At 45.4% G+C, this 135,963-nt stretch overlaps 2 protein-coding genes and 2 non-coding genes across 4 annotated transcripts; 2 read left to right on the top strand and 2 right to left on the bottom strand.

Moving 5' to 3' along the window:
* Window positions 1-14,943: 14,943 nt before the first annotated feature.
* Window positions 14,944-95,272, bottom strand: rgs9b (regulator of G protein signaling 9b). The gene is made up of 19 exons (XM_078226068.1): window positions 95,210-95,272; window positions 72,309-72,405; window positions 64,537-64,587; window positions 62,208-62,314; window positions 59,701-59,752; window positions 59,371-59,429; window positions 55,743-55,819; window positions 50,218-50,299; window positions 47,908-47,979; window positions 35,731-35,760; window positions 35,342-35,403; window positions 33,589-33,702; window positions 33,333-33,448; window positions 32,126-32,213; window positions 30,025-30,163; window positions 29,739-29,824; window positions 26,106-26,229; window positions 15,955-16,454; window positions 14,944-15,100 (listed from the first exon to the last, which is right to left on the bottom strand). The coding sequence occupies exons 1-19, from the start codon at window positions 95,270-95,272 to the stop codon at window positions 14,944-14,946; spliced, it is 2,076 nt and encodes a 691-aa protein (XP_078082194.1).
* On the bottom strand, window positions 36,987-37,185 carry LOC144502190 (U2 spliceosomal RNA). Its single transcript, XR_013499315.1, has one exon. It is a non-coding gene; the product is annotated as a U2 spliceosomal RNA (small nuclear RNA).
* A 16,754-nt stretch (window positions 95,273-112,026) lies between the features above and the next one.
* alyref (Aly/REF export factor) lies at window positions 112,027-121,716 on the top strand. Its single transcript, XM_078225758.1, has 6 exons — window positions 112,027-112,589; window positions 114,187-114,318; window positions 117,131-117,278; window positions 118,358-118,421; window positions 118,571-118,736; window positions 120,681-121,716. The coding sequence occupies exons 1-6, from the start codon at window positions 112,302-112,304 to the stop codon at window positions 120,693-120,695; spliced, it is 813 nt and encodes a 270-aa protein (XP_078081884.1). The 5' UTR covers window positions 112,027-112,301; the 3' UTR covers window positions 120,696-121,716.
* Window positions 121,717-134,672: 12,956 nt separating this feature from the next.
* trnaf-gaa (transfer RNA phenylalanine (anticodon GAA)) lies at window positions 134,673-134,745 on the top strand. Its single transcript has one exon. It is a non-coding gene; the product is annotated as a tRNA-Phe (tRNA).
* Window positions 134,746-135,963: the final 1,218 nt, after the last annotated feature.

Below are 135,963 nucleotides of genomic sequence, written 5' to 3'. Positions count from 1 at the left end.
TGAACAAAGGTGTTCTGCAAGTTCTCTCTCATGATCCTTTTCCTAATCCACAGTTTTCACCCACATCTCCTTACAAGGTTTAACAAACAGATGAAAATGTCAGGCTGGAAAATAAATGCAAGTCCATCAAGGCTGCCCAACACAAATAATGACTGAAACAGAAAATGCTGGAAAATCTCATCAGGTCTGACAGCATCTGTGGAGAGAGAATAGAGCCAACGTTTTGAGTCTGGATGACCCTTCGTCAGACTGTAATGACTGACCAGTTACTTCCTACCCTGGTTAGTCATGTCAACTCGGAGAGACAAAAGAACAAGGTTAATAAGGGGATGAAGAGCTTTAGACCTCAGGCAATTGACGCAAGTCCAAATCACTTACCGTGCGTGCATTAACTGTGAATTAACTTCTATAAGATGCAATCTCTGCTGCAGCCAAAAACTGACATAGTTCCCTCTTGAGCATCATATTGCACAGTACAGCAATGCATCTCAGAGGCTCTCTACTTTTTGAGAAAATAATATCTAACATCTAGCCATTCTTACTTTGGTATAGTTTTACATGTCCCTCGTCCTCCCTGATCTGTCAAACTGAAATAATTTATCAGTAAACTGCAATCTAACTCTTTCACTGATTGATATACTGTCAGGTTGCCTCCAAACCCATGGTGCTCTAAAATAACAGGTGCAGTTCTTTAAACCCGCCTGAGTAACTAAGGCTCCTTGAGCAAGGAATCATTTTTGCAGTATTCCTCGAACTCTTTTCCAAATCATTATTACTAAGTATGAGAAGGTTTCAACATTGGACACAGTCCTCTAGATACAACCTGTTTGCTTTGGCTACTGCTTCTCTGCATTAACTTATTAATTAATGGGAAGTGGGTGTCGCTGGCAAGACCAGCATTTGTTGCTCTTTCCAAATTGCCCTTGAAGCGACTGACTTGCCACACTGCTTCAGAGAACAGTTAAGAGTCACAATTAACTGCATTGGTTGTCAACATTCTGTGACCTATGCACAACAGCACTTAAATCATTTCCTTTGTTACAGCTGATTTCTGTATAATTTCCTGTAAATGCTAAGTATATTCTGAGTCAGTCTATGGTCTGGCCCATTCCCCTTATGCCTCTGAATCATATTGCAGAAGCTTATACCCCTCTATAGTCTTAACCTTGTGCAAATTTCTGTATTATCTGCAAACTTACTAACTATACCCCAACATTGAGGCAGCATGGTGGCACAGTGGATAGCACTGCTGCCTCACAGCACCAGGGATCTGGGTTCAATTCCTGGCTTGGGTTACTGTCTGTGCGGAGTCTGCACGTTCTCCCCGTGTCTGTGTGGGTTTCCTCCATGTACTCGAGTTTCCTCCCACAGCCCAAAAGACGTGCTGATTAGGTGCATTGGCCATGCTAAATTCTTCCTCAGTATACCCGAACAGGCGCCAGTGTGTGGTGACTAGGGGATTTTCACAGTAACTTCATTGCAGTGTGATGCACTATCAATCAAGCAAAGACTAGTTTGTATGCAAGAACAAATAGGCTTTTATTCGCAAAAGACTTGGAGCACACCCATGCCGATGAACTGGTCCAGCGACTGAGGCAGGGGGGTTGGGAGCAGTCACCTTTATACCTGGACCAGGGGGGGAGGAGTCTCAGGCAGGGCCAGCAGGGGCATGTCCAGGCATGTCACACACACACAGGCAATAAGCTTAACAGTGGTTTACCACACAGTGTTAATGTAAGCCTACTTGTGACATTAATAAATAAACTTTAGATCAGCATCCAGATCATTAGATAAAATGGTGAGCAGTAGTTCACCTACCACCCATCCTGGAGATCCCCTCTGATAACTCTAGCCTGATCCACATCCGTTGACCATTGCCTCCAATTTTGATTTTGGAATTGGAGCCAGTTCCTAATCTAGAGTATCAAATTTCTACTAATACCATAAGATTCCATTGTGTGAAGTGTACCAAGTATAATGTATGTAAGTAATGTACGCAACTGGAGTACTGTGTGCAATTTTGGTCCCCTTATTTGCGGAAGGATATATTGGCCTTGGAGGGAGTACAGAGAAGGTTCACCAGGTTGATACCGGAGATGAGGGGGTTAGCTTATGAGGAGAGATTGAGTAGATTGGGCCTGTACTCGTTGGAGTTTAGAAGGCTGAGGGGAGATCTTATAGAGACACATAAGATAATGAAGGGGCTAGACAGGGTAGAGGCAGAGAGATTCTTTCCACTTAGAAAGGAAACAAGAACTAGAGGACACAACCTCAAAATAAGGGGGAGTCAGTTTTGGACAGAGTTGAGGAGGAACTTCTTCTCTCAGAAGGTAGTGAATCTCTGGAATTCTCTGCCCATTGAAGCAGTGGAGGCTACCTTGCTAAATATGTTTAAGTCACAGGTAGATAGATTTCTGATCAAAAAGGGAATTAAGGGCTATGGGGAGTGGGCGGGTAAGTGGAACTAAACCACTATCAGATCAGCCATGATCTTATTGAATGGCGGGGCAGGCTCGAGGGGCTAGATGGCCTACTTCTGCTCCTATTTCTTATGTTCTTATGTAATCAAAGACTTCCTGACTATCAGATGGGCAATATCCAGTTTTCATGCACATATACTCATAGCTTGGATGTAACAGTTCATTTGCTTACATATCAAGAAACATAGGAGTAGGCCATTTGGCTCATCGAGCCGGCCCCACCATTCAATTAGATCATGGCTGATCATCCCCTCGACCCCACTTTCCTACGCTGTCCCATATCTCCTGATGTCAGTATCCAGAAATCTCTTGATTTCTGTGTTGAATATTTTCAATGACTGAGCTTCCACTGCCCTCTGGGGTTAAGAATTCCAAAGTTTCACCACCCTCTGAGTAAACAGATTCCTCAAGTCAGTCCTAAATGGCCTGTCCCTTATTTTGAGACTGTGCCCTCTGGTTTTAGACTCACCAGCCAGGGGAACAGCCTACCTACATCTACCCTGTCACTCCCTTTTTGTAAGTTTTAATGAGGTAACCTCTCACTCATCTCATTCTTCAAAATTCTAGAGAATGTAGGCCCAGTTTCCTCAATCTCTCCTCATAAAACAACCTTGCCATCCCAGAAATTAATCTGGCAAACCTCCATTGCATTCACTGTATGGCAAGCATGTCTTTCTAAAATAAGGAGACCAAAATTGTACACAATACTCCAGATGCAGTCTCACAAAGGTGCTATACAATTGCAGCAAGACATCTTTATTGCTGTACTCAAATTCCCTCATGATGAAGGCCAACATACCATTTGCCTTCCTAAAGATACCATCTGCCATGCTAAATTTGGCATGGTGGCACAGTGGTTCGCACTGCTGCCTCACAGCGCCAGGCACCTGGGTTCAATTCCCGGCTTGGGCCACTGTCTGTGCGGAGTCTGCACATTCTTCCCGTGTCTGCGTGGGTTTACTCTGGGTGCTCCAGTTTCCTCCCACAGTCCAAAAGACGTGCTGGTTAGGTGCATTGGCCATGCTAAATTCTCCCTCCGTGTACCCGAACCGGCGCCAGAGTGTGGTGACTAGGGAATTTTCATAGTAACTTCATTGCAGTGTTAATGTAAGCCTACTTGTGACACTAATAAATAAACTTTAAAATTAATTGCTTGCTACACCTGTATGCTAGCTGTTAGTGACTCATGAACAACAACACCCTTTGGACATCAACACCTTCCAACCCCCCACTTTTTAATTAATACTCTGCTTTTCTGTTTTTTCCACCAAAGTGGATAACTTCACATTTATGAATTATTATTCATGTGGACATACAATATACAAAAATATAAAAATGTGGTCGTCTGAGTGAAATGCTTGACCATGATCTGGCTCCTGGTATAGCAGAAAGGGAGGTGTGGGAGGACAATTTGATCTCCATGTACGCTGACAAGCTGGAGAGCTGCCAACCCATGAAAGTTTTTATTAAAATGCAAAGTGCAGATGAAGAGCTTTAGGCACAGCACTCTGCCAGGCTTTGACAGAGTAGAATGAGAAGGTAATGAGAAAACAGTGGGTGTTAAAATCAATAACCTTTGAATTCCAGCATAAGGAACATGATGGGTGAGTAACCAAATTGAGGAGATTTGCCAAAGTTGCCTCTTCCTTTCTATCCCCCTCTCGGTCTCATCCGAAAACTCAGCGTTGTGGGACAAATGTAACTTGAAGCCTGAAGATGGTTAAAGTCACAAGTTTTATTGCAAGCACAAAGGGGAGAGATTCAACCTGCGGAGTCTCTCAGACAGCAGTTGCAATAACATATTTATACACAATACAGCTTCAGCTGGCCACATGTCTGAGTATATTTTATCTTTATATATGGCCTGAGAATGTTGATGAGAATGTCTTATCACATTCTGACAGTCAAGCAAACTAGTGGCAAAGCGCAAAATGTACAACCATAGTAAACAGCTCAAACTTATTGACTATAGTGACTGCATCTCTAGCAAAACACGACTCGGAAAATAGGCCAGGTGTGTAAACTAAGGGAAATGGTAAAAAAACAGTGAAACTAGAATATACAATGAAACTGCTTCATTCGTGCAACTCATAGTAATGCCTTCAATTCCCACATCATTTTGTAACCAGAAATTTTGAGCTGCCTTTCATAGAATCCCTACAGTGCAGAAGGAGGCCATCTGGCCCATCGAGCCTGCACCGAGAACAATCCCACCCAGGCGCCATCCCCGTAACCCCAAGTATTTACCGTACTAATCCCCTGACACTAGGGTTAATTTAGCATGGCCAATCCATCTAACTTGCACATCTTTGGATTGTGAGAGGAAACCGGAGCACCTGGAGGAAACCCACGTAGATACGGGGAGAATAGAAACATAGAAACATAGAAAAACTACAGCACAAAACAGGCCCTTTGGCCCCACAAGTTGTGCCGAACATATCCCTACCTTTTAGGCCTATCTATAACCCTCCATCCTATTAAGTCCCATGTACTCATCTAGGAGTCTCTTAAAAGACCCTATTGAGTTTGCCTCCACCACCACTGACGGCAGCCGATTCCACTCACCCACCACCCTCTGTGTGAAAAACTTCCCCCTAACATTTCCCCTGTACCTACCCCCCAGCACCTTAAACCTGTGTCCTCTCGTAGCAACCATTTCAGCCCTGGGAAAAAGCCTCTGAGAGTCCACCCGATCTATGCCTCTCAACATCTTATATACCTCTATTAGGTCTCCTCTCATCCTACGTCTCTCCAAGGAGAAAAGACCAAGCTCCCTCAGCCTATCCTCATAAGGCATGCCACTCAATCCAGGCAACATCCTTGTAAATCTCCTCTGCACCCTTTCAATCTTTTCCACATCCTTCCTGTAATGAGGCGACCAGAACTGAGCACAGTACTCCAAGTGGGGTCTGACGAGGGTCTTATATAGCTGCATCATTATCCCCGGACTCCTAAACTCAATCCCTCGATTGATAAAGGCCAGCACACCATACGCCTTCTTAACCACCTCCTCCACCTGCGGGGCCGATTTTAGAGTCCTATGGACCCGGACCCCAAGGTCCTTCTGATCCTCTACAGTACTAAGAGTCTTTCCCTTTATATTGTACTTCTTCATCCCATTTGACCCGCCAAAATGGACCACTACGCATTTATCTGGGTTGAAATCCATCTGCCACTTCTCCGCCCAGTCTTGCAGCCTATCTATGTCCCTCTGTAACTTCTGACATCCCTCCAGACTATCCACAACCCCACCAACCTTCGTGTCGTCGGCAAACTTACCAACCCATCCCTCCACTTCCTCATCCAGGTCATTTATGAAAATGACAAACAGCAAGGGTCCCAGAACAGATCCCTGGGGCACACCACTGGTGACCGACCTCCATTTAGAAAAAGACCCATCTAGACCCACTCTCTGCCTCCTTTGGGCAAGCCAGTTCTGGATTCTCAGGGCAGCAGCCCCTTGGATCCCATGCCCTCTCACTTTTTCGAGAAGTCTTGCATGGGGGACCTTATCGAACGCCTTGCTAAAATCCATATAAACCACATCTACCGCTTTCCCTTCGTCAATGTGTTTAGTCACATTTTCGAAGAACTCCACCAGGCTCGTAAGCCTCGAGAATGTGCAAACTCTGCACAGACAGTCACCCGAGGCTGAAATTGAACCCGGGTCCCTGGCGCTGTGAGGCAGCAGTGCTAGCCACTGTGCCACCGTGCTGCCCAATTTTTTTCTTTTTTGTTCCCCCCCTCCCCAGACCCTCTTAAGCCACTTTCTACAATAACTATAATTTCAATACTGCCATATTTCTATCTGTGCCCTCAGCTCATCTGCTTTATTTACTGTACTCCTTACATTGAAGTGTGTTGAGCACTGCCAAACTCAGTTTTATTTTTCATTTGTTGCTTCCTCTGTCTTCCAAACTCACTCACTGATTTTTTTCTGCCTGCCATTACCATTTCTGATTTTGCCCCATCTGAGTGTAATCTCAGGCTCCCATTCCTCCTGCCAAGCTAGTTTAGACCTTCCCCAACAGCACTGGCGAACCTTTAAGCAAGGAAGTTGGTCTCAGCCCCATTGAGGTGCAAACCATTTATCTTGTACGGGTCTCACCCCTCCCAGAACCAGTCCCAATGGCCCAGGAATCTAAATCTCTCCCTCTTACACCATTTTTCCAGCTACACATTCATCAGTTTTAACCTAATTTCTATGCTCACCAGGACATGGCACTGATAGTAATCTGGGGATTACTAAACTTTGTGATACTCCTGACCCTGGCACCAGGGAAGCAACATACCCGGAGTCGCATTTACAGTCACAGAAACACTTGTCTGTTCCCCGAGCTATCGAATCCCCTACTGCTATCCCTCTTCCACTCTTCTTCGGACCTGTGCAGCTGAGTTAGCCATGGTGAAGCAAACTTAGCTCTTGCTGCACTCCCCTGAGGAACCATTGCCCTCACCGACAAAATAAAAAACCGGTTCATAGAAACATAGAAACCAGAAGCAGCAGTAGACCCTTCGGCCTTTCGAGCCTGCTGTGCCATTCACTTTGATCATGGCTGATCATCAAATTCAATAATCATGAGCAGGATAGACTCAGAGGGCCGCCGCATTACCTGCCTGATCCTCTTACACTTTCTGCTGGTCATCCATTCCCTTTCTGACAGCACGCTCCAAACCTATGGTGTGACTACCTCTCTAAACTAACTATGCAGCCCTCAGCATTGCAGATGCACCACAGTGACTCCAACCACCGCTCAAGTTCCAAAGCCCGGAGCTTAGGTTTCTGCAGCTGGTAATGCCTCCTGCACATATGCTTGTTTAGGCCATGTAAGGTGTCCAGGACCCCCCACATAGCACAGGATGGGCATTCTTTGTGGCTGAGCTGCCCTGTCATACTTAAAGCTTACTTTGTAACTATTTACTATAAATTGGAAACTAGATAGTAGACTTACTCACCAATCAGTTCCTTGTCCCAACTACTGGAGACAGATTTTTTAAAAAGGTATCAGATGGAGCACCTCTTTTGTCCTGTCTACTGAATTCCTTTGTGAACCAAATTCCCAGTTACACAACCCGTCTATGTCTCCCTCAGGCATAATCTCCTGTCTCCTTGTGCGCTCCTTATTGAAGTCCAGAGGAACAGAAGAACATCTGAAGAAGAAACACTACCTCTTGGACCACCAGGTTAGATCTAGGCACTGCACGTACAGTATAGAGGTGAGATCCTCTAATAGTGGGCACAAGTGGGCTTCAACCAGGCCGGGGGAAAGGGCAGCATGTGTGCCAGCCCACCAGAGAGTGAGGTCGCAGGTGAAGTTCTGTTGCAGAAGACTCAAATGAGGATTCATATAGCACAGGATACAGAAAAAGGGTAATGGATATGCATATATAGATGCTTGGTGCATTGGCAGGCTTGCCAGAGAGCTTGTTGTCACTGTTGTCAAAGTTTCTACAAATATATAAAACGAAAAAGAGTGGCTAAAGTAAACATTGGTCCTTTAGAGGATGAGATGGGGTATTCCAGTAATAACTGGATTTCCAGTAATAACTGGAAATGAGGAAATGGCTGAGGCATTGAACAGGTATTTTGTGTCGGTCTTCACAGTGGAAGACACAAATAACATGCCAAAAATTGGTGACAGGAAGGCTATGGCAGGTGAGAACCTAGAAACTATCATTATCACGAAAGAGGTAGTGTTGGGCAGGCTAATGGGGCTAAAGGTAGACAAGTCTCCTGGTCCTGATGGAATGCATCCCAGGGTACTAAAAGAGATGGCGGGGGAAATAGCAAATGCACTAGTGGTAATTTACCAAAATTCACTGGACTCTGGGGTGGTTCCCGCAGATTGGAAAACAGCAAATGTGACGCCACTGTTTAAAAAAGGAGGTAGACAAAAGGCGGGTAACTATAGGCCGGTTAGCTTAACTTCTGTAGCAGTGAAAATGCTTGAATCTATCATCAAGGAAGAAATAGCAAGACATCTGGATATCAATTGTCTCATTGGTAAAACGCAGCATGGGTTCATGAAGGGTATGTCATGTTTGACTAATTTGGTGGAATTCTTTGAGAACATTACATGCGCAGTGGGCAATGGGGAACCTGTGGATGTGGTGTATCTGGATTTCCAGAAGGCATTTGACAAGGTGCCGCACCAAAGACTGCTACATAAGATAAAGGTGTTTGGTGTTATGGGTAATGTATTAGCATGGATTGAGGATTGGTTAACTAACAGAAAGCAAAGAGTGGGGGTAAATGGGTGTTTTTCTGGTTGGCGATCAGTGACTAGTGGTGTGCCTCAGGGATCAGTGTTGGGACCACAATTGTTTATGATTTACATAGATGATTTGGAGTTGGGAACCCAAGTGTAGTGTGTCAAAATTCGCAGATGACACTAAGATGAGTGGCAGAACAAAGTGTGCAGAGGACGCTGAAAGTCTGCAGAGGGATATAGATAATCTAAGTGAGTGGGTAAGGGTCTGGCAGATGGAGTACAATGTTGGTAAATGTGAGGTCATCCATTTTGATAGGAATAACAGCAAAATTGACTATTATTTAAATGGTAAAAAATTGCAGCATGCTGCTGTGCAGAGGGACCTGGGTGTCCTTGTGCAGGAATCTCAAGGAGTTGGTTTGCAGGTGCAGCAGGTAATTAAGAAGGCAAATGAAATTTTGTCCTTCATTGCTAGAGGGATGGTGTTTAAAAACAGCGAGGTTATGTTGCAGATGTATAAGTGCTAGAGTACCGTGTACAGTTTTGGTCTCCTTACTTGAGAAAGGATATACTGGCACTGGAGGGGGTGCTAGGTTGATTCCGGAGTTGAGAGGGTTGGCTTATGAGGAGAGACTGAGTAGACTGGGGCTATACTCATTGGAATTCAGAAGAATGAGGGGAGATCTTATAGAAACATATAAGATTATGAAGGGAATAAATAAGATAGAGCAGGGAAGTTGTTTCCACTGCCGGGTGAAACTAGAACTAGGGGGCATGGCCTCAAAATAAGGCGGAGCAGATTTAGGACTGAGTTGAGAAAGAACTTCTTCACACAAAGGGCATTCCCTGCCCAGTGAAGCAGTTGAGGCTATCTCATTGAATGTTTTTAAGGCAAGGATAGATAAATTTTTGAACAGTAAAGGAATTAAGGGTTATGGTGAGTGGGCAGGTAAGTGGAGCTGAGTCCACAAAAAGGTCAGCCATGATCTTATTGAATGGCGGAGCAGACTCGTGGGGCCAGATGACCTACTCCTGCTCCTAGTTCTTATGTTCTTATGTTCTGTCAGTGGGCATGGAATAATCTGACCCCAAATTGGCACAGGGCTTTGTGCAAAATTTGGAGACTATTGTTTCCAGTGTGTTGGGAAGAGAGATTCATCCCCCTAACACCTACTGGGTATAAAAAATCTCTTCAACTCCCTTCTAATCTTTCTGCCAATTTATGCCCCCTGACTTACTGACTTTCCAAACTGACATTAATCTACTTAAAAAGCACCATTTTCTCTCTTTCAACCATTTCCTTATTTATCTCTAGGCTGTGGCTCAGTTGGTAGCATTCTTTGCCTCCCAGTTATGACGTTCTGGGTTCATGTCCCACCCAGGGGCTTAAGCACAAAGATCAAGGCTAACCTATAGTGCAGTACTGAGGAAGTGCTGCGCTGTCAGAGATGCCATCTTTCAGATATGATATTAAACTGAGGCTTTATCTGCCTGCTTGGGTTGATGTAAAAGATCATGTAACACCACTTCGAAGAAGAGCAAGGAAGTTATTCCTCAATGTCCTCGTCAATATTTATCCAACAATCAACATCACAAACAATGGTGATTATTATGATGCTTTCATGGTATGTGCCGTATGCATATTGGTTGCTGCATGAAAAGCAATATATAAATGGAAGTCTTCCTTTATCCTTTTTTTCCAAGTTTTACCAAGTGAGACTCACTATCACAATCTTGTAAGATATTCCTTCACAGGAGACATTTATCAAAGGCCTCCAGGAAATCTGGCCTAAATTTTCCAATTAGGATCAGAAGTCTTTTTTCCAACCCTGACCAGACAAAAAAACCCCACTTACCTTCCGCTGATTTTTCTGGGCAATCTTTCAATGGAATTTCCTTCCAAACTGACTCAGCTCAGGAAATCTCGGCGTCACCGTCAAAGACAATCTGTGTAGAAGTCACACCCTCTTTATAAGGCACTAGCTGCTGTATTCTGCTGAAGCAAAAGTTTCAATGTCCCAAAATTTCTGTGAAAAGCTACGGAAAGTGAGTAACGAGGTAGGGTGGATAATGGGTAAGGTGGTAAGGTACGTGAGGTAAATGGTAAGATGGTAGAGTGGGTAAGGTAAATGGGTATGGTGGTAGGGGTAAGGAAGGGGAAAAGGATGAGTCAGGTAAGTGGGCATGGTGGTGGAATGAGGAAGAGAGAAGGGTGGGTAAGGTAACTGGATAAGGGGGTAGAGTGCATGAAGAAGTGGTAGAGTGAGCAAGGTAAATGGGTATGGTGGTAGTTCGTGGATAACTGTTAAGGTAAGTAAGATGAGGAGGAATTTCTTCTCTCAGAGGATAATGAATCTGTGGAATTCTTTCTTACAGGTTATTGTAGAGGTTGGGTCATCAAGTATGTTCAAGGCTGAGATAGACAGATTTTTAATCAGTTAGGGAATCAAGACATATGGGGATAAGAAAAGAATGTAGAGTTGAGGATTATTATATCAGATCATCCATGATTTGGTTAAATGAAGAGCAGACTCGACGGGCCAAATGCCCAACTTCTTCTCCTTTTATCTTATGGTCTTTCATGAAGTCTCCAACTGTAACTTGGGGCTGAAAACCTCTTTGGAGGGCCCCACGGAGCAAGGGAATTGCCTATTGGAAGTTCAAACTTTCAGACAATTCTCACCGAGTCAGTGTACTGGGACTTGGGGCCCCTAGCACATCTCCAGGTGGGAGAGTAGGAGGGTACCTGACCATCTGGGCCATTAAGACTTTCCTGCATCTCCATGGGGCTTTTTCTAGAGGGTTAAGGAAGTGGGTGGAGCAGAATATTTAAGGGCTTCACTGATTAGTATTCAATGAAATGTGTCAAAAAATCAGACCCACATCGATATAACAAATAATAGTGATCAAATATGTGAATGTGCACTTTATAATTTAATTTAACACCAACAAGAACACTTAGCAGCTTGATCTAAAGTATCCACAATTTCATTGGATTTACAAATGAAAAGATCATAAAAATACTAAAAATAACAAACAAAAGTTTCTGTTTAGGCACTTGTACAATAGAGTTACAACATCAGAAAATACAATAGGAAATGGGAAGCAGAGTTTACATTCTATACCTGATTCATAATATATGGAACAATGCTGAGAAGCATCTTCCAGATTGCAATGGGATACCGAGTTGTGGTTATAAACCAGTAATCTTGTCAACATGATTTCATAAGTACCTACAGTGCTTTGTCACTGTTAATTATCAAACAACTATATCATTGTACAGGGTTTCACAAGTGGGGTTTTGCAACAGATAGCGGGTGATTTTGAACCCACACTCTCCGTCTGCGGGAATGGCATCATGTGCTCAAAATCCAGAGTGCCTCAAAACGTCTGAGGGTTCTTAGCTTGGGCATGACTCCAGCTGGCTGTGCCCGCTGATGCCTGCTGTGGTTGAGTTTGTCCTGCAATGAGATTGATAGGGAGAGTGTAGGTGGGAGTGTTGACATTTAAGATGGTGATGAGGTGTGCCACTTGGGTGGGAACTGGGGCGTGAGGAGCATCACAGCTCCTGGGGTAACATGGTGATTGTGGGAGGGAGGGGGGGAACCTGGTGCCTGGTGTTGGCAAAGGCTAAGGTGGCTGAATGAGAGCAAGGGTTGGGGATGCGAGGGGTGTGCGAGAGGGTCCAGTGGGAGACTCAGGGTAGTTCACTTACCCTGGTTGAGTGAAGAAGATCATTCATCTTCTTCTGACACAGCTGCCCCATTCTCACCTGGAATGCACTTGCACTGACCAGGGCTGCCACTGAATCCCAGGTGGGGGTGGTCACCCTGCTGGAAGGCTGTCTCCTGGGGCGGGGATAGAGTGTATCCTGCCTCTGCTCCACACTATCTAGCATCCTTGTGAGAGACCCTCTGAAAAGTGCAGTGTCACCTTCTTATCTGCCATCTCCTGCAGTGGTTGTGGAACAAGTGTTGAGGAGCCATTTACATGGAGCTCCTCAGTGACTGCAGCAGTTAAGTCATTGCAGGGCAGGCGAATCAGAGGGAACATGTCACTTGAAACTCATGGGCATAAAAAAATTTCCTAATGAGGCATAAGATTCGGCCCGAAAACATGTCAGCGCTGTTGGCAGGAAACACTCAATTTTTTACACCGGAACCAACACTCTGCCTTTTTTGGTAAGATTTTGTCCATAGTTTCATACTTTCACCATCTACTAAAGTCAGCAGGGCAACTTTGCACAACTTTTCTTTTGTAGTTCAGTGAAGATTATACAATTTCCTTTGTACATTACACCATCTGAGCCTCTGGGCTATTGAATGTGTTAATTTATTAACATACAACATTGGTCACAGTTATAAATACGCTATTCATATAATTCTATATATCATTTCCTACATTACAATAGTGACAACAATTCAAAGCACTTAACTGACTGGAGAGAACTTTGGGACGTTGGTGGTCGTTGCTATATAAATGCAAATTCTCCTATTTCTTTATAAAAGTAGAAATGTATACAATACTAACACAAACGGCTTGAGGAATTCTGGTGCCAACAAGATCAATGCTGCTTTATCCAAGAAAATTAGATGAACTTTTTTCTTAACTAGAGTTCCATTTATAATCTGAATAGACACGGTCTTTAAAAACAGGGGCTCAGCACTCTCATTTCCAACTAATGTGTATGTTATTTACTCTGATGTACACAGTAAATTTCAATAGAAAATAAACACAGAAATGAAACCATTTTGCTGCATTGCAAACCCAAGTCTGCAATTACCGTAACCATCCCTTTGCTCGCTCTTATTCCATGGGCTTACTTATTTGGATCTTCCAGGTTGCCATGGAGTATTTTTCCTGGGAGGAATTATAGATACCTGATGCAGCTGGAATTTCCCTGTTCTTTACTTTAAAGCTCACTCCTGTACAGAAGCTGTTTTACTTTGTTGTGGTGACTTTAGTTACCCATTGTTCTGTGATAACACCCAGGACTTGCATGGAGAATCCCTGATTGACCTCCTTGTAGGACTCATAGAATACGAACTCCCTGGTGATTGGTAATCACCTTACCAGATGGAGCTTGTATTCTGAACCGTTTGTAAAGCAGGCCCCTGAGTGGGTCCATTTTTAAATTCTGGTTGGGAACTGTTTGTGTTCACCACAGGCTTGTGGTTTTTGCTTTACTTTATTTAGTGCAATAAAGCACCGTTCCATTACATAGAACATAGAACATAGAACATTACAGCGCAGAACAGGCCCTTCGGCCCACGATGTTGCACCGACCAGTTAAAAAAAAAACTGTGACCCTCCAACCTAAACCAATTTCTTTTCGTCCATGAACCTATCTACGGATCTCTTAAACGCCCCCAAACTAGGCGCATTTACAACTGATGCTGGCAGGGCATTCCAATCCCTCACCACCCTCTGGGTAAAGAACCTACCCCTGACATCGGTTCTATAACTACCCCCCCTCAATTTAAAGCCATGCCCCCTCGTGCTGGATTTCTCCATCAGAGGAAAAAGGCTATCACTATCCACCCTATCTAAACCTCTAATCATCTTATATGTTTCAATAAGATCCCCTCTTAGCCGCCGCCTTTCCAGCGAAAACAATCCCAAATCCCTCAGCCTCTCCTCATAGGATCTCCCCTCCATACCAGGCAACATCCTGGTAAACCTCCTCTGCACCCTCTCCAAAGCCTCCACATCCTTCCTGTAATGTGGGGACCAGAACTGCACACAGTACTCCAAGTGCGGCCGCACCAGAGTTGTGTACAGTTGCAACATAACGCTACGACTCCTAAATTCAATCCCCCTACCAATAAACGCCAAGACACCATATGCCTTCTTAACAACCTTATCTACTTGATTCCCAACTTTCAGGGATCTATGCACACATACACCTAGATCCCTCTGCTCCTCCACACTATTCAAAGTCCTCCCGTTAGCCCTATACTCAACACATCTGTTATTACAGCTGACTCCTGGAGTTATTATAGATTCTTAGCAGAAAAGAGCAGTGTAGTGGCAACCTGGATGATCTACGTGGGGAAGCAGAAATTGCTTTATCAAGAGAAATAAAAGTGAAGATTTGCCATCATTAACCGAAGACGTATATGACATTTAAAACACTAGCACCAAGCTAGTATTTGCTAATTTAGCGGAAGGGCTGGTTTCCTGAATCTCCAATTAAGGCAGCTCAAATACGTGGGTATCTCCTAGTTCATTGGTCTTAAACTGAACTCCCATCATCCTGCTTTACTTTCCTCTGCCACACTCTCCCAAGGACAAATCACCTCCTTCGCAGAGTCCTTGTAGGTGCAGTGACAATCTTCATCCTCATCCTCGGAGTCTATCGGGTAAATTCTGCATTCAGATGGAATGTCTACTTTGATCTGGAAGAAGCTGAGGGAACAGAATCAAAGATTACAAAGTTTTTTTCAAAATTCTAAATGCTTTGAGGGTTGCATTTGTTATAGGTATTTTCATTGGCTATTTGCCCTCGTTTTCTTTGTCCTTTTCTGAAAGTGAAACTTCTTGCTGGGATACAGTTCCACGAGCACCAACACTCTCCAATACTTGAGCCAGGTGGTCATTCTTCATATTTGAGTCAAGCTTGCTCAGTTTGTGTAGGTGCAGTGTCAATATTGGGGAATCACATTTGCAACCCGCTACTGTGCAATTTCATTCCTTCCTGCTCCAGAAACACTGACGCACTTTGTAAAAGACCTATCACTGATTCCATCCCCACATTTATTGTCACACAGAGTAAATATGTGGGCTTACCGGGATAGAGTGGGATTATTGTCGGTGCAGACTCGATGGACCGAATGGCCAACTTCTGTACTGTAGGGATTCTATGATTATGATTCAGGATACCAGAGATTAAGGTTGTGACCTTTTCTGAGTTCGTCTGCTTGAGTTAATATGTCATCAGGCATTGCATTGGAACCATCTGGAAAGGCTTGAGTACTAAATACAGATGTGCTTTTCACTCAGAGGGTCATAAGAATGTTGAACTCTCTCTTCCCTGATAATATCATGGGGGCTGGTTCAGCATAAACTTTCAAAACTCAGGTCAGTAGATTTTTGTTTGTAAGATAGTCAAGGCAGGTTGAAGAAATGCAAAGAAATAGAGTTGAGATTCAATTGAAAAGAGGAAAGTTCGAGGAGCCGACTGAATCGCTACAAGGCGTAACGTATGAATTGAAATCTAAAAATAAATCAAAAAACACTGGAAGAAAAGTGAATTGACTTACTTGGACACTCTCCTTGGCTTTTGCTGTAGCGGTTTCTCTTCACCGTTTAAAGGTTGGATCTTGCGATTGTTCAGCGAGATGCATTTGGGAGACAAAGTTGCAAAGACTGGAGAATTTGTACAGCCCCGTTTCAAAAACTTGCTGAAGGACAGAGTCATTTTAGATTTCTGGGAAGGTTTGGTTTCCACGGATACTGGTGTCCGGTGGCAGGTGCTCGACTCGGACCCAACTGACAACTCAGTGCTTTCAGCAACTGAGGAGCATTGATTAGAAATGGAATGATTCTGCTGGCGTTTTCTTTCCATCGCTGGAGTGCTGTCTATGGCTACGCTGATGGGTGAGGGGCAGATGGCACTATTTGGCAGTGGAATGTATCTGGGGGAGCTGAAGGGCCCGTCACTGTTGGCAGGATTGGATAAGGATGGGCTTGGGGAGCAAGGTGGCATACATAAGCCTGTGTACACTGTCAGGTGGGGAACAGGTGCAGTAAACCTACATATCTATAAAAAAAGGAAAAAGGTTCAGAACATAAGAACATAATGAAAAGGTGAAGGAACAGGCTATCCAACCCCCTTCAGACTGCTCTGCTGTTCAGTAAGATCAGGGCTAAACCTACTGATCTCAATGTTGAACATGCTCAACAACTGAGCATCCATGACCCTCACGGACAGAGTATCCCAATGTCATTTTCTGGTTACCGTTTGCACAACTCTTTCAACACCAAGAAACATCCATTATAAAAACCTGACAGGCCAAGGGTTACATTGCAGCTATTGAGAAAAGAGGTTTCAGAGAACAATGCAGTGAACCACACAATCAGTAGCTTCCTTGTGAATATCAAGCAAATGAATTAGGAAAAGCCATGTTTCCCTGGTAGTGATGATGTGGCGACGTGGATTTTCTTTCATGTGGTGGGGGTAAAAACAGCACTAACTGGGACAGTGTTGCTCCTGTCTGCACTAAAGAGTCTGTCATGACTTGTCACCATGACTACAGATCAAGGAAGTCATGATTATGCGTTTGTATCCTTCATTACAAATTTATCGGGTTGGAAAATATCCATCCATTCTGTTGTACTCCTGTCATAGCTATAGTGGGAGGTCATTGGATTCTAGATCAGAAGCCAGGAACACTGAGTGCAACATTGCATTCCAGTTTGCAGAAATCCTTGTAATGTCTGCCCAGGGGAGGCCTTTATCCTAACAGAGGGACATTGAGTGTTCCTGGCACCATTGCCTCACTGAGTCTTTCATGAGAGAGCACTTGTTTGATCCCAAAATGCTTGGGAACATCCAGTGCAGATATGAGCTGGGTGATGTGTTGCTTAAGACAGATGAATGTGCACTTTGTTTAATAATAGACACTGACTCCTAATACATGTTTGAGTGCTTCTACCAGGAGCCATCTCTGGTTGAATAGCCAATGGTAAGAGATCTAAATGAGCTTTACCCTCATTCTATACAATTGCACAAAGTCACAATCTTACCCCCATTGTGGGACTAGCTCCATTGACATCTAATGCCAATATTAGTCTCTGGCTATAAAGGAGAGGATCAGAATGGTTTTGAATGTTGCTTTCTAACATTCAAAATGATTAATCAGTGATTACAGTATCCATTTGGGCTATTTACATAGTTTTTAACCCTCAGTAACATTTGTTGACTAAAATAAGCAGCAGGTAGATGCATGAATGAGCCACAATGTAGAAACTCAATGACGCAATGCATATCGAAAACATTACAGTCCACCCACGTATGGAAAAATCTTTATAGACCCTTAGAGAGAATTGTTAAAATACATCTCAAGATTAATTGCAATGTATGATGTCGATGATCAGCAATTTAATTTTATCTTAAAAGGTGCCAAGTCTGAGCAGTGGTAAAGTTGAAGTCCAGTGGGGAGGGTGAGGGGCAGTCAGGAGAGTGAGAGACAGTGGGGAGGGTGAGGGACAGTGGGGAGGGGATGGGGTGTGCGGTGGGGGGGGGGGGAGTGCGAGGGGCAGTGGGAAGGGCTAGGGGCAGTCCGGAGGGCGAGGAGCAGTGGGGAGGGTAAGGGGCAGTGGGGGGAGGGGGGAAGGTGAAGGGCAGTCCAGAGGGTGAGGGGCAGGGGAGGACAAAGGGTAGTGGGGAGGGCGAGGGGCAGTGGAGAGGGTGAGGGGAAATGGGGTGGGTGAGGGGCAGTGGGGAGGGTGAGGCAGTGGGGAGGGTAAGGGGCAGTGGGGAGGGTAAGGGGCAGTGGGGAGGGTAAGGGGCAGTGGGGAGAGAAAGGGGCAGTGGGGAGAGAAAGGGGCAGTGGGGAGAGAAAGGGGCAGTGGGGAAAGTAGGAGGCAGTGGGGAGGGGGAGGGTGAGGGGCAGTGGGGCGGGCTAGAGGCAGTGGGGAGGGGGGAGGGTGAGGGGCAGTGGTGATGGTAAGGTCTGATGTCTGACTCTGGGGGTTTCTGCTCTTATGTTGCAAATTGCAAGGTTTTTATTTCAGTAAGATTTATCTTTTGTTCCCTTCACCAGTTTTAAAGATTTTATTTTGGACATTATGCAAAGACAGAAAATCCCCGCGCATACGTTGCTTGCTCTGTGTTATTCTTAGGGGTTAAAGTAACACCATTTCTGGAAAAAATAGATTCTCACCTTCCTAACAGAAATGTAAATTACACAGCACATCAGTACACCACACGGTGACTAACTGGAAACCCATTTTCCATCATGATCGGTCAAAATCCAGGGACTCCCTCTCTAACAGCACTGTGTTACACCATATGGACTGCAGAGGTTCGATAAGGCAGTTCACCACCACCTTCTCAAGGTCAATTAGGGATGGGCAATAAATGCTGGCCTAGCCAGTGACACCCACATCCTATGAATGAATTTTTAAAAGATGTACCGGATTCCTACTTCCGGCATTGGAGCAAGACAATGCCATGTACATCTCTCAACAGCCATTAGGTGAGCAGCATGGTCATGTTCCTGGCATCGTGCTGCCTGTTGCTTGAGACTGTGGAAAAACACAAGATGTGGAAATTATTGAAAGGGTGCAGAGAAGATTTACAAGGATGTTGCCTGGATTGGTTGGCATGCCTTATGAGGATAGGTTGAGGGAACTCGGTCTTTTCTCCTTGGAGAGACGAAGGATGAGAGGTGACCTGATAGAGATGTGCAAGATGTTGAGAGCTATAGATCGGGTGGATTCTCGGAGGCTTTTTCCCAGGGCTGAAATGGCTGCTACGAGAGGACACAGGTTTAAGGTGCTGGGGAGTAGGTACAGAGGAGATGTCAGGGGTAAGTTTTTCACTCAGAGGGTGGTGGGTGAGTGGAATCGGCTGCCATCAGTGGTGGTGGAGGCAAACTCGATAGGGTCTTTTAAGAGACTTCTGGATGAGTACATGGAACTTAATAGGATTGAGGGTTATAGGTAAGCCTATATATAAGCCTAGGTAGGTAGGGACATGACCGGCGCAACTTGTGGGCCGAAGGGCCTGTTTGTGCTGTATTTTTTCTGTGTTCTATGGGGAGGAGGGGCGGGGGGGGGGCATAGTGCACAGCGTAGAAACAATGGGAAAAATAAACCAAAATACACCTGTGAATGGAAGAGATGGAGTAGAGAAACATTAAGAGATCTCAGAGAGGGTGGGTGAGGATGTTGATTCCCAGCGGAGCGGAGTTACTCTTTATTTCATCAAAATGCAGCAGATGGAACTTTCTGATCATGCAAGATCCTCAGACCATAAAAAATAACGAGGAAAGATCTCAAGAGGGAGCTTGTCACAACAGTGATTATTTTAGCACAAACTGAAGGTTGTGATGAACCTCTGTTGACAAGGGCTACATGATGCAAAAGGGAATATGTTGGGGATGTGCGTCAAGTAAAAGATTGTTTTAGAATTTCAAATAAAGATGCAAAAAGACATCAGATGGCATTCAACAATGATGGTGGCACTGGATGAATGGGAAGAATCTTTGAAAAGTAGCATGTGGAAGACACAATGAAAATGAGGAAATGGATTTGGAGTTTTACAATGCAACACACAACTGTCAAATCCAGGCTTTGGAACAAGATGAGAACACCAATCAAACTCAACAGAAAACACATAAAGCAGATGTGCAATGATTGACATGACTTTATTTTTATTCAATGAACATGAAATAAAACCTGCAGCCAAGACATCTCATTCTGAAAATCCACGGTTCACAAGAGCTGCAGTCTGTGGAAATTTAATGTTAAAATACAGAGGCGGTGTGACACATGCTCCTGAAACTAATCACCTAACAATCTCAAGTCGTGCAAGGCCAGACCAACATTAGGTGTTAGGAGGGTGTTTTTTTATTCGCCAGAGAATAATGGAGAATAGTGATACATTCATCAGGCCCTGTGAGCTCTGCTCGACTGCTGCTCGATCACCTGAGGAGGAGAAGGAGGAAGAGGAGGGACAGAAGGGAATTTTTCAGACTTTCCCCCTAATTGGGCAGAATTTTTATACTTATTGTGCCTCTCCCACATGGGGTGGGGGGGAATTTTCCACCCCCGTTTTCGACGGATGGGAATGGCAGCGGGCGGGGGACAGAGAATCAAGAGGGAATCCCAAAACAGCTTTCTTGGTTGGAGGTTTTCCCCACTTGATTTTTCCCGCTCCAAGCCAATGATGTAATGGGAGTACACAGAGCCCGGGGGGAGAAAACCCTGCCCGGGGGAAGTGCCTGGGAGAAGTTCCATTGGGGAGATAACACCCCCCACCCATGGAGGTGGGTTCCCAGGTCAGGAAGTTTGGGGGGGGTTGTGTTCTGTGGGGGGGATACCTTGTTTTTATTTTGTTAGATCAAGGAGGCCTTTAAAAATGGAGCTGCCATCTGTTGAAGGCCGAGGTTGCTGGCATAGTGGATTTATTAAGTGCCCATCCTGCCAGCGTGATGTTTTGGGACCCGTCTCCAGCATTTTTATTAACTAAGTTCCAAAACATATGGTGGGAAAAGACATTGGTGGAGCTGGTGAATAGCACACCGCTTTTCCCACCTTAGTTGACAGTTAGTTAAAATAGCAGAAAATTTTGCCCTGGTTTTTGCTGGGTTATTGGATGGGGCGGTGGGTGGGGGGGTGGGGGGGGGCATGGTGGTGCAGTGTATATGTTGTGAGGCACAAGCATTGTAATTGCGTGGATCAGATTTGGATTAACCAGCGGGTCTGTTCCCATCCATTATTGTTTGCATGTTGACCCGGGGAAAGTGGCCTCTTTCTGTAGTGTTAGGACTCTATGACCTTTTTAGAATTTTGATCAGAAGTTCCAGCTTCTTGTTATTGCCGCTAAACTCACTGACATTCTGAACACGACACCCCTCGGTTTTATTTTGAAATGTGTCATGTGACGGGAAACGAGTGCCTTTTATAACAAAGTGGTTTGATCACAGGAAGGATCACAAATAAGCTACGTGCAATGTAATTTCCTCATTGCAACACCATGGCAACAAGAACCTACAGTGGCAGTTTGAAGGATGCATCACAGTGGCATTTCTGTTTAGCTCACATGGTTCATTGTCACCGTGGTTTGAATCTTGTGGGACACTGGCACTCCAATGACTAGTTGTCCAAATCCTTCTTTCTCCTGGAAAATCTCAGCAGGTCTGACAGCACCCGTGGAGAGAGAATAGAGCCACCGTTTCGACTCTGGGTGACCCCTTTGTCAGCGCTGACACAAAAGGTTGGCTCTATTCTCTCTCCACGGATGCTGTCGGACCTGCTGTGTTTCTCCAGCATTTTCTGTTTTTGTTTCAGATTCCAGCATCCGCAGTATTTTGCCGTTACCTTCTCCCTCCTCCTTGCTTTACCAATGCCAATCATGGTTTATGGAAACCTGCTCCTGGGTAATAGTCAATGTTAAAGTTGGGAATTGTACAAAAGCAACTCAGTGGTAAATTGCCTTCCAATCTGGCAGTATAGACTCTGCTGCTCTCTCACCACCCCACAGTGACACAGTCCTAATTCATATGTTTGTAACTCTGACCAGGAACCTAATGATATGTGGATCCATCATGAGCACAAAGCCACTCCCTCTGCCCCACTCTCTGATACCTTGATTTAGTCTAATACTCCAGCATGTCATTCACTGCAACCAAAACATATAATACAAGCTAGGATTGATTGACTACTTTAAAACTGCAGAGCTCCTTACAACTAGAATAATGGCATTTGTGCTCTATATTGTAAATTCAAACTTGCTTCAAAACAAAGTAACACACCTTAAGGTTATGATGGCAGATAAACTGCTTGAGCCTTTTTCAACTGTTTGTTAACTGAACCGATGTGTTACTGCATTGGAACAGACTCTCATATCTGATCTCGTACTACCTATGTTCCTTTGTAGGATGTTCATTCCTATGTATTGTATATGGCGTTATGTGTGTTATCCTATTTATATAGCCTCCTACTACTGTGTGTTTTCTTAGATGTAAATCATTCCCCTTGCACACTTTCTCCTGTGATTTGTTCTTTTGGTCTGCAAATGCCTTCCTATTATTTGATTTCCTTTCATTTCACTGAATCAATATCACGGAGAACTGAACTTTTGAAAGCGGGCAGAAATTCTAACCATGATACGTGACAGTTTCAGAGCAGGCCACAATGGAGACACTAGCTGCACTTGCATGAAATCAAACAGAGCAAAGACGAAAGACTGTTCATGTGTACCTGACAGAAAGCTGACAGATCCACCTAATCAATAGCAGGGAACAGAAGCGTTGAACACAATGCTAAGACCCATTTTAAAAGGGAAAGGACAGAGAGGCTACTAAACCCTGAGGCATTTTCTTTCCTGTAAACCCTGTCATACACTCTCCATGGTGAAATGCTCGAGATAATAGAACAGTGTAATTCCTCCCAGACCCCCCCTCTCTCCCACACAGATGATTCAGCGCCAAGTTAGGGGGAGGCAATGGTGTACTGGTATTGTCACTAGACTAGTAATCCTGAGACCCAGGGTAATGCTCTGGGGACCCGGGTTCAAATCCCACCACGGCAGATGGCGAAATTTGAAAATTCAGTAAAAATCTGGAATTAAGAGTCTAAAACTGTTCATGAAACCATTGTTGTAAGAATGTCCTTGCACATGAGTATAAGACTGGCGTAACCTGTGTTGTTTCAGCTTGTTAACTCATTATTTCCATTGCACTTTCAGCTTTAGTAACTCCACAAGAGAAATCCCCAATAACGGCAGCATCTACTTATGTTAACCTGTTAACTTTGATCTGTTGGCTGAGTAACTTCTCCCAGTCACCACCCTGAAGGTGCATTAAAATATTCAAAACTTCAACACAAATAGACAGAAATGATCAAAATGGTGGGACTGACCATTCTTTGCAACTAACTTTCAGAAAGCAGGTATTTATCCTGATAGCAGCATTGGAAAGTTCATAAACTTGTACACAATTTCACATTTAAGAATTGAGAAGGACAACTTAATGAACCAAGGTATGTGTTTGCATAGTCCCCTGTCATGCGATGACTTGTTCTATGTGAGTGCAATACTTATTCTTTATTCTACTGAGCATTTTTGGGACTTTTCTGTTCCTCTTGAGTAGATGCACATTACCCTTCAACTCCCCCACATGTCCACAAACCAGATCACACACTTCCCCACCGGAAATTTTCCACTCATTTGCCTGTCCCGACATGCACTCGAGTGGGAAGTATAATTAGAAGCCACCCTCTGAATCTCTCCAGTCACCAGTGTAAGCTCGTTTGTAAACCTTCGGTGACCACAGAGTGGCAGGAAATCATGAACTGAAGACAAGGAATATCAGATCGCATCAACAAACAGCTACAACTAATTATTGTGTTCAATAGCCAATATTTAGATTTTCATTGACACTTACTGGTACAGTTCTAGACAGGTACACTATACGCAGGGCTCGAAGGACAGTTTCAAAATGAGGTACTGGATTTTGTGATGGAGGAGATTCTGGGATGCTGAAGTGAGTGATGGTGGGAGTTATGGATGATGGGAGGGTATCGGGGACTGGGAGGTTGGGTATGTGGGAAGGTGATGGGATATAGGGTGGGGGGATGGGTTTGGGCTGCACATGGGAAGCAATAGAAAATTGAATGAAATAGTCAACCTCTGAACATTTGGATAATGGGGCACTGCTCACTTGAAAATAATTATTTGACAACCCCCCTCCCCGCAACTTCCATTATGTAGCTGAGTTCTAAATAACATGTAGTTAGTGCAATTGTACTAAGAGAAATTCATATAATGTCTTTACTATATATAGTAAAACATACCAAGGTGCTTCCACAGAAAAGCATCATCAAACCAAAGCTCGCATTAAGCCTGATTTTTGGAGGCTTACTGACAGCGCATGTCAGACAAAATATTGTGGGCACAGGAAAAATTAAACTCTGTGCTAGGACCTCAAGTTTGGAAAATAGGAACTTTAGCATCAGCTTAAGTGGCTCAATCCCTTGCTCATGAGTTAGGGTCAACTCCAACCCGTGAGATGGGACATTACACTAAGCCCAGTCTGCCTGCTTGGGTAGATGTGAAAGAACCTCAGTTAAGGAGACTTCAGTGCTTTGGCCAACATTCCTTCACCAAAAATTCCCAAAACATAAATGAGATGCTCATTCCTCTCACTGCTATTTGTAGAATGCTGTTAGACGCCAAGTTTCCTGGGAGCTGATTCTGCCCCAACTACTTCCCCTGGCAAAAGAGCTCTGAGGATAATCCTGGGCTGTATGCTACTATACCTGGGAGGCAATAAATTGAATAGGTGCTTTTTCATTGAGCTTAAGGTTCCTTTACTTGTGTGGCATAAATGTGCGCTGCCTCTCTCTATTCACTCTTAGTGATGAAGGAATGGATCAAGGTAGGGCCTGGGTGGGATTGTGGTCGGTGCAGACTCGATGGGCCGAATGGCCTCCTTCTGCACTGTAGGGTTTCTATGACTTCTATGACTTTCTAAGTTTTATGCTGGGTCAAGAAGAATTTTACCACAAAATTATTCCATATAAGTGAAGCAATGGAGAGGGGAGAGGGTGGAGGGGGAGAGGGTGGAGGGGGAGAGGGTGGGGGGGGAGAGGGTGGGGGGGGAGAGGGTGGGGGGGGGAGAGGGTGGAGGGGGAGAGGGTGGAGGGGGAGAGGGTGGAGGGGGAGAGGGTGGAGGGGGAGAGGGTGGAGGGGGAGAGGGTGGAGGGGGAGAGGGTGGTGGGGGAGAGGGTGGAGGGGGAGAGGGTGGAGGGGGAGAGGGTGGAGGGGGAGAGGGTGGAGGGGGAGAGGGTGGAGGGGGAGAGGGTGGAGGGGGAGAGGGTGGAGGGGGAGAGGGTGGAGGGGGAGAGGGTGGAGGGGGAGAGGGTGGAGGGGGAGAGGGTGGAGGGGGAGAGGGTGGAGGGGGAGAGGGTGGAGGGGAGAGGGTGGAGGGGAGAGGGTGGAGGGGGAGAGGGTGGAGGGGAGAGGGTGGAGGGGGAGAGGGTGGAGGGGGAGAGGGTGGAGGGGGAGAGGGTGGAGGGGGAGAGGGTGGAGGGGGAGAGGGTGGAGGGGAGAGGGTGGAGGGGGAGAGGGTGGAGGGGGAGAGGGTGGAGGGGGAGAGGGTGGAGGGGGAGAGGGTGGTGGGGGAGAGGGTGGAGGGGGAGAGAGTGGAGGGAGAGAGGGTGGAGGGGAGAGGGTGGAGGGAGAGAGGGTGGAGGGGAGAAGGTGGAGGGGAGAAGGTGGAGGGGGGAGGGGAGAAGGTGGAGGGGAGAGGGGAGAGCAAGCAAGGTAGGGGGAAGTGTGGCGGGCAGAAGGGGAAGGTAAAGGGGAGTTGGAGGGGGTGGAGGGGAGGGTGGTGGGGAGAGGAGGAGGGAAGAGGGGAGAAGAGAGGGGAGGAGAGGGGAGGGTAGAGGGGATGAGGTTATACAGGAACAGGAGGGGCTAGAGGAGTCATGCTGGAGGGTAGGGGTTTGGAAGGAAACTCACAATAAATGATATTACAGCTTGGTGATGTGCTGGTGCCAACATGTGGCCCATCCTCTCACACTTCGAGCACTGGGTACATGTCCTTCTCTGTGTTAAATGTTTCATTTGTTGAGCGTTTCGTGGACATGGTGGTTTAACATTTCCTGAGGGTGTTTATTGAGCCTCTTGTTTGGGAGGCTCCTGCTTCAGCTGGTTCCTGCGATCTAACTTGCTCATAACCTGTGTTATGTCGACCACCTTCGTCCCGCTAGCAGCTGCCTTTGCCTTCGCCTCCAGTTCGAGCTGTCGCAGGATCACAGGACTGGGACTCGAGCGTCTGTGTCTCTTCATAAAGGGGAAGTTACTGGAAACAACCAAAAATCATCAGATAAGATACATGAAAAGAGTCATTGTTTCTGAAATGCTTGTACATCTGTTCATGAATGATAAATAAGTCAGCCCACAACCCCCCTGCTGATAGTAAGTAACGACACTACCCACTGTGCAGTACAAACATCAGGAAACACTATTCTAGAACATAGAACATAGAACAGTACAGCACAGAACAGGCCCTTCGGCCCACGATGTTGTGCCGAGCTTTATCTGAAACCAAGACCAAGCTATCCCACTCCCTATCATCCTGGTGTGCTCCATGTGCCTATCCAATAACCGCTTAAATGTTCCTAAAGTGTCTGACTTCACTATCACTGCAGGCAGTCCATTCCACACCCCAACCACTCTCTGCGTAAAGAACCTACCTCTGATATCCTTCCTGTATCTCCCACCACGAACCCTATAGTTATGCCCCCTTGTAATAGCTCCATCCACCCGAGGAAATAGTCTTTGAACGTTCACTCTATCTATCCCCTTCATCATTTTATAAACCTCTATTAAGTCTCCCCTCAGCCTCCTCCGCTCCAGAGAGAACAGCCCTAGCTCCCTCAACCTTTCCTCATAAGACCTACCCTCCAAACCAGGCAGCATCCTGGTAAATCTCCTCTGCACTCTTTCCAGCGCTTCCACATCCTTCTTATAGTGAGGTGACCAGAACTGCACACAATATTCCAAATGTGGTCTCACCAAGGTCCTGTACAGTTGCAGCATAACCCCACGGCTCTTAAACTCCAACCCCCTGTTAATAAAAGCTAACACACTATAGGCCTTCTTCACAGCTCTATCCACTTGAGTGGCAACCTTTAGAGATCTGTGGATATGAACCCCAAGATCTCTCTGTTCCTCCACAGTCTTCAGAACCCTACCTTTGACCCTGTAATCCACATTTAAATTAGTCCTACCAAAATGAATCACCTCACATTTATCAGGGTTAAACTCCAGTACATTTCATTGTGGCTCTGCTAGAATTGGCCTAAATGCTGCAAGTTATTAAGTTATGAAACTTTGGACGTGATGAAGCACTACATAAAAAGCAAATTGTTTGTTTTAATATCTCACATTCCTCTCCTTTTGCCCATGTCCAAGGGATGGATGCCACGCTGGCACAGTGGTTAGCACAGCGCCAGGGACCCAAGTTCGATTCTGACCTTGGGTGACTGTCTGTGCAGAGTCTGCACATTCTCCCCGTGTCTGCGTGGGTTTCCAGTGCAGAAGGAGGCCATTCAGCCCATCGAGTCTGCACCAACCACAATCCCACCTAGGCCCTATTCCCATAACCCTCCATATTTATCCTGCTAATCCCCCTGACACTAAGTGCAATTTAGCATGGCCAAACCTGCACATCTTTGGAATCCTCTGGATGCTCTGGTTTCCTCCCACACTCCAAAGATGTGCAGGTTAGGTTGATTGGCCATGGTGAATTGCGCCTTAGTGTCAGGGGGATTAGCAGGGTAAATATGTGGGGTTACGGGGATAGAGGCTGGGTGGGATTGTTGTCGTGCAGACTCAATGGGCCGAATGGCCTCCTTCTGTACTGCAGGTATTCTATGATTCTATGAATGATTAAACCTTCCACCCATAGACACAGTTTACATTGACAATGTACTGTCTGAAAAATCAGACCGGCATATATAACCAAACTTTCACAAACTCTGGGCACCCCAACATGCTTTCCAGCCAATTAAATACATTATTAGAAGCAGAATGTCATCTCTGTTACAATGTGAGAAATGTGGCAGCCAATAAGTGCACAGCAAGATCCCACAGGCAGCAATGTGATCATCGGGCTGGAGAACGTTGGAAGAGCAATGTCTACAGGGTTTCAGAAACAGATGGGCTGAGGAAGGGGATGAGGTGTGTGATGTTTCAGAGGAAGTTTTCATAGAATCATACAGCGCAGAAGAGGCAGTTCAGCCCATCGAGTCTGCACCGACATGTTAAAAACTCCTGAACTCCCATATAATCCCATCTGCCAGCACTTGGCCCATAGCCCTCAATGTTATGATGTGCCAAGTGTTCATCCAGATACTTTTTAAAGGATGTGAGGCAACCCGCCTCTATCACCCTCCCAGGCAGCGCATTCCAGACCATCACCACCCTCTGGGTAAAAAGGTTTTTCCTCACATCCCCCCTAAACCTCCTGCCTCTCATCATGAACCTATGACCCTCGTGACTGACCCTTCAACTAAGGGGAACAGCTGCTCCTTATGCACCCTGTCCATGTCTCTCATAATCTTGTATACCTCGATCAGATTGCCCCCTCAGTCTTTTCTGCTCCAACAAAAACAACCCAAGCTTATGCAATCTCTCTTTATAATTGAAATGTTCCATCTCAAACAGCATTCTGCTGAATCTCATTTGCACCCCTCCAGTGCAATCACATCCTTCCTATAACGTGGCGACCAGAACTGCACACAGTACTCTTGCTGTGGCCTCACCAAAGTTCTATACAACTCCAACATGACTTCCCTGCTTTTGTAATCTATGCCTCGATTGATAAAGGCAAGTGTCCGATATGCCTTTTTCACCACCCTACTAACATGCCCTTCCGCTTTCAGAGATCTGTGAATAAACACGCCAAGTTCCCTTTGTTCCACAGAACTTCCTCATGTCCTGCCATTCATTGAATACTTTCTTGTCAAATTACTCCTTCCAAAGTGTTTCACCTCACACTTTTCAGGGTTAAATTCCATCTGCCACTTGTTTGACCATTCCTTGTTGCCCAAGACACTCCACCTCACTATTAACCACCTGGCCAATCTTTGTGTCATCCGCAAACTTACTAAGTTTGAAGAGCCAGTGCCGATTCGACAGGCAGAATAGCCTCTTTCCACATTGTAGGGGTTCTATGGATTCTAAGGTCAATTAGGGATGGGCAACAAATGTTGCAAGACCCACATCCATTGAATGAATAAAGAAATGAAAAGTCCCACTGTAGGAACAGAAACACACAGTTCACAAACCTGGTCTCCACATAATGCCTCTGATAACACAGGTCTCAGAGTTTCCCATGAGGTATGTCTGAGACATCTGTATTCAGAATGATGGAAGTTCCCATCAGTTTAGTTTCATTTTAAAGTCACAGTCTTGTTGAGTCAGGTTAATAAAGGCCCCCTTGTGTTCCGCCCTATAGCTGGTCAGTGTCAGCTCTCCCTCCCTGTAACCATTTCCCCATTTTATTATAAATCCACCTCACAGCCTGACTCTGGATGTCACATTGTGCATCATAGATGATATGGCACAGGAGGAGGCCATTTGGCCCATTGCTCCCGAGCTAGCCCATTGAAAGAACTATCCAGTTGGTACCATACCGTTCCGCTCTTTCCCAGGAGTCCTGCAGTGTTTTTCCCAATCCCCATTTGAACTCATGCCCCTATCATGCCCCTCTCCCGTCGCGTTCCCTGACAGTACATTCCAGATCACAACTCAATATCGCTGTTAATTTGACCAATTTAAGAGTGGAAACATTCCAGGACTGACCTTTTTTGTTTGGTCTCTTCGGGGATGAGAGCCTTACCCTGCGTTTCTTTATAAATGGGGGACCGTAAGAAACGTGGGTACGAATCCTGTGCAAGAAAAACAAGAGGTGGTGACCCGAGTTAGGACAAGTTCCAACCTGTTCTTCGAGAAGCTACCCAATAAAGTACCATTGTTCATCTCGCCACCGTGATAAGGAGTGATGTTATTGAGGAGAAAGCAGACAATGTTGACCCATCCAATCAACATCACAAAACAACAATGCTATAAAACAGAATGAATGATGGACCTTTTTCATCAGCATGTAGATGTGAGTCTGTGCAGCATCCAGTACATAGCGATGTGGGTGTTTTAGGCTTTTCACAGTTATCTCCATGGTTCTCCCATCAATGTTAATCCAACGCCTCGCACCCTGTGCGAGGAATGTTCTGAAATCAAAGAAAACGACTTTACTGAATTTAGCTTGTGGGCCAAGAAGCGTTACAAAGGACAAAATGAAGCATTTACAGATGTTTCTTCTGCAGAATTTGATTGCTTTCCTGTAGCTATTAGCGACTGTTTAAAGTTTCTTGAATTCTTTACAGAAGTGACCAAACCGACCATTGTTTTAAGATCATAGTTCAGCAGTTCGGAGGTCGCTGGATCTAAATTGACTTATGCTTCCCTGCTTAACAAGGATAATTGCTACTATATCAAGAACACTCAATAGCAGTACAGCATTAGCAGATACCAGGACAGTCTTTTGAAGTGTAGTTAGTATTGTAGGTATTTGCCCGTGTACATGGGGGGTGGGGCAATTCCTGTTTTTTAAAATTGGGGCAGCCTTTAAAAATGGCACTCCAATCTTAGGGTTCTCGGCATTGCTGGCTGTTTCCAGCCCCACCCAATCAGCCTGACAGCAGTGCCAGGGTGCCAGGGGGCAGTGCTAGGGTACTGCTTGGGCATAGCCCTCTCCCCCTGGGGACTGGAGTTACCTATGCCTGATATGGTATATCGCCTGCTTCCCATTTTTAAAAACTTCTTGTAAACCTCGTTGATGTGACGTCATGTCAGTGAGGGGGAGATCCCGACCTTTCTGGACAGGAACCTCGTTACATCACCAGTGGGGATGGCGGGATTCTTGTTTTCTGACTTTGGTGGGATTTTGCGCCCGATCTTGCACTTGCCGTCTGCGCCCAGGTTGCCGTCTACGCCCATATTGCTGCCTGTGCCCACGTTGCTGCCTGTGCCCACATTGTTGTCTGCGCCCAGGTTGCCATCTGTGCCATGTCCTTGCCCCACTGTTAGAAAAGCAGCTGCCCATTTGCACACAGCAAATTCTCACAATTCCCCTATCTTATTCCAAAGCAGTGCTGTGGAATCATTTGCATTCAACTGAGAAGGTAGATAAAGCCTTGGTTTAATTTTTCCAACAGTGCTGCACTCCCTCAGTATTACACTGGAGTTGGACTTGAACCTACAACCTTCTAACTTAGATCTGAGAGACTGATCCCTCCACGTTTATCCAATTTAGCTCTAGATTCATTTTATTTCTGTTCTTTGTCTCTTTCCCTCTGTGACTGTATCCCTGTCTCTCAGGCTACATTTACAATGCAAATTTAACATTAGAGCAAAGTAATTGAGTGTAACTTGGGTGTTAAGATCCAACCTGACTTCTGAGCAAAGTGGACTGAGCCCCCTTTTCCAGTGAATTGCACCCCATTTTACTCCAGTGTCAAACTGGGCTGTGAGCCAGGGTTTCGGGATCTCTCTCAAAGCCCGAGAGATTTTCTCCCTCTGTAACTTCCTCTTGCTCTGAAATCCTCTGAAATCTCCAATTCTGGCCTCTGGAGCATCATTAAATTATGCTCTGCCATTGCTCCCTCAGGTGCCCAGGCCCTCAGCTCTGTATTTCTCTTCATAAATGTTGTTGTCCTTCATGGTGGCACAGTGGTTAGCACTGCAGCCTCACAGTGCCAGGGAGCCAGGTTCAATTCCGGCTTGGGTCACTGTCTGTGTGGAGTCTGCATGTTCTCCCCGTGTCTGCGTGGGTTTCCTCCGGGTGCTCTGGTTCCCTCCCACAGTCCAAAGATGTGCAGGTTAGGTCGGTTGGCCAATGGGGGTTAGGGGGGCAAGATTCTCTTCGGAGAGTTGTGCAGACTCGATGGGCCAAATGGCCTCTTTCTGCACTGTACGGATTCTATGATTCTATATTCTCCTTTAAGATGCTCCTTAAAATCTAACCCTTTGACCAAGCTTTTGGTCAGGTGCCCTGATATCTCCTTATGTGCCGTTGTGTCAGCTTTTGCTTGACAATGCTCCTGCGAAGCACTGTGGAATGTTTTAAGACATCAAAGGCACTATATAAATGCAAGTTGTGTTTGTTTTGAGGAAGCTTCACACCAACTCACTTGTAAATCTCCTCAGCCTTTTCTTTGACCTTTGACTGTTCGCCGTACTTCAGATCTTCACACGCTTCCCAGAATGCCAAGTTCTCTCCTAAAAAGTAAAATCTCATCATTGAACATTCATCCATCCGTCGCATCATAACACAGGATAACAAAAGGTATGGCTCAGAAGGAACTAAATAAGTAAAAGTATGACAAACATATAGCAAAGAAACAGGCCATTTAACCCATCTAATCCATTCACGCATTTTTGCTCCTAACAAGCCTCATCCCATTATTCCTTAGCTAACTCTATCAAGCCTTTATTCCCTTCTCCTTCACACTTTATACCCTTTAAATACATCGATACTATTCACCTCAGCTATTCCCTGCTACTGCGTGTTCCACACTCTCCACAGCTCTAAACTGGACCACCAGAATTTTCCATGAACTTAAACTCATCCAAAACATTACCGTCCACGTCCCAAATCACACCAGGTTTCCATCACCCTTATGAATAGTGATCTACCTTGGTTCCGGAGGACATCTCGATTTTAAAATTATTTTCCTTGTTTTCAAATCCTTCCATCCCCTCATTCCTCCCTGTCTCTGTGACCTTCTCCAGCCCTACATCCATTCCAGAATCTCCGGGCTCCTCCAGTCTTGGCCTCTTTAGGTAGCCCTATTTTCATCTCTCTACCATCTGCAGCCCAACTGGTCTATGCCAGTGTTCGTACTGTGTGTGATCCTCATTACGTGCTATTTTTTTCTCCCTCATGTGTTTATCTGCTTTCAACATCAACACTATTGACTTCAACTATTCCATGTGGTAGAGAGTTCCACATTCTAAACTCCTAAGGGTAAAGGGGTTTCTCCTGATTGGATTATTTGTGACTATCTTATCTCCACAGTCTTTCATTTTGTTTTTTCAGCGTTCTGCATATGTTTGAAATGTTGACTGGGATTCCAGTTCAGGGTTCTCCTTTAACAACATGAGAAAGCAGAGAACTAAAAATGGCCATTCAGCTGACTCCGACTGCACGACCTGTTCCACCACAGTCTCCAACCCACCTCTCCCCATTTAACACCCCAGTGGAAAAGGTCCTTTAAATAAACTAACCACAATATCTGTCATGCAGCATCCATCCCTCATCCCCCCAGAGACCCAGGGGAGCATCACAATAGCTTATCTCCATCACAACCAGTCCTTACAACCTCCACCCTCACCTACCACTGAATTCCTTCCTGAGGAAGAGCTCGAAGTTCTGCCGGCCTTTGGGATCCCGCATCAGCTCAGTGAAGCTGAAGGTCCATCGCTCAACTCGCAGCTTTGTTGGGTTGTCCACTCTGTCAAAAATGGGTCAGTCATTAGTCAGCTGGTAGCAAAACCCTTTTAACAGGAAACGATGTTAGATTGCTGTGCTGCAATGGGAAAGAAAAGGAATTGTCATTTTCTGAAGGGGCAGAACCGGAGCCAGAATACTTACATTGGAGTGTTGAGTTCCCAAAACGTCGTATCGTCAGTCAGCCAAGGGTTACTAGGAAGGCAGCCTGACATTATAGGATCGTGGGTAAAATACTGCTCACAGTATTTTACAATCCTGTAGGAAGGGATAACATCAAAGGGTTAATGTGCAACATAATAAACACTGCGTGGAGTCCAAAGATGTGTAGAAATTTTGGGGGAAGTGTGGAGGGGGGTGCTTGGGTGGGATGCTCTTTCAGAGAGTTGGTGCAGACTCGATGGGCTGGATGGCCTCTTTCTGCACTGTAGGGATTCTATGATGCTATTCCATTTACCCCAGCATTACCCTTATTGCAGAGTTAATGTTATGAAATATCACCTGTATTATGTATTGTACACTTTTTATTGCTTTGGGGTGGGATTTTCCGCCCTCCGGCTGTGGCATGTTTTGCACCAACGGAGGTGACCTACCATTGGCCAGCGCTGGGATTTTCCAGTCCCACTGCTGTCAATGGGTTTCTCTGTTGTTCTCACCATCCAATGCCAAGGAACCCGTGATGTGGGAGTTGCCGTCAGCAGGAGCATTAGATCCGCCAGCTGGGATGACCGGAAAATTTCAGGCCATGTTTTCTGTGTCAATTTTGCGCACTAGAAATTTCTACATCCATAGTTATAAAGGGAATCGCCCATGTAAACTGTCACGCTGTAAGCACACTGTCCCTCCAGTGGTGGCGCCATTGTTCCTCAGTCTGCCATCTTGCTGCTCCTCAGTCACGACTGCAGACAAACTCATTTACTAACCAACTCTAATTGTCTCTTCCCCATATGAATTATTTCTGTCATTTAGTTATAAAGAGAATGGAAAGTATGTGGTGCGAAAATAAAGAATGTTGAAATTACAATGAGGACTGAATTACATTTATGCAGTTTGGTCCAATTATCTCCTCCTCCCTAATGCCCCATTTCACTTAAAAATCCACACTTGTTCTTGTGTGTAACATCAGGAGAGGTATGACTAATATATCATTAAAAGTTTGCATTCAGCACGCATACCCTGTCCACATACCTTGCCTTTGCCTCCACAGTCTTTATTACACCATCAACCTTTACCACTATAAACAATATACATTTAATTTTGCTGTCACACTGCACTGTCATGACCTGGCAGCTAGTTGGCTCAAAGGGGCATGTTTATGTATATATAAATATTGTATACAAAAATGCTTATATTCAGCAACTGGCCAAGGGCAACGCCATTAGAAATTTGAACATCTAAAAGCCATGCAAAAAGTGATGGCTGATACATACAAACCATTTTAGCAACTGTGTAAAACGCAATAAGGGGATATTTGACTCCACGTAGGTGCAATATTCATATATGTAATATAAACAGTCCTCGTCTTCACTACCATAATAATTCACAAATAGAATATGGAACAGTTTGGATATATGTGGTTAGAAGTATTTGCTGACATGGACAGTAGAGCCTGACACGGGCTGAATGTCCTGTTTCCATGCTCCATGGATCTCAATGTTCACAGTGTGGAGCTGGACAGGATTGTGGGCAGGTTCAGTAATTGGAAACTGTCTCGACGGGGAATGGGGAGGAATATCTGCATCTGCAAAACACCTCCACTCCACCATCTCCTTGCTCATTTTCACATGTATAATTCAGTGCGCAGACGTGAATCGGGTCCTAACCTGCACTGGCATTCTGAAATCAAAACAATTTTAACTTCTGAGTGAGAAATGGCAGAGTGTTCTGCATAACCTACCCTCCCAGTGAGACTGAAGACTTCACTCTGGATCTCACGAGGAGCTGTTGATGGTACATAATCTAACACAAACAGAGAAAAACAGTCAAAGACAGGATGTGTACAGTCCATGTGTACAACAAGGTAAATGTTTGAATTTTTCTTTTATAAACCTACAAATATTGGGAATTCAATCAGTCCAACAACAGAAATGGATATTTCAAAACCTGTGATACTGAAATGCGTTTCCAGCACTTAAAAGAAATATCAAGCGGAAAAATTCTGAAGTTGTCCAATTAAAGTAATCTAAAGTGGAATGTTAATCAAAGTTTCCTTTTGGAATCAGAGGTGATCCACCTCACACAAAATTCAAACAAAGTGAATCAGCAAAATACAACCGCAATATTTACCTCTCTTCTGTAATAATCATGTGTCTTTTTCTGTTGGGAGAAAGAAAGTAATTGTCAATTATTTTTAAAATGAAAATATCTTGACTTTGCTATGCAGCAGGTACAAAAGAGTTCAGATTTAAGCTGCATCCACTCCAGTTTGCTCGTGCGATAATATTTGCAAATGTTTCGTAAAGTAGACCTGTCTGTAATAAGCATTAGCAAATGAATGAACATTTGTAACGCTGGTTGTTTAGTTTGGTGGAAGGAGAGTTTTTATATAAAGGAAAGTTGAATATGTGGGTTTAAGAGAGCGCTCCCCATTCAACGATGTGTAGCCAAGGCTAACAGACAGGAAAGCAACTGGCATTTTTAAAATATCAACAACAGCTGTGTCACATTTTGATGCATCTGCACAATCACAGGAAACAACATATTTTAGGAAGTGAAGAAGTGCAATTGTGCAGAATTTGGTAGAAACATAATGCTGTATGACGTTCAGTATTGACGTGCGAATCAGCCAATAAAGTATGGGGAAGAGACATCCTGCAAGTTGCAAATCATCATAAGTTGCTGGACACATCGATGTTACCTTCACAAAAATGATACCCTACCCACATGCATTTTCATTAAACACAACACAGAAAGCTAAGCCTAGTAAACAACAGTCAACTATCCTTTTATCAACATGAACACAACTGCCAATCAACCTCTCTGGTCTGGAAAATAAATAAACTTCACTTGAACGAACTTTGAATCAAGATTCTCACAATTATGGAGAGTGCAGGAGTCAATTTCCTTGAGGCTCAAGTTTGACATCATTCTGCTATTTCTGTTTAAGTTTCAGTGTGGAGTGGAGGAAAAAAAGCCCAGGGAACTTTCCCCCAAAATGTTTCGGCTGTCTACTGCACCACCTGGTGGTGAGATTGAGGGCCCTTGGAACAAACAACATTTACTACAGGAGGGCGCTACTGGGGCACACACTGCACATTCCATTACATTGGATGGGTTACAACAGGTTTCAACTGAGATGTGGCTTTGATTTACAAAGAAAACCTTTCTAAGCCTTGTACACAACGTTGTGTAAAACCGTGGCAGATTTCTGGAGGGCACCCTCCTTGCTAAAAAATGTATTAAATTAAGGTTTTTTTTAAAAAAAAAGGCAAATTATTTTTTTAAATCCAATTCAGTCCAATCAAGTCCAATTCAGAGTCTCAACAAGTGAGACATTCCCGATCCAAGCTGACAGGACAGGACTCTCACCTCCTGTCTTGGACTTGATCTACATGATCCAAGCTGATTGGAGCAGGCATTGCACTTCCTCCAAGGCTTGATCTTATTTGCATCTTAGCCAAAAGGCCGAGATGCCGCTTTTAAAAATTGCTTCAAATGAAGCTAAAATGTAACCTAATGACTTCAACCAAGCACAGCATGTCGATACTACACTTGATCTTAGCCAAAAGGCCGAGAAGCAAATTTAATCTTGATGCAGACTGATTTGAAAAGCTTTTGCCAAAAGAAAATGACCAACTCTTGTGCCTTATCGAGTCGGTTCTAGATGTTAAGCTGTGTCATTTACTGGATGTGTTTCCTAATTAAAAAGGGGCGACAGAAAGGACTGGGAAAAGGCTGACTGGGTGCGGAGGAAACCTGTAGAGCTGTAAGCTGAGGTGGAGCATGTCACGACACACGACAACGCAGAGTCGCTGAGCAGAGGCTGATAGCTAAGTTCCGCACACATGAGGACGGCCTCAACCGGGATCTTGGGTTCATGTCACACTATCTGTAACCCCCATGACTTGCCTGGATTTGCAAAATCTCATTAACTGTCCTGTCTGGAGACAATACACATCTCTTTAACCTGTGCTAATGCTCTCTCCAGTCACATTGTCTGTACCTTTAAGACTTGATTACCTGTAAAGACTCGCATTCCAATCATTATTTTGTAAATTGAGTTTGTGTCTCTGTATGCCCTGTTTGTGAACAGAACTCCCACCCACCTGACGATGGGGCAGCGCTCCGAAAGCTCGTGGCTTTTGCTACCAAATAAACCTGTTGGACTTTAACCTGGTGTTGTGAGACTTCCTACTGTGTTTACCCCAGTCCAACACCAGCACCTCCACATCGTGGAGCATGTCAGACAGAGGTGAATAACCATTAATCATTCTAAATAATCCAGCTGCCTTCAGTCTGTTGGCATACTCCCAAATTGCATGCTCATGCATATGCATGAACTAATTTTACCGCAGAGAGAAACCATGGCAACATTTTCAAAGATTTTTCAGAATAAAAGGCTCGGAAATGTGGAAATGTTTGAGCAAAGCTGGGAGGAGTGGATTCAGATGGGAGAAATCAGAAATGTTGTTATCACTTTGAGGTTCCAAAGGTCTATATATTTGTACTAGGTGCCCCCGCCTTGATTTGACACATGTTCTCCCCAACCCCAACATGTTGGTCAGGAACCCTCTGGTACCAAGCCAGGCTATTCAGCTGTGTGGGGCTTCACTTTGCAAGCTCCACCGGGGTGGAGGCAGTAGTGAAAGGCAGAGGGATGGAGTATTTCCAGCATTTCCGACAGTCTGTTGGAAGAACCATCACTACAGGGACTGATACAATTCCAGGATGGCTCACTAACCTCTATCCAGAATAGCTGGGGGTTGGCGCTAGGCAATAAGTGCCAGTCTTGCCTGCCCACATCTCTAGAACAAAGACATACAGCTTCCTATTCTATTATTCACACAGCTTTCATGATAATTGATGACCATTAGAATCCCTACAGTGCAGAAAGAGCCCATTCGGCCCATCAAGTCTGCACCAACTCTGAAAGAGCATCCCACCCAAGCCCTCTCCCAACTTCATCCTCATAACCAAGTTTCTCATGGCTAATCCATCTAACCCACACATCTTTGGACACTAAGCAGCAATTTAACATGGCCAATCCACCTGATCTGCACATCTTTGGACTGTGGGAGGAAACTGGAGCTCCCGGAGGAAACCCACGCAGACACAAGGACAGTCACTTAAGGCTGGAATTGAACCCGGATCCCTGGCATTTTTAATCTTTAATAATATTGAGTAAGGCAAACAAAAAGGTCACATTCTCTTGCTGTGTAGAACTACTCACTTTTCTACCTGATGAGGGGGTGATTAGTGGTATTGCTGGGAAACTAGAAAACATCACAACAGGATTATAGTTAAATGAGAACTAAAATCTACAGGAACAACCTGGATAGAGATGGAGGGTGACAGAAACAAGGAGATTGAGACAGGGAGAGAGAGAGACAGGATCAGGGAGAGAGAGAGAGACAGGGACAGGGAGAGAGAGACAGAGATTGGGAGAGAGACGGGGACAGGGAGAGAGACAGGGATAGGAAGAGAGAGAGAGACAGGGATAGGGAGAGAGACAGGGACAGGGAGAGGGACAGGGAGAGAGACAGGGATAGGGAGTGAGAGCTCACGATCCAACCCTTGTTGCCCTTATATTGTGGCTTGTTGTCTTCTTGAATTCTGGGCCTTTTCCTTTTTTTATTATTACTCACGTTAGTTTTTTTCTTGTGTGAGGTGGCGTATGGTGTATTTGCGTGGGGAGGGGGGGAAGATAAGGGAGGGGGGGTGTTGGTTGGGAGCCCTGGAGGAAGAGGGTAGTGGGTGTTTGGGTTCTGCTGTATTTTAGGTGGTTGGGGTGGGGGGAGGGGGGATGGTTGTTGAGGTGGTGTGTGTTGGGGGAGGGGGCTGATAGGTTGGGGGCTTTTGTTGTGTTTCCAGGGGTTGGGGTGGATGTCAAGGTGATGTGTGTGTTGGAGAGGTTTTTTCGGGTTTCCTGGCTGGGAAGGTTTTGTGTGCCTTTTGCTGAGTAAGTCTCTGGGTTGGGGGAGCTTTTTCTGGGGGTAGCGGGTGGGCTACTGGGGGGGAGGTCAGGCAGTGGGGGGGGAAGATTCCTGGGGTTTCCTGATAGGGATGTTGATGGGTGGGTAGTGGGTTGAAGGCAGGTTTGTTGTCTTCCTGTGTCTTGGTTCTTTTGCCTCTGTGTGTGTCTGTTGGGATGGGTGGGGGGAGGGGGCCACTGGAGCTGGTGGGATGGAGTGATTTTTGTTTGTAGGGTGTTTTATGTTGTGTTGGGCAGGATGGCGTGGTGTGGAATTGGGGTAGTGTGTATCGGCCGGGGGGGGGGGGGGGGGGGGGGGGGGCATTAGTTGGCGGAGCGAGGGCGTGTAGGAACATCCTTGTATTTCAGGAAGGTTTCTAGGTTTGGCATGAGGCAAGAACCTTTGTTGTCAGTACAAAATTACTTCTGACAACTTATTTATTTATTAGTATCTCAAGTAGGCTTACATTAACACTGTAATGAAGTTACTGTGGAAGGGTACACCGAGGGAGAGTTTAGTATGGTCAATCCATCTAACCAGCACATCTTTGGAGTGTGGGAGACAGGGATAGGGACAGAGACAGGAATAGGGACAGGGAGAGAGAGAGAAAGACAGAGAGAGACAGGGATAAGACCAGGGAAAGAGACAGAGAGAGAGAAACAGGAACAGAGATAGGGATAGAGACAGGGGGGGGGGGGGGGGGGGGAGAGAGAGAGAAAGACAGGGAGAGACAGGGGTAAAACCAGAGAGAGGGAGAGAGAAAGACAGACAAGGATAGGAACGGGGAGAGAGAAAGAGCGAGACAGGGATAGGGACAGGGAGAGAGACAGGGCTAGGGACAGGGAGAGAGACAGGGTGAGAGAAAGAGAGACAAGGGCCGGGATAGCAACAGGGACAGAGACAAGGACAGAAATAGAGATCGAGGAGAATGAAAGGGAAAAGGGGCAGAGAAAGAGATACGAAGTGAAATATGTCACAGTCTTACGACAGATCCAGCAGACAGTCACAAAACACTAATGAACAGGAAGAATCTGAATGGAAACAAAAAGAGAAAAATGAACAGATTTCATAGAAAAAATCATAGAAACCCTACAGTGCAGAAGGAGGCCATTCGGCCCATCGAGCCTGCACCGACCACAATCCCACCCAGGCCCTTCCCCCACATATTTACCCGCTAATCCCTCTAACCTACGCATCCCAGGACTCTAAGGGGCAATTTTGTATCCTGGCCAATCAACCTAACCCGCACATCTTTGGACTGTGGGAGGAAACCGGAGCACCCGGAGTAAACCCACGCAGACACGAGGAGAATGTGCAAACTCCACACAGACAGTGACCCGAGCCGGGAATCGAACCCGGGACCCTGGAGCTGTGAAGCAGCAGTGCTAACCACTGTGCTACCGTGCCGCCCTTAATGAGTAAACTACTTAATGAGTAAACTATACTGGGTTCATATCATTACACAGGACTAACATGGGATGTGGGTGTCACTGGCAAGTGCAGCATTTGTTAACCATCCCTAACTGCCCTTGAACTGAGAGGTTATTGCAGAGGGCAGTTAAGAGTCAACCACATTGCTGCAGGGCAGGACCAGGCAAAGGAGAGGGGGCGGGGAGGGGGCGAGGAGGGGTGGGGCAGATCTCCTTCTCTAAAGGACATTAATAAATCAGATGTGTTTGTGCAACAATTGACGAATGCTTCATGATCACCATTCCTGAGACTCGTTTTGCAATTCCAGATTTATTTATTGAGATTTGAACCAGAGAATGAGCCTGGGCCCCTGGATAACTGGTGCAGGCATTACCCTCTCCCCTTCTTCATACATCCACGCATCATAAACAGGCAGAGCTCCTGAATATCGAAGCACCGGCAGAATTGAGAATATAATAAAGAAAGGATGATCCCCTGCAAGCCAAAAGCTTCACGCGCGGGGAGCGCTGGTTCGAATATCACTTAGGAACACACTACTCAATTTCTCATTCCTTTAATCCAGGTCAGGAAGTCCGACCAGTGACCCCGACAGGATCGTTCTTCACTGATTGGAAAATTGACAATGGTCTGTTTTTCTGTTTTCAAGGTATCAGCTTTACCTTTTAATAAAACAGTCACAGAGCAGAGCTTGGTGCCAAATTTCTGCTTCCTGGAATTGTAAGCAGCCAGAATGGCAGCAAATCACCACAACCCTGCTCATAACTGAGCTTGAAACAGTAAAGTGTGGCTCGGATTTGGGTGTGAATAAGTGAGTGACACGGATCAGCAATGATGCCATAATCTAAACACAACACTTTGGGAAAGCCAATATTCGCATTGTGCTGAAAGCTCTTTTTAAGTCCCACATTAGCTGGCGGGGGGGGGGGGGGGGGGGGGGGGAGGGGGGGAGGGAGGGGAGCGGGGATGGGGGGAGGAGGGAGGGGGGGTACAGCAACAACTTGCATTTATGTGTCGCACCTTTAACATAGGACCATATCGCAAAACGCTTTGCAGGAGCTCTATCAGGTTAAGGATAGACGCTAAACCAAAGGAGGAGATATTCTTGCAGGTCCCCAGGATGGGTTTAGGGAGGGAGTTCCGGACCTTATAGGGCACAGGATGTTGGAGGGACGCAGATATTTCGGAAGGTTGTTGGGCTGCTGGAGATTACAGAGTTAGGGAGTGAAATGATTTATTTACATAGAACACAACACTCAGACAGGTACTTCCTCATTCAGAGTATAAACCCAGAGCGCCAGTAACCCTGACACTCCATAGTATGTACGCAGGCAGGGTGCTGTGATTGGACAAGCCATTACTGCCTTAATCTGGGAGCTTGTAGTCTAAGAGGTCCATGTCATGGGCCCTCGTTCAAGTTATTACAAGGCTGGGGGAGACCATTGGGGAGTTTAAACACATGCATTCTCAGCTGATGGATCAGGAATCAATGAAGGCCGACCAGTACAGGGGTGATTGCCATTACTGACTGGATGTCCAGTCTCAACCCTTGTCCTAATCCTCCAAGGCAGCTGCTGATTTGACAGGCACAGGGATGGGGAGAGTGAACATCAGTCACATTGCCACGTCTGACTGTTATTCGGGGACCAATGACGGAAAGTACATGTCAGGTGACTGACCTCAGCTACAGGAGTGTAATAAAACAAAGTATGACACTGACCCAAGGAGATATTGGCCTGGATTTGACACACTGCCTGTCCGGTGTGTTTCCAGCAGGAGGGGACAGGAAAATTACATGGGGGAGGTGGTCCACACAGTCCCAACTAATTCTCCATAATACAGGGGCGGGGAAGGTGCCCACTAATCTGCCCATCCCAAAGCCTATTGAGGCCCTTAGCTACCCACTGAAGTGGCACTTAAGTGGCAATCAAACTGCTTACTGACTGTCAAGAGAGGCCTCGTGGGTGAGGTGTGGCTGGGTTCCAGAAGCCATAGGACCCTGTATTCCAGCAAGGAATCAGCACCACAGGGCAAGAGGGAAAAATAAAAGTCAAACAATGAGCAAAACCACTTCTTAAAAAAATCAATCTTTCAGTTAATTCACAAGCTGTAGGCGTCGCTGGCTGGGTCAGCCTTTATTGCCCATCCCTCATTGCCCTTGAGAAGATGGTGGTCAGCTGTTGAACCGCTGCACTCCATGAGGTGTAGGTACACCCACAGTGCTGTTAGGAAAGGAGTTCCAGGACTTTGACCCAGCGACAGTGAAGGAACGGCCGACATAGCTTCAAAGATGGGCTGTGGCAGAGACAGGTGGAGGTGAGGTTGGAGTGGGAATTATAGCACAGCAGCAAACCACCTGGTGGGTTCGGGGTGAAGACGTCCCACAAGAGGATAATAGAGTACAAGACCCAAAAATGCCCACACCAAATGGATAAAGCCTCGAGAGTCTGGTCAATATAGCTACTCAACTCTGACCAGTCAGAGGGTCACCGTGGGGTCAGGAAGTGGCGACACGGGGAAACCCTGACTGGGCGAAATTGTAATCCAAAAAGAAACAATTTTTGTTTTAATTAAACAATGATTTAGCCGAGAGGCAGTGATTCTCACACCGATTAAACTCAAAGCTGGAAGTGCAAGCAAAATCCAATTAGAATTCTAATTAATGTTGGGCCTCCGCGAATGTATTGGGATAACTCAGCAGCTAGAATGTGAATCGCCTCAGAGATGGAGCAAATCACAGCAAATCAGCAGAGGTACCTGAGACAGAAGCTAAACCCTGGAGCTTCCAGCTCTCTGCATTTTGTCTTTAAACTTTGTTTTCACAGAGAGGGCGAAGGGGAAATTTATTTCAGTCAGGCTCACACTCGCTGCCTCCTGTTTTAGTCACAATCAGTTGCCTGGCCAACTCTCTGAATGTTCAGATACTGCTACTTGAGGCAGTACACATCGCCAAGCCCTGGCAGCCTCTTCTGTTCTCGTTGCCCATGGCAACCTTCGCCCCCGCTGAACCTTGGCAAATTATCCGTTGCTAAGAGTCCAAAGATCTGAGAAACTCCCTTGTGAAATGGAGATTCCAACGTTCAGCGCTGGAGGGATGGCCTGGAGGAACTCTGATTAAAGGATTGCCTGCTTCGGACTGAGAATGCAGCAGCTGGGCTATCCAGATACAACAACAACTTAGCTTGCTGTAGCACCTTTAACGCAATAGAACATTCCCAGGCATTTCACAGGACTGTAATAACACAAAGCATGACGCTGACACCAGGAGATATCGGGCTGGATTTGACACTCTACCCGCCAGGTGTGTTTCTGGCTGGAGGGGACAAGATAACCATGTTGGGGGAGTGGTCCACCCATCTTAACACAACTCTCTATAATGAAGGGGCGGGAAAGGTGCCCACTAATCTGCCCACCCCAAAGCCTATTGAGGCCCTTAACTACCCACTGAAGTGGCAATTAAGGCCCTCATTTTCATAGAATCACAGAATCCCTACAGTGCACTGACAACAATCCCACCCAAGCCCTATCCCCGGAACCCAACATATTTACCCTGCTAATTCTCCTGTAACTTTTGGAATTTAATAATTAATAATTGTTCTTATCTCATCATGTCACTTTTAGCATGGCCAATCAACTTAACCCGCACATCTTTCGGACTGTGGGAGGCAACCGGAGCACCCGGAGGAAACCCACGCAGATACGGGGAGAACGTGCAGACTCCGCACAGACAGTGACCCAAGCTGGGAATCGAACCCGACTCCCTGGCGCTGTGGGGCAGCAGTGCCAACCACTGCCTCCAATGCCATCACATGCTGGGCAGTGCAAGGAGGGCATGAATGGGAAGGCTGATTTCTCACCAAAGTTGGTGCCTCCCCGTCTAGCCTCCAAAACCCACTCCCTCCCACCCCATCATCCACCCCCCAGCTCCCTTTAGGGTCCAATCAGGTTGCCTGGCACACTCTTGAGGGTGGGACTTCCACTGAGGTCTGTGAAGGCCGCCTGCAGCGTATTATCACCGTGGGGCGGCCATTTGTTGAGTTGGTCGTTTACCAACAACATTTCATCCAGAAGGGTGGACCGTACATTGCCCCCACCCCCTAAATCCAGTCCTTTAGGACAGATGACCAAATGCTTGGTCTGAGTGGTAGGTTTTAAGAAAGTGAGATAGAGGGGTGTAGGGATGGAATTCCAGAGCTTGGGGCCCAGCCTGTTAATGGTGCAGCAACTCAAGTCAGAGAAGCTCAAAAAGAATGAGAGGAGCACAGATATCTCCGAGGGACAACTGAACATCATCAAACTAATTTACAATACCTTTTTGCTTTTACTTTAAAAATCTGTTATCTCATCTCTATCCCCACAGTCCCTTTCTTGCTCGGTCAGTGAGGCTGTGTCTTCAGCATCTGGGTTTGCTCAATCGGATTTTGGAGATGAATGTTTATCACAGAATCATAGAATCCCTACAGAGCAGAAGGAGGCCATTTGGTCCATCGAGCCTGTACCGAATCTCTGCAGAGTGTTTTACCCTAGCTCCGTACCCCAATGTATTTACCCACTGATCTCCTAAGCCACACATCTTGAGCCACCGAGGGGCAACCTAGCACAGCCAATCCACCTAACCTGCACATCTTTGGACTTTGGAAGGAAACCGGAGCACCCGGAGGAAACCCACGCAGACACGGGGAGAATGTGCAAACTCCGCACAGACAGTGACCCAAGCTGGGAATTGAACCCAGGTCCCTGGCGCTGTGAGGCAGCAGTGCTAACCACTGTGCCACCATGCCTTCAGAGTCTACACTCAAAAGACTGTATGGGTGAGGCAATGTTGAGATAAAGGTACAAAAATCTCAAAGCTTTAAGAGTCCACAAATCCATCCAATCTGCTTTAATATGTTACAGCTGATGTTGCTTTATTCCTCATCAACTTGGCCACTTCCATCTTGAGGGGTTCTGAGCTACTTTCCCACTATATCCACCTCGATAAACTGACCACCCTCTCCCACCTCCTCTCAACTCCCAACCAAAGCTGCTCCTTTTTCAGACTGTATTCAGGTCCTCTTGTTCTGCCAACCAGTCAAGGGCGTTGTGGCTCCTGTTCCCATTTCCTTCGATATCTGGATTGGCTAATGCGAACCTTTCTGGAACACCTCCAGCCTCACAACCCTCTGAGATATCTGTGCTTCTCCAATTCTGGCCCCTGGCAGGGCCTCTGAATTTAATCGCTCCATCATTGGCAGCCATGCCTTCAGCTGCTGAAGCCCGAAGCTCTGGAATTCCCTCCCAATCTCTTCACATTCCTGCCCCTCTCTTTCCTCCTTTTAGACACTCCCTAGAACCTACCTCTCAGACCAAGCTGTTGGTCACCTGACCCAATGTCTCTTTATGTGGCTCGATGTCAAATTCTGTTTGATAATTGTTCTTGGGAAGTGTCTTGAGATGTTTTGCATCATTAATGGTGCTATTTAAATACAAGTTTTTGTTTTTATAGTAAACCGCCTAGAGCAAAAAGAGGGGAAATTAAACAGCTCACAGTTCCTGGCCCCCACAACAGGGTTATTGCTTAAAATGTACTTCATCATCTGACTATCCTGATCAATAATTATCCCTCAACTAGCACCACTAAAACAGATTATCTGATAATGATCACATTGCTGTTTGTGGGATCTTGCTGTCTGTCAGTTTGCTGCGACATTTGCTACATTGCAACAGTGACGACACTTCAGAAAGTATTTAATTGGCTGTAAAACACCTTGTGACAGGCCAATGGGCGAAAGGCGCTATATAAATGTAAGGCTTTCTTTGAACAGGTCAAGGGGTGATAGCAGCCAATCGGTGGTGGAGTTATAACCATAGAAACCCTACAATACAGAAGGAGGCCACTCGGCCCATCGAGCCTGCACCGACAGCAATCCCACCCAGGCCCAGCCCCACAACCCCATGCTTTTACCCCGTAATCTCCCTGACACTAAGGGGCAATTTAGCACGGCCAATCAGCCTAACCCGCACATCTTTGGAGTGTGGGAGGAAACCAGAGCACCCGGAGGAAACCCACGCAGACACGAGGAGAATGTGCAGACTCCGCACAGACAGTGACCGGAGGCTGGAGTCGAACCCGGGTCCCTGGTGCTGTGAGGCGGCAGTCCTAACCACTGTGCCACCCCTCGCTGGATGAGTTCCATAACCATGAGACACTGCGATCACGTTTATCAACCAATAGTAAATTGGTGGAAAATTCTCCTCATATCTGTAAAATAATGTGGAATCTCCGCAGAGATGAAAAATGAAAGATACAATGGATTGAACGCTGGCAAATAAAATGGGAGAGATGGGTCATCATTGTCCTCAGCTTGACTTGGACAATTCCACACACGGAAATCCAATCCAGCGTTTTCCTGCCGCCCTCCCGGTGAGCAAACAGTCTTTACTACGTGAACAATGATGACCCATCTCTCCCATTCCGCCCACACCGGCAGATTGAGCTCACCGCGTGCCTAGGAAGATCCCAGCCTTTCCTGATGGTGCACCGTCCACGGCAATAGTAGGGCCGCTACGATCAGCCCCGGACTCCCCATTGGAGTGGGAGCTGGAAAGGAAATTCAGGGGCCCGGCCTCTGCTCATTGCGCCAGCAACCCTCTCCCGGTTGAGTGGAACCGATTTGCAATTCTGTCTGAATGAACGGGGAACCACTTAGGGGCAGAGTTCATCCAAGGCGGGTTCTACAGCTGAACAACATGCCAAGCAGCTCCTGAGGCGGCTGTGTACCTGGGTGTGGGATGGCACTGCCACGTGTTGGCAATGACCACAGGGCCCACAGACACAGACTTTTTTCCCTGGGACAACGGAAGAACCCAACCACACGGCTCCCTGAAAGCCAGGCCCCGACCAGGCCCCAGAAGCTGCTCTCACCTGCTCTACCTTATCTGCATTCGGATCTGTTGCACGGTTAATCCCATAATCCAGTACGTCCAGACTCCCGGGCTGTTGGGGAAGTTCCAGAGAAGACACAACGTTAGTCAACAATATAAACCATCAAACAACCACTTCTTGTTGTTTTACACAATTCTGAGTGTGACCAGGACATTTCAAACCTTTCTCCTTTATCTTTATTTAGAAGGAATTGAATCCGAGACATTCGAAGATTACAGTGCATGAGGAAGCCATTCAGCCCATTGTGGGGATAGCAGCTCAGGCAGACCAGCTGTGGCCCAGTGAGTAGCTTCTTGCTTCTGAGTCAGTGGGTTCAAGTCCCATTCCCGAGACCTGGGCACATAATCTAGGCTGACAGTCCCAATATGGTACTGAAGGAGTGCAGAATCAATTACTCGGGAGCACAGGTTTAAGGTGCGAGGGGCAAGGTTTAAAGGAGATGTACGAGGCAGGTTTTTTACACAGTGGGTGGTGGGTGCCTGGAACTCACTGCCAGGGGAGGTAGTGGAGGCAGATACAATAAGACTTTTAAGGGGCGTCTTGACAAATACATGAATAGGAAGGGAATAGAGGGATATGGTCCCTGGAAGGGTAGGGGGTTTTAGTTCAGTCAGGCAGCATGGTTGGTGCAGGCTTGGAGGGCCAAAGGGCCTGTTCCTGTGCTGTAATTTTCTTTGTTCTTTGTCGGTGGGGCTCTCATTTGGATGAGGTGTTATTGAGTTGAATGTGCTGCCTGAGGGTGTGGTGGGAGTCATGATGTGGAGATGCCGGCGTTGGACTGGGGTAAGCACAGTAAGAGTTTTAACAACACCAGGTTAAAGTCCAACAGGTTTATTTGGTAGCAAATACCATTAGCTTTCGGAGCGCTGCTCCTTCATCAGATGGAGTGGAAATGTCCATCCATCCATTTCCACTCCATCTGACGAAGGAGCAGCGCTCCGAAAGCTAATGGTATTTGCTACCAAATAAACCTGTTGGACTTTAACCTGGTGTTGTTAAAACTCTTACGGTGTGGTGGGAGGCAGGCTTTCAAAAACAGAATTGGATCATTATCTGAAAAGGAAAGATTTGCAGGGCTGGGGCACTTGGTGACTTGCTCCTTCAGAGAGCCAGTACAGACACAATGGGCCTTTTACCATTTTCATTCTGAGTGTTGGGTGGACTTGAAACTGGGAGTGTTTCAGATCCGACTCTTAGACCTGTTCTCAGGCGCCAATATACGCACTGCCTGAAAAAATAGCAGCGATTCCGAATCACGCAGCAGAAGTCTGTGGGCGGGGCTTAATGCGTCCGAAATCCTGCAGCTCCGATTGGAGCCTCCAACTGCGCATGCGCAGAAAAGAAATGATAGAATGCGGCTCCCCTGCCACATCGCTCCCGGGCCGGATAGTGCCCCCCCCCCTGGCCCCCACAGACATTGCCCCACCCCCACAACATTACTGACCCCCTTATCCCCCCACCACCCAGACCGAATGTGGTAAACCACTGTTAGCTTATTGCCTGTGTATGTGTGACATGCCTGGACATGCCCCTGCCGGCCCTGCCTGGGACTCCTCCCCCACTGGTCCAGGTATAAAGGTGACTGCTCCCAACCCCCCTGCCTCAGTCTCTGGACCAGTTCATCGGCATGGGTGTGCTCCAAGTCTTTTGCTAATAAAAGCCTATTTGTTCTTGCATACAAACTAGTCTTAGCTTGATTGATAGTGCATCACCGATCACGGGTCCCTCCCCTCTTCCCCTTACTGATCTCAGGCAGAGTGGCAGTGGATTCCCCCCTCCGTCCAACCCCGCCGATCTCAAGCAGAGAGCCATCGGACGCTCGGCACCAACCTCCTCACTAACCGGAGCGCCAGAATCGGACTTCTGTGGAGCATGTCTGTTTCATGCCGATTCTGGATGGGCGAACGCGGTGGTAAAGGGGGAAGTGCCGGTAAAGTTGGGTGTGCAGCCCATTAAGTCAATTTAAATTCACGCAAATGCATTTAAATGGCCGTCGCACCCATTTTGGGTGCAGTCCCGATTGCGGCCATTTTCGGGCCTTGGTAAAGGGGGAACCGGCGCGGAGGCGGGCGCGGATCGCGCTACTCGCCTCACGCCCGACTTTACCAAGTTTTTGCGCCTGTAAACGGGAGCAACTTGATGGTAGAATCGGGCCCAATGAGCCACATGGCCTGGTGCTGTGTTGTAACCATTCTATGATTCAATGTTAAATTGAGGTCCTTATGTTATTGAATGAGCTCATAACTGAGACACTTCTTCCTGAATCATTGATAGGTGGTCAGTACTCACCGCCGGTCTGTGCACTAGCCAGTAAGCTCTCTCCTGACAGTCCAGGACAAACCTATCTGCCTTCTTCCGCTCTTTCCCAGCCCTGGGTGAAGAAAGCAAAAAGGAGCAATTTACACAAATCCATTCTCTAACACGTGAATGGTTTTCAAATTCTGGAAATAGCAGCCCCGAAAGCTCCCTCGAACTTCACCATGCTGACCTGTGGGGAGAAAACCTGTGTTAACAATGGGATGAAATATCTGTTGCATTTGAAAAGAAAGAACTTGCATTTATATAGAATCATAGAAATCAGAGAAACCCTACAGTACAGAAAGAGGCCATTCGGCCCATCGGGTCAGCACCAACCACAATCCCACCCAGGCCCTACCCCCATATCCCTACATATTTACCCACTAATCCCTCTAACCTACGCATCTCAGGACACTAAGGGCAATTTTTTTTTAGCATGGCCAATTAACCTAACCCGCACATCTTTGGACTGTGGGAGGAAACCGGAGCACCCGGAGGAAACCCACGCAGACATGAGGAGAATGTGCAAACTCCACACAGACAGCGACCCAAGCCGGGAATCAAACCCAGATCCCTGGAGCTGTGAAGCAGCAGTGCTAACCACTGTGCTACCGTGCCGCCTTCCAAAATTTCAGAAAGTCTGAAAGCATCAAGTACTTTTTGAAATGGGGTTACTGAGGTAATGCAGCAGCTAATTTGTGCACAGCAAGATGGTAATAGCCAGATAATCTGCTTTGTGACATCGATTGAGGGGTAAATATTAACTTTGACACCAGGGAGAACTCCCCTACTTGTCTAAACAGTGTCACCGACCTGCGAGAGCATACCGAGCCCTGGAATAATCAGAAAGATGGCATCAGTAACAGTGCAGCACCTCTCTCGGTACTGCACTAGAGTGTGACCATAGATTATGCTCAAATCTCCAGAGTGGAACTTCTGCAGAGCATGTTTTGTTCTTTATTCCTTTATGTCTATGCGATCACACTGTGTCACGAGTATAATCTCAGTGGTGGTCGTCGTGAACATTTCCTCTTGTTATTAGCTGCCAAAACCTCAAACAGAGCGAGCAGGGCAGTCTCTGAACACCCACACAGCTCAGAATTAATATTCAAGAACTAATACCTGAGGGTTCACATCTAATGTGGAGTTCTTTATGAAAGGGCTCAGGTGGGAGAGAACCTCAGAACGATACACATTTGCAGCCCCTTGCTAATGTCGCACTGAAGGTCGTGGTTTCAAGTCCCACTCCACAGGCTTCAAGGTAACAGTCCAAGCTGACACGCCAGTGCGGAACTGAGGGAGGAGCGCACTGTCAGAGCGGCCATCTTTTTGGATGAGATGTTACTCTGATGGGCGGGAAAGATCCCGATAGTTTTTGAAGAAGAGTTGGCGAGTTCTCCCAGTGTCTCGGACAACTTTTTGGAACCTCAATCTACATCACCGAAACAGAACACTCGCAATGCTGTTTGTGGGATCTTGCTGTGCGAAAATTGTCTGCCACACTTGCTACATTACAACACTTCAAAAAGTTGGCAGTAAAGCAAGTTTGGATGTTTTGAAGGATGTGAAGGGTGCTATATAAAGGCAAGCTCTTTCTTTTCCAGAAGAATTTAAACTCCGCAGGGCCACAACACAAACCCAAACTGTGGCACACCCAACACTCCCTGTTTATACACCTACTCGGCACTCCCCTCTGCTGGCCATAGGTTATATTACATGTACAGAGGAGTGTCTGCTTCCACAGTCCAGGTCAGGAGTCCTCGTTCACTCCAAATGGGAAGTTATACACTTGTGGCCAACAATTTCCTTCCCATTAAAGCCTCAAGCTGTGTGCTTGCGGCTACCCAGTAAGAGGAAGTGCCCCAGTGGAAACATCAGGGTGGCACAGTGGTGAGCACTGCTGCCTCACAGCACCAGGGACCCGGGTTCGATTCCTGCCTTGGGTCACTGTCTGTGTGGAGTTTGTACGTTCTCCCCGTGTCTGCGTGGGTTTCCTCCGGGTGCTCTGGTTTAGTCCCACAGTCCAAAGATTGGCCATGCTAAATTGCCCCTTAGTGTCAGGGGGACTAGCAGGGTAAATGTGTGGGGCTACAGGATAGGGGCTGGGTGGGATTGTGGTTGGTGCAGATTCGATGGGCCGAATGGCCTCCCGTACTATAGGGATTCTATGGAGCCCCCCAGTCTGATACAGATGAGGAATAAACAGCTAGCACTGTGCTCTCATGGTCCACAAGTTTTCAGTCCTGATGTCTGCCACAGCCAGTGGGGACTCTCATGTCCTGGGCAATAGTCTAGATTTCAAGAAGGCATTTGACAAGGTGCCGCACCAAAGACTGCTGCATAAGATAAAGGTGCATGGTGTTACAGGTAATGTATTAGCATGGATAGAGGATTGGTTAACTAACAGAACGCAAAGAATGGAGGTAAATGGGTGTTTTTCTGGTTGGCGATCAGTGACTAGTGGTGTGCCTCAGGGATCAGTGTTGGGACCGCAATTGTTTACAATTTACATAGATGGAGCTGGGGACCAAGTGTAGTGTGTCAAAATTTGCAGATGACACTAAGATGGGTGGCAGAGCAAAGGGTGCAGAGGACGCTGAAAGTCTGCAGAGGGATATAGATAGTCTAAGTGAGTGGGCGAGGGTCTGGCAGATGGAGTACAATGTTGGTAAATGTGAGGTCATCCATTTTGGTAGGAATAACAGCAAAATGGACTATTATTTAAATGGTAAAAAATTGCAGCATGCTGCTGTGCAGAGGGACCTGGGTGTCCTTGTGCAGGAATCTCAAGGAGTTGGTTTGCAGGTGCAGCAGGTAATTAAGAAGGCAAATGGAATTTTCTAGACTTCTTTGCTAGAGGGATGGAGTTTAAAAACAGCGAGGTTATGTTGCAGCTGTATAAGGTGCTGGTGAGGCCACACCTGGAGTACTGTGTACAGCTTTCGTCTCCTTACTTGGGAAAGGATATACCGGCACTGGAGGGGGTGCAGAGGAGATTCATTAGGTTGATTCCAGAGTTGAGAGGGTTGGCTTATGAGGAGAGACTGAGTAGACTGGGGCTATACTCACTGGAATTCAGAAGAATGAGGGGAGATCTTATAGAAACATATAAGATTATGAAGGGAATAGATAAGATAGAAGCAGGGAAGTTGTTTCCAGTGGCGGGTGAAACTAGAACTAGGGGGCATAGCCTCAAAATCAGGGGAAGCAGATTAGGACTGAGTTGAGGAGGAACTTCTTCACAAAAAGGGTTGTGAATCTGTGGAATTCCCTGCCCAGTGAAGCAGTTGAGGCTACCTGATTGAATGTTTTTAAGGCAAGGATAGATACATTTTTGAACAGTAAAGGAATTAAGAGTTATGGTGAGCGGGCGGGTAAGTGGAGCTGAGTCCACGAAAAGGTCAGCCATGATCTTGTTGAATGGTGGAGCAGGCTCGAGGGGCCAGATGGCCTACTCCTGCTCCTAGTTCTTATGTTTTTATAAGTATCCCCAAACTAATATCACAAAGGACGGATGAGAGGTTAAACCGGGACCCAGTCTACCCACACAGATGGACATATAAAAGATCCACGGCGTTAGAAGAAGAGCAGCATTTACCGCAATGTCCCGACCAATAACACTAAAAACAAACCAAAACAAAATACTGCAGAGGCCGGAAAGCTGAAGGAAAAAACAGGATATGCTGGAATCTCCCTGCATTCTTATAAAACTGTCAACCGTAATTCTGCTTCTCTTTCCCCAGTTTCTTTCTTGCCAGCGGAGGTATTTCCAGCATTTTCTAATTCTTACCTCACTAAAATACAGGTGATCTGCTCAGTAATCTCGCTGCTGTTTGTGGGAGTTTGCTGTGTGAAAATTGGCTTCAAAAAGTAATTCACTGGCTGTAAAACTTACTGGAACCTTCTGGGGATGTGAAAGGTGATGTAGAAAAGCAGCCAGCATAATCAAGGATCCCACGCAGCCCGGACATTCTCTCTTCTACCTTCTTCCGTTGGGAAAAGGATACAAAAGTTTGAGGTCACGTACCAACTGACTCAAGAACAGCTTCTTCGCTGCTGCTGTCAGACTTTTGAATGGACTTACCTTGCATTAAGTTGATCTTTCTCTACACCCTAGCTATGACTGTAACACTACATTCTGCACTCTCACCTATGTACGGTATACTTTGTCTGTATCGCGTGCAAGAAACAATACTTCTCTCTGTTTACTAATACATGTGACAATAATAAATCAAATCAAAGAAATGCAAGTTATTTCTTTATATATAATTATCCTATGATGTAATCTGAAAATTCCTAGCTGGATTCCAGGCACCGATGCCTCTGTGTAAGAGGCGTTAGGGACTAGATCAGAAACCCCAAGGTATATTGTGAAGTTAGACAAGACTCCAACTATTTTTTATTTTGGCATTAGTGTGAGTGTAAGGTGTTTCACTCCAGGTGTGATTCTATTGAACCACTAGGAAGCCTTTGTCAAAACCAACTTTATTTTAACAATGCAGTTTAAATATAACAACTGAATTAGCTTAGCTTTTACCAATTGAACTACATAAACATGGCGAGATGCAATTTTTAACTGCTAACCTATCTCTATTAGTTCCAGTTTAAGCAATATTCCTCATAGACTTAAACTGTTCTTCAGAATCAGTTAGCAAACAGCACAGGCTTACGTGGGTAGCCAGAGCTCAAGCCTTTGAACACCCTTGGAGAGAGAGAGAGAGAGAGATCTATTTATTTTAGCGGGTCCCAAACAGCAGACTCCAGAGAGAGAGAGAGGGAAAGAGAGAGACCTATTGCTGTTTGCAGACCCAAGCAGAAACTCAACTTGTTTTTTTCCTGTAAGCTTAGCTCTGCCCAATCACATGAATGTCTCTTGTCAATCAACTTAATAGAATAGAATGGAAGATAGAATAGAACCCCAATGGTGCAGAAGGAGGCCATTCAGCCCATCGAGCCTGCACTGACAACAATCCCACCCAGGCCCGATTGCGTAACCCCACATATTTACCCTGCTGATCCTACACTGACATTATCCTGACACTAAGGAGCAATTTAGCATGGCCAATCAACCTAACCCACACATCTTTGGAATGTGGGAGGAAACCAGAGCACCTGCAGGAAACCCATGCAGACACGGGGAGAACGTGTAAACTCCACACAGACAGTCACCCAAGGCTGGAATCATACCTGGGTTCCTGATGCTGTGAGGCAGCAGTGCTAACTGTTGTGCCACCGTACCGCCCTACTCTGACACCCCGAGGAAAAAACAAAAATAAACAAAAACTGCATTCGCTCAGATTAAAACAAACACCTCATTATCTAGGATCAATTATCTTCTGCATTCTCAGCATGTGGGCTATCTGGAGTAGACAAATTGGCACCAATTAAACAGAGCTGACTTTTAAACATACCCTTCACAAGAAACATGATATAGATACATTTCTTAAAGGCACAGTATCGTCACAGAAGGGACTGAATATTACTGATTGCTGATTCCAGCAATGACCCGAACCTACCGATATTGTTCCTTCGCCTGCATGATGACAAAATCCCACTTGTGATTGATCTTCTGGTTCAATATGTTGTAATTTTCCTTAAAGAAAAGAAACAATAAACACGTAAATACTTCTTAAAATCCTCTAAAACCTCTCTGTGCCCATTCACCCAACTATATCAGAATGGAACAGTGTCAATGAGGGTTGCCAACCCTCAGGGACTGTCCTGGAGTTTGCAGGAACTAAAGATTAATTACTTTTGCCAGGCAACAGGGAGAAAACATATTTACAGAGGCACTTCTATCATTTATTAAAATGTTGCAAATAAGGGAGTAAGGTCTCATAGACCGGGTGAGGGGAGTTGAGGTCATGTGATGAAACCTCCAGGAATATGATGGATTGAGTTATAAGGAGAGGCTGGATAGACTGGGACTTTTTTCTCTGGAGCGTAGGAGGCTGAGGGGTGATCTTATAGAGGTCTATAAATTAATGAGGGGCATCGATAAGGTAGATAGTCAATATCTTTTCCCAAAGGTAGGGGAGTCTAAACCCAGAGGGCATAGGTTTAAGGTGAAAGGGGAGAGATACAAAAGTGTCCAGAGGGGCAATTTTTTCACACAGAGGGTGGTGAGTGCCAGAGGTAGTAATAGAGGCGGGTACAATTTTGTCTTTTAAAAAACATTTAGACAGTTACATGGGTGAAATGGGTATAGAGGGATATGGGCCAAATGCAAGCAATTGGGATTAGTTTAGGGGTTAAAAAAAAAGGGCGGTTTGGACAAGTTGAGCCAAAGGGCCTGTTTCCATGCTGTAAACCTCTATGACTCTATGACTCTATGTCCACTTATAGTTGGCAGCCCTGCAACCCCTGACTGTAATCAACAGCAGTTTGTGAATCAACCACATAAACTGCCTGTTTCCCCAGTGCTCACTCACACCACCTGTACACAGCCACACCGCCTGTACACAGCCACACCGCCTGTACACAGCCACACCGCCTGTACACAGCCTGCACACAGCCACACCGCCTGTACACAGCCACACCGCCTGCACACAGCCACACCGCCTGCACACAGCCACACCGCCTGTACACAGCCACACCGCCTGTACACAGCCACACCGCCTGCACACAGCCACACCGCCTGCACACAGCCACACCGCCTGTACACCGCCTGCACACAGCCACACCGCCTGTACACAGCCACACCGCCTGTACACCGCCTGCACACAGCCACACCGCCTGTACTCAGCCACACCGCCTGTACTCAGCCACACCGCCTGCACACAGCCACACCGCCTGCACACAGCCACACCGCCTGTACTCAGCCACACCGCCTGCACACAGCCACACCGCCTGCACACAGCCACACCGCCTGCACACAGCCACACCGCCTGTACTCAGCCACACCGCCTGTACTCAGCCACACCGCCTGCACACAGCCACATTGCCAGTTTACCCAATGCTCTCTCACACTGCCTGTACACGGCCATACCACCTCTACACGGCCACACTGCCTGTACACAGCCACAGTGCCTGTACACAGCCACACCGCCTGTACACAGCCACAGTGCCTGTACACAGCCACACCCCCTGTACGCAGCCACATCCCTGTACACACTGCATGGGCCCCAGCAATCCGCTGTGTAATTTGGATTGTCTGTGTTTTCTCATGTGGAGTCGCCGAGTCTGTGATTCCCACACCATTCATGAGGATCAGTAAACGCCTTCCTATAGGCCATGGCCATGGAAACCGTGGTTGGCTGCCACAGATTTTGTCACACATTTCATCATTCTTGGAGTTCTGGGCGGCACGGTGGCACAGTGGTTAGCACTGCTGCCTCACAGCGCCAGGATCCCGGGTTTAATTCCTGGCTTGGGTCACTGTCTGTGCGGAGTCTGCACATTCTCCCCGTATCTGCGTGGGTTTCCTCCCACAGTCCAAAGATGTGCGAGGTAGGTGGATTGGCCGTGCTAAATGCATAGGTTATGGGGATAGGGCAGGGGGGAAGGGCCTGGGTGTGATGCTCTTTCAGAGAATTGGTGCAGACTCGATGGACCAAATGGCCTCCTTCTGCACTGTAGGGATTCTATTTTTGACATTTGTCATTAGGACGATGGTGGCCAGTGGTTATGTTATTGGGTCAGTCGTCCTGCGCCAATTGGCCAAAGGCTGAGAGTTCAAATCCCACCGCCTGCTGTTTGGAAGCTTGAATTAGGTTCAAAGCAACTCCAGATGTAAAGGGCCGGTGCCAATGAGGCAGCTGGATCATTTTAAAAGTCCGACTGGTTCCTCAAGGGATTGTTCTCTTTACAGGAGAGAAGATTTAATATACTGTGTTTAAAATGAAGAGCGGATCGAGTAAATAAAGAATGGCAGACGGGTCAGGAACCAGGTGATTGGCAAAGGAAACAAGGGGCTATTGTTTCCTCTTTGTTCAATACATTTCTGTTAATAACAACATTGTATTCACTAATTAGCCAGACCATAATGACACAGGTTGGCATGATCGAGAATGCGCCGTCTGAAACAGCAATGGAAGCAGATTCAATAGTAACTTTTAAATGGAAATTGGTTAAGTATTTGAGGGGTTCAGGGGAATGAGCAGGGGTGTGGGACTAATTGGAGAGCTTTTTCAAAGAGCCAGTACAGGCGTGGTGGGCTGAATGGCCTCTGTGTTGTATCATTCTATCAGTTTAAGAAGCAGATTATGGAAAGGGATTGGGCAAAACTATGGTACAGATGCAAAGACTGGATCTTGGTATAATTTTCTGCATCATTGGGGCGGCACGGTGGCACAGTGGTTAGCACTGCTGCCTCACAGCGCCAAGGACCTGGGTTCGATTCCCGGCTCGGGTCATTGTCAGTGTGGAGTTTGCACATTCTCCCCGTGCCTACGTGGGTTTCCTCCGGGTGCTCCAGTTTCCTTCCACAGTCCAAAGATGTGCGGGTTAGGTGGATTGGTCATGTTAAATTGCCCCTTAGTGTCGGGGGACTAGCCAAGGTAAGTGCGTGAAGTTGTGGGGATGGGGCCTGTGTGGGATTGTGGTCGATGCAGACACGATGGGCCGAATGGCCTCTTTCTGCACTGTAGGATTCTATGGTTCTAATGTGTGTCCAGTATCTTCTGAAAGAACAATAGGTATCTGTGCAAAGTGCTCAGTAATAGTATATTGCAACAAGAAATCTGCGACGGTGAATTTAGTGAGACTTGATGATCAAGTTCCTCAGCAGATGGTGAAATGGGTCCCAGCTGGAAAAACATCATCTGTGTGAGGCCCAAAACCGACACTGTGGGGATGCGCAGAGGTAATCTCGATCCAAGATTCCGCAACCTCACTTTTAACTGGCTGTTAAATGTCAATATCTTACATTGGTGAGGTTTAATGGTAAGTGCATTGTTAAACAGGTGTTGGGTATTTGTACAGTTATAAGTGGGGATGGTTGGGACACTGGTGGGATTGGAGTGGTGTTGACTGTGAACTAAGTCAATAAACTCTCCCCAGCCAAGAAAGCTGCTGTGGCCAAGTTTAAACTTCACCAACCGGCGCGGGTCCAGTTAAGAGTAAATAATCACAGATTGCTGAAGAGAAGAGAAGTAAAAAGAGGGCATTAAACACTTTGGTTAAGGTGTATTTGACAAGTCTCACCTTCTCATATTCTTCTAATATGCCTTTCTTGCGGATATTTTTCTTTGCCAGATAAATTGCTGTTAAATAAAATTGTAATGAATCAATTAACTGCTTCGTAGTAGAAATTAAAAGAATGTAAGCAAGTGTTTCCATGTGACAACATGACCACAATTCGTAAGTACTTCACTGACTATGAAAACATCCCGAGGCTGTGAAAGGCGCTATACAAATGCAGATTCTTTTATCTCCTGTTTTAATTTAAGCATGAATCACCTTGCCGACTGTTAATCATTTGAGAGTGAGTGTATGTGAGGAGATCACACTCATCCCCTTGATAACCGTACTTACCATAATCTGTGTCCTCTGCGGGCCATTCCTGTGTGGGCCAGAAGTAAGGAGTCTGCATTGGATTTAAAGATATAAGAATTAAAATGTGTACAGACATTAGGCTGGGAGGTGCAAAAACGGACTGCATTCTAAACACAAAGGCATTTTCGGATTAAAGAAACATACTTTTGAGCAGTTTGTCAGAGAATCATAGAATCATAGAATCCCTACAGTGCAGAAGGAGGCCATTCGGCCCATCGAGTCTGCACCGACCACAATCCCACCCAGGCCCTACCCCCACATATTTACCCGCTAATCCCTCTAACCTACGCATCCCAGGACTCTAAGGGGCAATTTTTAACCTGGCCAATCAACCTAACCCGCACATCTTTGGACTGTGGGAGGAAACCGGAGCACCCGGAGGAAACCCACGCAGACACGAGGAGAATGTGCAAACTCCACACAGACAGTCACCCGAGCTGGGAATCGAACCCAGGACCCTGGAGCTGTGAGGCAGCAGTGCTAACCACTGTGCTACCGTGCCGCCCAACATTGGTCCATTTCATCCAACGTTTTTTCTCTCTGTATCCTAAATCTCACAAAGACCCATTCACTCATCACCCACCCCGTGTTCACTGGCTCAAAGTATCCTGGCTCCCAGTTAAGCACAGTTTTAAAATTCTCATCCTCGTTTTTCAAATCCCTTGTGATGACTTCAGTCAGGCCATTGAGGTTTGCCTATTGGAGTATGAACTCCCTGATTAAGGAGTATCCTCCTCGTGAACCTGCTCCTGGGCCTGGCAAGGTGTGCCATCTACAGGTCCCGGCAGCGGGCGATCGAGAGGGTCGTCCAACCTGACTGTCTGCTTCTCTACCGCGGCTATATTCACAGCTGGGTGTCCCTGGAGAGGGAGCATGCAGTGTCCGAGGGCACAGTTGATGACTTCCGTGCCCGCTGGGCACCGCAGGGACTGGGGGTGTATTATTGACCCCTTTAATCACATTTTAATTTGATGTTTTAAGTTTCCTTTCCGCTTTGTCTTTTGTTCCGGGCGGTTCCCCTCCTTTTAGGGAGCTGCCCCTTTTGACTTGTCCCTAGATTAAGTTGATTTTGTTAACTTGGTTGGACACAAAAAGGTGTCCCTGATTAAGGAGTCAATTGATGGGCCAATCAGGGAGACTTTTCCTTGTATTTAACTGGGAGTGTCAGTTCCTCTGGCACTCCCGAAGGTAGGCCGTTGACTGACAGCTCTGTGTACTGCTACTGGAATTGTAAATAAAGGGATTCTGGTGAAGGGACTTCTGCCTCCAAAGACTCATTACATCCCTCTGTGGTCTCGCTGCTTCCTAATCTCTGCAATCTCCTCCAGCTCCACAACCCTCTGACGTATCTGTATTGCTCCAGTTGTGGTCTCACACTTTCTCGATGTCTATCTCTGCGCTTTGGTAATTGTGCGTGCAGTCGCTGAGACCCTGTGATCTCTCGCTCCTTCCCTAAACCTCTCCGCCTCGCTACGTGGCTTTCCTCCTTTAAGATGCTCCAAAAAACCCACTGCTTTTGAACAAGCTTTTGTCAGCTGACCTAATATCTCCTTATGTGGCTTTGATAATCCTTTTGCTGAAATGTCTCAGGATATTTTACCACATTGAAGACACGATATAAACATGAGTTATGGCTGTTGGTAAGCTGCTTGAACATATGTCAAACCGACAATAAATTGTCCCCTGTGGATCTGCTAGTTTATTTATTGGTGGATATTTCAATGCTGTATGATTCCATCCACAGTTTAGGCATGTGTCCTGAAGGTTTTCTTGGACTAGCTCTAGATCATTCCTGGGACATGGGCGTCACTGGCTGAGCCAGCATTTATTGCCCATTCCTCATTGCCCTTGAACTGAGTGGCTTGCTAGGCCATTTCAGAGGGCAGTTGAAAGTCAACCACATTGCTGTGGCTCTGGAGTCACATGTAGGCCAGACCAGATAAGGATGGCAGACTTCCTTCCCTAAAGGACATTAGTGAACCAGATGGGTTTTTTCAACAATCGACAATGGTTTCACGGTCATCAGTAGATTCTTAATTCCAGACATCTTTTATTGAATTCAAATTCCACCACCTGCCATGGCGGGATTTGAACCCGACTCCCCAAAACATTAGCTGAGTGTCTGGATTAATACTCTTGCAATAATGCCACTAGGCCATCGCCTCCGCATCTAACAGGCATCTAGCAGGCCCAAGTGGTACCTACATTAGCTGAGAGCTCATTTTGAGCTACATGTGAGCCGTATCATGGAATGATATGATTCCAAAGAGAGATATGGGCCAAATGCAGGCAAATGGGGCGAGCTTAGATGGTCATTTTGGTCAGCATGGACCAGCTGGGGCCGAAGGGCCTGTCTCCATGCAGTACATTCTATGATTCTATGAATCCAGCATTTGCCCAGCAGGGAATTAGGAAACAAACTCCCTCTGTTGTCCACAAAATACATCCACACATTTTCAATTAGTGGTAAAGGGGGTTTTGCTTACCTGGAACCTGTACAGGCTGCTGTCCTGCCGCAGGATCAGGTTCTTGGGTTCCTGTAAAGGGTAGATGTAGCCAAGCCTCACGATCATATTTCCCAAAATGTAGCCTTCTAAAGAAAATCAATTCAGTGGAACAAAATGGTCAGCAAGAGTGAAGCTCATAAAACGAAAGAATGCACAGACACCAGCAGTAGGCATTATATGCTACAGATATATCATGTGTATTTCCACAGAGAAGCCCTCTGAAGTACTTCCCCTGTAGCAGGGTGTCATCTGGTCATCCCATTGGGATTTTATACATTGAAAATCTATAGGGATTGTTTCCTGAAAAAGGGTTTTTAGCTTTGAGTTTAACTAAACAGAAATCTTTTGGGAAATATTTGCAAATATTTACTGTTAGCTGTGTAAATGTAATCTCGTGTGTTCAAGTTTATTTTTAACTATCAAATTTAAACATTTATTTAAAATCCCCAATACTTTGAAATATTTGCTTCTGATTTCAGTGCAGATACCTTCTCATTGTAAAATACAAATTTCAAATTGTTTTGATAGCTTGTCCCAAGTTTGCCTTTGGGATCTGGATGGACCAGTAATTACTATCACTCATATCATAGCAAAATGTATATTTATACATACATTGCGTATGCACACATCATATAGTGTCAACTGTGGTCCAAACTCTGATTCAGAAGGTTGTGGGTCCAAGTTCTGATCCAGAGACAAGAACACAGAACTCCAGGCTCATGTTCCAGTGCAGTACTGAGGGAGTGCTGCACTGTCAGAGGAGTCATTGTTCAACTGTGGCCCTGTCTGCTCCCTCAAGTGTACACTGCAGATCTCATGGCAGCATTCCAAAGTGGGAGAGAATGGGAAAGTTCTTCCCAGTGTCCTGGCCAATCTTTATCTCTCAATTGACATCACAAAATCAGATTTTCTGGACATTACCATACTACTGTCTGGGATCTTGCTGTGTGAATATTGATTGCTGTTTAACCTACATTACAACAGAGTACACATCAATGAGTAGCTGTAAAATTGGCTGCATGGTTCTTTGGAATGTCCTGGGGCTATATCAATATAAGTCTTTAATATGTCCAATACGCTTGTACACATACATAATATTTTAAAAGTATAGATTATATATAACATATATTCACATTAACACATAAATACTTTATAGTTTTCTCACTAAATCTTTCCCCTCTACCAATATGCAAATCTAATTGAATCACCTTATTTATAAATATAAAATCCAGCACAATGCAATCTGTGAAAATGAATTGGAAGGTTTGTGCTGGAACTCATTCGGTTAACTCTGCTTTTGGAAGAACATTTGACAGAACCTTAATCAGCTCCATATGAATGCAGCGAGTGACAAGAGCAGGAATCACAGCCAATGTACAACAATTGGTTCACCATCTGAGGACGATAAGGCTAAGGATTCCAATGGCACCCTGCGTTGTGGGCGGCACGATGGCACAGTGGTCAGCACTGTTGCCTCACAACGCCAGGGATCCGAGTTCGATTCCTGGCTTGGATCACAGTCTGCGTGGAGTTTGCACGTTGTCTGCGTGGGTTTCCTCCGGGTGCTCCAGTTTCCTCCCACAGTCCAAAGATGTGCGGGTTAGATTGATTGACCATTCTAAATTGCCACTTAGTGTCAGGGGGACTAGCAAGGTAAATATGTGGGGTTATGGGGATAGGGGCTGGGAGGGATTGTGGTTGGTGCAGAGTTGATGGGCTGAATGATCTCCTTCTGCACTGTAGGGATTCTATGATTAGATCAATTTTCTCTCTCACCCAGCAGCTGCTGTAGTTTCTGGTTCTCAGTGTGGTTGATGCCTCATGACATTCACAATGGAGCGTTTGGAATTGTGATCACAGAACTACACAAAGTAACAATCAGTGGTCAGTTACTGTGGGGGGAAGAGAAGCTGAGGATATATTACAGTGTGAAGGATTGCCTTAGGTTTGGAATTGAGGGAAACGTTTTTATAAAAGATAGATCTAAGGCTGCATGTTAGGTTTAAAGTTAATTTGTTAGTCTCAAGTAAGACTTACATTAACACTGCAATGAAGTTACTGCGAAATTCCCCTAGTCGCCACACTCTGGCGCCTCTTCGGGTCAATGCGCCTAACCAGCACATCTTTCAGACTGTGGGAGGAAACCGGAGCACCCGGAGAAAATCCACGCAGACACGGGGAGAACGTGCAGACTTCACACAGATAGTGACCCAAGCCGGGAATCGAACCTGGGTCCCTGGCGCTGTGAGGCAGCAGTGCTAACCACTGTGCCACCGTGCCGCCCATGTATATAAATGTGTGCTCTTACCTTCATCTGTAATTTGCAGGCGCTGAATCAGCCATTCCAATACATCATGCCCTACAAAGAGAACAGGTAGCATTGTGAAAAGGCTGGGATTGCCTAATGGACAAAAGGGGTTGGAATGGTTCCATGCCCAAATTGGTGGTTTTCTTACACACACCTCAGTGGTTTCTCATCTAATTTCAACCTTCCGTTTTTTGAAGGGTGTCCAATGATGTGCAGGTCAGGTGGATTGGTCATGCTAAATTTCCCCTTAGCGTCCCAAGATATGTACATTAGGGGGATTAGTGGGGTAAATGCGTGGGATAGTTGGGGGGGGGGGGATCTGGGTAAGATGCTCTGTTGGAGAATTGGTGCAGACTCGATGGGCCAAAGGGCCTCCTTCTGCACTGTAGGGATTCTATGATTGTAAGAAGGGATTGTCCTTCTGTTAACGTTCTTCTTGTCCACTGGATCCGGTGAACCACTGCAAGGTTGGGGAATGGAGGGTTGGTAGGTGGGGGGGGGGTCGGTTGGACCATCTGACAGATCAGGCTTGATGGCCTTTACATCTCCAGCTTGGAACAAATATGATGTTACTGTTTGTAGATCTGAATTGTAAGTCTGTCTGCATCTCCCGTCATCAATGAATGGGGCTGTACAGAATAAAATCACAAGTTCCAGCCAGATAGAACGTGACTGGGTTAGAACAATGAACAAAGAAAAGTACAGCACAGGAAAAGGCCCTTCGGCCCTCCAAGGCTCTGCCGATCATGATTTCCGAACCGAACTAAAAATAAACCTTCTGCCCTTACTCGGTCTGTATCACTCTATTCCCTTCCTATTCATGTACCCAGCCAGATGCCTCTTAAATGTTGCTAATGTGCCTGCTTCCACCACCTCCTCCGACACCTATCACTCTCTGCGTGAAAAACATCCCCTGCACATCTCCCTCAAGCTTTCCCCCTCTCACCTTGAACCTGTGCCCCCTTGTAATTGACACTTCCACCCTGGGAAAAAGCCTCTGACTATCCACCCTGTCTTTGCCTCTCATAATTTTGGAGACCTCCATCAGGTCTTCCCTCAGCCTCCGTCTTTCCAGTGAAAACATTCCTAGTTTATTCAACCTCTCCTCATAGCCAACACCCTCGAGACTGGGCAACATCCTGGTGAACCTTCTTTGCACTCTCTCCAAATCTTCCACATCCTTCTGGCAGTGTGGTGACCAGAACTGCACGCAATACTCCAAATGCGGCCTAACCAAGGTTTTATATAGCTGCAACAATTTCCCAACTCTTGTACTCAATGCTGGTTATTTGAAATAAAAACAGAAAATGCTGGATAAACTCAGCAGGTCTGGCAGTGTCTGTGGACAGAAACAGAGTTAAGGTTCGGGATCTAAATGATCCTTCTACAGAATTGATTGGGTTATTTAAGTTGAGGGGAGGCAGTGGCCTAGTGGTATTATCGCTAGACTATTAATCCAGAAACTCAGCTAATGTTCTGGGGACCTGGGTTGGAATCCCACCATGGCAGATGGGTAATTTGAATTCAATTTTAAAAATCTGTAATTAAGAATCTACCAATGACCATGAAACCATTGTCGATTGTCGGAAAAACCCATCTGGTTCACTAATGTCCTTTAGGGAAGGAAATCTGCTGTCCTTACCTGGTCTGGCCTACATGTGACTCCAGAGCCACAGCAATGTGGTTGATTCTCAACTGCCCTCAGGCAACTAGGGATGGGCAATAAATGCTGGCCAGCCAGTGATGCTAATGTCTCATGAATGAATTTTTTAAAAATGTAGTTGCTCCCAAGCACTGCTGGAAGGAACTGGGAATGATTTTGACCACATAATTTGTATTATAGAACTCTCCTCCACTCACTGCATCTTCCCTGGAGAAATAATCTTGCTCTAGTCGGGAGATTGTGTTTGCTGTAGGTTTGGTCATGAGTTCAGAGAAGTTCAAGTTCCTCCCTTTCCCCCCTCCCCCTCACCCCACCCACCTTCAACTCACTGGCTGGCACTGGTGTCAATGGTCACAATTTTTATTTAAACCTCAGCTCTACACCTAAGTGTTTGACATGATAACACGACATTACACTCAGAGTCACAGCAATGCGGTTGACTCTCAACTGCCCTCCAAAATAGCCCAGCAAGCCACTCCATTCAAGGGCAATTAAGGATGGGCAATAAATGCTGGCCCAGCCGGTGGCTCCCATGTCCCACGAATGAACAAAAAAAAAAGCCCGGGTTCAATTCCCAGCTTGGGTCACTATCTGTGTGGAGTCTACACATTCTCCCCGTGTCTGCGTGGGTTTCCTCCAGTGCTCTGGTTTCCTCCCACAGTCTGAAAGATGTGCTGGTTAGGTACATTGGCCGTGCTAAATTTTCCCTCAGTGTAAAGACTTCAACGAAGCATCTTGGAGTATGAGATTCCTGATTGAGGTCATAATTGCCTGCCCAATCAGGGCGCCCACCTGTATATAAATGTGTCTGGTCTACTGGCACTCCAGAATCTGACTTTGTACCTGAAGCACTTTTTAAAATGTATTTATTAGTGTCACAAGTAGGCTTACATTAACACTGCATGAAGTTACTGTGAAAATTCCCTGGTCGCCACACTCCGGCGCCTGTTCGGGTACACTGAGGGAGAATTTAGCATGGCTAATGCACCTAACCAGCACGTCTGTGGGAGGAAACTGGAGCACCGGAGGAAACCCACACAGACACGGGGAGAACATGCAAACTCCACACAGAGAGTGAGCCAAGCTGGGAATCGAACCTGGGTTTTTTTTTTATTCATTCGTGGGCCATGGGCGCCGCTGGCTGGGCCAGCATTTATTGGCCATCCTTAATTGCCCTTGAATAGAGTGGCTTGCTGGGCCATTTCAGAGGGCAGTTGAGAGTCAACCACATTGCTGTGGCTCTGGAGTCACATATAGGCCAGACCAAGTAAGGATGGCAGATTTCTTCCTCTAAAGGACATTAGTGAACCAGGGTTTTTACAACAATTGACAATGGTTTCATGGTCATCAGTAGATTCTTAATTCCAAATATTTTTATTGAACTCAAATTGCACCATCTACCATGGTGGCACGGTAGCGCAGTGGTTAGCACTGCTGCCTCACAGCATCAGGGACCCAGGTTCGATTCCCAGCTTGGGCCATTGTGTGGAGTTTGCACATTCTCCCCCTGTCTGTGTGGGTTTACTCCGGGTGCTCCGATTTCCTCCCAGAGTCCAAAGATGTGCGGGTTAAGTGGATTGGCCATGCTAAATTGCCCCTTAGTGTCAGGGGGACTAGCAAGGGTAAATGCATGGGGTTATGGGGATAGGGCCTGGGTGGGATTGTGGTCGGTGCAGACTTGATGGGCTGAATGGCCTCCTTCTGCACTGTAGGATTCTATGATTCAAACCTGGGGGTCCCCAAAACATTAGCTGAGTTTCTGGATTAATAGTCTAGTGATAATACCACTAGGCCATCGCCACTCTGACGCTGTGAGGGAGCAGTGCTAACCACTGTGCCACCGTGCCGTGGAATTAAGTTTGTAAATAAAGAGAATCTGGCGAAGGGATACCGGCCTCTGAGGAGTTATTTCACCCACATTATTTATTCAGCTTAAAAAAACTCAGTGGAACAGTCACAACAAAAGATGGAAATGTCAATGAAATTGAAGGCGTAGATTCTGAATGCTAAAGCTTTTATTAGTTGGCAGAATATAAAATGTATTCTTCCAGGCGAGGTTCTATCTCAACTTTAAGAACATAAGAAATAGGAGCAGGAGTAGGCCATCTAGCCCCTCGAGCCTGCCCTGCCATTCAATAAGATCATGGCTGATCTGAAGTGGATCAGTTCCACTTACCCGCCTGATCCCTATAACCCCTAATTCCCTTACCGATCAGGAATCCACCTATCCGTGATTTAAACATATTCAACGAGGTAGCCTCCACCACTTCAGTGGGCAGAGAATTCCAGAGATTCACCACCCTCTGAGAGAAGAAGTTCCTCCTCAACTCTGTCCTAAACTGACCCCCCCTTTATTTTGAGGCTGTGCCCTCTAGTCCTAGTTTCCTTTCTAAGTGGAAAGAATCTCTCCACCTCTACCCATCCAGCCCCTTCATTATCTTATAGGTCTCAGCCTTCTAAATTCCAATGAGTACAAGCCCAATCTGCTCAGTCTCTCCTCATAATCAACACCCCTCATCTCTGGTATCAACCTGGTGAACCTTCTTTGCACTCCCTCCAAGGCCAATATATCCTTCCGCAAATAAGGGGACCAATACTGCACACGGTATTCCAGCTTTATTGCATAACATTCAAGAGATTTTAAAATCACTTCTTCAGTGAGTGAGCATTCTTAATTAATCCAAACACAAAAGAAATGCCATCAAAAAGTGAATAAGGACATTTAATTAAAAACCAATCAGATCATCTCAATGCAATCCATTGTGAATTAAAAGGTTCCCACACTCCACCATCAAATCACTTTAGCAGCAAATGTAATTATTAATTATTAATTAATCTTCTACGCTGCTGATCGGGAGGATCAACAAACTTCAAATATCTAGTAACAAGACCCCAAGCTCCAAGTCACTTGTCATTTTAATTCTCTGTCCCACTCTGATCTCTCTGTCCTCAGTCAGCTATATGTTTCCAATGCAGACAAATGGAAGCTTGAGGAAATGTATTTTGGGCTGAACACTGAGTTCAACAGTTTCAGATCCATTGCTCCCATTCTTTCATACGGAGGAATAGTTCTGCTATTGTCGTTTACATCTCCTCGAGACCCAACTTTTGTTACTTTACTTGTTACCACCAATCCTTCTGCTATTTAATCTCTCCTGCCTTCCATCCCGCCACGCGCCTTCTCTTTGGTTCCCTCCTGCCTGAGGTGGGGAAAAGCAGCTGCCAATGGGAGAGCAACAGGAAATCAAGCTGGGCAAGGGGAGAGAATTGGAGGAACGCAGAAATGTTGGGAAGTGTAGAGCCGGAGGAGGTTACTGCCAATACTCTCCCACATGGGCCAGAATGCAGCCCTGGAGGAACCACAATCCAACGAGGAACATCTCTGTTTAGGAGAACAGGGGCCAAAATTGGAGAACATTGTTCTGAACCTGTTTAATAGCTAAAATCACAAAGGATATTTCAAAATCAATTGGCTCTCCAGTTTCATGTGGATGTCAGCATTTGGTTTATGTAATCCTCTTACTGTTAGACCAAGTAACCTAGCAACAGGCTGAGATAATGAAAGGATGAATCATTGGCAATACTCTTCAGCCGATTTCATTTTATCTTCTAAGTAGAAAGGACAAGTGGCATCAAAGTACGGGAAGGTGTGGGCTTGATCAACTGGAATAGCGGCCTACAGCAAATAACAGAGCATGCATAGTACATTGAGGAACATAGATAAGACCGGACTTCACAGCAAAGATACACGGCTAACCTCAGTCGAGTTTATTTTGGGTGCTCCTTCTCCCTCTCACACACCACAATAAACCTTCAATGTCACTGTGGATCAAACTTCAATTCAAATCATGCAAATGAAATGGCGTGGAGTGTGCTTCAAAGGCTGGAAGTATTATCAAGAGTGAAATGATGTGAGTGGGAACCAAGATGAAAGGAGACGCAGCGAGTGTCAGGAATATGAATCAAGGATGGTAGAAAATCACAACCAGTGAATCCAACACCTATGCAATAAAGATCAGGTCGAGTTTACATGTGGGGATTAGGTCTCATGAAAGGTTTAGTCAAATTTATATTCACCTATTTATTTTCTCACAAGTTAACCTGCCTGCTGTATATTTCCAGTATAGAATCAGTCAGCACAAAAGGACATTTATTGCCTCATTGTATCTGTACTGGCTCTCGAAAGGAGTTGCAGTCACCTTACCAAGGCCAGTCTTCCGACACCATCACCTTTTATTTACAATGTGCTCACGGTGTTGCTCAGCGGCTGCAGTGTATAGGTCAGTGTACAGGTCAGTGTACAGGTCAGTGTACAGGTCAGCCCCGGAGTCTAGCGACTGCCGGCCTGAGGGGAGCTAGCTGGTTTTAAACCCCCCGCTGCTTCTTCCCTGTTGGGTGAGCCTCCACTCGCCTAGTATGGGAGCTCGTATTCTGGAGGCCCATGGGGAGATCCAGTGACGATGTCCCGTGGCCATCATAACATCCCTCCCCCCCCCCTCAAGTCCATTTATTGCCCAACAGCCCGGCCACGGGAGGGCCTTTTCCACCGCTTGGCAATCGGCCCGGGGTCGATTGAAGGAAGGACCAGATCAGGGATGTGAAGCGGATTGGAGACCTTTGCTTCCAGAGGAAGCACCGTAAAGCCACTGACGCTGGTTCTTCCTGAGGTCTTGCTTTGGTTGGAGCACCTTCTGCTTCCATTTTGGAATCCGTGTCCTTATCACCCGGAGGGGTGGGGAGGTGGGGGGATGGGGAGCTTTTGGGGGGGGGGGGCGATTTCTAGTCGTGGCTCGACGCTGGCAGTGGTTGTCCCCATGGTTGGTAATGAGATCGGCACTGGCACGGGCTCCCTACTCCTGAGATGGTCCAGGTGCTTCCTGACAACTTTGCCCTGCGCTTGGACCTTATAAGACACGGGCCTCGTTTTTCCCATTATGATCCCAGGGACCTAACTTAGGCCATCCCGAGGTTACTCATGTGGACTGGGTTGCTGGTTTGGACCGTTCCTTCTGTCCTTGCAGAATCACAGTTCTTCTCCTGATTCTCTTGTTGGGACTCCACACTCCCCACCAGGTTTGGGAACGATAAGTTTAATCTTGTAGCCCATTAACAATTCCGCTGGGGTGATTCCTCTCCTTGTGTGAGGGGTAGGCTTATAGTGGAATAAAAATCGTGCCACTTTGGCTCTATGGATGCTGCGGGTTGCTTCTTCATTCTGAACTTAAAAGTCTGCACCGCTCACTCAGCGAACCCTTTCAAAGGTGGGTCATAGGGTGCTGATGAGTTTGATTCCATTGGAAAGCATGAAGGTGTGAAACTCAGTGCTTGTAAAGGCAGTGCCATTGTCAGAGAGCAGGACTTCTGGTATCCCATGAGGGCAGAAACATTGTCATAGTTTCTCAATGGTTTTCCCTGACATTGGTATTCTTGCAGGTGTCCTGATGAATGCAAGATGAAAAACTTTGACAAAACATCTTTTTTGCAGCAATACTCAAGTTCTACAGTACCAAACAATGTCTTGTTACCTCCTTATGGTCTTCTGAACCTTGCTGTGTGTGAATTAGCTACGTGTTTCTACATTACATCAGAGACCTTGGGTAAGATTCTCCAGCCTCCCAACCGTGTGTTTCCCGCCAGCGGGAGGTGGTGTGTTGTTTGCTGGCGGCGGGATTCTCTGGTCCCACCGCTGTCAATGGGAATTCCCATTGATGTCACCCTATGCCGGTGAGAAACCCATGGGCAAGGGGTGCCGGCAGACTGGAGAACCCGCTGGTATGAACAGCCGGAGAGTTCCAGCCTATATTTCAGAAATAATTAATTGGCTGTGAAGCACTTTGAGTTGCGATGAGGTCACGAGGACTCTACAGAAATACAACTTCTTTAATTTTAAGAAACATCTTTAGGTTTGGTACGTGGTTAACAGTTTAGGAATGGGTGCACCTGTAACCTGAACCAGCACTGATAAATCTGGGACTGATGGAATGGTGTTGCAGTGGATTGTTAGGAAGATTTATAAAATCCATTTTAAGAAACAAATTGAAGAATAGCAGGCCGGATTGTGCAGGGGGCGCAATGGAAACCCAGCAGTGAAGAATATTGGCCCTCTTACCTGTCATAGCGTGAGGGATAGTCGTTATCATCAGCCTCTGTGCTTGGGTTTTAATCCCAGTGTTTGGATCCTGCATTTCCATTATCAGAGGCTCAATCTAAAGAGAGAAGAAGTTCAAACAGGGTGAAAGGTAAAGAGGTGATCAAAGGAAAAGCTGAATAATAAAAAGTAAATATATCAACACCATTTGTGCAAGTTGGTGCTTGTTGTCGAAGAGATACCTTTTGGTGTCCAAAGATGTGTAGGCTAGACGGATTAGTGGGGTCGACACGTGGGGTCGACATGTGGGGGGTCAACACATGGGGTCAACACATTTGGTCAACACGTGGGGTTAGCACGTGGGTTCCACACGTGGATTCCACACGTGGGTTCCACATGTGGGTTCCACACGTGGGTTCCACACGTGGGTTCCACACGTGGGTTCCACACGTGGGGTTACGGGGATAGGGCCTGGGTGGGATGTCCTGTGGGAAAGTCAGTGCAGACTCGATCAGCTGAAAGGCCTCCTTCTGCACTGTAGGGATTCTATGATTCCTCTGGAGGAGAGGGGAAGAGGAGTTGATTGGGGGAGGGTCTACTGAGCACAGAACCCGGAGCTTCCATTTCACAAGATCTTTACAGCGTCACATCAGCCAGTTTCATTTTGAGTTGATGATCTTTTGTCTGCGTTGGGAAGATGAGATTTTCAGAGTGTTTCTTAACGATTCACACTGCTGCCTCGCCGTGTCCTGTTGCCACAGAATATCCAACACAGGCAGTAATGCGCTGTTAATATTGAAACAATACTTTTGCTTGTCTCCCAATAAGAGTTAAACTGCTAAAGTGCAAATCAGCTCCCAAGAATGAACAGTGGAGAAAAACGATGTAAAATGTTTTGAATTTATAACGTTATCGGAAACGCTTTGTTGGAAATAGTAGCTTGCAATTCAATCCAGCCAATTATTATCCTCTAATAACTGGGTTAGTTTCCCTGGTCTCAGGAATGGATTTCTCTGTGATACAGCCTTTAATCACTATTATTACAGCAAATGCTGTCTGATCCTGTTTGGTGAATACTGCAGGCAGGTAATGTGGCGATCTCTGAATTTTAAAAAAATCTCATCCACTGTGTCAACCACAACGCTTAAACTAGGTTCAAAACCTTAAAGGACAGGTTAACAGCTAAAATGTAATTTGCAATGTCTGTGATGGAACGGTGGCCCAGTGGTTAGCGCTGCTGCCTCGCAGCACCAGGGACCCAGGTTCAATTCTGGCCTCGGGTCACTGTCTGTGTGGAGTCTGCACATTCTCCCCGTGTCTGTGTGGGTTTCCTCCGGGTGCTCCGGTTTCCTCCCACAGTCTAAAAATGTGTGGGTTATGTTGATTGGCCATGATAAATTGCCCCTTAGTGTCAGGGGGGTTAGGACTGTAACTATGTAGGGTTATGGGGATGGGACCTGGATGGGATTGTTGCCGGTGCAGGCTCGATGAGCCAAATGGCCTCCTTCTGCACTGTAGATCAATGATTCACGAAGGATTTCTTTAATTCCATAAAAGCAAATCAATCTCCATCACTCTGCTGGGATAATGAACCCTCGTTCATTACTATCAGTGATTTGAGGCATGTTCCTCCCACTCCCTTTTAACTTTGATTCGAGAAGCAAGCATTGGAACTAGCTTTGCTTTGACAATAGAGTCAGTGGGGGACATTCTACAGCCTCGCTCGTCCCGAAACCACAAAACCCACCTGAGGTCAACGGACCATCCCATTGTCCGCCCCTCGCCCGTGCCGATTCCTGTGGTGGGTGGGACAGTAAAACTCCGGCCGTAGAGTCACAGCACAGAAAGAGGCCCTTCAGCCCACCGTGTCTGCGCAGGCCGTCAATCACCTATCTATTCTAATCCCACTTTCCAGCACATGGTCTGTAGCCTTGTCCACTGTGAGGATCGATTCTCCCATCCTGCTGCGCTGCTTTTGTGGCACAGCGGGCCGGGAGATTGGAGCGGAGGCCATTTTGTGGGCTCCCCGCTGGGCGCCACGGCCTCCGCGAGTCTCCAGCAGCTGGACTTCTGGCACCATCAGCTCCGCTCCGGAAATCGGCGCCGAGCTGCATAAATTATGGTAAAGATCATTAGCATGTATTTTAAATCTCATTAGCGGGCCGCCAGCATCCCCTCCCCCTGCCTCCACCAGGAGTATTTCACTCCAGCGGGGTTTAGTATTGCTAAAGAATTACTAAAGCTAAAGCATTCGGGGGCCCCCAGAGGGTAGGGCACCGGGGGGGGAATTTCCCGGGCATTGTCAGCCTGGCAGTGCCAGCCTGGGCCCCCGGCACTGCCCAAGGGACAAAGTGCCAATGTCCAGGAGGCACCATGGCACTGCCAACTGGGCATCGGGCAGTGTCAAGAGGACAGGTGGGAACTGAGTGACTGAGTTCACCCAATTGACAATCTCCCTGTATGTAACAAACAGTTCTATTATTACTGGAGAGTGTCCTTTAATCCCCAAATGTGACCATGCTCCTTGGCACTGCTCTTGCAGTATTCAGCCAACTATTCAGTAGCAAAGAGAGCAGTGTTGTTGAGCGACACCCCCAAAAAGAATGAAGCAATTTCCTTTTCACCGCCACAGGTATGTTGCCTTGTTGGATTTTGCAATCTTTAACTCAGTGAGATGCAATCTAAGCTCCCTATGAACAAGGTCTTCCCCATGTCTCTACCTTGTTTCAAATTAGGCCGGGCTCAACTTTAGAAAATTCACTGCAGCCTTGAATCTGACCTGTCAGCCCAGGTACACAGGCTAGGCACGCAGGCTGGGCATGCAGGCTGGGCACGCAAGCCGGGTACACAGCCCAGGTACATAGCCCAGGTAGACAGCCCGGTAAAAAGCTCGGGCACACAGGCCAGGCACACAGGCCGGGTACACAAGCCAGGTATACAGCCCGGTAAAAAGCTCGGGCACACAGGCTGGGCACACAGGAAGATGCAGGTTCTAATCAAGGGTCGTTAACTCTTGTTCTCTCTCCACAAACACTATCTTCACAGTATTTTCTGTAGATCTTGAGTGGGTTCAACTCTCATTAATGCTGGAAAGGCAGAACCAGCAGGGGTTTCCCTCATTACATTTCCTTTGCTGGGCTTGGCGTGTGCACACACTCTGCCGTTTATATCAGCAAGAAAGCCCCGCTGTTTCATTTGAACTGAAATCAGTGCAGCTTTTCCCTTGCTTGGGAGCTGATTTGCACTTTAGCAGTTTAACTCTTGTCGGAGGACACAACAAAAGTATTGTTTCAATATTAACAGCGCATGACTGCCTGTGTTGGATATTCTGTGGCAACAGGACACGGCGAGGCAGCAGTGTGAATCGTTAAGAAACACTCTGAAAATCTCATCTCTCCAACGCAGGCAAAAGATCATCAGCAACTCAAAATGAAACTGGTTGATGTGACGCTGTAAAGATCTTGTGAACAGGAAGCTCCGGGTTCTGTGCTCAGTGCCACCCACCCGCTCATCAACTCTTCTTCCCCTCTCCTCCAGAGGAATCATAGAATCCCTACAGGATTTTGGCCCATCGAGTCTGTATCGACTCTCCAACAGAGCATCCCACCCAACCCCAGCCCCGTAACCCCACGTGTTAACCCCACATGTTAACCCCACGTGTTTACCCTGCTAATCCCCCTAGTTTACACATCTTTGGACACCTAAGGGGCAATTTAGCATGGCCAATCAACCTAACCCCTGCACATCTTTGGAGTGTGGGAGAAAAGGAAACCGGAGGAACCAGAAGAAACCCACGCTGGGGGGAGGCGGGGGGGGGGGGGGGGGGGGGGGGGGGGGGCAGGGGGAAGGGGGGGGGGGGTTGACCCTGCCTGCAAAAGTCAATCCATGTTTAGTTGGCTTGGCTGTGATGCTCCCCACAGCCAAACAGCCTGCAGCCACTCAAGTGCCCAGGTTTCAAAATGAAGATTGTGCAGTTAGTTCAAGTCTCAGAGAGCTGCCAGCACACCTGGAACTGTGACCCAGTGGGAATCAGTGACATCCAGACAGGTTGGGAGAAAGTACATGAGAGCGATCGTAACAAAACAAACACCATGTGAAATCAATTAGCTTTGTCAAATGAAAAATAATAGGAAATGTGTATATTTCCTTGAGAATTCTTGAACAGTGAAGACATACATTAATTCTGGAGCATTCTCTCAGCAGTACCTGACTATCAGTGCACAACATTGAACAGTAATAATTTTGAATTTCCTGAAATTATATCAGGGGAGACATCGGGGAGTTCCACAGATAAATCGAATGGGCTTGTACGTGTATTTTATAATTAATATTCTCCATGAACCACTTCAGTGATGCGAGGTATCTCTTCACAGCTATCTGGTCAAGTATCTAAATTTGGTGGCAATAGGAACCCATTGATGCCATTACAGTGACATGGCTCCATGCCAGACACCTCCAGACAATTATCTCTTGTTAGAGAGTTCTACAAACATAAACTTCTTGGTAGGTCGATGCACAGAAGTCCATCTTAATTATACACCCCTACTTCCTTCACATCTACTGAACTATTTTATTTATATTGATGGACCACTTTTCCCGTTATGGTTAATTGTATTACGATTTAAGTGAAACGGTGATGAGGCAGATGGTGTTAGTTCCAATGGAAGGCATGCTTGAGGAGTCAGGTCCTGGTTCACACCTGTGACTCTTTACCTGGAGTTAATATTAGCACTGCTGCGGTAATAATAAAAGGACTTATAACCCAGTGGAGTTCAACTTCCCAAAGCCTGGGATTTAATGCCATTCTTCCTGAGAGGTTCTGACCAATTTATTCAGAGTTCCAAACATGTGTGTGTTCTTATTTATTGTGATTCCTTGGTAATACTGCAGGCTTTTTTAAAACCTCTCTCAGAGAGATAAACAGCTACAGCTTCCTCAAGTAGCATCAACTTTTGGAGCTGATCCAATCGCCCAATTTGGACTTTGGGATCCAAGTACACTCACTATATCATAGAAACATAGAAACTAGAAGCAGGGGAAGGCCATTCGACCCTTTCAGCCTGCTCTGCCATTTTGATCATAGCTGATCATCGAATTCAATATCCTGATCCCGCCTTCCCCCCTCCATATCCTTTGATCCCTTTAGCCCCGAGAGCTATATCCAATTTATTCTTGAAATCAGACAACGTTTTGGTCTCAATATCCTTACGAGTAGGTGAGGAGCGGGTGAATGGCTCCGTCTTTTCCCCCTCCGCATTTGACCACAACAGGAGGTTCTTTGTTTGAAAAGGATAAACTTGCCAATTCAATGAGTACTGACCTGTTGATGCACTGTGATCAAAAAAAGAACCAATAGGATATGTTTTTCTTGAGTTTAACAAAGAAAGAGGTTAGCTTTATTATACTAAATCCGATCTAAGTAAAATAATATAATACTCACCAACTTTCATGCACATCCACTCAAACTTCACACACACACAAATACAGATGACAGAGCAGGGTGACAGAGTGGGCAAGGGTAGATTGGCCAAATTAGAGTCCATAAATAAAGTGAAAGAGTTTGCAATCTGTAGTTTGGTGTCTCAGCTGACTTCACACTGAATTTGAGCTAAATGGTCTCAATGTTACCAATTTAAAGGTGTAGAAGATTGAGTTATTCTTCAGGAGACAGTAGTGTGAGGTTGGATTTTTTAAAGAAGTCTCTGTCTGTGACAGGATGTCCCTGGAGGATCTCAGTCAGATCTCAGTCAGGACAGAACGACTGTGAAAATAGGTGAGTTCAGACCCGTTATTTTCGGCGAGAGAAAAATTAAAATCTTATGCCACTTAGAGAAAGAATTAGGCAAAGTGTGGTTCACGCCAGTAGGGGGAATGGACGGAGTCTATCCATGCCAGGAAGCTGGCTGCTGACTGCTAGGAGTGCCATTGCACATGCACCTGATCCCCCAATGTACTAACTGTGTACAAGTGTACACAGTTAGTGAACTGGGAGATATCTCACTCCCCCCCCACCGTTCACCCTCCCCGGCCAATTGCACCCCCATTCACCCCCCACACCCCAAGGGGCACTGCCCTCCTTTCCCTGACCACCCGGGGAGCCTCAATGGCCTCCAGTCCCACCGGCGAGGCCATCGCATCTGGTCCCTGTTGCTGGGGAATATACGTGATCCTTGCATCCCGAGCTCACAAATAATATTTAAATTAGAATTTAAATATTAAAATCAGACTCCTACCCTTCCCAGGCGCAAGGTGGATTACGCCTGCGGATCAGTGCCGGTAGGATCATGTAAGGAACTGAGTGTAAACCCGGTTTTTCATCACTCACGATTTAACCGGTTCTCCCCATCCATCGACCGGCGTGGTGAGCTGGTAAGATCACCCCCATCGTCTTTGGGTTTTGCAGACAGACTGACTCCATTCCAATGAATTGGAATGTGGAATATGGAAGATATGGTGATGCAAACTGGGGTTAGCCATCTTGGCCTGAGCCCAAGTCACTTTAGTCTCTGTGTTTTTAAAAAGTTTGTTTAAAAAGTCCAATTCAGGTTTCCAGCTGGTAGAATAAAAATAATTATTTAGCATAAAGCACATCCTGATGACATTATCAATGGATGCATCCCATCAGTCATGTAACCTACTCAAACCCAAAATGCTAGTGACTATCCTCAGGATAGATTCTTCACCTCTGACCTTCTGATCATTAGACCTGCAGTCCTTTGAACATACAAACGTAGAAACTCATAGAAATTTATAAAATTCTAACAGGGTTAGACAGGGTAGATTCAGAAAGAATGTTCCCAATGGTGGGGGAGTCCAGAACTAGGGGTCATAGTTTGAGGATAAGGGGTAAATCTTTTAGAACTGAGGTGAGGAGAAATTTCTTCACCCAGAGGGTGGTGAATGTGTGGAATTCACTAGATATCGCTCTTGGGGCTAAAGGGATCAAAGGATATGGGAGGAAGGGGGGGGGCATCAGGATATTGAATTTGATGATCAGCCATGATCAAAATGAATGGCGGAGCAGGCTCGAAGGGCCGAATGGCCTCCTCCTGCTTCTAGTTTCTATGTTTCTGTAAACGACTAAAGGCTATTCAAATGAGTCATTTTAGATGATCACCCATGTGCTCAAAGGCCTACACTGGCTCCTGGTAAAGCAACATCTTGATTTTAAAATTCTCATCCTCATTTTCCAATCGCTCCATGGCCTCACCCTTCCATTTCTCTGTAATCTCATCTAGTCCCACAACCGCCTCAGATACCTACACTCCTCTAATCCTGGCCTCTGCATCACTGATTTTAATCATTACAGCTTTGCTGTGTGACGCTACCATGCCTTTAAGAAAGGTACCTTAAGCTTGTTCTCTGCGGTTAAAAGCAGCCCTCTTTTTCTTAATTGTAGCACGGAGCTGCCTGAGCAGATGTCCTTTTATTGCTGCTGAAATGATATAATGTGCCTTTTGTTTATTTTCAATTTGGCCTAACGCAATGTCCTGGAGTTTTATGACCCTTTTGAGTTGTTGGGGGAAGATTGATTGACAGGTCAAGGTCAGATATTACTTTGGGAAAATCCAGGGCTCTTTACTTTCTGTTTGGCAGAAACTGTTGGATTCCGGACTGAAAACAATGTTTGCGTCTCTCTCCCTGGGATTGGAAATTCTGTTGGCTGCTGGCTAGTTAGAAGCTGATTGGACTGCAGATTGGAAGCAGTCTTTCTTGCCTCTCTGCAGTGAAAAGTTTGCAATCGGTGCTTGGCTAACTAGAAGCTAGAGGCAAGCAGTGGCTCTATCTTTAGCTCGAGGGGCTTTGGGAGCTCCAGGACAGAGAAGTCAGAGTTCAATTCTCCATTCAAATGACTAATTGGGTGGCAAAGTGCATGGTGGCACAGTGGTTGGCACTGTTACCTCACAGCACCAGGGACCCGGGTTCAATTCCCAGCTCGGGTCACTGTCTGTGCGGAGTCTACATGTTCTCCCGGTGTCTGCGTGGGTTTCCTCCAGGTGCTCCGGTTTCCTCCCACTGTCTGAAAGACATGCTGGTTAGGTGCATTGGCCATGCTAAATTCTCCCTCAGTGTACCCGAACAGGTGCCGGAGTGTGACGACTAGGGGATTTTCACAGTAACTTCATTGCAGTGTTAATGTAAGCCTACTTGTGGCACTAATAAATAAACTTTAATTCACAGCAGGGGTTGCAAAGCTGCAAGATCCAGCATCATGTGAGCATACTTACTTTCTGTGCAAAGCCTACAATGTTTGTGTTCGAACAGTAATCGTAGCTATGAAGGTTTATACAATATCATGGTTGTTCTTTTTTCTTGTTTATAATTGATAAAAGTTATTGCTAATTGACTTATTGTATGTTAACTGTACTCTTAAATAAACTTTCTTTGATAAAATCTCCCACATGGGTCGTTTGAATCCTACCTGGAGTGAAACAGCTTGGCTGAGATTCTCCCAAAAAAATTCTAAGTCCCCAATGTGCGGGAAAATGGGAGTAACCCCCGCCGGTTTTTTCTAGCGCACATAGCAGAGTGATTCTCTGACACTCTGTGCATTGCAGAGTGCCCTAGAGGGATTCACTCTGGAAATCTGTGGGCAGGGCCTATTCCCACCGAGGGGCCGGAGACTTCAGTCCCGGGCCCACTAATGATATGGAAATGAAGATTTCCATATTGTAATCAGCTCTGCACCCAGCAGCGGGCTGGAAGAATCGCCCCTCTTATGCCTATCCATTCCAAAATTCAAAGTGCAAAACTTATGGTCTGGGGTGACTCCGTAAAACACCTTGGAGTTTCTGACCGGGATAACAGGTGGCTGCATCTTCAGCGGCCAAGGCCCAAAGCTCTGGAATTTCCTCCCCAAACCTCTCCACTTCTCTACCTCGCTTTCTTCCTTTAAGATGCTCCTTAAAACTTACCTCTTTGACCACGTTTTTGTCATCTTACCTACTGTCACCTTCTGTGGGTTGTTGTCACAGGCTCGTTGTCATGTTCCTGGGATGGTTTATTACATTAAAGGTGTGATATAATTAGAAATTGTTGGTATTATCAAAGGAGTTGATAGGGTAGATAGAAAGAAGCTATTTCCTCTTGTATGGGGAGTCCAGAACAAGGAGTGGGGGACAATACCTTAAAATTAAAGCTAGGTTGTTCAGGGATGTTGTCAGGAAACATATCTTCACACAAAAGGTAACAGAAATCAGGAACTCTCTGCCCTCAAAAAGCTCTTGCGATGGACGTGTCAATTAAAGATTTTAAGCTGTGATTGATAGATTTTTGTGAGGTAGGTCTTGTGGCGCACTGCTGGTATCCCCTACCTCAGGGCCAAAAGCTCTTTCTTCAAGTCCCACTTCAAGGTCATGTTGGCCATGGAAGCTGTGTTCATAACATGGCCAAATGGGCTGATTATCAGCCTGCAAGTACTTCCAATGCGCATGATGGTGGGCGGGTAAATTTCCTGGTCAGCCATATATTACAGAAGGCAATGGCAAACCCTGCCATACTCTGCCAAGCATCATCATGGGCCAATCCAATGGAAGTCCGTGGTTGTCAACAACCTCATATGGGATGGTGCCTGATGGAGGAACGGTTACAGAAACAAGGCAGGTACAAGGCAGTTAGGTTACTGGTTAGCCATGATCATAGAATCATAGAATCCCTAGAGTGCAGAAGGAGGCCATTCGGCCCATTGAGTCTGCACCAACTCTCCAACAGAGCATCTCACCCAGGCCCACCACCGACCCTATCCCCTTAACCCCTAATCTTATTGATCTAATTGAACGGGATGGAAAAGGTTTAAGGGGTTGAATGGTGTACTCTGTACAATTTGTTGGCTATTGGCATGATGCAGTGATAGCCATTGCTCTCCCTGGAGATTTAACAAATAAAATTAAATAAAGAAAATAACATATTTTGCCTTTTCCTTGCATTAGTTGCTGTTTACAGATCTAATCCGTTTGATGTTTCTCAGCTGGGGCTTCTATTTTGCTGGTCAGAACATGACATGATCCTTATTTTATGATGTGGGAATGGCCGTCGCTCGCTTTGCCCCAAGAGTTATCGGAACAGATGAATTTCCTTTGTAAACAAGTCTTCTCGGAGATGAGCATCATTACGTAAATGAGTATAACCTCCTGCGAATGGGAGGAACATCAATTAAAGACTGTCACATCCCCCATTAAACCCGGAAAGGAAAAGAAAATAATTGTCAGGTGGCGTGGTGAAGTGAATGCAGAACACTGAGATATATTCAGACTAATTAAAGTTAGATTAGGATGCTGCATGTTAGAATGGATGGAAAGATTTCACCACTGAGGTTTTGTCTTAATCACTAAAACTGTGTTCAATTAGTCGAATACTTTTCATGCAGATTTTTTGCCACTGCCAGTTATGGTTGCAGACCGATGCAAACTTTGCACAGTTATCGTATCATCGAAAAGATGGGAGGGAATAGGAGTGATGATGTGGAGATGCCGGCGTTGGACTGGGGTAAGCACAGTAAGAAGTCTCACAACACCAGGTTGAAGCCCAACAGGTTTATTTGGAATCACAAGCTTTCGGAGCTCACCTGATGAAGGAGCAGTGCTCCAAAAGCTCATGATTCCAAATAAACCTGTTGCACTTTAACCCGGTGTTGTGAGACTTCTTACAGGGAATAGGAGGTTCAGTGAATTTGCTGGGTTCTAAATGACAGACTTAATGGACAGAAAATTGGATGGATTGTTCTACAGGTGATTATGTAATCCTGAGCTCCCTCAATGTGCTGTGCCCATGTGCAACAGGACGTGGATGTTGTCTATATGGACTTTAGTAAAGCGTTTGACAAAGTCCCTCATGGTAGGCTAGTGAAAAAGGTTGGATCCCATGGGATAAAGGGGGAGGTGGCTAGATGGGTGGAGAACTGGCTTGGTCATAGAAGACAGAGGGTGGTAGTGGAAGGGTCTTTTTCCGGCTGGAGGCCTGTGACTAGTGGTGTACCGCAGGGCTCTGTATTGGGACCTCTGCTGTTTGTGATTTATATAAATGATCTGGAAGAAGGAGTAACTGGGGTGATCAGTAAGTTTGCGGACGACACAAAACTGGCAGGACTTGCAGATAGTGAGGAACATTGTCAGAGGCTACAGAAGGATATAGATAGGCTGGAAATTTGGGCAAGGAAATGGCAGATGGAGTTCAATCCTGATAAATGCGAAGTGATGCATTTTGGTGGGAATAATGTAGGGAGGAGCTACACGATAAATGGAAGAACCATAAAGGGTGTAGAGACGCAGAGGGACCTGGGTGTGCAAGTCCACAGATCTTTGAAGGTGACGTCACAGGTGGAGAAGGTGGTGAAGAAGGCATATGGCATGCTTGCCTTTATAGGACGGGGCATAGAGTATAAAAGTTGGGGTCTGATGTTGCAGATGTATAGAACGTTGGTTCGGCCGCATTTGGAATACTGCGTCCAGTTCTGGTCGCCACACTACCAGAAGGACGTGGAGGCTTTGGAGAGAGTACAGAGGAGGTTTACCAGGATGTTGCCTGGTATGGAGGGGCTTGGTTATGAGGAGAGATTGGGGAAACTGGGGTTGTTCTCCTTGGAAAGACGGAGGATGAGGGGAGACTTAATAGAGGTGTATAAAATTATGAAAGGCATAGATAGGGTGAACGGTGGGAAGCTTTTCCCCGGGTCGGTGGTGACGTTCACGAGGGGTCATAGGTTCAAGGTGAAGGGGGGGAGGATTAACACAGATATCAGAAGGACATATTTCACACAGAGGGTCGTGGGGGCCTGGAATGTGTTGCCGGGCAAGGTGGTGGAGGCGGACACACTGGGAACGTTTAAGACTTATCTAGACAGCAAAATGAACGGAGTGGGAATGGAGGGATACAAAAGAGTGGTCTAGTTTGGACCAGGGAGCGGCGCGGGCTAATTGTTCCTGGTTTCTCGTTTCAAGCCTTCATTCTACGATCATCTTGCTGGTGCCAGTACAGAGTGAGACTGCGGATAGTTGGGAACCTGTCTCGGGGGCAGGGAATTCATATGGTGTTCGTGGAAGTGGAAATGACTAGGGTTGGGAAGCATTTTCCGATCGGGGCCATTGTGATCTCCTGGACTCGTTTCGATCGCCTCAGGGGGTCGGAGAGGAATTTCCCAGATTTTTTTTCCCCCATATTGGCCCTGGGGTTTTTCACTCTGGGTTTTCGCCTCTCCCTGGAGATCACATGGTCTGGAATGGGGGGGTGGGGGTAAGTTAATAGGTTGTAATGAACAAAGCATCATAGCTGTGAGGGACAGCTCGGTGGATAGGATATTGGTATGTAGATAGGCTGGAAAATTGGGCGGGGATCCTGGATTCAGGATTCAATCCTGGACCGGGGAGCGGCGCGGGCTTGGAGGGCCGAAGGGCCTGTTCCTGTGCTGTATTGTTCTTTGTTCTTTGTTCTTTGACATAGAATCTCTACAGCGCAGAAGAAGGTCATTCGGCCCATCAAGCATGCACTGACAACAATCCCACCCAGACCCTCTCCCCATAACACCACATATGTATCCTGACACTAAGGGACAGTTTAGCATGGTCAATCAACCTAACCTACAGATCTTTGGACTGTGGGAGGAAACCAGAGCACCCGGAGGAAACCTACGCAGACACGGGGAGAATGTGCAAATTTCACATAGACAGTCACCCAAAGCTGGAATTGAATCCGAGGCAGCAGTGCTAACCACTGTGCTACCGTGCCCCCCACGATCTGACTCATTCTCTCTTAGTAAGAAGTCTCACAGCACCAGTTTAAAGTCATTCTCTCTTCAACAGTTTAAAGACAGATTGTAGGGGGTAAATGTTCTTCACTGAAAGTCCCTCACTATCTCCTGACTCCCATCACCCCAGTAATATACCTCTTTCAAACTGAACCAATAACTGAACGCTTTGGAAAGAAAGGCTAGTCATCAACTCACGGTGATCAGAGAAACATAAAAACTGAATGGATTCTGATTGTTCAAAGAGTGATAGTTTTAGGAAGCTTAATTTCAATTGTTTGAAGCTGTACTGGATTATAAATAGAAACAAGTCATGAAAAGACTGGCTTATCCAGAATGCCCTTTTGAACTTAAGTGTTGTTCCTGCTACAGTGACTGAGCCGAGAGCCGGAATGTAGGGAACTGAGTGACAGAACCGTACATTACAGAGTTGGTGACGTGCAAAGCCAACCCAAATTGGATGGAACATTTTTTTTATCAGCAGCTGGTTGAAATTTCCACACAGTTTGAGAAAAGGCAACATTATGTTTTTGTCATTTGCCCGGCTTACATCAGGACATTTCTGCTTTTTCCTATTTTAACAGAAACAGAAATGTAAGGCACAAAAATAAAAGCAATTTTAAAAATCTATTTACGTTTCTTCAACATACACACATGCTCCATCCCTTGGTTGAAGAGCTATACTTATCCTCCTGTTTCCTCTCCCTCCCCATGGAGAGAGGGATCTGAACCTTCTCTGGTTCTTCAGACACAGAGCTCCACTCCCCATCCCCACTCCCATTTCAGCAGTGTCACTGCAGGCTGGATGACAGTTCCCTCACAGAGACAGTCACTTTCCAGGGGGCTGCCATAGAAACGGCAGAGAGGAAAATAGGAAATAACCACCAAGGAGGAAGACAATGAAATGAAGTGAAGTGAACAGTCTCAACAATTACCACTTCCAATTGTTGCCACTATCCCAAAAATGCTTGCTGTCCAAGGGAATGTTGGGACCACAACTTTTTACTTTATATATCAATGATCTAGACGAAGGAACTGAAGGCATTGTGGTTAAATTTGTAGATGATACATAGGTAGGTGGAGAGTCAAGTAGTATTGAGGAGACGGAGAGGCTGCAGAAGGACTTGGACTGGTTAGGAGAGTGGGCAAAGCAGTGGCGGATGGAATACAACATGGGAAAGTGAGAGGTTATGCACTTGGTAGGAAGAATAGAGGCGTGGACTATTTTCTAAATGGGGAGAGAATTCAGAAATCGGAAGCACATAGGGACTTGGGAGTGCTAGTTCAGGATTCTCTTAAGGTTATCGTGCAGGTTGAATTGGTAGTTAGAAAGGCAAATGCAATGTTAGCGTTCGTTTTGAGAGGACTAGGATACAAAAGCCGGGATACACTGCTGAGGCTTTATAAGCTCTGCGCTGGATACGCTCAGAGTATTGTGAGCAATTTTGGGCCCTGTATCTAAGGAAGGATGTGCTGGCCTTGGAGAGGGTCCAGAGGAGGTTAATGAGAATGATCCGGGAAATGAAAAGCTTGACATATGGCGAGTGTTTGAGGACTCTGGGTCTGGACTTGATGGAGTTCAGATGGATGAGGGGGGAATTACATTGAAACACACTGAAAGGCCTGGATAGAGCGGATGTGAGGAAGCTGTTTCCATTAGTCCGGGAGACTAGGATCCGAGGGCACAGCCTGGGAGTAAAGGGTTGACCCTTTAGAACTGAGATGAGGAGGAATTTCTTCAGCCAGAGAGTGGTGAATCTGTGGAATTCATCGCCACAGGAGGCTATGGGGGCCAGTGAGTGTATTTAAGACAGAGAGAGATAGGTTCCTCATTGGTAAGAGGATCAAAGGTAATGGAGAAAAGGGTGGGAGAATGGGATTGAGAACTTATGAGCCATGATTGAATGGCGCAGCAGACTTGCTAGGCCGAATGGCCTAATTCTGTTCCTATATCTTATCTTACGGTCTTATGGAATGGAGAATTTTCATGTCCAGAGACAGTAGAAAGGATCACTGTCATCCAAATAGGTTGCTGAGGGATGTTCTCCCACTAATTACCATTACTAAATTTACCAAAGGCAATACCATTTCCAAAGTACATGTTAAATGCACCCATGCCTGGAACATTACCATTTCTTTTCACCTACATTGACTCAAAATGCAGTAACCATGCCCCTAAATTCTGAGTATCATTAGTTTTAAGAGGTAGGTTATTATTCTATATTCCAATTGATTATTTGGCCAGTTTGTTCTGTTAAAGATGTCTCTGACCGTCTGAAGTTACCCAAAGACTTGCAAACCTTTGAATATCTTTATGGTCAAAGTAGATCGATTCTTGATGAGCAAGGGGGTGAAAGGTTATTGGGGGTAGACAAGAATTGAGGTTAAAATTAGATCAGCCATGATCATACTGAATAGCAGGACAGGCTTGAGGGACAGAGTGGCCTTCTCCTGCTCTTAATGCATACGTTCATGAGTCGTGACGCATGGATAGCACTCTCATTCAAGACTCACTCCAGAGACTTGAGCACAAAAGTATTGCCTAACCCTCTAGTCCAGTACTTAAGGAGTTGCTGCACCACTGAAGCTGTCTTCTTTTGGAAGAAACATTAAACTGAAGCCACATTCCCCCATCTCAGGTAGACATAAAAGATCCAGTGGCAATCTTTTGAATAAAAGTGGGAGAGCTCTCCCTGATGTCCTGTCTAATATTTATCCTTCAAACAATATGTCAAATAGAGATTATCTGGTCATTATCACATTTCTGTTTTGTGGGAGCTTGCTGCGTCTGCCCCTTTTCCTACATTGCAACAGTGACTCCACTTCAAAAAGTATTGCATCGGCGTGAAAGCGTTTTGGGACATTGTGAATTTGTGAAGGGTGTTAAATTAATGCAGGTTCTTTCTTTCTAACATTGATGGATGAATGGATTTGACAGTATTGATCATAACAGAGAAACAGCAGCAGCTGTCACTGTGTCCCCTGGACAATACACAATGTTGTGATGATACAGATGAGGTTCCTGAACAGCTAGCAAAACGAAAAGCCGGAAAATGCTGGCAGGGGAAATGGCACCCGTTTGCTACTCCTGGCACAACCGCAAAGGCAAACCACCCCCATTGTGCTTCTTGGCTGGTCCAATGGGAATCCTGTACCTCATTTGTATCACCAGAGCACTGCCACCAAAATGAAGGCTGCCAAATGTGTCAATGGATTAATATTATTGGCCATTAATATTAACCTATTAACCTAACATTTATTGTAAAATCTGAGTGAGAAACTGGACTTATTGCTATTGTAATATACTTTACTAAGATAATAATGCAAATTGTAAAGTTTAAAGTAAAAGTTTATTTATTAGTCACAAGTAAGGCTTACATTAACACTGCAATGAAGTTACTGTGAAATTCCCCTAGTCGCCACACTCTGCTGCCTTGAGAGGAAACCGGAGCACCCGGAGGAAACCCATGCAGACACGGGGAGAACGTGCAAACTCCGCACAGACAGGGACCCAAGTCGGGAATCGAACCTGGGTCCCTGGTGCCGTGAGGCAGCAGTGCTAACCACTGTGCCACTGTGCTGTAATAATGCATACTGTAATATACTTTACGAAGATAATGATGCAAATTGTAATATATTTTACGAACATAAAAATATATGTTGTGATATATGTTACTAATATAATAGTGAGTCAAGGTAATTAGTTTGTTAATAAAACAGAAAAGCCTGGAAACATTTATTGGGTTCAGGTTGATGACCTTTCATCAGCACTGGGGGAAGTTAGAGGTCTAACAGTGCGTGAACAAGTGCAGGGGCAGAGTTGGGGATCGTGGGGGTGGGGGAGGGGAGGGGTGGGTAGTTGGGACAAAAGGGAAGGGTGATAAAAGAGATGATTGTGCACAGCAAGAGGAAATGATAAGGCAACAAGTAAACCAACAAAAAATGGGTCTAGAGCTGCAAATGGCAACAGCTGGGACCATTACTGGAACCTTCTGCCCGAGAATGGGAACAATATTTGCAATCAAATTTATTCCACAGTTTTAGTTTGGGGTACTGTCTTAAAGGTGGCCCATTTTTATAAATATTTACATAACGTTGCAAGATTTCCTCAAGATTACTGTGAATTAAGAAATTCTCATTGACTCCAGGAATTCCATCATACCAATTGTTCATAAAACAATTCCAGTAGTGTTAAAAAGAGGTCGAGATTTGCAAAACTGAGAGGATCTCGCAGCACTGAAAAAACAGAACATGTCATTAAAAAATAAATGTTTCTATCCTGCATCAAGTATTTGCAAGTTGTAAGGGTCTTACAAATAATAAATGATGGCTGTAACTCAAATGCCTGAGCATTATGATGCTTAGTGTAGGCGTTTGGGAAAATGGTCATGAATGTAATTAATAACTTGTTGCAGCCCCTTTGTGTTCAAGAATTAAAATTCACCTCCAGGCACCAGAGCTTCCTTAGCTCTACATCATGTACACATTTGTGAAAGGGAGGTTGACTGTTTCACTCTGCACTGCTCTGTCAATTGGCTGATTTATTGCAGTAATATTGTAACAGCACACACACACATGAAATTGTTAATGTGGAAAATTCATGCATCGATCAAGTTTTATATCGCTTGAGTGAACCCAGTGTAGTACACAATATCAAAATTCCCCCATGTGCTCCCATCGCTCAGAAGCAGGCTGACAGTAATGCCTCACATCTCATGGAGGTTAGGAGAAGGCTTGCTTTTTAAAAAAAATAATAAAGTATTTCATGAAGGGTTTAAGTGGATCAAATGCAGAGAACCCATTTCCAATGGCTGGTGGATCTACAACAAAAGAACGCAGATGGAAGGTGCTTGGCAAAAGAGTCAGAGGATTTAAAACAAAATACAATGGGTGGTTAGGATTTGGAATGCATTTCCTGACACATGGTGATTGATACAGATTCAACAGGCAGGATTCTCTGATCTTGCCCCTGTCCGCTCCACTGCAAGTGAAAACAGAGAAACTGACGTTCCAGCCAAAACGTCATTCACTTCCAGCAGCGCTGGAGAATCCCAGCCGCAAGCGAGGAAGGAGATTTTCGGCAAATACTTGGCTGCAAAAGGGAATTGAATAAATACTTGAAGGAGAAAAATTCCAGGGATAGAGGAGTCATAGAGCCATACAGGTCTACAGCACAGAAAAGGCCCTTTGACCCATCCTGTCTGCGCTGGTCAAAAACAAACCACCTAACTATTCTAATCCTTCCTTCAGTATGGAGACCAGAATTGCACACAATATTCCAGGTATATTCTCACCAAAGCTCTATTCAATTAATTTTAAGTTTATTTATTAGTGTCACAAGTAGGCTTACATTAACACTGTAACTAAGTTACTGTGAAAATCCCCTTGTCGCCACACTCTGGCACCTGTTCAGGTACACTGAGGGGGAATTTAGCATGGCCATTGCAGCTAACCAGCACATCTTTTGGACTGTAGGAGGAAACCGGAGCACCTGGACGAAACCCACGCAGATACAAGAAGAACGTGCAGACTCCGCACAGACAGTGACCCAAGCCGGGAGTTGAACCTGGGTTCCTGGCACTGTGAGACAGCAGTGCTAACCACTGTGTCACCGTGCTGTCCCATTGCATGACTAATTTTGTACTCCAATCCCTTTGCAATAAGGGCCAACAGGTCATTTGCCTTCCAAATTGCTTGCTCCAACAGCAGGCTAACTTTTTGTGTTTCTTGTATGTGTACATCCAAATCTCTCTGAACACCTTAATGTACAATTTTCACACCTTTAAAATAAAGCAGTATTTTACCCTGGTGATGCACTCTCCAATACAGATATACTGAATTATATCAATAATCTGGACCCGATACAGACAGGTTCTCCCTTTAAAAAACTGAAAAAGGTGAACCTCATACTGTGTTTTTTTTAACCAGACACTGTTTTTATAAAGACCTGCTTAATTCCTTAACATTCAGAATATATTAACTAAAAATACTACAAATAGCATTACAAACATTAATAGCTGTGTGTGAAAATTATGCTGGATTATGCCCAAAGTTGACACCAGAAGCAGAAATTTCCCATTTGAAAACTTTAGGTAATTCCAAACCCAGATTTGAGCACTACTCACAAACCACTCAGCTTTGTCATGTATCCATTATTCCAAATATAAACTCTTTGATTAAACAGCAACCTTGTGAATCCTCCTCAACAGTTTTATTTCACATTATTATTACTGTGCAGATAACCCAGTTGAACTGTACCAGTTTAGAGAACAGTCTTGCAGGAAATGTATGGCAGAGGAGACCTTTCACCCCTTCATGTCTGTGCCTGTCAAAAAAGAGATATCCAGACTGATCCCACTTTTCAGCTCTTGGTCAGGTGGTCCTGTGGATCATGACACTTCATGCGCATTTCCAAGTTTTTTTCAAAAATGCAATGAGAGTTTCTTCCTTTCTGGCAGTGAGTTCCAGACCCCACTATCCTCTGGGGGAAATTAATCATCTTCAAGATAAAGTTAATTCAGGAATAGAACCATAGAATCCCTACAGCGGAGGAAGAGGCCATCCGGCCCATCGAGTCTGCACCAACTCTCTGAAAGAGCACCCACCCAGGCCATCCCCTCCACCCTATCCCCATAGCCCCGTGCATTTCCCATAACTAATCCATCTTACCTACATATCTTGGGACACTAAGGGGCAATTTAGCATGGCCAATCCACCTAAACTGCATATCGTTGGACTGTGGGAACAAACCACAGCACCCCGAGGAAACCAATGCAGACATGGTGAGAACGTGGAATGACACGGTGGCACAGTGCTTAGCACTGCTGCTTCACAGCGCCAGGGAGTTGGGCTCAATTCCAACCTTGGGTGACTGTGTGGAGTTTGCATATTCTCTCCGTGTCTGCGTGGGTTTCCAACAGGTGTTCCGGTTTCCTCCCACAGTGCAAAGATGTGAGGGTTAGGTTGATTGGTCATGCTAAATTGATCGTAGTTTCGGGGGAATTAGCAGGGTAAATATGTGGGGTTACGGGGATAGGGTGGGATTGTTGTTGGTGCAGGCTCAATGGACAGAATGGCCTTCTTCTGTACTGTAGGGGTTCTATGGTTCTCCCTGTGTCCGTTTGTGTTTCCTCCAAGAGCTCTGGTTTCCTCGCGCACTCCAAAGATGTGCAGGTTAGGTTGATTGGCTATGCTAAATTCCCTCAGTGTCAGGGGGATTAGCAGGGTAAATGCATGGGGTTACGGCAGTGCCGGATTTAGACTTGGTGAGGCCCTAAGCTATATAAAGCTTGGAGGCCCCTTGTTAAAAAGTTACACCAAAAGGTCTCACAAAGGTACGCACCAAAACAGGACCTTGGGTTGCCACAAAAAAATTGAAAACATAATTATGCCTTTTAATTATTTAATAGCAAGGTATTTAAAGTGAAAAATACAAATTATTTTCAAATGAATGCATTTACTGATTACATATTTATCATTTGGCTGGTTTGATCTCTCTCATAGATTTTGGTAATTTTGGTAATTTTTTGAGTTGCTGTTCAAGCTGGTGCTTTCTTTTTCTTTTCTGGTATCCGCTCTTAAATGTTCTCTTCATTGTAAACCTTCTGAAATTTTGTGAGGCCCCTGTGGATTGTGAGGCCCTAAGCTGTAGCTTGTTTAGCTTATGCCTAAATCCGGCACTGGGTTACGGGGATAGGGCCTGGGTGGGATTGTTGTCAGCGCAGGTTCAATGGGTCACATGCCCTCTTTCTACATTGTCGGGATTTCTATGATTCTATGAACATGAAAACTCTACACAGACAGTCACCCAAGACTGGAATGAACATGGATCCCTGGTGTTGTGAGGCAGCAGTGCCAATCACTGTGCCACCATGCCATCCTTAATTTGGGAACACGGCATAGGAATGGGTTGAGTGCCACAAATACTAACATACACTGATCGGGCTGAACAACTGTTTTCCATCTTGTAACTTCCTTGTAATTCTATATAACATGCCTTTCTCAACAAAGGCATTTCTTCCTCTCTTTCAACAGCACAGATGTCACCCATGCCCTTAGACCAGATCTCTCTCTCTCTCCTGACAGTGAAAGGGGCCCAAAGTCCCTCTGTAACCTTCCTTTGTACTGCAAACTTCCACAAACAGCAGTGTGACACTGACTTGCTTTTAGTGATGTTGATTGAGGGATGTCTTCTCTGCCCTACCTCAAAGTAGTAAGAAGTCTCACAACACCAGGTTAAAGTCCAACAGATTTATTTGGTATCACGAGCTTTTGTAGCGCGGCTCCTTCATCACCTGAGAAGTGGCACAGAGGTTAGCGGCACGGTGGCACAGTGGTTAGCGGCACGGTGGCACAGTGGTTAGTGGCATGGTGGCACAGTGGTTAGCGGCATGGTGGCACAGTGGTTAGAGGCACGGTGGCACAGTGGTTGGCACTGCTGCCTCACAGCGCCAGGGACCCGGGTTCAATTCCCAGTCACACTGTCTGTGTGGAGTTTGCACATTCTCCCCATGTCTGCATGGGTTTCCTCCGGGTGCTCCGGTTTCCTCCCACAGTCCAAAGATGTGCAGGCTAGGTTGATTGGCCATGCTAAATTAACCCGAGTGTCAGGGGTATTAGCAGGGTAAATGTGAGGGGTTACAGGAATAGGGTCTGGGTGGGATTGTGGTCGGTGCAGACTCGATGGCCCGAATGGCCTCCTTCTGCACTGTAGGGATTCTATGAGTTTAACCTGGTGTTGTGAGATTTCTTACTGTGCCCACCCCAGTTTAATGCCGGCGTCTCCACATCATGGCTAATTCAGAATAGTGCCATAAGATCTTTCCAGCCTACCCAAGAGAGCAAACCAGGCCTGGTCTAAAAAAATAGTGCCCCCAACAGTGCTGCACTCCCTCAGCACTGCACTGGAACGCTAACCTAGATTTCCGCGCGGGACTTGGGACACATTGTGCTGACTCAGAAGGAAGCGAACCTGAACTGACAGCAACTTGAGGAAAATGTGAGTTTGTTCAAATATTAAAGGAGCCATCAGTCAAAAGTCACCGCCTCTTCCTATCAGTGTGAATTTCAGTGACGTTCCCCAGGTCCAGTTACTTTATTCCAGTGGTCCATCTGAGGACTGTCTGCTGAAAGCTGGGATGATACAACCCCCGCACACATCATAACTGTGGTGAGAGAGAATAATGAGAGTGTAGATTAACCAGGGCCAATAGACAGCAAACACCAACATTACTGGTAGCCAGGCTGGTTTATTAATGCCTCCGCACTTTATTTCCCCCCATGGACCTAGCTGACCGTCCAGATTTTATTTATGAAGCGTGAAAAGAGCGAAACAGAAGCAATGCTGAAATTAGCAGCAAGTCACTCAGATGGGGATGATATTCAGGTCTGGGAGGCTACGTATTGAAGTGGATTGCGTTCCCATGTCCCGTGTTGATTTGTTTTACTGTTTAATTTGTTATTAATAGTAAATAGCAGATTTTTAAAAATAATTTAGCACCGTTTCTGCTGATGCCCACAGTCTGGCTGAGATACACTTCAGGTATTAGATGCCCCGTCACTCTTAGTTAAAGTTAATCCTATGAATTCGGATTAAGATTGAGTTTGACCCAACTCTTCCGGGGCTTTTATTATCCGGGCAAGATTATTTTCCTCCAATTATTCTTTTACTGGGGCGATGCAAATAATAGAAATAATAAGAAAATCCCTCCAAGGAAAGGCAGGGGAAAGGGGGGAGAAAAATGGAACGCATTCTCTGAAATTTCTAATAATTTCACCCACAAACTTCACGAAAAATGTAAATATGCAAGTGGCAGATTTGTTGCAGACAGTTAGCCCTTCTGCAAGAAACAGCAAATAGTGAGCTGGACACACAGTACAGAACAATAATCTGTTGCTTATTCTGATTTGAGCAAATGGATCTGACACAAATAAATACACCTTGAATAATGCTTGCATTTCTGTGGATGTGTGTGAGAGAGATATCTGCACCTCGTATCACAAAATTACACTTCACAAAATTAATTAGTACTTCACAGAGGGAGAAAGCTCCAATTTTCTCCACTCCGAATCAAGCCTTGCTTCTGTCTGGGCGCTTTACAAAATCGTCTCCACTAATATTAAATGACTGAAGCAGCACTGGTAGAATTATTATAACTATCCATTTTTTTTTTCTCTCTCTTACCTTACGCAGGAAAGCCATTCGAGGCCGGTATTGCTGCCCCTGATTGAGGCTTTTGATTGTCATCTTCGCCCCCTTCGCTTTGCAATGTCTCAGCTCTGAGTGTGAATTGTATCCCACTGATGCTGGCAACAGCGTGCGCTCAGTGCGCAGACTCGCTCCCGGCAGGCCGGCCGGTTACCCGGGCAACGGCGGCTCCGCGCTGGGAGAGGGCGGGGGAGCCAGATCTTCAGCGGCCGGCCCCGCGCGCATGCGCACAGCTCCCTGCCACACAGCTTGCTGATACCTCATCGTCCTAGAGTCCATACAGTGCAGAAAGAGGCCATTCAGCCCATCGAGCCTGCCCCACCAACAATCCCACCCAGCCCCTATCCCCGTAACCCCGCCAATTTACCCCCCTGAAAGCAGAATTTTCCCATCCCACCCGCCACAGGAATCATAGCGAGCGAGGGCAAACCACGCAAAGGAACGTTGACCTCAGGCAGGAATTTCTGGCCTTAGGGTGAGCGTGGTTGGAAAATCCCACCCTAGGGGTCAATTTATCATGGCCAATCAACCTAACCTGCACATCTTTGGAGTCATGATGTTGAGATGCCGGCGTTGGACTGGGGTGGGCACAGTAAGAAGTCTCACAACACCAGGTTAAAATCCAACAGGTTTATTTGGAATCACAAGCTTTTGAAGCGTTGTTCCTTCCTCAGGTGAGTGATGAAGGAGCAGTGCTCCGAAAGCTTGTGATTCCAAATAAACCCTTTGGACTTTAACCTGGTGTTGTGAGACTTCTTACTGCATCTTTGGAGTGTGGGAGGAAACAGGAGCACCCAGAGGAAACCCACGCAGACACAGGGAGAACGTGCAAACTCCACATAGTCAGTCACCCTGAACCCGGGTCCCCGGCACTATGAGGCAGCAGTGCTGATCACTGCACCCCCAGGCTGCCTTCTTATGGAGAACAGGACCAGGAAAAGGCAACAACAACCTACATTTACATAGGTCTTTAACGCAGTAAAATAAAGTCCCACATCAAATATTGAAACCCGGCTGCATAAGGAGGTAGCAGGATGGTTGACCCAAGGCTTAGGCAAGAGATTTGAAGGAGGGTTTGCACTCTACCAGGAATGTGGATGCATTGTCAGACACACTCCTTTGTGGTGGAGGCAGGTTCAGTCGAGGCATTCAAAAGGAAATTAGATAGCTGAAAAGGAAGTAGGTGCATGGCTAGGGGAGAAGGTTGGAAAATGCCTTTAGCTGAATTGCTTTCCGGAAGAGCTACCGCAGACACGATGGCCAGAAAGTTATGGCTGTTCATGCCAGCAGGATTTTCCCATCCCGCTGCAGCGAATGGAGATTTGGCCGAGCACCAAATTCTCCAACCTCATTGCAGGGGGAGCGTGGTGTAAACGGCCGGTAAGATCATGCCCGAATGGCCTCCTGTGTGGTATCAATTCTGTGATCCTGTGTCACCTGATCAAGTGAGTGGCTGCAACTGAACAACCTGCACTGAATCCAGCATCAAACTGGTCAGCCTTTCACCTTGCACCCTCTGTTAATCTGAGCTCATCCAAAACTCGGCAAGCGTATGCCCCAACTTGCACCAAGTCCCATTCACCCTTCACCCCTGAGCTTGCATTGACTCTTGGTCCAGCAATGCTGCAATTTTAAAGATCTCATCCTTTGTTTTCAAATTATTCTGTGGTCTCTGTAACCTCCTTCAGCCCCTGAGTTCCCTGTGCTTCTCCAATTCTAACCTCAATTTCCACTGCGCCGGTCCTAGTTTCTGGGATTCCCTCCCTGAAACTTTCTGCCCCTCTTCCTTTCCACTTGATGCTGATTAAAAGTTGCTAATTGTCTGTCTATCTGTGGCTCACTATATGTGTGCATCTCGACATCATATCTGTGACTCTAGTTGGTGCGAGAGGAGTTTGTAAAGTTTGATCATTGAGGAGCACATTGGGTGAGATGGTTGGTAAGAACAAAGGATGTGCTAGCCGCTCTTAAGGGTGCTGTCATGTTGACTTTATTAACAGAAATAAAGACAGTGCAGCCACAGAAACATAAATATCTGATCTACCGTATGATAATATTAATAAACTCTAAGATAACTCTAAGATAGGGCGGCACGGTGGTTAGCACTGCTGCCTCACAACGCCAGGGACCCGGGTTCGATTCCCGGCTTGAGTCACTATCTGTGTAAAGTTTGCATGTTCTCCCTGTGTCTGCATGGGTTTCCTCCGGGTGCTCTGGTTTCCTCCCATAGTCGTGCTGGCTAAGTGCATTGGCCATGCTAAATTCTCCCTCGGTGCCTGGTATGGAGGGTCTTAGCTATGAGGAGAGATTGGGTAGACTGGGGTTGTTCTCCTTGGAAAGACGGCGAATGAGGGGAGATCTAATAGAGGTGTACAAGATTATGAAGGGTATAGATAGGGTGAACAGTGGGAAGCTTTTTCCCAGGTCGGAGGTGACGATCACGAGGGGTCACGGGCTCAAGCTGAGAGGGGCGAAGTATAACTCAGATATCAGAGGGACGTTTTTTACACAGAGGGTGGTGGGGGCCTGGAATGCGCTGCCAAGTAGGGTGGTGGAGGCAGGCACGCTGACATCGTTTAAGACTTACCTGGATAGTCACATGAACAGCCTGGGAATGGAGGGATACAAACGATTGATCTAGTTGGACCAAGGAGCGGCACAGGCTTGGAGGGCCGAAGGGCCTGTTTCCTGTGCTGTACTGTTCTTTGTTCTTTGTGTACCCGAACAGGCGCCAGAGTGTAGTGACTAGGGGATTTACACAGTAACTTCATTGCAATGTGAATGTAAGCCTACTTGTGACTAATAAATAAACTTTAACTTCATAAAAGCAAAATACTGCAGATGCTGGAATCTGAAATAAAAACAGAAAATGCTGGAAAATCTCAGACAAAGCGTCATCCAGACTAGAAATGTTGGCTCTATTCTCCCTCCACAGATGCTCTAAGACCTGCTGAGATGTTCCAGCATTCTCTGTTTTTGCATTAATAATCTGTTCATCCAATCTTGGGTTCAAGTGTATTGTGTTATTGCAGAAAATATTGTACATACCCAAGCTTCTGAACAGCTCCAACATGGATGTCAACACTTCTATCACATGCCTATTTTGGAGGGGGTGATGGACAGTTATATAAATTCCTCAAGGGTAATGCACAACCAGCAGATTCAACTAACTTACAAAGAATGTCCAACATAGATACAGGCCATTCAGCCCATCAGGATCCATGCTGGTGTTGATATTCCACATCAGCCTCCTCCTCCCCTCCCTCGTCTATTCCTGTCAATATATCTATTCAATCCTTTCAGGTTATTTTGCTGTATTTGTATTCTATTCATGTTCTCCAACATCACTGCTGTCAAAACCCTATTTTCATCATTTACATTCAAGTGGTGATTTATTGAAGGTCTTTCTTGGAATTTAAACACATTTAGCTGGAAAATAGCAATTTATAAGGAGCAGTTATCACAAATGTTGTCGAAATAGAAATCAGTAGTTTTGCAATTTAGACGTGAATGTGGGAGTTATGATCAGTAAATTTGCAGGTGACACTAAAGGAGGAAATCCTTAGATTACAGGACAATGTAGATAGGCTATATGTATCTATGGTCTCGGCTTGGGTCACTTCTGTGTGGAGTTTGCACATTCTGCCTGTGTCTGCATGGGTTTCCTCCGGGTGCTCCGGTTTCCTCCCACAGTCCAAAGATATGCAGGTTAGGTGGATTGACCATGTTAAATTGTCCCTTAGTGTCAGGGGGACTAGCTAGGGTAAGTGCATGGGGTTATGGGGATTGGACCTGGGTGGGATTGTGGTCAGTGCAGACGCGATGGGCTGAATGGCCTCCTTCTGCACTGTAGGATTTTATGATTCTATTTATTTATTAGTGTCACAAGTAGACTTACATTAATGCTGCAATGAAGTTATTGTGAAAATACCCTAGTTGCCACACTCTGGCACCTGTTTGAGTACACTGAGGGAGAATTTAGCATGGCCAATGCACCTAACCAGCACGTCTTTCAGACTGTGGGAGGAAACCGGAGCACCCGGAGGAAACCCACGCAAACACGGGCAGAATATGCAAACTCCATACGGACAGTGACCCAAGCCGGGAATCGAACCTGGGTCCCTGGCACTGTGAGGCAGCAGTGCTAACCACTATGCCACCGTGCCACCCTATCTAAATAAGATAGACAGAACAGTGGCAAATGGAATTTAACCCTGAAAAGTGTGAGGTGATGCATTTTGAGAAGACAAACATGGCAATGGAATACACAATGAACAGTAGGATTCTAGGAAGTACAGAAGGCCAGAGGGATCTTGGAGTGCATGTCCAAAGATCCCTGAAGGCAGCAGGACAGGTAGATAAGGTGGTTAAGAAGCCATATGTGATACTTTATTAGTCGAGACATAGAATATAAGAACAGGGAGGTTATGATGGAGCTGTATCAACACCCATTAGGCCATAGCTAGAGCACTGTGTGCAGTTCTGGTCAGCAAACTATAGGAAGGATGTGATTGCACTAGAAAGGGTGGAGAGGATATTCACCAGGATGTTGCCTGGGCTGGAGCTTTCCAGCTGTGAAGAGAGGCTGGTTAGGATGCGGTTGTTTTCCTTGGAGCAGTGAAGGCGGAGGGGGGGACATGATTGAGGTATACAAAATTATGAGGGACATAGATAGGACGGATAGGAAGAAACTTTTCCCCTTAGTAGAGGGGTCAATACCAGAGGGCAGAGGTTTAAGGTGAGGGGCAGGGGATTAAGAGGGGATTTGAGGAAAACCATTTTCACCCAAAGGGTGGTGGGAATCTGGAATTCACCTCCTGAAAGTGTGGTGGAGGTGGGAGCCTTCAACATTAAAGAAGCATTGAGATGAATACTAGAAACGCCGTAGCGTATAAGGCTACAGACCAAGTGCTGGGAAATGGGATTAGAATGGATAGGTGCTTGATGGCTGGCGCACAGATGGTGGGCCGAAGGGCATCATTCTGTGTTGTTAAAGTCTGTGGCGGAATTTTCCTAAAATTGCACAGATTGCTGGATCAATCATAGAATTGTAGAATCCCTGTGGTCCAGAAGGAGGCCATTCAGCCCATCGAGTCTGCGCCCATAACAATCCCAGCCAGACCCTATCCTGTAATGCCACATACTTGCCCTACTAATCCCCCTGACACTAAGGGGCAATTTAACCTGGCCAATCATTCTAACTTACACATCTTTGGGTCAGGTGAGAAAAGCTGAGTGGAACTTGCTGGTTTCGCAGCTGCCTTTTCTGGCCTGATCAAACAGCACTCTGCGCAATTTCAAAGTGCTGGCGAGAATCACACAGCCAGCTGGGTAGGCGGGGCCTAAACCTGCCAGCAAAGTTGGGATTCAGTGACTTCAGATTTAGAGGGCATCTCGATTTCTAAACAAAGTTAAAGGCCTCCCCCCACCCCCCACCCCCCCATTGGACATCAGGGCTCTGGCCCTCCACAAACATCGGGACCCCCGCGAACATTGGGACCCCTGATAGACATGGGGAATACTCCCAACCCTTGCACGCAGAGGGGAGCCTTACTGGTGAAAGATGGGGGCACACCCACCACACAAAGCAACGATCAGGGTGACCCAACCCACCCCAGCCCCTGCTGACATCAGAGCACCCCACCTCCAATACAGTAACAAGTCCCCTCCCATCATCCATGGGCACCCCCGACACATAAGGGGCTATACAGTGGGGCCATCACCGGCTATGCCAACCTGGCAGTGCCAACAGGGCTGGGCACTGCCCAGCCACGTCCCTTGCCACCCGGGGGACTATACTCACTCCTCGCCCCCGGCATGGTCATCACCAGTGGTGTACCCTTTCCAAAACCATTCGTGATTCCCGCCAGTGTGACATCACTCCGGAAGGAAGGGGCATTCAACACTCCGGCGTTACGCTGTCTAATTATATTCAAATTCAATCCATTTCATGGTAATCAGCTTCATGCCCTTTCTGGGCTAGCAGAGGATGGGGAAGATCTTAAACCAATCTCGCCGCCACAAATCCCGTTATGGCCCCCTCGAGAGAGTTGGCGGCTATAATGGGATCTGCGCCCAGGGCGAATGGGCCCTGAGAATCTCGCCATATGGGTGCAATCTTACCGGCTGTTAATGCCTCGCTCCGACCTCAGCGAAGTCGGAGAATTTAGCGGCCAGCCAAATCTCCAATCACTGTGGCGGGATGGGAAAGTATCGCGTGAACAAAGGTGAGATTCCGGCCTATGACTCTGTAACTCAATGAAAAATGAATGATAAACAAAAGCAAATATCAGTGGTATACAGACTTAAACACACAAGACACTTGGGTCAACTTGATAATAACGGTTCAAATTTTAGCACATAAACTGTTCAATTTATTATTGTCACACGTATTAGCATACAGTGAAAGGTATTGTTTTTTCCGCGCTATACAAAGCATACCGTTCATAGAGAAGAAAACGAGAGAGTGCAGAATGTAGTGTTACAGTCATAGCTAGGGTGTAGAGAAAGATAAACTTAATGCAAGGTAGGTCCATTCAAAAGCCTGACAGCAGCAGGGCAGAAGCTGTTCTTGAGTCAGTTGGTACGTGTCCTCAGACTTTTGTATCATTGTCCCGACGGAAGAAGGTGGAAGAGAGAATGTCCGGGGTGCATGGGGTCCTGGATTATGCTGCCTGCTTTTCCAAGGCAGCGAAAAGTGTAGACAGTGTCAATGGATGGGAGGCTGGTTTGCGTGATGGACTGGGCTTCATTCACGACACTTTATAGTTTCTTGCGGTCTTGGACAGAGCAGGAGCCATACCAAGCTGTGATACAGCCAGAAAGAATGCTTTCTACGGTGCACCTGTAGAAGTTGGTGAGAGTTGTCATGGACATGGGGAATTTGGCCACACAGTCACAGGTGTATAAGGAGTATAGTAAGGGGCTGAGGACACAGCTTTGTGGAGCACCAGTCTTGAGGATGATCGTGGAGGATGTGTTGTTGCCTATCCTTACTGACTGTGGTCTGTGGGTTAGGAAGTTCAGTATCCAGTCGTCTCCGGAGAAAGTAGAGGCGTTGGTGGGCTTTCCTAACTATAGTGTCCGCATGGAGAGACCAGGACAAGTTGTTGGTGATCTGGACACCTAGAAACTTGAAGCTCTCGAGTATTTCTACTTCACCCCCATCGATGTAGACAGGGGCATACCCTCCATTACGCTTCCTGAAGTCGATCTCTATCTCCTTCATTTTGTTGACATTGAGGCAGAGATTATTGTCATCGCACCAGTTCACCAGATTCTCTATCTATTTCCTGTACTCTGTCTCATCATTGTTTGAGATCTGACCCAGAACGATTATGTCATCAGCAAACTTGAAAATCGGGTTGGTGGGGAATTTGGCCACACAGTCATAGGTGTATAAGGAGTATAGTAGGGGGCTGAGGACACAGCTTTGTGGAGCACCGGTCTTGAGGATGATCGTGGAGGATGTGTTGTTGCCTATCCTTACTGACTGTGTTCTGTGGGTTAGGAAGTTCAGTATCCAGTTGCAGAGGGAGGAGCCGAGCCCCAGACCACGAAGTTTGGAGATGAGTCTCGTAGGAATAATGGTGTTAAAGGCTGAGCTGTAGTGTATGAATAGGAGTCTGACATAAGTGTCTTTGTTATCTAGGTGTTCCAGGGTTGAGTATAGGGCCAGGGAGATGGTGTCTGCTGTGGATCTGTTTGCGGCAATAGGCGAACTATAGTGGATCCAGGCAATCTGGTAGGCAGGAATTGATTTGTGGCATGACTAACCTTTCAAAGCACTGTTCATTTATGTGCTTATTTCCAGCTGCAAGGTTCCAACATTGACCGCAGTTCCTGTGTTTTATAGGGACAAATATCAATTGTAAGCATCAGTATGGAAAAGGATGTCAATTAACAGGAGAGATCAAGTGAGGAAGTCAGAAGCCATGTCCTGTGAATAATCCCTTGATAAGTTGTAGTGATTTTAACATTGAGATTTTATACAGTCCATGAAGGATATGTTCACTCTGCATGGGAACGTAACCAGGAAGCAACAATTTTCAGCAGATGAGACCCAAGAATAATGGCTCCAGAGGGAATAGTGACATCTGCCAAGCACAACTAATGAATTTCTGAATGGCAGAATGTCAAACGCAATGTAACTGTCCCTATGGGAGTCCGAACTGTCATTCTGCTCTTAAACACACAATGGGCAGAATCAAAAAAGCAACACAAAAAAATACTGAACAGAAAATAGATTTTCTGCAGTTCAATTGTGTCAGCCTCCTTCAGATTAATCAACAGCAAATCCTTTCAAGTTACGAATGGATCCGCAATGCTGTAACACTATTGGTTTATTCAATGAAATGCTTTCTAAATAGTTTTAGATTTCCATCACCAACCCACAGTCCCCATCATCAGCATCACTCCCCATTAATCATCACTCAGTGTGATTCCGAGTCCAGTTTTGGAAAGAAGATCACAGCAGAACTTGATCCTTGACCGAATTGAACCAACAAATCATGATTAAAAATGTTAACATTAACCAATACAATTGTGTCAAATATATTAAAAACAATAAGTAAGTGCAAAAGAAACCAGCTCTCACTACCATTTGTTGCAACTGCTTTGCTTAATTCCTCATCGACTTTACTGTGCAACTTGTAACGATGGTGCTGGTGGTGAGTGAAAGAGAATGAAGTGAAGGTTGTAAGCATAGAAGCTGGGTGGGAGATTATCAGTATGGGCCATGCAAAGATTTGAATTAGTGTTATGATCCCAGTTCGGTAGATTGTAACTTGTATTTTTTGTTTAGATATGTGGAGGAACAGAGTCACAGGACAGCCAATTAACTTCTAACAAAAGGATAAAACATTTATTCAACAAGAGAAGATTAACTGTAATACACTAATCCTTCACCCAGCTATACCTTTACAGATATATACAGATTTATAAGGATAACCCAAGTTATAATCTATCTTATACTCTAATATACTCAGTAAGTGTACAGTCCATGTAAACCAATAGGTGAAATATGGTCAGACACACCACACTCTGAAAGCAAATGACAGATGCCACCCAATACAACTTCTGAGGATTTCTCAATAAATCCGCCCAGATGCTTATCATACTACACAACTGGTCTCACTGGAACTCTGGCTTTCATATGAGGGTTTCCAAACTCCATTCCTAGCACACTTTAAAACCTTCTTCAACACAAAGTTTTATTTTGCAGCATGTTACAGCAGTGTTTCAAGAAGGTAGCTCACCACCAGTTTCTCAAGGACAACTGGAGATGGGCAATAAATGCTGGCCAGCCAGCGACATCCATGTCCCATGAATGAATTTTTTAAGAATGCCTTCACCAAGGATCCACTTCCAGGATTTCAACTTCTCCTTTTGGTATTCCTCTGTCCTGGATTCAAAATATGCATTCAAATTTCCACACAATCTCTTGGGTACACAGCTACGCCAACAGAACACCACTGCTATACACACTGTATTAAGATGTCACCTGTCATGATTCAGGTCAGAAACTCCAAAGTGGTTTATGGAGCCTCCCTGGATCATAGGTTTTCATCTTGAATTTGGTTTGGATAAGCATGATAGGTTTTACTTCAGGTATGATTCAAATGACCTACCAGAGGGCTTTTATCAAACAAAGTTTAGTAAAAATATTAGCAATAACTTCTATCAATTACAAATGTTATGAAGAGGAGGGTGACCTTCTCTCAGAGAACTAACACTCAACCACTCAAAGAGCAGTACCTCCTTTCATAATCTATTAAAGAGTATGTGAGAAATAGTACAATCTGCCTTCAGCAATTTTAGTAGTTAAATCAAAATAACTACCTGACACTCTCTCTTTAATAGAAACAAGTAACACTATATTTTACCTAACTAACAGTGAACGGGTTAACTAAACTATTAACAAACCACCATTCTAATAGAATGCTGTTTAGATAATTACAATTCCCACTTATTAACAAAACAAACAAATAGAATTTTTAGTTACTCTAATGTCAATCAGGTTTGTAGTCTTCCAGAGTCTTCTTTCTTCTTTGCTGATTTCTTCTTCCTTCTGTTGTTCTTTTACGATTATGATGAGGCTTTCTCTTAAGACATAAGTATGGCTGTTACACTGACAGAGACAATTGATGTCTGTATCTCTCTCTCCAACTGGGTTCTGTGGCAGTCAGTGGCAGATGGTCTTCTGGCCCATTTTCTGGAGCTGGTTTTATACCCCCTATGACAGACCAAAAACCCCACAATAGGATTGGTTTACAGGTTATCGAAACATCAAAATTCAACTCTGATAGGCTGCTGCTATTCAAATGCCTATTTCAAACCGATTGGTTAAAATTCAAAAACAATCTGATTCAAACATCTAAAGTCTGTTACCAAGACAACCCTGCTGTTTTTGCCCTGATACACTGTTTCAGACTGTACTGGATTTTTGCATCAGAAAAAAACAACTATCTTTTAAAACAGTGTTGTCTGCTCTTAGCATTTTTACAATTGTTTTATAATTTTACAAACACTAACTTCACAACGCAAACAACACCAAAACAACCATGATAATGTATAGCCCTTAATGAAAATAGGAACTGTCCCAATCAAACCAATCCCATAAACAAGATCTTTCAAACAGGTTTAACACAGCAAAGACTAATGCTCACGTGATCCTGGAATTGAGTCCTTTGGGTGAAGTCTGCAGTTCTCTGGATAGCCTCAGAACAGTTTGATGTCCGAACAGCTTCCCAAAGCACCAGGGACTCTAGGCAAGCCACCAACAGCAGATTTCCCCCTTCAGAAAGGCAAAACCTTGCTTTCAGATGACCAGCAGAACTTCCAAAACCAGGGCGAGAGAGAGAGAGAGGGAGAGTTCTTTCCAGCTTAATGCCCATTCTAAAACCAAACTAAACATAGAACATAGAACATAGAACAGTACAGCACAGAACAGAAAAACAGCAACTCAAACTGAAAACAGAAGAGCTCCTGTCACCTGACCGGCCAAACGGTTTTTCTCCGAACAATGCAGAGTCATAAACAGCCCAATAAAAATAAACAAACCCCTGTTTAAGCAACAATAAAAAGACTCCTCCAGACAAACCAGTGCCATAATGAGAAAACAACGGTAGCCAAAAAGGCCCGCTTACAACTGCAGAAAACATGATGTGGAAAAAAAACATCACACACCATCCATAGGATTATTTCAGATCTGTGGCTTCTCACTCGCCGACTTTTCCAAGTCTGCACTTTGCAGCTCTATCTTTAACTAGGAGCCTCTCTCTGCCCCTTTTAAAATCAATGATCAGTACCTTGGTCAGGTTTCGGTTCTTTGTCCCTTTGTCTTCAGTCTTCCCGGAACTTTCCTCTTTTAGTTTTCATGATTTCTGGAACTTTCTATTCTTTAACTTCTGGGACTTGCTTTCAGTCTCACTGCATTGTCCTGCCTGTACTGGCAGCTTCTGTGGAAATCTTCTTGCTTCTCAGTTACTTAGTTCCAACTGAACTCTAATGCTCCTGCTTTTTAGTGTCGGCCTCTGGTTGCTAAGCCACAGCTTAGTGTTTTTTAAAGCTTTTACAATGGGAAACCTTGATTACAATGCAGGTAAAGTTTAAAGTGAAACTAAATTATAGACATGCAGGCACTTTCGTTTAACAATTTTTGTTTTAAGTTTATTTATTAGTGTCATAAGTAGGCTTACATTAACACTGCAATGAAGTTACTGTGAAAATCCCCTAGCTGCCACATTCTGGCACCTGTTTGGGTACACTGAGTGAGAATTTAGCATGGCCAGTCCACCTAACCTGCCATTTTTGGACTGTGGGAGGAAACAAAGCACCCGGAGGAAACCCGTGCAGGCACAGGGAGAACGTGCAGACTCCACACAGACAGTGACCCAAGCCGGGAATTGAACCGTGTCCCTGGCGCTGTGAGGCAGCAATGCTAACCACTGTGCCAACGTAACATGAAGCAAAACTAAAGTTTTAACCCTTTCTTAGCATGCAAATACAGAAACACAAAGTAAGTTTAAACTTATACCTTATTACTAACACACAATACAAACAAATATCATTTAAATGATCTCTATTTCCTAACACTAGGATATAGAGGGTACTTGAGGAAAAACACAACTTGCTTTTGATGGTAGAAATGTCTCAAGGCACTTTGCAGGGCTGATCAGCAATCAACATTTAGCACCAAGACTAGATTAGGACAGACCAAAAAGGTAGGGTTCAAGGAATGTCTTAAAGGATGAGAAAAAGGACACAGGGCAGAGAGGTTTAGGGACGGGGTTTCAATGCTTAGAGTCTAAGCAGCTGAAGGCATGGACGCCAATGGTGGAGCAATTAAAATCAGGGATATACAAGAGATAGAATTGGGGGAGTGTACAAGGTTTGTGAGGCTGGAGGAAGTTGCAGAGGTGAGGAGAGGTGAGGCTATGGAAGGACTGGGATGACAGGAGGGTGTATATTGGCCCAGAAAGGGACACAGCATAATTCATGAAATTAAATTGTTAAAGACATGGTCTCAGAATTTATAAGGTGGAGGGGAGGAGGTGGGGCATCGTCACAAAGGTGGATGAAAGCAGCACACTTCCAATCAGAATGAATGTTTAGTATCTTCCGCTTGGAGTTGAGAAGTAGGACAACAGCTCCACGTTTCACGATTTAGTCTGGGGTGGCGGCAGAATATCGGGGGGGGGGGGGAGGGGGGGAGCGGGGGGTGGATCAGAAGGGCTACAGGTGGGAACCAAAAAGGATGACTTCAATTTTGAGACTGTGGTTTATCCAGGCAATGAGACAGTCTGGCAATAGTCTTTGATTTGGCAAGGGAGACGTAGATAACTAAATTACATAGAAGGTTTGTGATGGTGTTAACAAATCATATGGTATAAATAAGACCATAATGTGTAGAAGCAGAAGTAGGCTATTAGGCCCATCAAGTAGCTCCACCATTCAATGAGATCATGGCTGATCTGATATGATAGTCCTCAAGTCCACTTTCCTGCCTTATCCCCATAACCCTTGATTCCCTTACTGATTAAAAATCTGTCTATCTCAGCCTGTAACAAACTTAATGACCCAGCCTCTACAACCTTCTGTGGTAAAGAATGTCATAGATTCACTCCCCTCTGAGGGAATAAATTCCTCCTCATCTCGGTCTTTAATGGTTGACCCCTTACCCTGAGATTATGCTCTCTGGTTCTAGACTCTCCTACAAGGGGAAAGAACCTCTTGGCATCTGTCCTGTTGTTAAACATGAGGGTATCCCAAGACCCAGAAAGGTAACTTAGAACAGAGGTTCTTAAGAATGTATTTTTTCATTAGCCTCCATAGTCAATGGATCACCCTCAGCTATTTCTGTCAGCTTGCTGTCACTACCAAACACATTTTCCCTTCCCTTTCAGCATTCTAAAAGGATTGTTCCCTCTGTGATATCCTGATCCAATTCTCAGTCATCCCTAACACTCCCTCCCCTCCCCATGACACGTTTCCATGTGAGCATAGAAGATGCAACATTTGCCCTTTTGCCTCATCTCTTCTCACTATCCAGGACCTCAAGCATTACTTCCAGTTGAAACAGCGAGATTGCTTTCAAGATAGGATGCAGAACCTGGGGCCTGGGTTCAATTCCGGCCTTGGGGACTGTCTGTGTGGAGTTTGCACATTCTCCCCGTGTTTGCATGGGTTTCCTCCGGGTGTTCCGGTTTCCTCCCACATTCCAAAGATGTGCAGGTTAGGTGGATTGGCCATGCTAAAAGAATCTGTACCCAAGGTCATCATTGCAGACGTCAGAGCAGCCTTCTCAAAGGTCAACCCATGAAAAGCGACTGGCCTGGATGGGATACCCAGGTCAGAACTCAGATCCTGCACGGACCAGCTGGTGGGGGTATTTGCAGACAGCTTCAACCTCTCTTTACACCAATCTGAGGTCCCTATCTGCTTCAAGGAGACGACCATCATCCCGGTACCAAAGAAAAGCCAACTAACGTGCCTTAATGACTATCATCCGGTAGCTCCGACATCCATCATTATGAAGTGCATCAAAAGTTTAGTCATAGCAGGAATTAATTCTTGTCTCCCAGGTTGCCTGGGTCCACTACAGTTCGCCTATCGCTGCAACAACTCCACAGCAGACACTATCACCCTCCCTGCACTCAACCCTGGAACACCTAGATAACAAGGACACCTATGTCAGACACCTATTTATTGACTACAGCTCAGCCTTCAACCATTATTATGAAACTCATCTCCAAACTCCATGGCTTGGGGCTCGGCTCCTCTCTCTGCAACTGGATCTTGGACTTCCTAACCCACAAGCTGCAATCAGTAAGGATAGGCAACAACACCTCCTCCACGATCATCCTCAACACCGGTGCCCCACAAGGCTGTGTTCTCAGCCCCTTACTATACTCCTTACACACCTATGACTGTGTGGCCAAATTCCCCTTCAACTCGATTTTCAAGTTAGCTGATGACGCCACTGTTGTGGGTCAGATCTCAAATAATGATGAGACAGAGTACAGGAAAGAGATAGAGAATCTGGTGAACTGGTGCGGTGACAATAATCTCTCCCTCAATGTCAACAAAACAAAGGCGATAGTCATCGACTTCAGGAAGCGCAGTGGAGAACATGCCCCTGTCTACATGAATGGGGATGAAGTAGAAATAGTCGAGAGCTTCAGGTTTTTAGGTGTCCAGATCACCGACAATCTGTCCTGGTCCCTCCATGCTGACACTATAGTTAAGAAAGCCCACCAATGCCTCTACTTCCTCAGAAGACTAAGGAAATTTGGCATGTCCGCTACGACTCTCACCAACTTTTAAGATGCACCATAGAAAGCATTCTTTCTGGCTATAACAGAGCTTGGTACGTCTCCTGCTCTGTCCAAGACCACAAGAAATTACAAAGGGTCACGAACAAAGCCCAGTCCATCACTCAAACCATCCTCCCATCCATTGACACTGTCTACACTTCCCGCTGCCTTGGAAAAGCAGCCAGCATAATTAAGGACCACACGCTCTCCAGACATTCTCTCTTTCACTTTCCTCCATCGGGAAAAAGATACAAAAGTCTAAGGATACGTACCAATCGACTCAAGGTCAGCTTCTTCCCTGCTGCCATCAGACTTTTGAATGGACCTACCTTGCACTATGTTGATCTTTCTCTACACCCTAGCTGTGACTGTAACTCTACATTCTGCACTTTCTCGTTACCCTCTCTATGTATGGTTTGCTTTGTTTGCAAGAAACAATACTTTTCACTGTAGACTAATACAATTGACAATAATAAATCAAATCAAATCAAAATCAAAAGGTGGATTAGCCATGATAAATGTGGGGTTACAGGAATAGAGCAGGAAGAGGGACTGGGTAAGATACTGGGTCAGAGAATTGGACTCAATGGGCCAAATGGCCTCTTTGGCACTGTAGGGATTCTGTGATTGATGACCTTTCTGTAGGGTTCAAGCAGGAATCTCCCCTGCCACTCCACTCTATCACAAACCTTCACGTCTGTTCTTTCTCCCACCTTTCGCTTAAAATCTATGACATTTCTAACTTTCCCCAGTTCTGATGAAGGGTCAGTAATGGGGTGGCACAGTGGTTAGCACTGCTGCCTCACAGCGCCAGGGACTCAGGTTCGAGTCCCGGCTTGGGTCACTGTCAGTGCAGAGTCTGCACATTCTCCCCATGTCTGCATGGGCTTTTCCTCCGGGCGCTCCGGTTTCCTCCCAGTCTGAAAGATGTGCTGGTTACGTGCATTGGCCATGCTCAAGACTTCCTCCATGTACCCAAACAGGCACTGGAGTGTGGCAACTAGGGGTTTTTCACAGTAATTTATTTGCAGTGTTAATTGCAGGAGTCTACACATTCTCTCTGTGTCTGTGTGGATTTCTTCCGGGTGCTCTGGTTTCCTCTCACACGTGTGGAGATGTCGGCTTTGGACTGGGGTAAACACATTAAGAAGTCTAACAACACCAGGTTAAAGTCCAACAGGTTTATTTGGTAGCAAACGCCACTAGCTTTCGGAGCGCTGCTCCTTCGTTAGGTGGAGTGGGAGATCTGCTCTCAAACAGGGCATACAGAGACACAAACTCAATTTACAGAATAATGTAAATTCATTATTCTGCATTATTGCATTATTCTGCAAATAATGCATTATTCTGTAAATTGAGTTTGTGTCTCTGTATGCCCTGTTTGTGAGCAGATCTCCCACTCCACCTAATGAAGGAGCAGCGCTCCAAAAGCTAGTGGCATTTGCTACCAAATAAACCTGTTGGACTTTAACCTGGTGTTGTTAGACTTCTTACTGTGTTCCTCCCACACTCCAAAGATGTCCGGGTTAGGTGGATTGGCTATGCTAAATTGCCCCCTCAGTGTCAGGGGACTAGCAGGGTAAATACGTGGGGTTACAGGGATAGAGTCTGGGTGGGATTGTGGTCGGTGCAGGCTCGATGGACCGAATGGCCTCCTTCTACATTGTAAGGATTCTATGTTAACGCTCTCCACAAGATGCTAAATGGGTCTATTGTAATGTCAGATTTTCCAGTCCTGGTGCTAGTTGGCATGTTGCCAATGCTGAGAGTTGAGCCAACTCAGCGGGATAGCCCGGGATAGGGGAAGGGGGGGGGGGGGTGTCCTCTGACGTCGCGTCATCCCACTCCCCGGGAAAGGCGCCAAACCGCCTCTTTATGAATGGCCCGCCCGCCCGCTGCCGCTCACTAGCAGCATCCCTGTTCGCCCATTGGTCCAATCCAATGGTGGTGACGAGCTCCTTTGTGACGTGTGGCGTCGGGCGGCGCAGGCGCAGTAGATGGTGCCGCCGCCGCCCGCTCTGTCCTTAAAGCCGCCATTACCGAGTTCCTAACGTGCGGCGCCGCGGGCAAAGCTGAGAGAGTTTTAGTTATTAATTTGAAAATAAAGACTCGCCGCAACAAACGGTCACTTAAAAGAAACATCTGAAGAAGTAGCTTATAAATAAAACCCTCGTCTGTTTGAAAAGAAAACCTCCCGTTGTGAGGTGAAAAGGGGGGGGGGGGGAGGAGGGGGAAAGTTTCTCGAGAGGAAAATGGGCGACAAACTCGACATGTCCCTGGACGACATCATCAAACTCAACCGGCAGAAGAGCCCGGGCGGCCGCGGTGGCCGAGGCGGCCGAGGAGGAGGCGGCGGCGGAGGTGGTGGTGGTGGTGGAGGAGGCGGCGGGATGGGCCGGGGAGCAGGCCGAGGTGGCCTGGCCGGCCGAGGAGCAGCGGGAGGCCGCGGCGGAGCTGGGGCGGGGGGCCTGGCTGTAGGCCTCATGCGCAACAGACAGAGTGCAATCCGGGGAAGAAACCGACCGGCTCCGTACAGCAGGGTAGGAAGCGACCGCGGGTTTAAAAAGAAAGAGAGAGATTGATTTTTAAAAAAAATCAAAAATGTGTTGCATTTAAATCCAGAGAAAGAGAGAGGAAAAAAAATCATTAATAGGTTTTTGTTTTGTTTTCTTTTGGAAGTGATTTATTTTTCGGTTCAAATTTTGAACCGTGACACAGCGGCGCCATATTGGAGCCGTTATAGATTTAAAAAAGAAAAATTTCGTTTTTTTTTTGTCCCATTAATTTTTAAAACGAGCCCCGGGCCCTCAGTTTTCACACCGGAGAGAGTCGGAAGAAAAGAGAATTTAAACACGACGGATTGTTGGACCGAGTCTCTTGGATTTGGACGGAGGAGTGTCGGGCAGGATGAAAGTGGATGCGGTGTTTTATTTTCTAAATCTCTATATCCCTATTTATATATACACACATCTATATAAAATGTTTTGTATCTGACTCCATCGATGGAAGCCGCCAATTCTTCAGGAGCTAAAATGGCGGCCCAACCAAGCACAAAGATGTCGCCGGCGTGGGATCAACACACAGCAATGTTCACTCCCTTTTCATACTTTATCATGAAGGGATTTATAAAGGATTAAACTGCAATGTCGCCATCTGCAAGGACGTCTGGAGAAAAAAAAGACCTCCATAAAGGCACCAGCGGCTCAAGTACTGAATTTCTCAATAGCAACTTTACACTTTTGCATTTTCTAAAATCGTCTGACTTGAGCAGAAACTGCAACTTCACGCTTTTATATTTCTTTTAAAATCGGAGCAGAACTGCAACTTCACCCTTCTTTAATCTTTTACAATGGCCTGAAATGAGCAGAACGGCAGCAAACTACCTCTTCGTGGACTTGTATGACCAATTGACTTAAAAGTGCCCCTCGAATGAACATTCACTTCAAATGTATCTCGCTGTTGGCGACCTGACAGGTGCTGGACTTTTAAAAATACTTTTTAAAAAGATCAATACTGTTGAAAGGAGCTTAGCCATTGCAAAATGCTCCTTTTCGGACTGTTATGCTGCTCAGAGATTTGTGGAGAAATGGAATGCATCTACTTGGAAGAGATGGAGGTGTTACAGCTGTTCCCGCTGGAGGAGAAGCTACTAGCAGCTGAGGAGAATTTCAGACCAAAGTATCTGGCTAGTGGCTATTAAAAGGAATCCAGGCTTTAGTTCGAGATGTGCTGTGGAAACAGTGGTAGGATAATAAATAAGTGAATTTATTTCTCACCAAGTAAACAGTTGCATCTGATTCTGTGCTTAAATTTCATTTATCATTGTGTATGCAGGAGTACTTTACATGTTACTAATTTAGTGGACTGAGTGGAAACAATGTAATTAGCTACCCAATACTTTCACTACATACATGCGTCATTGTGTTAAGTAGCTAATCCATCTCAGGTAAGGTTGATGTCCTATTTTTGTAATTAAACTTCCCATGATAGTTGCTGAATCTTGCCTACATGTATTCATTTAAGTGGGGTGGGGAGTGGGAGGAGTGGCTGAGATAGGAAGGTGGGTATGTGAATTAACCAATGTTTGGGGTAACAAAATGTAGGAAGTCAGCGAGGTATATCTCTCTTTTCTTATAGCCAAAACAACTACCAGACAAGTGGCAACATGACCTTTTTGACAGTGGTTTTGGAGCTAGCGGTGGGGTTGAAACTGGTGGAAAACTCTTGGTGTCGAACTTAGACTTTGGTGTGTCTGATGCAGATATTCAGGTAAGTGAAGTGGTGGCTATTGGTCATTTCTTTTGCCAGCTGGCTGTGGATGCGAAATATTTTTCGGTACTTGTAGTTCAGTTGGGATTGAGCTTTGTTTTGGTACTGCTTTTATCAACCTACAAAATCAATCGTAGAATAGTATGGCACAGAAGGAGGCCATTTAGCTCACTAAGCCTGAGTTATTCTTGCTATATTTTCCCATGTTCTTCCATTGAGTATTTATCGAATTCTCTTTGGCTACTTTGATTTGTACCCACCGACTCAACAGGCAGTTCCAAATCCTATTGACTCTAGTTGGTTCTTTTGCCTATTACATTAAATCAGTTCGATAATCGGGCACAATTAATCATTGAAAACAGTTTCTCTCCTTTAAATGCTTCATGATATTAAATGCCTCTATCACATCCCTTTGGCCTTCTCTGTATGCAGAAGTGCAATCCACTTCTCCAATCTCTATGTAATTATAATCCCTCATTCCTGGGGCCGTTCTTGTCAACCTCTACCCCCTCTGCTCCCAGCTGGTTTTGATCAGAGGTCAAACACAATTTACTGGATTTTGTACTAGCTTTTGTATGAAGCCCAGGACCCTATTTGCTTAACAACTTTTGTGAACCTGTCCTTTGACCATCTAATTTGTGCACAAGCAATCTCAAATCCTCCTTGCACCTCCTCCTCCTAAAATTGTACTATTTTGGATTGTGTTGTCTGTTTGGTGGGCAGAGACAAAGACCATTTCACCAGCTTGTCTATAACCGGCTGAGCTTTATTACACTTCCAAGTTTTGAGTAATCGGCAGGCTTCAAAATTGTGTGTACAATCATGTCTGGGTCATTAGTGTTAACAAAAACCTGCAGTGGGCTTAAATCCTGAGTCCTAGAGAACTCCACCCGATACCTTTCCTGTCTCTTAGAAACAACCGTTCGCCACGACTGTTTTCAATACATCAGCCAATTTTCTATCCATGCTGCTACTGCCCCTTTCATCCCATAAGCTTCAATTTTATAACATTTAATATGTGGTACTTTATCGGATGCTAATTGAGTAAAGCGAACAAATGGCCTTTGACAGAATACGTCTTCATTTTATTTATTATGACTCAACTCCATCTCGGCACAAACTGCTGTTGTTTCTGATTATTCATGATGTGGAGATGCCGGCGTTGGACTGGGGTAAACACAGTAAGAAGTCTCACAACACCAGGTTAAAGTCCAACAGGTTTGCTACCAAATAAACCTGTTGGACTTTAACCTGGTGTTGTGAGACTTCTTACTATTTCTGATATTGCCAGAGTAGCAGTTTTAGGCAGGTGTTATGTCCTCAGTGTATTGTAATGAAAGTAGTTTAAATGTTAATTATTTATTATTCTTTGTGTGTCCTCTGCCCAAAAGCAAGTCCGTCAGCCATCACTTCACCCTGATCCGTGTTTGAGTCAGACATTTACAGCATGGAAACAGGCCCTTTGGCCCAACTTGTCCATGCCACCCCTTTTAAAATTCCTAAGCTAGTCCCAATTGTCGCGTTTGGCCCATATCTCTCTATACCCTCTTACCCATATAACTGTCTAAACGCTTTTTAGAAGGTAAAATTGTACCTGCCTCTACTACTCCCTCTGGCAGCTTGTTCCAGACACTCCACCCTCTGTGAAAAAACTGCCCTTCTGGATCCTTTTGTATCTCTCACCTTAAACTTATGTCCTCTAGTCTTAGACTCCCCTACCTTTGGGAAAAGATATTGACTATCTAGCTGATTATGCCCCTTGTTGTTTTATTGACCTCTATAAGATCACCCCTAACCACCTACGCTCCAGAGAAAAGAATTCCAGTCTATCCAGCCTCTCATAATTCTTGAGTTATAAAGAGGGGCTGGATAGACTGGAACAATGAATATGAAATACGTTGAAAGCTCACATCAAAGATTGGGACTTCAGTGGAATAAATTTATTTGCCCTGTCATTGTCTCCATACTGGAAAAATGTCTCCTCATTTAGCAGTTCTGGAACTTTGTGCCAGTTCTTGTCAGTGATGGTTTGCCATTACGTGCCACTCACAGGGCAGAGAGGCAGGTCCCCAAGTCAATCTCAGCTGAAAGGGGAATCAAACTTGTGCTGTTGGCACCATTCTAAACCGTGTGCTAGCTAATGGAGTTAACCAGCCCCCTTTTTACTGTTACTGCTGACTGAACGCAAGCCTGTGAATCCTTTTACCTGTAGCACGCATGACTGTGACTCTGATTCCACCAATTTCAGATTCCATGTCTCCCTTTGAAAAATTGTATTAGATTGTTTAGATCAAGTTTGAAGTACCCACAGCATGATGGCCCTTTAGTTATTGGGTATTTGATCATGGAGCTACATGTCCAAGGTAAAAATTGCTAGCATATAAAAACCCCTGAACGGTTTCTGGTCAGTCTTATGTACTTCCATTCTGCATTGACTTGGAATGATCGAAACTGACCATGTTTCAACCTATCCCATTCACAACATTGCCACTGTGCTTACTGTCCTACATTTGGCTTCTGCTTGGGCAACAATTTTTAAAATTCGGGGCCCTTGTTTGAAAGGTACCAAAATCATGGTTTCTGTTTCTTGTGCTTTATGGGTTACCTATAAGCCATGTTCATTTCTAAATTGTTAAAACTAGTATGAAATGCAACAGCAAATAGAAATGAATATGAAATACGTTGAAAGCTAACATCAAAGATTGGGTCTTCAGTGGAATAAATTTATTTGCCCTGTCATTGTCTCCATACTGGAGAAATATGTCAGCTCATTTAGCAATTCTGGAACTATATGCTGTTTTTGATGTTTTAGGAACTTTTTGCTGAGTTTGGGACACTGAAGAAAGCAGCTGTACATTATGATAGATCAGGTCGCAGCCTGGGCACAGCAGATGTACACTTTGAAAGAAAAGCAGATGCTCTGAAGGCAATGAAGCAGTATAATGGAGTTCCCTTGGATGGTAATTTTAGTCTTGTAGAATGCTTGAATTGAATCAAATGAAATTATAGCATCTTTTAAGTTGAATCCAATTTAAGATCATTAGCTTAACAGCTTGCCGATCCTGAGAATTTTGCATCTTTGATGCCAACCATGTTGAAGTATAGTGATAAAACTAGTTAAATGCTATAAAAATAACACTTTTTATAGCATTTAACTAGCATTAATAAAATCTACAGTGCAGCACCAGTTTTACTTTATAATTCAGTTGGTTTAAGTTTTTTTTGATCTTCCAAAAGGTCGCTCCCTCTAAAATATGTGCATGCTTTCTGGGTCACGCTCTTTTATTTTGCAAGTTTGTCTGATATAGAATTCTTGCTTCAAATTTCCTTGTGTTGTAATTCTCATATCTGTGCAAACATGAATTTGAGGTGGTTGATGCTTGGAGTTGCCTTCCTAATTGGAGGAAACACTGGCTTGGCTGCAGGACTGGAATTCAACATGTTTATTTTTGTGCCTTAAGTGGCTACCTTTGAACCACAAAGTCAAGAGAAGCTGCTATAGGTCATGGGTTTGTTATTAGCCTAGGCTGCTTCAACAAAGGTGGATGGGAATTTCTCTGTGGCCCAGAGGTGGTGTATTCTATTAAAAGATTTTAAATTTGGAAGTGCCATCTGTTCATTAGCTTAAGTGTAATGTGATCACTTTATATTGGAGCATGTATTGACTGCTGATATTCATAAATTATGGAGATCTACAGGGCCATGTAGAATTAAGGTCAAGGGTTGCTATTTTTTCAAATGCTCCAGATAAATGAAGGGATAAACAACAAATTAATGGCAGATTTCTTGACTCAACTTCTCCTCCCTCTTGATTTAAGGTCAATAGGGCAAATGGATTTTGTTCAGTTTCAGCTGACCAGAATCCTAGCTTTTGATACTGCCAGTTGTATAACTGCCCTGTTACAAGCAAAAACATGACTGTTTGCAGTGAGTTTGTATTTGATGTGTAAATATTCTGACTTGCTTTTGTACAAAAGATGTGAGATTTACTGTTGGAATTGCCAACTAACATTTGTCTTTCTACTTGTTGGGGGAAAAGGGCGACCAATGAACATTCAACTGGTTACCTCACAAATTGATGCCCAAAGAAGACCACTTGTTGGGTGAGTTTTTTTTCCCTCTTGAGATTTATCTTGTAGCATTTTAATATTTAAGTGGGTTAAAATTTTGTGGGAAAGATGTTGATTTATCACTGAGTAGTCGACCCGTTGCAATGATCTTTCCCATGACCGCACCTTTCCTTTTATTGTAGTGGAAATCGAGGATTAAACCGAACTCGTGGTGGTGCATTTGGAGGTGGAAACAGACGATCCAGGGGTGGTAACAGAGGTGGAAGAGGTGGCCGGGGTGGAAGGAATCCGAGGCAGCAGCTTTCGGCAGAAGAGCTGGATGCCCAGTTGGATGCTTATAATGCCAGGGTGAGTCTGGTGGTGGGTTTGTCTTGTGTTAAAGTCAATTAGTGTGATTTGGCAGGGGGAAGTGACTTGAGGATGGCTACTATTCTAATCAATAAGCTTAAACTGAGCCATACAGACCAAGAGGCTTCCAGAGCTTGCTGCTTGGTCCATGCATCTCAAGTCAGGGTGGTAATAAGTATGCTGTTAGGTTTTGTGCTATTTACGGGAGGAACAGAAGCTAAATTTTGAGTTTTAGTGTCACAAGTAGACCTACATTAATCTGCAGTGAAGTTACTGTGAAAATCCCCATTGCTGGTATTCAGAGGAAATTTTGTTGTTGTTGATGCCTTGAAGATACAGCTAGCTAAAGCTGGATTGATAGTTTAGGGAAGCAAATGTAATGCTTCCAAGGACAGAGGGAGGTTGAAGGAAAGGCTCTTCTATTTGAGAATGCTGGAGTGGCGGGTTTGACTTTAAAGTGGCAGTGGTGGGGTGATCGTAAATGGCTGCAAGTGGACTCTTACAAAATCAACTATGATATTGATTTGCAGAGCAAACTTGGAGGGCTATATGTTCTACACGCCCTATCCTATTGCTCATGTTTGTTTTTGAAGCAGATGTACCTGGTAAGGTAAGATAGCTCTAATGGAATAGTAGCAGGATGCTTGAAGTGAGATTTGTAGGTTGGCTATGACCCCAAACGTTTGGATGTGGAACACTTAGTTAAGTGAGCCAGTGCAGTTGAAGAGGCAACAGATAATGGGTTTTAGTTAAGTCCATGATATTGGTAGTTTCATCCAAGGTTGGATGATGGGTTTGTTTCTGGAGCAGCCATTTTGTGGAAGGAATAAAGAATAGGCAGAAGTTAGTTGCAATTTGGTAACAACCAGTGATGGGTCTCTAGGTTTAATTCGGGGTATTGGCAGATGAAATTGAGTTGTGTGGGTGGGTTTGACTCAGGGGTGAGAAAAAGTAACAAATTGAATTGGTATGTGGAAATGCAAAGATAGGTTAAGCAGCAGTGAGGCAATCATGGATCCAAGTATCACAGTTTGTTAGTGCAGGAGGAGGTCATTTGGTCCATTGTGTCTGCGCCAGCTCTCCAAATGAGCAACCTGACTTAGTACCGTTTCCCTGTACCCGTGCACATTATTTCTATTCAAGTAATCATCTAATGCCTTAATTAAACCTGCCTCCGCCACACTTCCAGGCAGTGCAATCCAGACCCCAGCCACTAGTGTGAAAGGTTTTTTTCTCATATACATTTGCTGCTTTTGAAAATCAGTTTAAATTGATGCCGCCTCATTCTTGATCACTTTATAGAATCATAGAATCCTACAGTGCAGAAAGAGGCCATTCGGCCCATCGAGTCTGCACCGACCACAATCCCACCCAGGCCCTATCCCCATATTCCCATATATTTACCCACTAATCCCTCTAACCTATGCATCCCGGGACACTAAGGGGCAATTTAGAATGGCCAATTAACCTAGCCTGCACATCTTTGGACTTGTGGGAGGAAACCGGAGCACCCGGAGGAAACCCACGCAGACACAGAGAATGTGTAAACTCCACACAGACAGTGACCTGAGCCGGGATTCGAACCCAGATCCCTGGAGCTGTGAAGCAGCAGTGCTAACCACTATGAGCTGGAATAGTTTAAGTTAGTGTTGTTAGTAAAATTAAGAAGCATTTAACAAGATGGGAAGAGCTAGTCTGCTTAGAGGCCAGGAGAGACCTGGCTTATGTAGCATTGTACTGGATTGAGAGGATACATGGTCTGAGAGTTCATTCAATCTGATGCCACTATTCTATCTGTCTTCTGGAGGAAACTGTCTACATCAAGTTGATTCTGTATCAATCTAGCAAAATTGGACTAAAAGCTGCATTTAAATTTTACAGATTGTTTAAAATCTTGATGCTGATTATGCTGACAAAAACATTGGTCTGTTTCTTTTCTTGCAGATGGATACAAGTTAAAGTGACCTTGAAATTGACTCATTGGTGGTTGACTTTTTTTTCCTTGTGGGAGGGACACGAACAATGTAGTCTAGTAACTCCGTGAAATAGGTTTTTAAATATATGTAACTTTTTAAGTCACAGTCCTGTTTTGTACTGAATGTTTTCATTTTGGGATACGTTTTACTGGTTGCATGTCTTCATGGGAGGATGGACTTGCCCCACCAGACCATGAAATAAATGCGCACTGTTAACTGAATGTATCTGGCTTTCTTGTCTCATTGTGCAACTTGGAGGGCCATATAGAACTTGAGGTCGCTGTAACAGCACAAAGTAAAGATTTTGAATGTTATGCATCTTGATATATGGGCGTTAGGTAAAGATGCAAGGTGTGATGACTTGGGAGTCAGTTTGTCCAGTCAAAAATACCAACAGTGGACATGTTGGAACCAGTAGGTTAAACTGAATCTGGAATATTAACTCAAGAATATCAATATTCAAGTGTAAAAGTAACTTGGATATTTTAACTTTAGTACATTGGCCACACTTGTTTCAAAGACCCTAAAGTTTCTAACCTGAGTGTTGCAATCGGCCAAATTATTTGAAACTTGCATGTTAGCAGATTTTGCAGCCAAAAAAAGCTTGCTCAAATGTATAATTGCAAAATAAGCAGAGGTAATAACTCCTGGGGTTTTCATCAGTATGAAGTTGTCAATACCTACCTTTTTTAAAATGTCATGATTTTCTTTGAGAAGAGCTAAAGATTTGTTAAATTGGCTATATTTTAAGCATTGGACTTGAATAGCAGGAATTTTTTTGAATGCATGGGGGGTGGGAGGGGTTCTGTTGTCCCTACGGTTACATTCCATGCATTTCTTGCCTCCTCTACATGGCAAATGTTTAATTGGCTGATCTGCACTATATTTATGCCACATTGGATAAACTGCAAACTTATGATTCCTATAATGCAGCTAAAAGGCATCAGTGTTCTTTCTAAAATGCATTGCATTCTCTCCAAGGCCTCACTTGAAACATGCATATATATGTCAGTATTTGGATTTAAGACATCCTCAATGTAAAAGCCATGAGCAAAATGGGTATACCCATTTCCCCAAAATGTGTTTCTATCATTGAACATGTTTATGAAGTGATTGTACAAAAGCTGCTATTTATAATGTCAATGCACAACATAACTCTGGTTTAGTATTTCCATCAGGTGTTAGTGTGTTGCAGTGTTCCTCTGTAATTATGAAAGATTGTCTGCAGTTATTTGTCCTGAATCAAACAGTTGAAGCTAATGACTCTGTAACCATAGCATCCCCCACTTCAACTGAGATCAATTACCCATTTCATGATTGTTAAGGTTAAGTTTGAAACTTTTAACAAACGTTTGATCCCTTTCCCAAAATAATTGAATACCTAAAGCCCAGGTTAATTCAAGCACCTGGTTGTGTAAGGGAGTTAAGAGATACGTTGGCACCATTTTCATTGGGCAATAATTGTTGTCTGGTAAAGAGTTCCAAAAAGCGCCGTATTCAACAGACATCCAGCATTTTCTATTTAGAAGGATTAGTGGAAATGAAACGAATTCTTAGTAAATTCACAAGCTTAGTTTGGTAGAACTAACGAGAATACTTGCTAATGCCAGCTTTATATTAATTTACATTTCAAAATCTTATTAGTACTGTGTTTTTCTGGTACTGTGATTGTGTAGAATAGTAAATAAAATTGTAAGTGGCATCAGTGGTGATAAATGGAGTCAGTGCATGGCAGTAAATGTACAATGCTGACAATATAACACCATCATTGTGAGGGTAGAAAAGATCAATACTGATGCCAAACAAGTGGGGTGTTAAAGAGCATTGGATAGCAATGGCAAAGACAATGCTGGGAAATTTTAGAGCGAGAAGGTAAGTGAGGTAGAAACCCCCAGTCTTTCCAGATTTGGAATTTTGTCATGCCGTCCACTCCCTTTTGGTCTATCTGGCCCCTTTTTGAAAGGTTGGCCACTTTTTGCATCTTGACTGTTGAACCATGTGGGCTTAAGGGTGTTTGCCTTAGTTGACCAGGGCAGTTCATAAACAACACCTTCGGGTAATGACCAAGTATTTAATTAGACTTAATTTTTCTCCACCGTCTGTCACTGTGGTAATAGAAGATATGAAGTGAACAGGTGGAAGATCATGGGTCAAAGACCTAAGTCAACAAAAGGTTTTAAGAGATGCATAAAAACTACAGGTAAATTGAGAGGAGATTCAGAAGATGAATGGTGGGAGGAAGATGGATAGCACCAGAGACGGGTGTGTAATGAGAGATTTTGGTAGTGAACAATCCTTTGGCTTTTTGTAAATAAACTGCAGCAATTAATTATTCTGGGGATCCAGAATGGAAAAGTTCCTGATTAAATGTTTCGCTTAGGATTAGTGCAAATAAATTTTATTTTGGGGAATTGACAGAATACTCCAAGATGGTGATGCATCTGCAGAGTTGGTCCATAATGTTGAGAATTGGATGGATGCCCACTAATACCTTATTTTTGCAATAAGCCATTAGATTTATTGCAGCATCTAATACTTTTGTGTAGCATTCTTGCCCCTGAGTTCCAAAAGACGAGGGAGTGCTATATTACTGAGAATGAGTTGTTAAAGTCCCATCTGCATTCTCTGAAGATGAAAAAAAAAGTCGCTCTGTTTTGAATGGTAGTGGAGCTTTCCTTGGTATACTGACCAATATTTTATCCCTCATTCAAACATATTCTCTGGTTATTATCGCATTTATGTTTGTGGGAACTTGCTGTGTGCAAATTGGCTCTTGTAACAAAATATTGCCTTATCAATTAAAAAGGGACTGCCTTAAACTGTTTGCTGCTGGGCTGAAATTATGCTTCTAATTTTTTTCCTTTCAAGCCATTGGGTGAAATTCGTATGCAGAGATAAATTAAAAGTTGGCTCAAGATGCTTGTAGATTTCCAGTTTCCCTCAGGATGACCAGCTTATGAAGATCAAAAGGAAATAACTCGCTTTTTATACAATTCTTCACTTATTGTTTGTGTTTTAAGTACTCATGCAAGTCTGTTGTAGATTTTATAATGCATGGTACTTAACCGCTGTGGAGGTGCTGGAGCTTCCCGTTGTAAATACACCTGGCCTTTCAGGGGGTCCTAAAATATCAAGACAATGCACCTTCTTTGAAAAAAAGGCTGAACCCATAACTGCCAGCTGGAAAGAATGCCAACATTTGTCTGAGTTTGCCTAAATATGGTTACTCCCATGCACAAAAGGTAATTCACTCGTGTTTTGAAAAGGCATTTAATATAGTCATGTATTGTTACAATATGAATGAAACCAAAATGTCCTGCAACGATACACCTGATGTAGGTTCCTGGCCTCACCTCTGTCGCATGGCAACAGTCAGGTGTGAGGGGGAACTTCGTTAGTCATGGAGGGGCCAGAATTTTTAATCTGATCCTTAAAAGTTTTTTGGATCTTGCAAAGCCATGAATCGTGCAAGCACTGAACTTCAGTTGGGGAGGGAAGCCTTGTGGCATAGTTTGAAAGTTGCCTTTCATTACTTGTATTATACATTTTGGATCTCCTGTGGCTTTACTCACACTTAATGCTATTTACAGTGACACATCATGCCATGTAATAATTATATAGTTGATTTGTGATACTCTGCCAAAATTCTTTTTTTTCTTTTCAAATCTTGGTTCTTTCAGATATAAGAACAGGAATGGGTTGGGCCAATTTTCCCAGGCTTGCCTCTTGCTGCTTGCCCCTAGACTCCCAAATTTGCTCAGTGCTGTCTGAATTAGATCAGTACTGTCAGGTCTTGAAGACTAATTTTATATTTTATTTTCAGCAACTTGGTATCACAGATCAAATTTACATGGGCATAAGCAACCACTGCACTACCCACCAGTCACATCATTCAGTCCTTCCACTGGTCATTTTAATTCTCTCTTCACCCCTACATACGTAAAGTAAACACTGTTTTCCACTTCAAGGAGCAAATGGTGAACTCAGGTCTGTTGTATCATAACATATTCCAGATACCAAATCTTGTGGTATTTAGAAGAACATCTCAGGTTTTAACTTGATTCCTGTCTGATTCTTGCCTTTGAGTTTGACTTGTGGCAACAAATCTAATGCAGCAATGGTGGAAGTGCTTGCTCTCAAATGTTAAATTGAGATTGCATCTGCCTTTTGGAGCAGATAGAAAAAATAATCCTAGCACAATGTAATGAATGGGAAAGAATTGTCTGGTCAAAATTCCTGCTTGAACCAAAAACAGTCTAACTGATTATTTAGCTGCCTGTGAAAGCTTTGTGATAAATGTCTGTTGCTTACTAACAGGAGCTCTTCAAAGTAATTTATTCTATGCTTTGGGGCATCTGAGAACATAGATTATTAAATAAACCCCAAATTCTTTTCTGTTTCCGCTTTCCATTATGGTACTAGAAATAATGTTACCTTTCAAAATGCCAGCAGTATACTTGGGTTGAAGAGTTCGCATCAATATCTTGTTCTTCCAGAAGTATTGACATTGTGATGGAAAATTTTCTTATTAAATTATTGACGATTCATTATAAATGGTGTCTGCTGTTGAATAATTGTCTCTCTCGCACCTCACCTTTGCTTTCAAAGTAATGTTTTGTAATATTTATTCAGATCTGTATTTGGGTGACATTTGCTGGTGGGATTTTATGGTCCTGTCAATGGTGCATCTCTCTCTCACCCCCAGCGAGGAGTGCGTTCAACAGGAAACCTTGTTGACCGTGGCAGGACCACTGTCCTGCTGCTGCTAAATGCCACAAAGGGGAGGAAAATCCTATCCACTGAAACTCAGGTTTATGATCTCATTGAAAGCCCTTTTGTAACATAACTTCATTCATGCAGTTAGAATAGATGCATATACAAATTGCTTAACCATGCTCTTCGTGCTGTCAAGAGGATCATATACAACAATGTTATAACTACAGTGGTTGTTTAATACAATCTCTCGAAATTCAAAAATTCCAGTGACTGGAAGGATCGGCTTATGATGAAAGTGAGGAGGTGTGGGATAGAGGGAAAGTTGGCCGATTGGATAGGTAACTGGCTGTCTGATCGAAGACAGGGTGGTGGTGGATGGAAAATTTTCAGATTGGAGGCAGGTTGCTAGCGGAGTGCCACAGGGATCAGTGCTTGGTCCTCTGCTCTTTGTGATTTTTTTTATTAATGACTTGGAGGAGGGAGCAGAAGGGTGGATCAGTAAATTTGCTGATGACACCAAGATTGGTGGAGTAGTGGATCTCTAAAGGTTGCCACTCAAGTGGATAGAGCTGTGAAGAAGGCCTATAGTGTGTTAGCTTTTATTAACAGGGGGTTGGAGTTTAAGAGCCGTGGGGTTATACTGCAACTGTACAGGACCTTGGTGAGACCACATTTGGAATATTGTGTGCAGTTCTGGTCACCTCACTATAAGAAGGATGTGGAAGCGCTGCAAAGAGTGCAGAGGAGATTTACCAGGATGCTGCCTGGTTTGGAGGGTAGGTCTCATGAAGAAAGGTTGAGGGAGCGAGGGCTGTTCTCTCTGGAGCGGAGGAGGCTGAGGGGAGACTTAATAGAGGTTTATAAAATGATGAAGGGGATAGAGTGAACGTTCAAAGACTATTTCCTTGGGTGGATGGAGCTATTACAAGGGGGCATAACTATAGGGTTCGTGGTGGGAGATACAGGAAGGATATCAGAGGTAGGTTCTTTATGCAGAGAGTGGTTGGGGTGTGGAATGGACTGCCTGCAGTGATAGTGGAGTCAGACACTTTAGGAACATTTAAGCGGTTATTGGATAGGCACATGGAGCACACCAGGATGATAGGGAGTGGGATAGCTTGATCTTGGTTTCAGATAAAGCTCGGCACAACATTGTGGGCCGAAGGGCCTGTAATGTTCTATGATCACAAGATTGTGTTTTCAGACTTTCTGTAACAAGCTAAAAGCAACATTGACCAAGTAGGTATCTTATACACAACTGCAGAAGAGTTTCCTCATTTCATCCCATAACTGGGCACTTCATCTCTATAAAACAGTCCAAAACTATTCTCTGCTCCTGAAGGCAGACCCTTTTATTTTTACCTTATTTTCTAGCCCGGTAACTTCTAATCTGTGAACTGACTTTCAGTAGGGATTACCCTGGAGATTCTTAAAGTTCGGTGAACGTTCAAGCCCCATTTAAATTCTCATGATTTTAATCTCTTCAATCTGAGTGAGTTCACACCCACATTCTATGTAGTGAACAATGGAGACTTGACTGTCTACATTTTCTCACTCTTGAATTCTTATATCTGAGGTTCAGGAATCTCTTGGGATTAAAGTTTATTAGTCACCAGTAAGGCTGACATTAACACTGCAATGAAGTTACTGTGAAATTCCCTACTTTAAAAAAAAAACTTTCAGCTTATATCTGAGAGGTTTAGGGATCTCTTGGGATTAGGTTGCAGGTTTTCCTGCAATAGCTTCAAAGTTTATTTCTATGATGATATGTCTCGTGACACTTGTGTCCAAGTAGAAATGCTTATGAGCTTTATGAGCCCCAACTCCATTTTGTAGATGGTTTAAAGTCTAACCATTTACAAAATGTTTCATTCCTAGCACCTCCCTGAGAGATTTAGAGACTAGCAATCTATCCATGGTCAGTGAAGTTGCCCTGACTATTATTTACAGGTATGAATAGCTTGCACCTTTTCCCCAGTAAGGTAATCTGGGGCACCTTTTAAACTTTCTGGCAGAATTCACCCTGGTGGCACAGTGGTTAGCACTGCTGCCTCACAGTGCCAGAGACCGGGGTTCAGTTCTGACCTCGGGCCACTGTGTGGAGTTTGTACATTCTTCCCGTGTCCAAGTGGGTTTCCTCTGGGTGCTCCAGTCTCCTCCCACAGTACAAAGAAGTGTGGGCTAGGTTGATTGGTCATGCTAAATTGACCCTAGCGTCAGGGATTAGCAGGTTAATATGTGGGATTGCAGGAATCGGGCCTGGGTGGGATTGTGGTTCTTGCAGACTCAATGGGCTGAATGGCCTGCACTGGAGGGATTCTGTGAAAAGCAAAATACTGCAGATGCCAGAAATCTGAAATAAAAATAGAAAATGCTGGATAAACTCAGTTCTGGCAGCATCTGTGGAGAGAGAAACAGTTAACATCTTGAGTCCATATAACTTCAGAGCTATTGAGGGGTAGAAATGTGATTGATTATATAGGGGATGGAGAAGGTAAAGCAGAGTAGAAGGTCAGGGATAGGTCAGAGCTAAGGAGAGATTGACAAAAATGACACTGACATAAGACAAAGGAAGTGTTAATGGCAGCATTAAAGACTAAAGAAAATGCTGATAGTTCCCCTAACCTATTTGAATTTGTTACGACCAGCCCCAGGTGCGGTTCCCCAAAAGTTGTTGATATGGGTGAGACCTTTCAATTAGTCATTGTCTGGCTGGGATACCCCCAGATTGTAAAAACCTGGGTGAGGAGGGATGATTGGCTCCAAGTCTTTGTTCAACCTACCTGCTGGTAGCAACAAAAGTTTAACCTAACAAGGTTCCCCTTCCCTTGGGTAGCTTTTCCAGAGCCAACAGTTATGTTTAAAAAGGAACCAATTTAACCAGGTTTTCTTGAGTTAAGAGTAAATTTATTAACTAAAAAGGTAAAAAGAAATGGTAAAACATGTATCTACATTCATATGGATTAGAAGTAAGAATTTAGTGATATGGAACAGTCGTTGAGTTGTGAGGAGATGCTGACATGTTGCAGCTGCTGCAATTCATTTCAGTATAGTTGGCTTCTTCTGGTAAACAGTCCAAAGATGTGCAGGTTAGGTTGATTGGCCAGGTTAAAAATTGCCCCTTAGAGTTCTGAGATGCGTAGGTTAGCGGGATTAGCGGGTAAATATGTGGGGGTAGGGCCTGGGTGGGATTGTGGTCGGTGCAGACTCGATGGGCCGAATGGCCTCCTTCTGCACTGTAGGGTTTCTATGATTTAGTTCAGGTGTCCTGTAGTTTGGTAGAGATTTCCGTTCTTTTCCAGCTGCAATCTTTTTCCTGGCTTTTTTAAAGTCCAATGTTTACTTAAAGAATTCCAGGGTTTTTCTCCATCGTCATAACACTTCCCTTACAGAATGACATGAAATTCTCATTTCATCACAAAAAGGGAGAAAAAACTTACAAACACTCTCTCTCTCGCACACATTCATTCTCTTAGCAATGGTCAATTATATAAGGGGAGGTGGTGCCGTGGTGGTATTGTCACTGGACTAGTAATCAAGAAACCCAGAGTAATGCCCTGGGGATCCCTGGTTCAAATCCTGCCACTGCAGAGGGTGATTGAACTCAATAAGAATCTGGAATTAAAAGACTAATGACCATGAAACTATTGTCCTAAAAACCCATCTGGTTCACTAATGTCTTTTAGGGAAGGAAATCTGCCATCCTTACCCGGTCTGGCCTACAAGTGACAGCAATGTGGTTGACTGTTACTAAAAGAGAAAATGCTGGAAAATCTCAGCAGGTCTGGCAGCATCTTTAGAAATCATAGAAACCCTACAGTGCAGAAGGAGGCCATTCGGCCCATCGAGTCTGCACCGACCACAATCCCACCCAGGCCCTACCCCCACATATTTTACCCGCTAATCCCTCTAACCTACACATCCCAGGACTCTAAGGGGCAATTTTTTAACCTGGCCAATCAACCTAACCCACACATCTTTGGACTGTGGGAGGAAACCGGAACACCCGGAGGAAACCCACGCAGACACGAGGAGAATGTGCAAACTCCACACAGACAGTGACCCGAGCCGGGAATCGAACCCGGGACCCTAGAGCTGTGAAGCAGCAGTGCTAACCACTGTGCTACCGTGCCGCCCCTGTGAGGAGAGAAAAGAGCTGACATATCAAGTCCAGATGACCCTTTGTCAAAGCTCCAATGACTGTTAACTGCCCCTTCAAGGGGCAAGGACAATTAGGGATGGGCAATAAATTCTGACCCAGCCAGCAACACCCATATGCGATGAACAAATTTTTAAAAAATCTCTTCTCAGTCCCTATCTGGGCTTTAATTTAAGTAATTCTGTTTGTTTTTTCAGGAATGTGGGTGATTTTTAAGTGGTACGGTGTGGAGAAACAAACTAGTGTTTTGAGTTTTAAACCTTTCCAGAAAAGTTAACCAATTGTGGTTGGTATAGAGACGGTTGTCTCTCTGTACCCATTTTGGACGTAGATCTCAGAGCAGTTGAGAGTCAGTAACAATCCTGAGGGTTTCTTTCTCTGTTGTGGAAAACCGTTTCTGATGCTTGGTAGGCTTTTTAGAGAAGTACCTGATTGGTGTCTCTATCCCAGACTCCCACCCCCATATCACTCGCATCAGAGGCTACTTCACATGCTTGGTTAAAATCCGGGGCTGCAAGCACAGGTTTGCCTGTTAAAATGTCCTCCAGCTTTTCAAAAGCTGTCTGGCATTTCTCAGTCCATACTACCTTTGTTTCTTTCTGTAGTAGGTCTGTCAGCAGGGCAACTGCTGTGCTAAGGTTCGCGACAACCTTGTGGTAGAATCCACACATCTCCAAAAACCTCATGATTTCTCGTTTTGTGATAGGAATGGGGAATTGGGCTAGGGCTTGTAACTTGGCAGTCATGGGCAGTATCTATCCCTGATCTATGTTGAGTGTGAGGAAGGTCACTTTAGCCTTAGCGAACTCGCATTTTGCGAGATTGACCACTAGGTCAGCTGACTACTCTCTGGAAGGGGCTTCCAGTTGCTCTACGTGGGTTTCCCAGGTGTTGCTGTACACGAGGATGTTGTCCAGGTACTCTATGCAATTGGTAGTTCATCAGCCTTTGGAAAGTAGCCGGGGCATTTTGGCATCCAAAGGGCATAACCCAACACTGGTATAACTTGTCTGGAGTAACAAAGATGGTCGGTACTCCTTGAGCAAATCTACCTTTGTGATGCAGGTGGCTTTACCTACCCTATCAATGCAGTCTTCCAGATGTGGTATTAGGTAGTCAAGCTAGTCTGGGTCCTGCATTAACTTTCTGGTGGTCAACGCAGAACCTTGTGGAGCCATCCAGCTTGGACAGGAGCACAACTGGGGAACTCCAGCTACTTTTGCTTAGCTCTATTAGTTGGTGCTTCAGAGTGTAGTTAATCTCCTCCTGGACCTGGGCCGGCTTTGCTGGGCCTCGATGGTGTCTTTTGGGAGAAGCCACTCCCATATATACATCATGTAGGGCTAGGGTGGTGCAGTCAGACTTATCTTTGCACAAGCCTTTAAAAGCAGTGAGCATCCTTGTCAAGTCTGCTCGCTGTTGTGTTTCTAGGTGGGAGAACGAGGAGTCTACATTGACTAGTATTTCTGTATTGGCTAGCTAGGTAGTCGGGGGTTCAACGTGTGTCTCCCCCATGTCTGCGTCCAGTTCATCCCCACTGTCACCCTCCTCCTCCTGGTCGGTGGTAATGGGACAGACTGTTACTTGCTTGTCCCCTACCCGGTTGTGATATTGCTTTATGACATGACACAGCCTTTGCTTTTCTCTCCTGATCTGGGATCTTGATTAGATAGTTCACTTCCCCAAGCTTCTTTGCTCCTCTGTACGGGCCATTGAACAGGGTTTGTAAGGATTCACCTGGTATTGGTAGGAACAACTAATCCATAATCTCCTGGTTGAGAGGTTCAGACCTTGGCATGTTTGTCTGCCTATTTTGCTATAGCTGCCCAGGAGATTTTCGAGCTCTCATGAGCCACTCCTGGAACACAGTTACATACTCTAACATGGCGAGTTTCTCCTTCTGTCTAAAAACCTCTCCTAGATCGTTTTCAGAGGCTCTCACACTTGGTGCCTTAACCCAAACAGAAATCCGGTGGACTCATTGAGTGAGACCCTGGTTGCAAACAGAAGGAAACTCATCCTTTATTTCAGTTATGGGGGAACTTGTACCTGTTCGTTGTTTTAAGGGTTTGGTGGTACCGTTCGAACGCCCCCTACGACGGCAGGCGATAGCTGGCACCTTCAGCTGGGTCACACCCAGGTTACCTCCTGGAATATCTTGGACAAACAATTTCAGCCTTGATCCACTAGATCTCATTGGGCAGACCACACCTGGTGAAGAATTGGGTCTGTTTCTTCACCACTGTTTTGGCAGCTATGGTTCTCAGAGGAACGGCCTCTGGGAAAAAGGAAGCCATATCTGCAATGGTCAGGATATACCTGCGCCGCACCCCCCCAAACCCTTTGTTTTGGGCAGGGACATCACATAGTCCACTAACACCTTGCTGAATGGTTCCCCAAAAGCAGGCACAGGAACTACAGCTGTAGATTGTATTGCCAGTTGGGGTTTCTCCCACATGTGACAGGTTCTGCAAAATCTCACTCTATCCCTGTAGTTAGTAGAAATGCTGAGCAATATGTGGTCGGGTTCTGAGTTTACTGACGTGTCCAGCCATTGGAATTCCGTGGGCTAGCCGCAGGATTTCCCTACAGTCCCTCGGCGGCACCACTACCTGGGGATCACCCTCCACTCCTCATTTACAGCTCTGTGAGGGGGTGGGGCGGTGGGGTCTCCATTTCCTCATCATCATTTCATTTCTAATGTAGTAGCAATCGGGGACTGCCTCAGCCTCAGTGGGTGCAGCCTGAGCTAATGCTTTTAATAGTGGGTCAGTAAGTAGTCTCACAACACCAGGTTAAAGTCCAACAGGTTTATTTGGTAGCACGAGCTACCATGAAAGCACAATGCTCCGAAATCTCGTGCTACCAAATAAACCTGTTGGACTTTAACCTGGTGTTGTGAGATTCCATACTGTGCCTACCCCAGTCCAATACCAGCAACTCCACATCAACAGTGGGTCAGCTTGCTGGGTAGTTACTAAGGAAGATATATTTATGACCTCCTCAGGGTCTCTAGACTCCTGAAAAAGTTTTAGATAATCAGACCAGAGGGTCTTCTGTCTGCGGTGCCACCTCAACTTCTTCTGGCGGAGCTTGTCTGGCCACAGACCAGGTGACCACACAGTCAGGGAAAATGCCAGACACTTCTGCAGTGCACAACTGCCTCTCCCGCAGTCTCCTTGACCTCAGGGGGCTTATCTGAGATCACACTAGGGATACTATTGCTCCCACCAGATCATTTGCCCGAGCAGGTTGACATCAGCTACGGGCAACCTGGAAACAACGCCCACGGTTACTGGCCCTGATGCAAGGTTGCACTCCAGATGCCACCGATATAGGGGAATGGGCATGTACCCTCCTTCAATCCCCTTTACCAACACCTTGGCACTTCTACTTCCCAGCAGTAGAGTCTGGTTGGCCCCCATATCCCTTGGTATTACTAAAGACCCACTCGCCTCACCCTATGGAAATGTGGTCACCTTTCCTTTGGATAAAAAGTCCCGGTATCTCTGAGTGATTTGTCTAATCTCAGTCGCACTCTCCGGAGTGCCCCTATGGGAATTCGCAGCTGCAATCAGAGCCATGGCCTGGTAGCGATGCCCTCAGACTGATTCCCAATCTTCGCCTGGGGTGTATGAGCTCCAATAAACCCCATGTGGCTTTTCCCGTACCTTCCAGCAATTGCCTTGAATGTGCCCTATCTTTCATAGAGGTTTACAGCATGGAAACAGGCCTTTCGGCCCAACTTGTCCATGCCGCCCTTTTTTTTAAACCCCTAAGCTAATCCCAATTGCCTGCATTTGGCCCATATCCTTCTATACCCATCTTACCCATTTAACTGTCTAAATGCTTTTTAAAAGACAAAATTGTACCTGCCTCTACTACTACCTCTGGCAGCTTGTTCCAGACACTCACCACCTTCTGTGTGAAAAAATTGCCCCTCTGGACGATTTTGTATCTCTCCCCTCTCATCTTAAACCTATGCCCTCTAGTTTTAGACTCCCCTACCTTTGGGGAAAGATATTGACTATCTAGCTGATCTGTGCCCCTCATTATTTTATAGACCTCTATAAGATCACCCCTCAGCCTTCTACACTCCAGAGAAAAAAGTCCCAGTCTATCCAACCTCTCCTTATAATTCAAACCATCAAGTCCCGGTAGCATCCTAGTAACTCTCTTCTGCACTCTGTCTAGTTTAATAATATCCTTTCAATAATAGGGTGACCAGAACTGTACACAGTATTCCAAGTGTGGCCTTACCAATGTCTTGTACAACTTCAACAAGACGTCCCAACTCCTGCATTCAATGTTCTGACCGATGAAACCAAGCATGCCGAATGCCTTCTTCACCACTCTGTCCACTGTGACTCCACTTTCAAGGAGCTATGAACATGTACCCCTAGATCTCTTTGTTCTGTAACTCTCCCCAATGCCCTACCATGAACTGAGTAATTTAACTTTCAGCAGTTAAAACACACAGGCTTCTTGGCCTCACTTTTAATTTCCGCAACACCCGTTCTGTCCTGAGGAGGGCCTCAGAATTTCCTTTTCTCCCATGGGTGCTCAGTTTCCTATCAGTCTCCACCTCTATCCCTTGGGGGTTGACTCAGGGAGGGTGTCTTCTGGAACATTGGTCTGTGGCTCAGCTCATAGTTACCGACCAGTGTGGCTGCCTGTCTGGCCTCTGAGACCTCTGCTCCTTTAGATGTGTTCATATTGGAAGGGGTATGGTGACTTTAATCTCCTCAAAGAGAATTATTTTGGGGAGGTTTATTTTAAATGACTTCTATTTCAAAGTGCCCGCACCCACTGGTCAAAAGCAAACCTCTCAAATTTCAGGTACATCCAGCCAGGCCATTTCCTGAGGATATGGAAAGTTGGACAGTATTCCTTTGGCACTAACTGATAAAGTACTCAGTATAACCCCTTTCACTGGTCATAGTCAGTGAAACTTTCCCCAGGCAACAGGGAATATATGTCGTGGGCGTTCCTTGAAAGTTTACTTTGCAATAATAGGGGCCATTGTTGGATTGGCCATTTTAACAGATGTTTTATCCGTTCAAAAGAGATAAAGCCAAAATACAAGCCGAAATAGCTCAGTTGGGAGAACGTGAGACTGAAGATCTAAAGGTCCCTGGTTCAATCCTGGGTTTTGGCATGAGCCCACCTGATAGCTTTCTCTGCGAATTGGCGCTGCATTTTGGGGTGGCACGGTGGCACAGTGGTTAGCACTGCTGCCTCACAGCACCGGGGATCCGGGTTCAATTCCTGGCTTGGGTCACTGTCAGTGTGGAGTTTGCACATTCTCCCTGTGTCTGCGTAGGTCCCCTCCGGGAGCTCCAGTTTCCTCCCACAGTTCTAAGATGTGTGGGTTAGGTTGATTGGCCATGCTAAATTGACCTTTAGTATCAGGGGGATTAGCAGGGTAAATATGTGGGATTACGGGAATAGGGCCTGGGTGGGATTATAATCGGTGCAAACACGATGGGCCGAATGGCCTCCTTCTGCACTGTAGGGATTCTATGATAATTCCTCAGCCATTCTGTATTTAAGTAATAAAGAAAGCTTCCACCTCTGCTTCATCAAACCTCGCAATTAACTGGGCTGCCTCAACCCTTAAGTCTGAGCCAGTGGTGTCCCCCAGAGGCACAGCAGAATTCCTGCCCCTCAGCTCCAGCTTGAAACTTCCTTTTCTTTTCTCGTTCCTGAAATTCTCATTTCTGCTGCTCCAATATTAGACTTTGAGATACAGGAACAGAATTAGGCCATTTGGCCCATCGAGTCTGCTCTGCCATTCGGTCATGGCCGATACTTTAACCTCTCTACCGCTATGCTATCTATTTGCTCAATTTCCACCTGCAGACGGTGGGCTGCCCCTTTTCTGGCTTTGGGCTGAAGTTCTAATTCTATGGGCCCGATTTTACCATTTTGATTCTAAGTGCTGAATCTGGGAGTGTTCCAGATCCGACTTGTAAACCTGTTCTCGGGCGCCCCCATACGCACTCAGCCTAAAAAGAAAAGTCGCGAATCTGAATCACGCTGTGGGCGGGGCTTATCGCGGCCGAAACGCTGCAACTCCAATCGGAGCCTTCAACTGCGCATGCACAGTAAAATAAATTTGAAAAACGCTCCCCTGCCAAATTGCTCCTGGGCCCGATAATGCCTCCTCCTGGCCCCCAGAGACATTGTCCCACCACCACAACATAACTGTCCCCCTTATCCCCCCACCCCACTGCTACCCAGACCGATAGCGGCCCCCTGCCTCCCTTCTCCCCAACTGATTGCACGCGGAGTGGCAGTGGACCCTCCCTTCCCCCTCCACCAGAGAATGATCTGACCCGCCTCCCTCCTCCCCCCCACCAGAAAGCCATCTGAC

This window comes from Mustelus asterias, chromosome 12, assembly GCF_964213995.1.
Source record: "Mustelus asterias chromosome 12, sMusAst1.hap1.1, whole genome shotgun sequence".
NCBI classification, from domain to species: domain Eukaryota; kingdom Metazoa; phylum Chordata; class Chondrichthyes; order Carcharhiniformes; family Triakidae; genus Mustelus; species Mustelus asterias.
The sequence above is the reverse complement of the archived record's forward strand: the minus strand, read 5'-3'. Positions and strand labels throughout refer to the sequence as shown.

Coding starts and splice junctions, on each gene's coding strand:
- rgs9b (XM_078226068.1), bottom strand. CDS start 95,272: ATGACAATCAAAAGCCTCAATCAGGGGCAGCAATACCGGCCTCGAATG. Junction 35,404..35,730: donor ATGATTATTACAGAAGAGAG/GTAAATATTGCG, acceptor TGTTTGTGTTAG/ATTATGTACCATCAACAGCT. Junction 33,449..33,588: donor TGGGAACTCAACACTCCAAT/GTAAGTATTCTG, acceptor CATTTTTGACAG/AGTGGACAACCCAACAAAGC.
- alyref (XM_078225758.1), top strand. CDS start 112,302: ATGGGCGACAAACTCGACATGTCCCTGGACGACATCATCAAACTCAAC. Junction 112,590..114,186: donor GACCGGCTCCGTACAGCAGG/GTAGGAAGCGAC, acceptor CTTTTCTTATAG/CCAAAACAACTACCAGACAA. Junction 118,422..118,570: donor CAAAGAAGACCACTTGTTGG/GTGAGTTTTTTT, acceptor CTTTTATTGTAG/TGGAAATCGAGGATTAAACC.